The sequence below is a fragment of the Hypanus sabinus genome, chromosome 12 (genome assembly GCF_030144855.1).
Source record: "Hypanus sabinus isolate sHypSab1 chromosome 12, sHypSab1.hap1, whole genome shotgun sequence".
Classification (NCBI taxonomy): Eukaryota; Metazoa; Chordata; class Chondrichthyes; order Myliobatiformes; family Dasyatidae; genus Hypanus; species Hypanus sabinus.
Window position 1 is genome coordinate 101,592,380 of NC_082717.1, and position 144,179 is coordinate 101,736,558.

General features: G+C 45.5%; 2 protein-coding genes and 3 long non-coding RNA genes across 19 annotated transcripts; 2 read left to right on the forward strand and 3 right to left on the reverse strand.

Moving 5' to 3' along the window:
- Positions 1-1,280: 1,280 nt before the first annotated feature.
- Positions 1,281-16,169, reverse strand: gtf2h5 (general transcription factor IIH, polypeptide 5). 6 transcript variants are annotated; one of them, XM_059986583.1, is made up of 3 exons: positions 16,145-16,169; positions 8,001-8,085; positions 1,281-2,003 (listed from the first exon to the last, which is right to left on the reverse strand). In XM_059986583.1, exons 2-3 carry the CDS (start codon positions 8,033-8,035, stop codon positions 1,823-1,825), a joined length of 216 nt encoding a protein of 71 aa, XP_059842566.1. In that variant the 5' UTR covers positions 8,036-8,085; positions 16,145-16,169; the 3' UTR covers positions 1,281-1,822. The 6 variants fall into 6 exon arrangements, with proteins under 6 accessions (XP_059842566.1, XP_059842562.1, XP_059842565.1 ...); XM_059986579.1 differs by having other exon boundaries at positions 16,081-16,147; XM_059986582.1 differs by lacking the exon at positions 16,145-16,169 and adding an exon at positions 15,925-15,949.
- Positions 12,726-42,521, forward strand: LOC132403204 (uncharacterized). Of its 2 annotated transcripts, XR_009515208.1 has the most exons (5): positions 12,726-13,598; positions 20,207-21,194; positions 30,675-30,757; positions 33,055-33,249; positions 42,385-42,521. It is a non-coding gene; the product is annotated as an uncharacterized LOC132403204 (long non-coding RNA). The 2 variants fall into 2 exon arrangements; XR_009515207.1 differs by lacking the exon at positions 30,675-30,757.
- Positions 23,975-93,777, reverse strand: serac1 (serine active site containing 1). 9 transcript variants are annotated; one of them, XM_059986572.1, is made up of 16 exons: positions 93,745-93,777; positions 77,589-77,625; positions 74,444-74,542; positions 68,651-68,740; positions 67,090-67,221; positions 65,609-65,727; positions 61,481-61,609; positions 60,145-60,258; positions 50,914-51,076; positions 44,049-44,199; positions 42,471-42,597; positions 37,582-37,682; positions 36,267-36,364; positions 33,163-33,345; positions 30,468-30,611; positions 23,975-27,167 (listed from the first exon to the last, which is right to left on the reverse strand). In XM_059986572.1, exons 1-16 carry the CDS (start codon positions 93,760-93,762, stop codon positions 27,031-27,033), a joined length of 1,842 nt encoding a protein of 613 aa, XP_059842555.1. In that variant the 5' UTR covers positions 93,763-93,777; the 3' UTR covers positions 23,975-27,030. The 9 variants fall into 9 exon arrangements, with proteins under 9 accessions (XP_059842555.1, XP_059842552.1, XP_059842556.1 ...); XM_059986569.1 differs by lacking the exon at positions 93,745-93,777 and adding an exon at positions 85,622-85,768 and having other exon boundaries at positions 74,444-74,580; XM_059986573.1 differs by lacking the exon at positions 93,745-93,777 and adding an exon at positions 85,622-85,755.
- LOC132403205 (uncharacterized) lies at positions 42,604-47,138 on the forward strand. The gene is made up of 2 exons (XR_009515209.1): positions 42,604-43,109; positions 44,505-47,138. It is a non-coding gene; the product is annotated as an uncharacterized LOC132403205 (long non-coding RNA).
- A 38,768-nt stretch (positions 93,778-132,545) lies between the features above and the next one.
- LOC132402531 (uncharacterized) lies at positions 132,546-141,517 on the reverse strand. The gene is made up of 3 exons (XR_009514942.1): positions 141,474-141,517; positions 134,819-134,874; positions 132,546-132,883 (listed from the first exon to the last, which is right to left on the reverse strand). It is a non-coding gene; the product is annotated as an uncharacterized LOC132402531 (long non-coding RNA).
- Between the last annotated feature and the right edge of the window lie 2,662 nt (positions 141,518-144,179).

Consider the following 144,179-nt stretch of genomic DNA (forward strand, 5'->3'; position numbering starts at 1 on the left):
ATCATACTCAACTCGAGTGATCACACTACTACTACTGGAGAAGTTGCAACTTGGAGTATTGTGCACAGTTCTGGTCTCCCCATTGTAGGAAAGACACTTTCAAGCTGGAGAGGTGCAGAAGAAATTCCTGAGTTTATAAAATCTTGAGGGGTACAAGTAAGGTGGACGTCACAGTCCCAGGGTTGGGGAGTTCAAAACTAGATGGCACTGAGAAGGGAGAGATCTAAGAGAGACCCGAGAGGTAATTTCTTTACCGAGGGTAGTGAGTATCTGGAATGAACTTTCAGAGGAAGTGGTCAAGCTGAATAGGGCTGAAACATCTTAGGGGCACTTGAATGTAAAGAGAATATTACAGCACAGAGCAGACCCTTTGGCCCATGATGCTGTGCTAACTTACATAAACCTACTTCACGATCAATCTAACCCTTCCCTCCTACAAAGCCTATAACTCTCCCATGCAGCTCATAACCATCCACGTGCCTGTAAATATTTTAAATGTCTCTATTATTTCATCCACTACCATCTCTGGCAGTGCCTTACAGACACCAACCACTGTTTTAAAAAAAAACTTGACATCTCCTCTAAACTTTCCTCCAATCACCTTAATTAACATCCTTCCAATAATAGGGGAGGGGCTTGATAGGTTATGGGTCAAACGTCGACACCCCAGGAATAAAGTGGTTAGCATGATGTTATTGCAGCTCGGGGCGACAGAGCTCAATTCCAATGTCCTTTAAATGGAGTTTATATGTCCTTCCTGTGGAATGTACGGGTTTCCTCCGGGTGCGCCAGTTCCCTTCCACATTCCAAAGATTTATTGGTTAGATTGTTAGTTGGTCATTGTAAATTGTCCTGTGATTAGGACTAGGATTAAATTTGTGGCTCAAAAGACTTACTCTGTGCTGTATCTCTAAGTAAATAACTGGGACCAGCAAGGAGGATGCTGTGGTCGGAGTGGGCTGTCTCTGTGCTGTATTACTCTATGACCATTTAAAACAATTCAAAATGATCCTGAGTACTCTTAACCACAGAGGAAATGCTTCAGGCATGTCCTCGAATTTTGCCACAAATCGCCTGGCTGGTGCATTTTGATAAACTGAATTTTCTTACTCGGCAGTAGGTGCCATGTTCCCTGAAATGCTTTGTTGTACACATTTAATAACAGTTACTTTCCAAAAAGACTCCCTACCGCTATATTAGAAGGGTGCTCTAACAAGTAAGAAGAAAATAAGGCTTCAGACTGTTGCCCGGAGTGCTCGTTTCCAGGACTTTTTATAGAATGCTTTTTATAATGTGAGATTTATTGATAACACCAAAAAGCCACACAAAGGATATACAGAATTTCTTTACAAAGTAATCCAAAAGAAGAGAGAACGGTTTTGGAAGGCAAGTTATTCCATAAAGACCTACGCCATAGGATCAGCAAAAGGAAGATGCGACCATTCATCAAAAGTGTACATTGGAATACAGACAAATTGGAAGAGTCTCAATTCATTCAAAACCAACATCACTTGCAGATGATTCAGTCACGTGGAGTGCACACAGTTAGACAAATACCATTAACTTTCAGTGATTCCTCATAAAATGCACTTCCTTCAGTCCAAGGCCAGTTCACCAGAATATCCATTATACATCATCTATTTACCATCAGTAACAGAAATTACCTTCTGGATGTAGATGAACCAAAATTATTTTACTGAGGCAAAATTCCTGCACGAGTTCCATTTCCAAGCAGCTGTCAGTCCAGGGTCTTTGTACCAGCGGATCAATGACATATTGATCCAACGCTCAAGATCTGTCTCTGTCGCTTAATCATGCGACTTTATTTCTGCGTTAGTGGAAATGAATTCTGATCCATTAGGTCTCCAACTTTTTCTTGTAGGACATGGACTACCTCAGCCAAGACAAATAAATGAGTATCATCCAGGTCTTGTATTATGAATTTTTTCCCCAAAGCATTTGTATCATCCAGGTACAGCAAAAATTGTTTCATGGCCGGATCACTATAAAGATCAAAATTAACAAATGCATCAATATTAGAATATAGAAAAGTGCAGTACAGAATAGGCCTTTGGCCTACAATGTTGTGTCAAACTGATTAAATTAAATGACCAACTAAACTAATCCCCTCTGCCTGCACAATGTCCATATTGTTCCATTTCCCTCACATTCATATGCCTAATGTCACTTAGAAGTCCATGATGCATCTGCCTTTACCCCTACCCCAGGCAGTGCATTCCATGTGTGCATCACTCTGTGTGGACAAATTTGCCTCTCACATCTCCTTTGAAATGAATCCCCTCACTTTAAATGCATGCTCTCGGGGGGGGGAAGTGTGCGCGCGCCCTTAACTCCTGGTGGAATTATCAGGGCGCCGTCATGACAACCTTTTAGCACTGATCTTTTTGGTGATTACTTGTCGTATGGTGTGTCTTGGGCATCTGAAACCTGGCGGAGCCCATCCCTCTCCAGGTTTCTTTGGTGATACAGCGCAGAGCAGTTCCCTTCGGCCCCTTGGGTGGCTTCCCCAGCCACCCTCAACAAACCTGATTAACCCTAGCCTAATCATACCATATACAATGACCAATTAACCTACCAGGTACGTCTTTGGACTGTGGGAGGAAATCGGAGGACCCGGGGACAACCCACACATCCCACAAGGAGAACGGAGAGACTCCTTACAGAACTGAACTCCAAACCCTGGAACACCCTGAGCTGTAACAGCATCACACTAACCATTATGCCACCATGGTTTACAACCATTCTTTATAATCCTCAATCATCTTTACTCAAAAGTTCCCTTTAAGCAACCGATACTATTTAGTTCTGTACTGACTAAATATTAAAATGCAGACCATGGTAAATTTGCAAAACCCTGGTAAACAGTAAAATGTGGGAGGGAGGAAAAATAAAACCTTAAATCAATTAAAATGAGAAGTTAGAGGTGGGGTCTGTTGACAATAGATTCAAAGTGGGATGAAGGACAGAACTCCAGAAATTCTTCAATGAGGTTAAAAAAATATATTTAGAACAGCCTTTTTCTCAAGGCAGGGAAGTTAAGAACTGGAGAATGTATATTAAGAGAGGAGGGAAAATACTTAAAGGGGCCCCAGGGACAGGTATTTCTACACAGATGGTTTATTTATTAAGATACATCACAGAATAGGCTCTCTGGCCCTTCGAACTGTACCACCCAGCAAACCCCAGATTTAACCCTAGCCTAATCTTGGGACGATTCACAACGACCAATTAACATACCAACTGGTAGGTCTTTGGACTGTGGGAGGAAACCAGAGCACCCGGAGGAAATTCACGCAGTCACAAGAAGAACGTACAAACTCCTCACAGGCAACGGCGAGAATTAAACCCAGGTCGCTGGCACTGTAAAGCATTGTGCTAACTACTATGCTACCGTGCTGTGATAATGGGTATATGGAACAAGCTGCCAGAAGTGGGAGAAGCAGTATAACTACAATTTTTAGAAGACAGGTACATGGACAAGGATAGGTTTAGAAGGATATGGGGCAAATACAGGCAAATGGAACCAACTTTGGAAGGCACCTTGATTCACATGGGGAATTTTGGCTACAAGGCCCTCTTTCTGTGCTGCAATAACATGTGATTAACATAGTTACACTGGATAACCATTACTAAGAGTATTGACTTATGGATCCAAATGAATTAAGCGGTAAGGGATTTGCAATGATTGAAAGCACTGGTCTTTAAAAAAGTATGAAATGTAAAAGGTAGTGACCAAAAATACATTTTCTAAATTTATAGAATACTTTTTATTAAATGAATTGAAAGCAAAAGAGATATGGGGGCTAATGTGAAGCATGACTTTCAGTAACATTTCAAAGGTACTGACAGGAAAGGATATGATAGATGTGGGCAGAATTAAACTCAACATTGGTTACAAAAGAGCATGATGACAAAACAGCAGTAATAGCAGAATGATGAAAGCGTGAGCTAAACAACTGTTCATTTGTAATAATCTTCAAATGCTGACATATATAAAAATTGGAGGATCCATTAGACATTTGAACAATATACTTGACAAGGCTTGAAAGCTAATCTGGAAGTAAACATATGGTAGGGTTATAATTAATGATAATAAATGAACAAGACAAAAGTCATTGGAACTCTTTCCAATCCTCTTTCATAAAGAAGCAGAGATCAGTACAGAACTAAGATGTTACTGATAACAAGTTATTTCCCACAATAGGAGCCAATGTGATGGAGTATCTGCTTCAGTTTCCATACACAAGATTAGGGTGAGCAGCTAGAAGTCTTGGTATGTATTGGCATCAATGACATACAGTTGCAAGAAAAAGTTTGTGAACCCTTTGCAATTAATGGATTTTCTGCATTAATTGCTCAAAATGTGGTCTGATCTTCATCTGTCACAATAATAGACAAAACACAATATGCCTAAACTAATAAACACAATCAATTGAACTTTCCATGTCTTTATTGAACACACTGTTTAATTATTCAAAGTCCAGGCCAGAACCCTTGATTTTAATAACTGATAGAACATCCTCTAGCAGCAATAACCTCCACCAAACGTTTCCTGATACTGCTGATCAGACTTGCACAACAGTGAGGAGGAATTTTAGACCATTCCTCCTTATAGAGCTGTTTCAGTTCATCAATATTTCTGGGATACCTTGCATGAACAGCCCTCTTCAGGTCATGCCACAGCATCTCAATTGGGTCAAGGTCTAGACTCTGACCTGGCCATTACAAAGCAATTGTTTTTCTTTCTAAACCATTCTGTCGTTGATTTACTCTTGTGCTTTGTTGGATGATGCAACATTATCTTGTTGCATCTTCTAACTTCTACCAAGCTTCAGGTGTCGGACTGCTACCCTGATAGTCTCCTGACATTCCTCTGGAAAACGTCTTGATTTAATTTTGAATTCATTGTTCCCTCAACGATTGCAAGCTGTCCAGGCCCTGAGTACATTCAGCCAGAGACTCATTCCACCGAGATGCAACGCTGAGCGTCACAGGAAGTCATTCCTGCCTGTGGCCATCAAACTTTACAACCCCTCCCTCGGGGTGTCAGACACCCTGAGCCAATAGGCTGGTCCTGGACTTATTTCCACTTGGCATAATTTACTTATTATTATTTAGTTATTTGTGGTTTTATATTGCTACACTATTCTTGGTTGGTGCGGCTGTAACGAAACCCAATTTCCCTCAGGATCAATAAAGTCTGTCTGTCTGTGAAACCGTGATGCTCCTTCCACCATGCTTCACAGTTGGGATAAGGTTTTGGTGTTGGTTTGCAGTGCCCTTTTCCCTCCAAACATTGTGATGTGTATTTCTGCAAAAAGTTCAACTTTTGTCTCACCTGTCCGCAGAATATTGTCCCAGAAGTGTTGTGGAACATCCTGGTGGTCTTTTGTACACTTAAGATGCGCAGCAATGATTTTTTTGGAGGGCAGTAATTTCCCCTGTGGCGACCTTCCAGGAACACTATTCTTGTTCAGTGTTTTTTCTTATAATGGACTCATGAACAGAGACTTAGCAAGTTCTAGAGATTTCTGTAGGTCTTTTGCTGTTACCCTTGGGTTCTTTTTCACCTCATTCAGCATTGCACATTGTGCTCTTAGTGTGATCTTTACAGGACACCCTCTCCAAGGGACAGTAGCAACAGTACTGAATTTCAAACAATTTCTCTTACTGTGAACTGATAAACAGCCAGGTCTTTAGAAATGCTTTTGAAGCCTTTTCCAGCTTCATGCATCTCTACAATTCTTCTGGGGTCCTCTAAAGGTTGTTGATCAAGGTATGGTACACATAAACTGATTTTTCTTGAGAAGGAAAGGCTCTGTCAGTAACCTGACTGTGTGTTTTTTTTTAAATTGGGCAGGGCACCTCTACATCCCACACCTCCAATCTCATCTCATTGACTGGAACACCGGACTCCAAATAGCTTTTGGAGAAGGCATTACCATAAAACACAGGAGCAGAATTAGGCCATTTGGCCCACTGAGTCTGCTCCACCATTCAGTCATGGCTGATCCTTTTTTACCTCCTCAACCCCAGTTCCCAGCCTTCTCCAGGTAACCTTTAATGCCATGTCCAATCAAGAACCTATCAATCTCTGCCTTAGATATACCCAACGACCTGGCCTCCACAGCTACAGGTGGCAACAACTTCCACAAATTAACCATCCTTTGGCTAAAGAAATTTCTCTGCATCTCTGTTTTGAAAGGGCGCCCTCTATCCTGAGGCTGTGCCCTCTTGTCCTAGACTCTCCCACCATGGGAAACACCCTTTGCACATCTACTCTGTCTAGGCCTTTCAACATTAGAAAGGTTTCACTGAGATCCCCCCTCATCCTTCTGAGTTCAGGCAAGTGCAGACCCACAGCCATCAAACGTTCCTCGTTTGATAACCCTTTCAATCCCAGAATCATCCTTGTGAACCTCTTCTGGACCCTCTCCAATGCCAGCACATCTGTTCTAAGATGCGGAGACCAATACTCAAGATGAGGCCTCACCAGTGCCTTATAAAGCCTTATAAAGAGCATCCTTGCTCTTGTACTCTAGTCGTCTTGAAATTAATGCTAACATGGCATTTGCCTTCCTCACAAAAACTTGCCAACCTGCAAGTTAACCTTTAGGGTGTTCTGCCAAGGACTCCCAAGTCCCTTTACATGTCAGATTTTTGGATTTTCTCCCTGTTTAGAAAATAGTCCAAATTTATGTCTACTACCTAAGTGCATGACCATGCATTTTCCAACATTGTATTTCATTTGCCACTTTCTTGCCCATTCTCCTAATCTGTCTAAGTCCTTCTGCACCCTACCTGTTTCCTCAACCATACCTGCCCTTCACCAATCTTCATATCATCTGCAAACTTGGCAACAAAACTATCTATTCCATCATCTAAATCATTCATACACAGCATAAAAAGAAGTGGTCCCAACACCGACCCCTATGGAACACCACTAGTCACTGGCAGTGTACCAGAAAAGGATTATTTTATTCCTACTCACTGCCTCCTACCAATCAGCCAAACCCTAACCATGCCAATAACTTTCCTGTAATGCCAAGGGCTATTAACTTGGTAAGTAGCCTCATGTGTGGCACCTTGTCAAAGGTCTTCTCAAAGTCCAAATATAGAGCATCCACTGCATCCTCTTTATTGATCCTACTTGTAGTCTCCTCAAAGAATTCCAACAGGTTCCTCAGGCAGGATTTTCCCTGAAGAAAACCATGCTGACTTTGTACTATCTTATCTTGTGTCACCAAGTACTCCAACACCTCATCCTTAACAACTGACTCTAACATCTTCCCAACTACTGAGGTCTGGCTAACTGGTCTATAATTTCCTTTCTGCTGCCTTCCCACCTTTCTTAACAGACTGGAAGAGTCGAATGGCCTAATTTTGCTCCAATGCCTCATGGCACCAGTTGAAAAGCAGATAAACCTAATGGAAGCATGGCAGATATCATCATCGTTTCACAATGCCAGCAATCACTGATCACGGTTCAATTCCTGTCGCTGTCTGTAAAGTGTTTGCACATTCTCCCCATGACTGCGTGGACTTTCTCTGGGTGCTCCATTTCCTCCCACACTCCAAAGGTGTTCGAGTTAGGGCGAGCGAGTTAAGGACAGGCTATGTTGGCAATGGGAGTGTGACGCACTTGCAGGCTACCCCAGTATATCCCTGACACAAACAATACATTTCACTGTATGTTTCAATGTCCAAATAAAGCTAATCTTAACATCTTCACTGGAACTATACTCCATGGTTAAGATGTTATCGACCACGCTGCGTCAATTCATGGAGACTAGTAAAAGGTTGAGATAACAACCAGAAAATTGTTTAGCCAAAAGGTTCTTTAGGAGATGCACCAGAGTGTGGCTGTTAATTTAACCTGTCTGATGAAACACAACCTTGTTTAACTACCACCGGCAAGTGTGTAGTTGCTTATTTTTGTAAACCTTTCCTTTTAAAAAAGAACAAAAGTTTATACTTACCATTCAATAAGAACTCCTTTCAAGACATTAACCATCTTTAATGAAGCTCCACGATATGACTGAAGATAGTAAATAGGTGTGCAAGCTGAAAATCAGAAACAAAATTTACATAAAATGTACTTAAGTCTTAAATTAACAGCGACTAGATTTCTGAACAGAAAATGCACAGAGGCCTTTCCAGTCAAAAGCATTCACTGACTTTGGATATACTGAATCTCCCTGGAGGGAAAATATATTTAGAAAATAGAAAACCTGAAGATGCTGCAAATCTGAAGCAAAACAGAAACTGCTGGAAACACTCAGGTCAGGCAGCATCTGTGGAAAGACTCATAATCAGAGCAGAAAGAAAGAATAAAGTTACATAATGTGATTTTGTTAACGCAGTCAATGACTGCAGAACCATAATGGGAAACTATACCTATGTCATTCTAAGCAAAAAGAAAGTTTTCACTGTTTTCCCTTTGAAGGGGGTTTATCCACCTTAATGTTCAAAAGGCCCATTCCCATCCCCTTATGTCAATTTGCCCCGGCCTTTAAGCATGCCGCTCTCTGATCTAGCAATCCAAATGTTGTTCAGTACCTTACTTATTTCCTCTGGCTTGAAGTACAAATACCTTGCTTTGCTCTCATATGGTCCAACTCTCTCCCTAGTTACTCTCTCATTTCTAATATATGTATAAAATCCGTTAGCATTCTCTTTAATCGTACTTTCCGGGGACACTTCATGGTTCCTCTTAGCCCTCCTGGTTCTTGCTTCCTTCATATTCCTCCAGCACCCTGTCCTATTTCAGCTTCCTAAATCTTACATATGCTTCCTTTTACTTTCTGACACTTCATATAATGCAAGCTTTAGGAACCTTGCCACCCGTATCTTCATTCTTCACAGGAACATGTCGTTCATGAATGCTAACCAGCTGGCCTTTGAATAATGCCGTTGTCAGACATGGACTTGCCTGGTAACAGCTGCTTTCAATACAGCCTCACCAGCTCTACGTAAAACTTTTCTAATTAGCAATTTAGTACTTGCCTGAGGTCCAGTCTTATCCTATCCATTAACTCTCTGAAAGCTTATTCAATTATAATCACAGTTCATGAAATGATCCGCCTCTGAAATTCTAATCACCTGGCCATGCTCATCTCCCAAAACCACTTCCCTAGGTAGATCATCATCTGGGATCATTCATCATTTGAGTTGGACCCTGTTAAGAAACACTTCTTGAAATATAAACAAGGAGTTGAATTGTTATAAATATCAGTTATAGACCAACATCACTAACGTCCCATTTGTGGAAACTTATTAAATGCATCCTAATAGAGCAATTGAGTTATATTTTGGAAAAAAGAGGTGATCTTGCATTTTATCAGAGCAGGTTTCAGAAGTGCAGAAGGACATTGGATTCAGCTTTACGTTAGGAAGATGATATTAGGAAAGCACAGGGAAAAAAGTTGTAATAGCAGTATTTTTTGATATAGAAAAAGCATGATATGTTATGGAGGGAGGGTCTTTTGATTAAATTATGGAAATGAGGAGTGAGGGGGAAGGGTAAATATATTTTTTTTCTGAGTTTTTTATTTGGATAGTCTATGCAAGGTATATTTGGGCTTCTATGAGAGGGAATGGGCAAAGTGGGCAAATAGATGGCATGTTAAGCTTTTAGTAGCTAAAACACAACATACGTTTTATAAATAGAATCGGTCAAACTCTTGAAGAAGTGTCAGTGTTAAGATTTCTTGGCATGTAGCTGGATAATAAGCACCATATCAGTAAGATAATTGATGAATATAAAGGGGCATTAAATATCAGGTGTTTAAGTGCATATTCCTGGGGTGCTACATGAAAACCTTTATCATCACTTATATTTGTTTAATAAGATCTGTGCTTCATTGTGGCTGTGTGGCTTACGGATCAGCTTCATCATCGAATTTAAAATAGTTTATGTGATATAAGCACAGGCATTAAGACTGTGTTGTGGAGCAGTAAGATCATCTGCTGTTTCACCTTTACTGGTTGAAATGGGACAATTACCCTTAGAGTTGAGGAGTTTGAAGTTGATGTTAACATACTAGGTTAACGAGGGGGCAGAGCAATGATCACCCTGTTAAGTGATTGTTGGGAACATCACAAGAAGAGTGGTTTTAGTTTTGGGTGGCTGGGTGCTTATCATGCTAGGAATATGGGTTTGCTGGCTTATGCATCATGTCCTACTGTAGCTTTTTCAGTAACCCCACCATGGCTTTTTTTCCAATGACTTTAGCTGATTTTAGGTTGCATGATCTAATGGTCCAAGGATCTTGATATGCCTGAGCGTCTGTTCATTCATCAATATGTTAAATTATTGTGATATGCTAACCATTTTTACTGATGGATCAAAAGATAATTTAACAGGGAATATTGGTGTAGATGTGGCTGTTTTTGTGCCCGAATTACAGGTAACAATAAGGAAATGTCTTACTAACCATTTATTAGTATATACAGCAGAGCTGGTTGGCTGGGCAGGGCGAAAAACATTATCAAGGATGCATCTCACCCTAACCATGGACTCTTTACTCTCCTCCCATCTGGTAGGTGCTACAGGAGCCTCCGCTCCCACACCAGCAGGCACAGGAAGAGCTTCTTCCCTGAGGCTGTGACCCTGCTGAACCTCACATCACAGCACTAAGCAGTATTGCACCCATATTGTACATAGAAACATAGAAAATAGGTGGAGTAGGCCATTCGGCACTTCGAGCCTGCACCGCCATTCAGTATGATCATGGCTAATCATCCAACTCAAAACCCTGTACCTGCTTTCTCTCCATACCCCTTGATCCCTTTAGCCACAAGGACCATATCTAACTTCCTATTAAATATAGCCAATGAACCGGCCTCAACTGTTTCCTGTGGCAGAGAATTCCACAGATTCACCACTCTCTGTGTGAAGAAGTTTTTCCTCATCTCTGTCATAAAAGGCTTCCCCTTTATCCTTAAACTGTGACCCCTCGTTCTGGACTTCCCCAACATCAGAAACAATTTTCCTGCATCTAGCCTGTCCAATCCCTTTAGAATTTTATACATTTCAATAAGATCCCAGTACTTATATATTTGTGTGCTGTAGCACTTACTTTGTAAATAACACTATTCTTTGCGTTTCTGGTTAGATGCTAACTGCATTTCATTTGGCTTTGTATCTGTACTCAGCACAATGACAACAAAGTTGAATCTAATCTAATCTGTTTGGGTTTACAGTGGGTGGAGGAAATCTGTCCATGCAAAGTTATAATTTGTTCAGATTCTTTTTCTGTTCTGACAACTCTTAAAACAGGTCTGACAGTAGGTCAGATTTACTGTTGGAAGCTCTTCAAACTTTATTTCATATTCAAACTATTGGTCTACATGTCAGCTTCTTGTGGGTCCCTGCACACAGGTGTCGAGGGGAATGAGCGGTTTTACTGTTTGGCTAAAAAAGCTGTGAAAAGTTCACCTGTGGACGTCGACCTTCCACTTAGCAAATCAGAAGCCAAGGGGTTGGTGGGGCTAAGAGTTAGGGGATTATGGCAAGACTCGTGGGATAATGGGTATAAGGGGAGACACCTTTACAGAATACATAAAATTGTTAGATTGATGGGAGAAGGCGGAAGCGAAGGCTTGGAATCGGGCATACTATGCTTAATTATCCCTTACCTCTTGTTGCAAAACCACTCTGGGGTGTGTGGGTGTTGCCATCATTATGAAACAGTTAAACACATTCTTTTACAATGTGAAGCAGGCTGCACTACTATCTTTAGGGGTTGACAGTTTTCATTTAAAAACTAAGTTATGGAAGGAACTTTAATTTAATTCACACTATTGTCTTTCATTATTTACACTCTACTGGGCTTTTTAGGGTAATTTAGTTTTCATGTGATAAATAACTGGCAGGAGTTTTATTTCCCAACTCTCTCCACCACACTCCAGTCCAGTAGGTGGCAGTGATGAACCTTTCAGTTGGACTGTTAACCGTCATTAAAAGTCAGAAGTAGTAGTTATAAGTGTCCAATTATGCCACACAGGATGGAATCCAGAAGCCTTTACCATTTGATACAGGCATGACCGTACATTGACACCAATTGGCCAAAACTGTTTTGCCTTTTCAGAAGCCTCCTTTGTGGGGCTTGCTGCATTATGACTTCACCATCAAAAACAAATACAGGTAGCTCATCAGCAAGTTCAACCACCTGAGATGCAAACATTGCCAAGGCTCGTCTTACAACGTGCACTTAATACTGAATTGCAGCCCTGGGCAAACACATTAATGTATCACTGAAATGTGTAAGGATTCCACTAAAACTAGAGAGCAATGGGTGATCCAGTATCAGTAGCGGGCATATACAAATCAAAGCAGGAAATTCTGACAAACTCCATACAGTACAGCATACTGGGAACAGGTACCAAAAGCAGAATAATGGTACACAAGAGGTAACAGAGTCCAGAGCCCACAAACAGGACTTTATGGAGGTAACAGTTTGCCCAGCCCATCGTGGGTAAAGTTCTCCCTACCACTGAGCACATCTACACGGAGCGTTGTCGCAGGAAAGCAGCATCCATCATCAGGGACCCCCACCACCCAGGTTACACTCTCTTCTTGCTGCTGCCTTTGGGAAGAAGGTCTCACACTACCAGGTTCAGGAACAAGCGCTACATCTCCTCTCTCACTACTCTTCAGGGCCCCTAACAGTCATTTCCAGTGAGGCGACACTTCACCTGCGAGTCTGTTGGGGTCATATACTGTGTCTGGTGCTCCCGGTGAGGCCTCCTGTAAATCGGCCAGACCCAACGTAGATTGGGAGACCACTTTGTCAAGCACCTATGCTCCATCTGCCAGAAGAAGAGGGATGTCCAGTGGCCTCCCATTTTAATTCCACTTCCCATTCTGATATGTCATTCCATGGCCTCCTCCACTGGCACGATGAGGCCACACTCAGGTTGGAGGAGCAACACCTAATATTCCATCCGGACAGCCTGCAACCTGATGGCATGAACATCGATTTCTCAAACTGCTGGTAATGCCACCCACCCCCCCCCACCATTCCCCATCCCCTTTCCCACCTTATCTCCTTGCCCACTTAATCACCTTCCTCTGGTGCTCCTCCCCCTTTTCTTTCTTCCAAATCCTCTGTCCTCCCCTATCAGACTATCCCTATCCCGCCCTGTATCTCTTTCACCAATCAAGTTCCCAGCTCCTTACTTCACCCCTCCCCCCGCAGTTTCACCTCTCACCTCGTGTTACACTCTCCCATCCCCCCACCTTTTAAATCTACTCATCTTTTTTTCTTCAGTCCTGCCGAAGGGTCTCGGCCTGAAATGTCTACTGTACCGTTTTTCCCTCATAGATGCTGCCTGACCTGCTGAGTTCCACCAGCATTTTGTGTGTGCTGCTTGTGCAAGACCCCAGGAAAGGTTTCACTGCTAACGTAATGGTCTTTCTGCAGAAGCAGTGTTCAAGTTATGAATGTGAGCTGGGTCCTTTGTTCTGTGGGAGATGAAGGAGGGAAGACACTGGAGAGAACCAATTGTAGGATTCAGCCTGTCAGGGGGGCCGTGATTCCATGGAGCAAGGTGCCACAGTTGGCTGAGTATCGGTGAGTAAGACTTTTGGAAGATTTGAGCTCCAACTTGTGTACATTTGACTGTTTAATTATAATGAGCCCTTTTTGCTTTTTCTTTCTTTTCTTTACTGACTCTTTAAGCTAAGATTCATAAATATAATTCCTTTAACCGTGTACAGTGTGCTGTCTGTTGTTTCTTGGCACTGAGTTGTCACAGGGTTGCAAATTACACAGCATCCACACAGACCGGGGTTTGGGGTGGGAGAGTCGCCTCAGTCTCACGGGTTTGGCGGGACCGGTATGGGTATTTCTTGGAAGGAAATCAGCGGGGTTTCACTTGGTTTCACATGGTACTGTGACAGGAATATAAAAACAGACACCAAAAGTTTTTCAAATATTTGAAGAGTCAAAGGGAGGCAAGTGGATATCAGACCACTGGGAAATGACACCGTAAGAGATAGCAATGGGGACAATGAAATGGCAGACCAACTTAGTAAGCATCTTGCATCAGTCTTCAATGTGGAAGACACTAGCAGTATGCCAGAAGTTGAAGAGCATCAGGGGCCAGAACTGTGTGTAGTTGCTATTCCTGAGAAGGTGCCTGGGCAGCTGAAAGGTCTGAAGGTAGATAAGTCACTTGGACCAGGTGGGCTGCATCCCAGGATTCTGAAAGAGTTAGCTGAAGAGATTGCAGAGGCATTAATAATCTTTCAAGAATCACTCGTTCCAGAAGACAGGAAAAGTGTCGCTCCACACTTTAAAAAGGGGGGAGGCAGGCAGGCAGAAGACAGGAAATTATGGGCTAGTTAGCCTGACTTTCTCGGTTGGGAAAATGATAGAATACGCCAAAGTCAGCACGGTTTCCTTCAGGGAAAATCTTGCCTGACAAATCTGCTGGAATCCTTTCAGAAAATAACAGGCAGGATAGACAAAGGAGTCAGTGGATGTTGTTTACTTGGATTTTCAGAAGGCCCTTGACAAGGTGCTGCAAGTTAAGAGCCCATGGTATTACAGGAAAGAGTGGGAATAAAGATGGCTATTTCAGGTTGACTGCTCTTGACTAGTGGTATTCTGCAGGGGTTGGTGTTGGGACTGCTTCTTTTCACATTATATGTCAATGATTTGGATGACAGAATTGATGGTTTTCCAAGTTTGCAAGTGATATGACGATAGTTTGAGGGGTAGGTAGTATTGAGGAAGCAAGGACTTGGATTGGGAGAATGGGCAAAGATGTGACAGATGGAGTATAGTGTAGGGAAGTATGTAGTCATGCACTTTGGTAGAAGAAATAAAGGTGTAGTCTATTTTCTGAACGGGGAGAAAATTCAAAAATCAGAAGTGCGAAGGGACTTGGGAGCCTTTGTACAGGATTCCCTAAAGGTTAACTTGTAGGTTTAGCCGGTGGTGAGGAAGACAAATGCAATGTTAGCATTAATTTCGGAAGGACTAGAATATAAAAACAAAGATGTAATGGTGAACCTTTATAAGGGATTAGTCAGAGCGCACTTGAAGTATCGAGAGCAGTTTTGGACCCTTTATGTAAGAAAAGATGTGCTTGTATTGTCCTCATCAGCCCCATTTACCAGCCTTCTCCCCATAATATTTGTTGTTACGTCCAATCAAGAACCTATCAAGCTCTGCCTTAAATACCCCCGCACAAATTCACCACCCTCTGGTTAAAGAAATTTCTCTGCATTGCTGTTTTAAGTGGACACCCGTCTTATCCTAGACTCCCCCAGCATGGGAAATCTCTTCCACATCTACTCTGTCTGGGCCTTTCAACAGTGGAAAGGTTTCATCCTCCTGACTTCCAGCGAGTTCAGATCCATCAAACGTTGCTGGTGTGATGCGGACACACACACACCGAGACACGACACGGAGCGACACTCACCCGGCCCGGAGTCTCCCTCCTGCCCGAGGCCCGGTCACGGAGCGACACTCACCCGGCCCGGAGTCTCCCTCCTGCCCGAGGCCCGGTCACGGAGCGACACTCACCCGGCCCGGAGTCTCCCTCCTGCCCGAGGCCCGGTCACGGAGCGACACTCACCCGGCCCGGAGTCTCCCTCCTGCCCGAGGCCCGGTCACGGAGCGACACTCACCCGGCCCGGAGTCTCCCTCCTGCCCGAGGCCCGGTCACGGAGCGACACTCACCCGGCCCGGAGTCTCCCTCCTGCCCGAGGCCCGGTCACGGAGCGACACTCACCCGGCCCGGAGTCTCCCTCCTGCCCGAGGCCCGGTCACGGAGCGACACTCACCCGGCCCCGACCCTCCCTCCTGCCCGAGGCCCGGTCACGGAGCGACACTCACCCGGCCCCGACCCTCCCTCCTGCCCGAGGCCCGGTCACGGAGCGACACTCACCCGGCCCCGGCCCTCCCTCCTGCCCGAGGCCCGGTCACGGAGCGACACTCACCCGGCCCCGGCCCTCCCTCCTGCCCGAGGCCCGGTCACGGAGCGACACTCACCCGGCCCCGGCCCTCCCTCCTGCCCGAGGCCCGGTCACGGAGCGACACTCACCCGGCCCCGGCCCCGGCCCCGGCCCTCCCTCCTGCCCGAGGCCCGGTCACGGAGCGACACTCACCCGGCCCGGAGTCTCCCTCCTGCCCGAGGCCCGTGGCAACCTGGGACTTCCTGCGCCGGGTGACCAATCAGAGCGACCGGAGGCGGAGCGATCGCCGGGGAGGGGGCGGTGTGTCTCCGATCACCGGGGAGGGGGCGGTGTGTCTCCGTGACCGGGGAGGGGGCGGTGTGGCTCCGATCACCGGGGAGGGGGCGGTGTGTCTCCGTGACCGGGGAGGGGGCGGTGTGTCTCCGATCACCGGGGAGGGGGCGGTGTGTCTCCGATCACCGGGGAGGGGGCGGTGTGTCTCCGATCACCGAGGAGGGGGCGGTGTGTCTCCGATCACCGGGGAGGGGGCGGTGTGTCTCCGATCACCGGGGAGGGGGCGGTGTGTCTCCGATCACCGGGGAGGGGGCGGTGTGTCTCCGTGACCGGGGAGGGGGCGGTGTGGCTCCGATCACCGGGGAGGGGGCGGTGTGTCTCCGTGACCGGGGAGGGGGCGGTGTGTCTCCGATCACCGGGGAGGGGGCGGTGTGTCTCCGATCACCGGGGAGGGGGCGGTGTGTCTCCGATCACCGAGGAGGGGGCGGTGTGTCTCCGATCACCGGGGAGGGGGCGGTGTGTCTCCGATCACCGGGGAGGGGGCGGTGTGTCTCCGATCACCGGGGAGGGGGCGGTGTGTCCGTGACCGGGGAGGGGGCGGTGTGTCTCCGTGACCGGGGAGGGGGCGGTGTGGCTCCGATCACCGGGGAGGGGGCGGTGTGGCTCCGATCACCGGGGAGGGGGCGGTGTGTCTCCGATCACCGGGGAGGGGGCGGTGTGTCTCCGTGACCGGGGAGGGGGCGGTGTGTCTCCGTGACCGGGGAGGGGGCGGTGTGGCTCCGATCACCGGGGAGGGGGCGGTGTGGCTCCGATCACCGGGGAGGGGGCGGTGTGGCTCCGTGCGCCGAGGAGGGGGCGGTGTGTCTCCGTGACCGGGGAGGGGGCGGTGTGTCTCCGTGACCGGGGAGGGGGCGGTGTGTCTCCGATCACCGGGGAGGGGGCGGTGTGTCTCCGATCACCGGGGAGGGGGCGGTGTGTCTCCGTGACCGGGGAGGGGGCGGTGTGTCTCCGATCACCGGGGAGGGGGCGGTGTGTCTCCGTGACCGGGGAGGGGGCGGTGTGTCTCCGATCACCGGGGAGGGGGCGGTGTGTCTCCGTGACCGGGGAGGGGGCGGTGTGTCTCCGATCACCGGGGAGGGGGCGGTGTGTCTCCGATCACTGGGGAGGGGGCGGTGTGTCTCCGATCACCGGGGAGGGGGCGGTGTGTCCGTGACCGGGGAGGGGGCGGTGTGTCTCCGATCACCGAGGAGGGGGCGGTGTGTCTCCGATCACCGGGGAGGGGGCGGTGTGTCTCCGTGACCGGGGAGGGGGCGGTGTGTCTCCGATCACCGGGGAGGGGGCGGTGTGTCTCCGAGCACTGGGGAGGGGGCGGTGTGGCTCCGATCACCGGGGAGGGGGCGGTGTGTCTCCGATCACCGGGGAGGGGGCGGTGTGTCTCCGTGACCGGGGAGGGGGCGGTGTGTCTCCGTGACCGGGGAGGGGGCGGTGTGTCTCCGATCACCGGGGAGGGGGCGGTGTGGCTCCGATCACCGGGGAGGGGGCGGTGTGTCTCCGATCACCGGGGAGGGGGCGGTGTGTCTCCGATCACCGGGGAGGGGGCGGTGTGTCCGTGACCGGGGAGGGGGCGGTGTGTCTCCGATCACCGGGGAGGGGGCGGTGTGTCTCCGATCACCGAGGAGGGGGCGGTGTGTCTCCGTGACCGGGGAGGGGGCGGTGTGTCTCCGATCACCGGGGAGGGGGCGGTGTGTCTCCGTGACCGGGGAGGGGGCGGTGTGTCTCCGATCACCGGGGAGGGGGCGGTGTGTCTCCGTGACCGGGGAGGGGGCGGTGTGGCTCCGATCACCGGGGAGGGGGCGGTGTGTCTCCGATCACCGGGGAGGGGGCGGTGTGTCTCCGTGACCGGGGAGGGGGCGGTGTGTCTCCGATCACCGGGGAGGGGGCGGTGTGTCTCCGTGACCGGGGAGGGGGCGGTGTGTCTCCGATCACCGGGGAGGGGGCGGTGTGTCTCCGATCACCGGGGAGGGGGCGGTGTGGCTCCGATCACCGGGGAGGGGGCGGTGTGGCTCCGATCACCGGGGAGGGGGCGGTGTGTCTCCGATCACCGGGGAGGGGGCGGTGTGGCTCCGATCACCGGGGAGGGGGCGGTGTGTCTCCGATCGCCGGGGAGGGGGCGGTGTGTCTCCGATCGCCGGGGAGGGGGCGGTGTGTCTCCGTGACCGGGGAGGGGGCGGTGTGTCTCCGATCGCTGGGGAGGGGGCGGTGTGGCTCCGTGCGCCGAGGAGGGGGCGGTGTGTCTCCGATCACCGGGGAGGGGGCGGTGTGTCTCCGATCACCGAGGAGGGGGCGGTGTGTCTCCGAGCACTGGGGAGGGGGCGGTGTGTCTCCGTGACCGGGGAGGGGGCGGTGTGTCTCCGTGACCGGGGAGGGGGCGGTGTGTCTCCGATCACCGGGGAGGGGGCGGTGTGTCTCCGATCACCGGGGAGGGGGCGGTGTGGCTCCGTGCGCCGAGGAGGGGGCGGTGTGTCTCCGTGACCGGGGAGGGGGCGGTGTGTCTCCGTGACCGGGGAGGGGGCGGTGTGGCTCCGATCACCGAGGAGGGGGCGGTGTGTCTCCGATCACCGGGGAGGGGGGCGGTGTGTCTCCGATCACCGGGGAGGGGGCGGTGTGGCTCCGATCACCGGGGAGGGGGCGGTGTGGCTCCGTGCGCCGAGGAGGGGGGCGGTGTGTCTCCGTGACCGGGGAGGGGGCGGTGTGTCTCCGATCACCGGGGAGGGGGCGGTGTGTCTCCGATCACCGGGGAGGGGGGCGGTGTGTCTCCGTGACCGGGGAGGGGGCGGTGTGTCTCCGTGACCGGGGAGGGGGCGGTGTGTCTCCGATCACCGGGGAGGGGGCGGTGTGTCTCCGATCACCGGGGAGGGGGCGGTGTGTCTCCGTGACCGGGGAGGGGGCGGTGTGTCTCCGATCACCGGGGAGGGGGCGGTGTGTCTCCGATCACCGGGGAGGGGGCGGTGTGTCTCCGATCACCGGGGAGGGGGCGGTGTGTCTCCGTGACCGGGGAGGGGGCGGTGTGTCTCCGATCACCGGGGAGGGGGCGGTGTGTCTCCGATCACCGGGGAGGGGGCGGTGTGTCTCCGTGACCGGGGAGGGGGCGGTGTGTCTCCGATCACCGAGGAGGGGGCGGTGTGTCTCCGTGACCGGGGAGGGGGCGGTGTGTCTCCGATCACCGGGGAGGGGGCGGTGTGTCTCCGATCACCGGGGAGGGGGCGGTGTGGCTCCGTGCGCCGAGGAGGGGGCGGTGTGTCTCCGATCACCGGGGAGGGGGCGGTGTGTCTCCGTGACCGGGGAGGGGGCGGTGTGTCTCCGATCACCGGGGAGGGGGCGGTGTGTCTCCGATCACCGGGGAGGGGGCGGTGTGTCTCCGATCACCGGGGAGGGGGCGGTGTGTCTCCGATCACCGGGGAGGGGGCGGTGTGGCTCCGTGCGCCGAGGAGGGGGCGGTGTGTCTCCGTGACCGGGGAGGGGGCGGTGTGTCCGTGCGCCGAGGAGGGGGCGGTGTGTCTCCGATCGCCGGGGAGGGGGCGGTGTGTCTCCGATCACCGGGGAGGGGAGCACGGGGATGTGACGAGCCGTTGGAATTAAACACTGAGCCCAGGAGGTTTAGTGGACCATTGAAACTTTGCGCTGTGCCCTGCCAGACCAGGAGTAAGGTCGGGCAGGATAACCGGAGCAGGATTCCGCGGCGGGCGGTGTTGGAAGCAGCAGTTCCTGGTGAACGTCAAAGTGAAATGTGTAGATGCTGGAAATCTGACACAAAAGTAGAAAACGCACGTACAGTCAGCCGGTCGGGCAGCACCTGCGATGAGAAACGGCTGCTGCCCGATTATTCTGCCAGAAATTCAAACAATCTCAGACCTGAGGATTTTAACTCTTTCCGTAGTTGCTGCCTGACCCGTGTCTAACATTTTTCGTATTTTTCTGCAGATAAGCTTTGTGGTCCAGTGAACATATATGTGATCTCACCACCGGAGCAAATGAACATTTACCTAAAGATGCACCCGGTTTTTAACCATTCTAGATTCACTGCCTATAAAAAGTATTCACCACCCCCCCCCCCCGGAAGTTTTCATATTTTCTTTGTTTTACAACGTTGAATCACAGTGGACTTAGGACAATAGAACACTACAGCACAGTACCGGCCCTTTAGCCCTCAATATTGTGCTGACCCAAATAATCCTTAAAAAAAAGTACTAAACCCACACTACCCCATAACCCTCCATTTTTCTTTCATCCATGTGCCTGTCCAAGAGGCTCTTAAATACCCCTAATGTTTTAGCCTCCACCACCATCCCTGGCAAGTCATTCCAGGCACTCACAACCCTCTGTGTAAAAAACTTACCCCTGATGTCTCCCCTAAACTTCCCTCCCTTAATTTTGTACGTATGCCCTCTGGTGTTTGCTATTGGTGCCCTGGGAAACAGGTACTGACTATCCACCCTATCTATGCCTCTCATAATCTTGTAGACCTCTATCAAGTCCCCTCTCATTCTTCTACACTCCAAAGAGAAAAGTCCCAGCTCTGCTAACCTTGCTTCAGATGACTTGTTCTCCAAACCAGGCAACATCCTGGTAAATCTCCTCTGCACCCTCTCCATAGCTTCCACATCCTTCGTATAATGAGGTGACCAGAATTGAACACAGTACTCAAGTGCGGTCTCAGATTCAGTTTATTGTCATTTAGAAACCACAAATGCAATGCAGTTAATAAATGAGAGAATGCCGGAGGGGATGTTCGTCGGCTCAGAGGTTCGACGGACTCGGAGTCCGCTGTGGTCAGGTCGCTTTCGGTGTGTGCTGTGTCTGCGAGGCTGAGTCGGGCGACGCCATGGAAGTCCATAGCGGGGGTATTCCCTTCTGCCGCCGGCGTGGGATGGCGAGTCTGTCGGTACCCTGGCGACTTGTGGAAACTGTGGTGATTACTTTTGAACTTACAGTCCTTTAACATCTTGGACTATTTTTACTGTGCCCATAGTCTGTTTTTTTTTTATCAATTATGCTATTGTTTGCACTGTTGTAACTATGTGTTTTTGTGCAGGTCTTGTAGCTTTAGTTTTTGGTCTTGTTTGTCTGGTGGATTTGGAGCTCCTTTCCGGGGAACGTGCTAAAATGGTAGCGTGATATTAATACACAGCAGCCTCTCCGGACTCTGGACTGGGGATTGCCAAACGTTATGTGGATTTTCTAGTGTAGTCTGTTTTGTGATTTGCTTTTGTGATATCATTCTGGAGGAACACTCACCAGAGATTTGTAGAATTGCAACATGACCTCTCTGCTCTTGAACTCAATCCCCCTATTAATGAAGCCTAGCATCCCATAGGCCTTCTTAACTATCCTATCAATCTGTGTAGCGAACTTGAGGGATGTATGGATTTGAACCCCAAAGTCCCTTTGATCATCCACACTCTTAAGTAACTGACTTAAGTCATTTGGCTTTTTCAGACACTCAACAGAAAAAGACTTTCATGTCAAAGTGAAAACAGAACTCTACAAAGTGATCTAGAGTAATTACAAATCTAAAATACAAAATAGTTGATCGTATAATCAGAATCAGGTTTATTATCACTGGCATGTGTTGTGAAATTTGTTAACTTAGCAGCAGCAGTTCAATGTAATACATAATATAGAAGAAAAGCAAAATAATAAAAAAAATGAATTCCAGTATAGGTACATTGACTAGATTAAAAATCATGCCAAAAAACCCCAAATAATGTATATTTTAAAAGTGAGGTCGTGTCCAAGGGTTCAATGTCCACTTAGGAATCGGATGGCAGAGGGGCAGAAGCTGTTCCTGAATCGCTGAGTGTGTGCCTTCAGGCTCCTGTACCTCCTCCCTGGTGGTAACAGTGAGAAAAGGGCATGCCCTGGGTGCTGGAGGTCTCTGAGACACCGCTCCTTGAAGATGTCCTGGATACTTTGTAGGCTAGTACCCAAGATGGAGCTGACTAAATTCACGACTCTGCAGCTTCTTTCGATCCTGTGTAGTAGTACCCCCGCCCCCCCCCCCCCATACCAGACAGTGATGCAGCCTGTCAGAATGTTCACCAAGGTACATCAATAGAGGGTTTTCAGTGTTTTAATTGACAAACCAAATCTCTTCAAACTCCTAATGAAGTATAGTTGCTGTATTGCCTTCTTTATAACTGCATCGAAGTGTTGGGAGTAGGTTAGATCCTCAGAGATCTTGGCACCAAGGAACTTGAAACTGCTCACTCTCTCCACTTACGATGAGTTATCACCACTTTAGTATGGTACACCAAATCATCACTGGTACAGCCAATTGATTTTAGAAGCCACATAGGGTGTCCTTGCTGTAGATAAACCTGTGTAGGCAAGATGTTTCAAATGGTTGTAGTAAAAATACTCCTGTAACTGGAAGGTCTAACTGCTGGTGAATCAGTACCCTGGCAAAGTCTTCAAGCAACTCCACGAAAAGGTTATTGAAAAGCACAAGTCAGGAGATGGATACAAGAAAATTTCTATATCATTGAATATCTTTTGGAGTTACAGTTAATCACCAAGAAATGGCAAGAATATAGCACAGCTGTAAATCTGCCTAGAGCAGGCCATCCTCAAAAAACTGAGTGACAATGCAAGAAGGGACTAGTGAGGGAGGCCACCAAGAGGATTATAACAACTCTGGAGGAGTTGCAAGCTTCAGTGGCTGAACTTGAAAAGGGCTGTTCACTCACAATCCCTTGCAATCTGACAGAGCTTGAGCAGTTTTGTAAAGAAGAATGGGGACAAATTGCAGTGTCCAGATGTGCAAAGACTGTAATTGCTGCCAAAGGCACATCTACTAAATACTGACTTGAAGGGGATGCATAATTATGCAATTATTTTGTTTAATAATTGTAATAAATTTACACCAGTTTGTAGAAATGTATTTTCACTTTGACACGAGTCTTTTCTGTTGATCAGTGTCAATAAAACTCAAATTAAATCCACTGTGATTCAATGTAAAACAAAAAAAAATCCAGGGGGCGGGGTGAATACTTTTTATAGGCACTGTTTATGGTCCTCTTGGAGCAAACTGGGTGGAGATGATTGGAAACTTCTGCAGTGATCACACACTTCAAATGAGAATTACTTTGTGGATTCTTAAGTTTCTTTTAACAGTTTAATGCTACGTTTATGCTAAAGTTTCAGAGTCTTTGAAAGCCAGCACTAAATTGATAGAAACATTGTAGATTAGGGGTACATACCGGAGAGATGGAGTGCAGTGAAGTTTCAATGGGAAATTATTTTCTAAATCTAATCTCTTGCCAAAATGTCTATTCCTTTTAGCTTCCTCACTGCTTATTCCAGCTACCTTTTAAGTTACCGTGATTCTTGTACATCTACTTTGCTTATTTACTATGTTTCTCCTTTACATAATAGTCTGCTCTTAGAATCCCTTCAGAGAACTGTACAACCTCAAACTCAGTTTGCCTTGCTTCACCCACCGACTCAGTTCATTTATGTTGTATTCAAGTCCTAGTGTCCTCATTTCAAAATATCATCCCCTCTATTCCTGTGTCATTTGGCGAAGAATTAACTGCATGTTTCAATGTTCTGCTGCAAGAAAAAGTTTGTGAGCTCTTTGCCATTAGCTGGTTTTTTGCATTACTCACTCAAAATGTGGTCTAATCTTCATCCAAGTCACAATAATAGACAAACACAATCTGCCTAAACTAATAACACAAACAACAAGACTTTATGCAACACATTGTTTAATCATTCAGTCTAGGCTGGAAAATGTATGTGAACCCTTGTATCTAATAGCTGGTAGAACCTCCTTCAGCAGCAATAACCTCCATCAAATGTTTCCTGTAACTGCTGGTCAGGCTTGCATAATGGCGAGGAGGAACTTTACACCATTCCTCTATACAAGATTGTTTCAGTTCATCGATATTTCTGAGGTACCTTGCATGAATTGCCCTCTTTAGGCTGTGCCGCAGCATATGAATTGGGTTAAGTTCTGGGCTCTGACTTGGCCATTCCAAACACAAATATTCTTTTTAAGCCATTCTGTTGTTGATTTACTCTTGTGTTTCAGATCATTGTCTTGTTGCATCACCCAACTACTATTAAGCTTCAGGTGACGGACCGCTACCCTAACATTCTACTGTAAAATGTCTTGCTACCATTTTGAATTCATCATTCCCTCAACAATTGTAGGCTGTCCAGGCCCCGGGCAGCAAAGCAGCCCCACACCATGATGCTCCTTCCAGCATGCGTCACAGTTGGGATGAGGTTTGCTGTTGGTGTGCAGTGCCCCTTTTTCCTCCAAACTTAGCAGTGTGCATTCTGCCCAGTTCAACTTTTGTCTCATCTGTCCCAGAAGTGTTGTGGAACATCCAGGTGGACTTTTGCAGATCTGAGATGTGAAGCAATGAGATTTACTTTTTGTGGACACATGAACATAGACTTCAGCAAGTTGTAGCAATTTCCGCATATCTTTACTATTACCCTCCAATTCTTTTTCACTCCCTTCAGCATTGCACATTGTGCTCCTGCTGTGATCTTTGCAGGATGCCCACAACAGTACTGAGCTTCCTCCATTTGTAGGACAGTTTCTCTTACAGTGGACTGATGAACACTCAGGTCTTTAGAAATACTTTTGCAGCCCTTTCCAGCTTCATGCATCTCCACAATTCTTCTTCTAAGATCCCATGAAAATTATTTTGATTTGAGTGTGGGAAGATGGCAGGCAGAGGGGAATCATGGTTGGGGAAGGAGGAAGGGAACCGGAAGCACCAGAGTGACATTCTGTAATGACCAATAAAGCATTTGTTTGGATCAAATGACCTTGCCTGGAGTTGTCTGTGTTTCCACCCGCTCCATCCCCCACCCCAGCACTCCTCTGCCACCTGTCCCACACCCCTCCTGCAGTGCTCCATCCTCACCATTCCCAACATCCTTTTCTCCTGCCACACTTACAAATTCACTCTGCATATGTTGATAAATACAGTACTGTGCAAAAGTCCTGGGCACCTTACCTAAGGCTTAGGTACCCAAAGACTTTTGCACAGTACTGTACCTGTAATGCCGCTTCCAAGGAATTATGATCTGTACTCCCAGGTTCCTCTGTTCTACTACACTCCTCAATGCCCTAACATTCACTGCGCAAGTCCTACTCTGAATTGCCTTCCCAAAGCGAAACACCTCAAACTTGTCTGCAGTAAAATTCCATCTGACATTTTTCAGCCACTATTTCCAGCAAATCTAGATCCCACTGCAAGCTTTGATAGCCTTCCTTGCTGTCCACTTCAGCCCCAATCTTGGTGTCCTGTGCAAAGTTGCTGATCCAGTTTACCACATCATCATCCAGATGACAAACAACAATGGATCAAGTTCCCTGCGGCACACCTCCAGTCACAAGTGTCCAAGTCAGAGGGACAGCCATCTACTATCATCAGGACTGGAAAGAAAGAAGTGGCATTTTAAGGGGGGGGGGGAGGTTGGGGTAGAGGAAGAACTGACAGGTGATAGGTGGATCTAGTTGATGATATGAGGGTAAGGGCAAGTTCTTTCCTCTCATTCATTTTCCCTACAAATTCAACTTTCATGAGAGGGTAAAGATTAACAAGGGACCCGAGGGGAACTGTTTCCACAGATGGTAATAGGGATGTGGAAAGAGCTGTCAGAGGAAATCGTAAAGCAGGTATAATTCCAACACAGAAGGTATATGGATAGGAAAGGTGGAGTGATATGGATCAAAAGTCAGTCAAATGGGACTAGCTCAGATAGGCACCATGTTTGGCATGGATGCGTTGAGCCAAAGGGCCTGATTCTGTGCTGAATGCCTCTGCAACACCTTTAGCATGTAACACTCGCTGAATCCAATTACTCACATCTTTCCTTGCCCCAAATAACCTTGCACTTTCCAAACCGAAACGCAGCCCCTGAAGTACTGTCTGACCGGCTGAGTTCTGCTTTTATTTCAGATTTCAAGCACGTGCATTTCTTTCCATCACATTCCGACTCCTACTACCTCATTACTGGAAGATGTGATCCCACTCCTGTCCCTCAGTCCACCATGGCTCATTCACAGCTCTTGTTGCTTTGTCCACGTCAATGCAAAGTTAATTAAATTAAGTGCCGTGCTGAGACAGCGACGCCACAAGTTTATTGCACTTTGTGGTTCTTCTTGTGGACAAATTGACTGCCCAGTTTCCAAGATCACAACTGTGATTACACTTCAGACGAAGCACTCACATAGCAGATACTGTTGTTTTTATTACCAAAGGGAAAAAAACCCAAATGTGGGAAGATTGGCAACACCACTCAATGTGTTTAACTGGTTAAATATTTTCATATGCTACCATCTTATTACTGTTAAGCCAAATAAAGGCTGCAGAATCAGATACAATCCTAGACACATCTAGAGGAAAACTAAAAAGTATTGCATAAGTTGGGCTAATTCAAATTTTAACTTTACAGGAAAGGCCACACAGAAAATTCAAGGAGCAAAGTTAAATTAAACAATTCCAATCCGTAATAAATAATCCTTTTGCTTTCTGTAATTTTGAAGCATTTTTATACTTGGTTATCTATCATTTCAACAAAATAGTAATCTGAATGTTGTCAGAACATAAGTTATTTAAATACATTGCCCTTTATTATATACAATTTTAATATAATCCTTGAATGTTATCATTCTTGGCATTTTCAAGCTTTAGTTACATGATGAAACTTTACCAGAATGCACCACAGAAAATAGAATGAAAACTTTGGCACTTTGGGGAAACTCTGAACGGGGGAGTGATTCAGCTTTCAAGCTCTTGTGCTAAAGCATCCTTTATAAATTTCAGACTCCTCCGATAAATGAAGGAATCTCTGCTCCTGGGTTTGCAAATATCCAGATGATTAACGTCCAATGGAATAAAATCCCCAATTCCCAAATCTGAAAAATAATTTTAAAATTTGAAACGTGCAACAGGAAGTTAGACACATTACATGGAATCATTATACATAACCTTGGTAAGAAATAAATACATACACAAACACCCAAAGGTCTGCAACACCAGGTACTGATTCCGATAGAACCAAGCTGGGAACACTCAGCAACATGAGAAAGTAAATACATCTTTCTTTCCACAGGTAGTTCCTGACCTGAACATTTTCACAGTCACACAACACGTCTATGTCAACCAGCAACCACCCAGTTACACTGATCCCATTTTATTGTCCTCATAGTCCACTACACCCCCCCCCCCCCCCAATATATGCTCATCTGCACAATCGGAGCGGTTTACAGCCACAAACAATTCTGCAGACGCTAGAAATCTAATGCACATGCACAAAGCCCTGCAGAAACTCCACAGATTGGCAGCATTAATGGAAAGCAATAAACGGTTGACGTTTTGGGCCGAGACCCTTCTTCAGGACTGGGAAGGGTGGGGGGCAAAATCCAGAATAAGAAGGTGGGGGAGGGAGAGGAGTACAAGCTGGCAGGTGATAGGTGAAACCAGGTGAGGAGGAGATTCCACTTAATCTATCAGCTCACAATCTTTGGGATGTGGGAGAAAGCCCATGTGACCATCAGGAGATCATACAAGTAGGTCAGAAAAGAACACAGGTCACAGGCGCATTTTTGCCTTGGGACAATGGAAATGGCCAAATGATAATTTCAAGGTTTTCTTTTCAAATAGATCACCAATATCAGGATGGGGTTCAACATTTCTATGACAAAACCCTCAAACTCTAAAATCCACCTCAAACATGCTTTCTCACTGAGTTGCCTTGTTATCACCACAAAATTTTGAATGAATTAGCCAGGCATCTCTGGCTGGAGACAGCTTACATGTCTATTATAAACCCACTGACCTTCACAGCTACCTGGAGTATACCTCTTCCCACCCTGTTACTTGTAAAAACACCATCCCCTTCTTTCTGTTCCTCCTTCTCCACCGCATCTGTTCTTAGGATGATGCTTTTCATTCTAGAATGAAGGACATGTCCTCCTTTTTCAAAAAAAGGGGCTTCCCTTCCTCCACCATCAACGCTGCCCTCAACCACATCATTTCCATTTCACGCATGTCTGCCCTCGCCCCATCCTCTAGCCAGGGAAATCGATGTTCATGCCGTCAGGTTGGAGACTACCCAGACAGAATATAAGGTGTTGCTTCTCGAACCCTTCAATATCACCAGGGATAGGGTTCCTCTTGTCACCTAGCACCCTCCACGTCCAGCACATAATCCTCCATAACCTCCACCACCTCCAACAGGATCCCACCACCAAACACATCTTTCCCTCACCACCACGTTCCGCTTTCTGCAGGGATTCACTCCCTACGTGACTCCCTCGGCTATTTGTCCTTCCCCACTGATCTCCCTCCTGGCACTTATCCTTGCAAGCAGAACAAGTGCTACACCTGCCCCTACATCTCCTCCCTCACTACCATCCTGGGCCCCAAACAATCCTTCCAGGTGAGGCGACACTTCACCTCTGCGAGTCTGTTGGGGTCAGTTACTGTGTCTGGTGCTCCCGGTGCGGCCTCTTGTATATCGCTGAGACCCGACATGGATAGGGAGACCACTTCGCCAAGCATCTACGCTCTGCCAGATGAAGCGGGATCTCCCAGTGGCCACCCATTCCTAATCCCCCACTGTCACGATGAGGCCACACTCGGGTTCGAGAAGCAACACCTTATATTCTGTCTGGGTAGTCTCCAACCTGATGGCATGAACATCAATTTCTCAAACTTCTGGTAATGCCCCCCCCCCACCATTCCCCATTCCCTCTCTCACCTTATTTCCTTACCTGCCCATCACCACCCTCTGGGGCTCCTCCCTTCTTTCCTTCCTTCCATGGCCTTCTGTCCTTTCCTATCAGACTCCCCCTTCTCCAGCCGTGTACCTCTTCACCAAACAACTTCCCAGCTCTTTTCTTCATCCCCCCAATATTTCTTCACCCATTCACTTGCCGTAGCCCTGTATCTCTTTCACTGATCACCTTGTGTTTATCCATCCCATCCCCCCCTCCCCCCACCTTTTAACTCCGGGTCAACTTTTTTTCTCTCCAGTCCTGCTGAAGGGTCTCAGCCCGAAACATCGACCTTCACAGATCTTCTTGTGTTTGCGAATGGACAACTTAATAAATCAGTGATAACTGCCCTTCATTATCCATGACTCTCAAAGGTTATTTATTCTGTCCTTCAATGTTTTTGATTATTTTCCCACTTTGAATGACAGCAAATTATCAGAAGTTCAAGAAATTGATGTCCATTCCATCAGGTTGGAGATTATCCAGATGGGGTACTAGGAGTTTTTCCTCCAACCTGAGTGTGGCCTCATCGCATGGTAGGAGGCTATGGATTGAGAGAGGGGTAATTGCCCCCCTTCACCATTTTCCATTGCCATTTCCCTCCCTCACCTTATCTCCTTACCTGCTCATCATCTTCCTCTGGTGCTCCTCCCCTTCCCTTTCTTCCATGGACTTCTGTCCTCTCCTGTCAGATTTCCCTTTCTCCAGCCCTTTATCTCTTTAACCACTTGACCTCCCAGCTCTTTACTTCACGCCTCCCCTCTCCCAGTTTCACCCATCACCTGCCACCTTTAACTTCTTCCTCCCCTCCCCCCACCTTCTAATGCTAGCCTCATCTTTTATCTCCAGTTCTGATGAAGCGTCCTGGATCAAAACATTAACTGTTTACTCTTTTCCATAGATGCTGCCTGGCCTGCTGAGTTCCTCCAGCATTTTATGTGGGTTGCTTGGATTTCCAGCACCTGCAGATGTGGCATCTGCTCTTGTTTATGGCTGGAACTACAGTTCTATGCAGAAGTCTTGGGCGTCCTAGCTAGCTATATTATTTTTAATTGCAAACAATTGGTTTACTGATCATTACCGAATGTCTCTCTGGTGCTTCCCACTCCCTGCCCCTTCCCACTGTCAGTCCACCCATATCGGAATCAGGTTTATCATTACTCACATGTCATTTTTTTTTGCAGCAATAGCAGCAGTATAGTGCAAAACATAAAATTATGACAGTACTGTGCAAAAGTCTTGGGCACCTGTGCTACGTATCAGTGTCTAAGACTTTTACACAGTACTGTAGCTTGGCTGGAGCACCTTGATTGGCGTGGACTGGTTGAGCTAAAAGGACCTGTTTCTATGCTGTATAACTCTGTAACAAAGGAAGAGCTGTACCCGAGCAAACAGAACAGTACAGTGATAGAGAGTCATGGCTGACCTATACCCTACCTGCTGAATTTAGAGGTACCACCTGGAGTTTGATCATACTTCCAATGTTTGTAGGAAGCGTTTCTCCAAAGCTCAGTATGTTAACTTCTTGTTCCTTAATCAGCCTGGTGAAATTATTGTTCAGTTCCGTCAAAGCAGGTGAATCTACAAGAGAATATTCAAAGTTTACCAAACCATTGATAATTCATTCTGATGTCTTTGTTTTAGCTGTCAACTCATTGGTACAGTTCAACATTTTATCAAAGGAAACGCTGCAAACGTGCAATTTAGGATATCGCTGGACCTCCCAGGTTTGAAAATGTGACACTTTATATGATCAACACTGGATTCCAGTAATACTGCTCCAGACAGGAAAAATGTATATATTTTAATTCTGATCTGCGCAATCTTTCCAATTAACCCAATCTTTCTTCCATATTCTTTATTTGGACTTCTCATGTCTAGCAAGATATTCAGTACCATGTCACAATACCTGCTTGATATATCACTTTTTCTCTGCTGGGATAGTTGACTTTCACCATTTACATTGCTCAGATATCATCTGATGATTTCTCTGAGGCTGATGTTTGGAGGGCAACACTCAAAGTGAAATCACTCAGATTAACGAAAGACTCACACTAACGTTTTTCAAGTTACTGAGTATCTTTCTCAGCCACATTTATTCACGTCTACTTGTAAGTCCATCCTACGGCCGTATCTGTTTCGGTTTTATTCTTAGTTACTACATTTTATTTCCATTTCTCCTCTCAGCCACAAATGCTGAAACTGTCTCAATATAACCCATTCAGTGGGTCTAAATTAACTTCAGAAATTGAGAAAGATTGGAATGTTGCTGGAAATTACAGACCTGGGAAAACATTGCTGAACATTTATGTTCGAAAGCTGGCAGACATTTTGAGTCAGTGCAAGAGTTTTGGAACTGGAATGAGTACAACAGGATGTGCTTAACTGCTTTTATTTAAAAAAAAATTTGTAAGAAGAATCAATGATTGCAGGAAAACAGGAGACACAATTCAATATGATCATGGCAGATTTATGCTGGTCCCTTCTGTGCCAATAAGCCATAACCAACAATTCCCCCACCTTTCAAAAGTTTATCCGTCTTACTTTAAATACTTATAACCTCCTTCTGAGGTTAAGAATTCTGGAAAGTGACCATATATGCAAAAAATAAAAGTTTATCCACCTCTGTTTTAAACCACCACCCTGATATCAGGTATCCGTGTACCCTCATTCAAGACTCAGCCATGAGAAACACATTTCAACATCTGCCTACTGTGTCTCTTCAGGATCTGGTACGTCTCAGTAATATCAACCTGGCCTCTGCTGAAGTCTAAAACACACAGGCCCATCCTATCTTGCCTCTCTTGATTGGATGATCCCCCCCCCCCCCCCCCATTAGCCAAGTGAAACTCCTTTGGCCTGTTCCCCAATGCTACAAATTCCTTTTTAAGGGAAGGGATCAGGACTGTGTGCAGTACTTTAGGTGTGGCCTCACTTACACCTTGTACGGTGCCTACAAAAAGTATTCACCCCCCCACCCTCCCACCACCCCTGGAAGTCTTCATGCTTTATTGAACATTGAATCACAGTGGAGGTCATTTGCAGCCTTTTCCAGCATCATGCATCTCTACAATTCCTCTTCTAAGGTCCCCTGAAAGTTGCTTTGATCCAGGTGTGTGAACAGATCTTTCTTAAGAATAGCAGGCTCTATTAGTAACCTGATTTTGCGTGTCTTTTTTAGAGGACAGGGCACCTCTACAAACCACCCACACCTCCAATCTCATCTAATTGATTGGAAAACCTGACTTCAAATAGCTTTTGCAGAGGGCACTGTCCCAAAGGTTCACATACTTTTTTGAACCTAGACTGTGTTTGTTTAAATAGTGTACTTAGTATTGATAAGTAGTACAATTGTTTGTGCGTTCCTAGTTTAAGCAAATCAATTGTACATTTAGTAGTTAGAAGCCAGAAGAATTTCAATCAATATTTGAATCTGCCTTTCATTACAACACTGAGAAGTGCTGTCTTTTCACTCCGGCTCCTTGAGTACTCCAGCATGAAGGTGAATAATAAAACTACTTTCAACTACAGCTACACCAGGGTGCAACCTCAGAATAGGAGGATGCTCCTTCAGAAAAGAGATGCGGAGGAATTTCTTTAACCAGAGGGTGGTAGATCTGCGGATAGGTGGCTGTGGAGGCAAAGTCATTGGGTACACTTACAACGGAGGTTGATAGGTTCCTGATTAGTAACGGCATCAAAGATTATGGGCAGAAGGCAGGAGAATGCGGTTGAGAGAGAAAACAAATCAGCCTTGGTGGAATAGCAGAGCAGACTTGATGGACAGAATGGCCTAATCCTACGTCTTATGGTCTTTCCACTGTTTGTGTGTCATTGACAAACGTGGATACCTGGCATTCTGTTCCCCACCACTTTCGCCTGATCATTCATGTAAATAGTACACAAACGTAGGCCAAGATCTAATAATAGGACCTATTATATAATCTATTAATATATTATTATAATCTAATTATTATATAATCTAATTATAAGACCCATTTATTCCAACTGTTTTCTGTGACAGCCAGTGTACGATTCATGTAACGTGAAGCAGCGATACTGTTCTGCCTGTTGTACAACGTTTGCACAATGGCTGATGGAACGTGGAGTAGATCAGACAAGCAAGCCTCACCTTTACTAAGCTCCATGACTTCAACGGAAGGGAAGAGCAGAAAGCGGGCATTGACAGAGTACTCGGCGAGATGAGTTCCACAATGAGGTACGCTGTAAAACACAATCCCTTGGGTATTCTGAACCACTGACCTCATTTCAGGGTCCTCTGAAGCATCTAAAAGTATCTTTTTGACTAACAAGCCTGCAATTGAAAGAGATTACGTTAAGGATTATAGACACAAGAGCTACAGATACTTGAATATGAACTAACATACACAACATTGGAGGAGCTCAGCAGGTCAGGTAGTGTCTAGGAAGTCAGGATATTGACTCAAAATGTCGACGGTCCATTTCCCTCCGTAACTGCTTCCTGACCCACTGAATTCCTCCAGCAATTTATGTTTCTTTTATTAGCTAAATGGGGTTCGAGTTCAGGTTTAATTATCATTCAACCATACATGAATATCCATGAATACAGCCAAACGGCTCCAGGGCCGTGCAAAATGCAGCACTGGCAGTCACACACAGAACAAGGTATATGTAACACAGAGGCTAGCAAGCACACAAGATTACAGTCACACAAAAAAGTACACAGTCCAAAACCGAGTCCATGAATGCTGCATAAGTCTGCGGTCGAAAACAATACAACTTGTCTTCTGCCGAGTGAACACTGGGGGCAGCACCGACCCCAGTTTGAGTGTTACACCACATGACAATTCACGGACTTGTGTATTTGGAGCAGGCTGTAATGTCACGGGCAGACAGATTCTGGTGGAATACTAAGTCAGCTCCTGTCAGCAGCTTGTTACTTTCCATTAACCCTTCTGTCACCTTGCCATTATTCACGAGAAGACAAATGGAACAGGAACAGTTATTAACCTACAACAATCAGGCGCCTGAAGCAGCATGGATAACTTCACTCAGCACAACACTGAACTGTTTCCACAACCTAGGGACTCATTTTCAATGCCTCTGCAACTCGTGTTCCCAGTATTATTTATTTTTTATTTGCACAATTTGTCTTCTTTTGCACCTTGGTTGTTTGTCAGTCTTTGTTTCTGAATATTATTTCATGAATTATATTGGATTTCTTTATGTTCTTGTAAATGCTGCAGGAAAGTTAGTCTCGATGTAGTATATGGTGACATACGTGTACTTCGATAAGAAATTTACTTTGACCCTATCCTGCTTCTTAGGGACAGAACATACTTGGGCAATTGTCACTGAGTTGTCCCTTTGGCCACTGACTGGATGTGGCAGGACAGCAGAGCTTCGATCCGGCCTGCCAGCTGTGCCATTGTGTTTACTTCAGTCACAAATGGAAGCTAAGGCCTTGGTGACAGTGAAGAAACGAACTAGAATGGCACACTGAAGAAGCTGGGGCTGGAAAAGAAGAGGGATGAAATTCAGATTGAAAAGTACAGTGAAATGTGTTTTAACAAACACACCCAAGGAAGTGCTGTGACCGGCCCACTAGTGCAGACAATGGAGTATGGCCACCTTGCTCAGCACAGCAACACAGACCAGAACATACCAAACAATGAAACAAGCCTCATCCCTCCCTCCGCTTATTCACTTAACTCCAGAATACTCCCCATCCCCACAGCAAGCATAAAAGTCATCATTTCCGCACCAGGAAAAAGTCTCTGGCCATCCACTCAATACATGCCTCTTATCATCTGGTAGACCTCTACTGATGGGAACGTGGGGAGAATAGATCGGGATTAATGTAGGATTAGTGCAGATGCTGATGGTCAGCACAGACTTGACGGGCCAAACAGCCTTTTACCATGCTGTCTCTCTCCATGGTAGGAAATTCTTTTTGCAAAAGCAAGTATGTTTGATATGATCTGGCGCAGTACCAGGGAGGGTGATATCAGCAGAATCAATACTAACATTGAGAAAGGGATTGGATTTTGGGGCAAAAAACGAATGTCAGAGCTGTGAAGTCAGGACTGGCTGCAGGGGTGTGATGAGCTCCCACCTATAATCATAGATCATAGTTCAGTGCTCAGTTCTGGTCGCCTCAGAGAAAGGATGTAGAAGCTTTAGAGAGGATTCTGACTTGATTTGAGACCACATCTTCGGAGGGTAGGTTGAGTGAGCAAAGGGTTTTCTCTTTGGAGCGATGGAGGATGAGAGGTGTGTACAAGGTGATAAGAGGCATTGGCTGAGTGGATAGCCAGAGACTCGTAAATGATGAGTGTGTGGAACGCACTGCCGGCAGACACATTAGCGGCAGTTGAGAAACTCTTAGACAGACACACAGAAGATAGAAAAATATAGGGTTGTGTAGGAGGGAAAGGTTCGAGTTTTTTTTGTAGGATACTGCTGGGCTACTCCATCAGTGAGCTGCTCGTTGATCAGAGTAGCTGGACTGGTGTCGAAGGGCTGGCTGGAAGTTCGAGAAAGGGACCGGCCTGGAGATCAGAAGAGCTGACCTGGCTACAGACCATGTTGCTTCCTGCTACTCAAAGGCTTCACAACTGGCGCACGAAGGCAGCGTGCAGTATAATCATGGGAGATTGTCTTTGGACACTTCATTTGCAAGTACAAGACTTTGTTGGATTACATTAATAGAAGTTGTCGCAGGCCTGATACCCTTGTCTGGTGACATGACAGATGACGTGGAAGCTGTGTAGCCTTGGTTGTAGCAAAGACTAGGCCTCAAGCCATAGGTTTGTCCTCTCCTCACCTGCGTACTGCTGCACACAGGTGAGGAGATGCTGGAGGCAGTGCAACGTGGCGTCCGTGTTCAGTGGGGGTGCTGCCCGCCTGTGTTCGAACAGTGGAATGACAGGCTGGATTGACTGCACCATCAATGGCGGGACGTATCACTGAGGATCATGGATTATATGTATTTATTCCCCACTTGAATAAGCTGCTTTGCTCACTATTTTGAATGTATTAGTTTGTTGGTTTTATAGCTTGGCTCCAGAGGAATGCTGTTTCATTTGCTGTATCTATTATGGTTGAATAATAATTCAACTTGATTTAATTTTTTGATTTGAAAAGGGCCGAAGGATCCGTACTGCACTGTAGTGTTCTATAAAAGGGTTTTATGGATTGGTAATGATACAGTAAGGCCAAAGAAAAAACCTTTTTGATATGAGAAGTTCTTACCTCCCATACTGTGTGCTACCCACACCACTGGCCTGTCTCCAACACCTGCAGCTTTCAGTTTGGTCAGCAGCTCCCGACCCCTGTAGGCCAGTGATTTCCTGGATAAAAATTAAAGGCACCTTCTCTTCACTTTTGTAAACTTGTGCCGGTTTTAAATTAAACAACTGTTTCTCTGTGTTTAAAATGAACATTACAGAGCTTTCTGCAAGTTTACTAATTATTCTTGTTAAACTACAGCCCAAGCCTTTAAATAACTTAATAGCATTTGACAGAGTCAATAAACCTGGAGGTAAACTGTGAAACACATCACCAAGCTCTAATAAAACAGGAAGAAATAACACTAGAAACACTGCTTGAACCCAAAATGTTAACAAGCTTTCTTTCCACAGATGCTGCCTGACCTGCTGAGTATTTCTGTCATTGCTTTTCATTGCAAATTTCCAGCATTTGCAATTTAAAAAAAAATTAATTCCAACGAAACATCAAATAGCAACTATATAAATTTAAATTTTAAATATTTTAGCTTTTCTGGAGCAAGTATCTAAATACAATGGAGGAGTATTTACCTCTACCATTTAATTTCTCGTCAGTTTACCCATTATAATAAAATACAGGCTTATAGGTTAAAGGTGAACTCTTCACCTTACCTTGCATTGACTACCTCCACTGCATTTTCCCTGGAACTCCAAGACCGAAGTCTGTTTGTGTTTCTGTTTTTACCACCTCTATGCTCTATGTGTGGCATGTGGCCAAGTGGTTAAGGCGTTGGACTAGCGACCTGAAGGTCGTGAGTTCGAGCCCCAGCCGAGGCAACGTGTTGTGTCCTTGAGCAAGGCACTTAACCACACACTGCTCCAGTCCACCCAGCTGAAAATGGGTACCGGCAAAATGCTGGGGGTTAATCTCGTGATAGACTGGCGTCCTATCCGGGGGGGGGGGGGGGGGGTACGGGAAGTCTCGTACTCTCAGTCGCTTCACGCCACGGAAACCGGCATAAGCACCTATAAGGCTCGGGACAGACTTTAACGTACTGATGGGATGAAATTATCTGTCACTGTATTTTGATACATGTGGCAATGAGAGTCAATAAGATGGCATCTGCTATGGACCTGTTGCTCCACTAGGCAAATTGGAGCGGATCCAAGCTGCTTCCCTCAGAAATAAAAACACGCACTCTACCATCATCCTTCAACACTTGTCTGTCCCTCCATATCTGGAGGTAGTAATCTTTGGTTAGGAGGTGATTTTTTGCACAGTATATATGAATGCTATTACTAATTCTATATAAATGTATAGACAGGAGCCTAGTATGTACCTCTCGTTCTCCACAGGACACTTGGATCTCCAGTCACTGAGGTGAGTGTCATACTCCACTGTTAGAATCCTCAGACTGGGACAATCTGCAGCTAACCAGGCCTGAAGACAAAATCAGGAATATATATGCATTAAACCAAACAAAAACACGAAGGATTTATTAGAAGAATTTTGCAATGATCCCTAAACTCATACTTACTACAGCTGACAAGTAGTTTAACTGCTCAATTGAAATACTAGTCCACATGAAATTGTCATCGTCTTTTTTCAAAACCTCACATTCTTAGTGCTGAAGTCAGAGGAGAAAACATGCATTTTCGTCTAACACTTGAAATGTATGAAATTACTACAGTACTGTGCAAAAACCTTCGGTACCCCAGATACACACACACACACGACTTTTGCACGGTATTGTAGTGTGTATGATCTAAATGATGGCAGATTGCAGAACACCACGTATCCTAACAATAACATGCGGGGTTTGCAAGTAATTTGGAAAGTTAACAGAAAATTGCTTATCAGCAGAGTAATTGAATAGTGAGGTTATGTTTCAATTATACAGAGTGTGATGACAGCACATCCAGGGTAATGTGTTCAGTGGAACACAGCAGGCCAGGCAGCATCTATAGGGAGAAGCGCTGTCCATGTTTCAGGCCGAGACCCCCCGTCAGGACTAACTAAAAGCTTCGCACTTCCCCCTCCCCCCACTACTTTCAAATCTCTTACTATCTTTCCTTTCGGTTAGTCCTGACGAAGGGTCTCGGCCCGAAACGTCGACAGCGCTTCTCCCTATAGATGCTGCCTAGCCTGCTGTGTTCCACCAGCATTTTGTGTGTGTTGTTGTTTGAATTTCCAGCATCTGCAGATTTCCTCATGTTTAATGTGTTCAGTGCTGGTTTCCTTACTTAATGCAGCAATGGATTGGAAGCTGCCAGAGAAAGTTTAATTAACTAACAGCGGAATGGAAGAGTTGCCTTACCAGGAAATGCTGAAATTTACAAGATCCCGTGGGGTCCTGCCAGGTGGCTATCAAGAGAATGTTTTCTCTGGAGGTATAATCCAGAACTATTTAAAAATAAAGAGTCGTCTATTCAATAGAGAAGGAAAGTGAAATCTTTCTTTGCTCTGTTAGATATTGAGAGTCCTGTAGGAAATCACTTTCTCAAAGGTTGGTGGAAACAGAGTCTTTGAAGTAACTAGAATCAGCTGGAGAAACTCAGCAGGTCAAGCAGCATCAGAGGGAGGAAAGGAATTTGTTGACACTTCATCCATCATGTATCTATCCAAGTGTTCCTTAAATGATACTACTGAACCTGCTTCAGCTGCCTTCTTTGGCAGCTCATTCCATTACTCACCACCCTCTATGTGGAAAAAGTTGTCCCTCAGGTCCCTATTAAATCTTCCCTAAATTTATGTTTCTTAGCTTTGGACTCCCCCCACCCCCCCAGTCTGCAGGAGGGATTGTTATCATTCACTTTATCTATGCCTCTCATAATTTTAAACACGCCCATAAAATCATCCCTCATACTCCTCTATTATAAGGAATACACTCTCAGGCTTTCTAGTCATGGCTACATCTCTGTATATCTTCTCTGCACTCGTTCCAATTCCAATGCACTCTTTTCTGTACTAAGTGACCAAAACTGGACGCAATATTCCAAGGGCAGCCAAACCAATGACTTAAACAACTGCAATATATAGCCCCAACTCCGATACTCAATTTCCCAACTGAACGCCAGCATGCTTAACGTCATTTTCAACCGAGGTGAAAGGTTATTACATATGGATGGGAGTGTGGAGTTTACATTGCAGTCTGATCTACCGTGATTTTATTAAAAGCAGCAGGCCGGAAGAGGAAAATGGCTTACTTTTGCTCCCTGTCAAAAATCTACCATATCTCCATGATGTTTTTATTTTGGAGAAGCTTTCCAGTAACAATAAAAAGTACTAAAGCAATAAGCAAGTATTTTATGTGAACCCTTCCATCCCAAAAATTTTGCTGTCAAAGCTCTACGGTAGCATGCTAGCCTTGGAATGAGGTCATGGGTTCAAGTTCAACTTGAAAGAACCCTGTTTGTCTCAGCGAGAACATGGCCGGGGCGAAAGATTCTGCGGCAGTGAGGTGTACAGGCTGTTAACTCGAATGACTTTGGCAGTATCTCTCTCCCATTTAACATCATTATTCGATTGTTGTGTGCAAATTATCACCCAAGTCACAACAGTGACTGGATTTGAAACTGCCTCATTGGACCTTTGAAGAAACATAAGCAGTAAATCAAAAAGCTGCAAATGCTGGAACTCTGAACTAGAAGAACATTCAACAAATACTGCAGGATCTGGAAACACAGGACTAGAACAGCAATCAGTTCAGACAGCATCTGTGAACAGAGAAAGAGTTCACACTTCAGGTCGATGATCCTCTACCAGAAAAGGACAAGTGAGGCAACTGGTTTAATTACTGTCACTTATACCAAGGAACAGTCCATAGATCACTCCATCACGTTAGTGCATTGAGCAAGTACAAGGGACAAAGTGTTACAGATACAGCGAAAGTGCAGTGCACATGGTAAGGTGCAAGGCCGTGAGAAGGTAGATGGTGAAAACAAGAGTCTACTTTATTATTCTAGGGGGGTGGTGGTGGTGGTGCATCCTCTTGTATCTCCTGTCCATAAAAAAGGGGGGGGGCTGTGGGGTGGGGGTGGGAGAAGAGAGAATGCCCGGGATCTGGGGGGTCTTTAATTATGTTGGCTGCTCAAATTGCAAAAGGCTTAGTTGTTCTGTTACCTTGGCTTCAATTTGTTCTTTTCTCTTTCATGTCGACCTGCTGTTTCTTTTTAGCTATTATTGTACAATCTAGTCTGCACCCCATCACAGACACCCCACTAGTCCCTCTAACATCCCCTCTGCAACTTAAACCCGACTTGTTTTTCCTCCTGTCTCCTGTCCTGATGAAGCTTTATGGACTTCAATCACTACCTGATGCTTCTGTACAGATCCTGCTTTGTACTTGTAACACAAGTGCTCATGCATTTTCAAAGCCATTCTTCGGACTGATGGAGCAGTGTTAATGTAGCAAATGTCATGTCTTTGGCAGATTTACCACTTGCACTGACACGTTCATACCAGCAGCACACTTGACAGCTCTCTAACACCACTTCGAATCTTGCTAGATTGCACTGCACCATCACTGATTTACACGATTACTAGCAGACATACCTGAACACGTTTTCATCCATTGTCAATACACTCAGGCCTGGTCAGAAAATCAATGGTGAAGGAGAGGGGGAATCATTACCAGAAGTTTGAGGTTGGAGGAACAACACCTTATATTCCATAGCTTCCATCTTGATGGCATGAACATGGATTTTTCAAACTTCCGGTAATGCAGCCCCTCTCCTTCACCACTCCCTATCCCCTTTACCCTCTCTCACTTCATCTCCTTGCCCACCTATCATCTCCCTCTGGTTCTTCTCCCCCCTTTTATTTCTTCCATGGTCTTCTGTCCTCTCCTATCACACTCCCCCTTCTCCAGCTCTGTATCTCTTTCACCAATCAAATTCCAGCTCTTTACTTCATCCCTCCCCCGGCAGGTTTCACCGATCACCTTGTGCTCTCTTCCCTCCCCCCCTTTTAAATCTACTCCTCATCCTTCATTCTCCAGTCGTACCGAAGGGTCTCAGCAGGAAAGGTCAACTGCACTTTTTTTCCCATCGGCGCTGCCCGGCCTGCTGAGTTCCTCCAGCATCTTGTGTATGTTGAAGTGAGGGAATAGGATTAATTGGATAGATCTTTCAAAGTAGAGGGATGCAACCAAGTGGAAGCAAAGAGGAAAAATGGCAGCTGGAACTGAATGCAGACAAGCGTGAGGTATCCCACTTCAGCAGGACGTACACAGTGAGCGGTAGGGCACTGCAGAGTGCAGGAGAACAAAGAGATCTGGGAATACAGCTCTATAACTCATTGAAAGTGGCCTCACAGGTAAATAGGGTGGTAAGGAGAGCTTTTGTTACATTGGCCTTCATAAATCAAAACACTGAGTACAGGAGATGCAATGCTACGTTGAAGTTCTACAAGATGTTGGTGAGCCTAATTTGGAGCACTGTGTACAGTTTTGGGCACCTACCTACAGAAAATATGTAAATAAGATTGAAAGAGTAAGAGAAAATTTAAAATTATCTTGCCAGGACTGGAGAACTTCAGTTATAAGGAAAAAGTGACCAGGTTAAGACTTCATTCCTTGGAACATAGAAAACTGAGGAAAGATTTGATAGAGGTAAACAAAATTATGAGGGGTATTGATAAGGTAAATGCAAGCAGGCTTTTTCCACTAAGGTTGGGTAAGACTACTAGAGGTCATGGGTTAGGGGTGAAAGGTGAGAATTTTAAGGGGAACATGAGGAGAAACGTCTTCACTCGCTGAGGGATTGTGAGAATGTGGAACATGCCAGAGGAATACGAGAATGCGTCAGCGGAAGTGGTGTATCTGAGCTCGGTTTCCATGTTTAAGAGCAGCTTGGATAGGTACATGGGTGGTAGGGGTATTGTGGGCTGTGGTCCCGGTGCAAGTCGATGGGAGTAGGAAGGACAGGAAGCAAACCTCTGCCTCAACAAGGCTTCGCAGAAAGATCCAGTCAATCCAGTTTCCTATGTGTGGCCTGACAGTGATTCTACCATAAGACATAGGAGCAGAAGTAGGCCATTTGGCCCATCAAGTCTGCTCCACCATTCACAGTCATTGTACAATAGATCATTTATTTATACCAAATTTTATATATTTCACATTGATATATTGTATTAATTACAGCACAGCAAGGGAGATTGTGAAGAGAAGGACGAGGATCGGAGAGAAACTGCCTGCGGCAAAAGGCATAATTGAGAGAGATCTATTACCTTGGGCCAACATTCGGCATAGTCAGCGTTCTTATCCTCCACATCGGTGCGGTCCTTCTGTCGCCAGGTTTTGAAAGCTGCTCCCAGCAGGCCATGGACAAAGAGAACGTCTGCTTTGATTGGCTGACTGAAAACAAAAGAGACCAACATCAGTACTGTTCAACATATGGGCAACTGCAAATTATCTGGCAGTTACGCCTACATTAAGCAGTGTTCACCAAAGTTATTACCAAGGGGCTGATTAATTACTTAAATTTATCAGCATCAAAATACACTCAACAATTACTCTGCACAGGCATCAGTTTTAAAAGGATCTGTATCTGGAATCTGGGGAAAGATAATCATTCATAGAATGGCCACGTCACGAGTAGAGGCCATTCAGCCCACTGAATGCGTACCAGCTTGAAAAACAAATCCATTCTGTGAATTCCTTCCTATTGGACCTCACCCATTGACAATGAAACCTGCCTGCACCATGACCCCACCTAACCCCACACCCCAAACACTCACTGGCTTTGCTGTCAGCTTTGGTTGCTGAGCCCAACACCCTCATTTTACGGTCCCTTTTCCTTCATAATTCAATGGAACTGAAGATCTCTATCTTGAAGAAAGCAGACAGTGTAGGCGGGTCGTGTAGTGGTGAGTACAACGCTTTACGGTATCAGCGACCCGGGTTCATGTCCCACCGCTGCCTGTAAGGATTTTGCACATTTTCCATGTGACCGCTTGGGTTTCCTCTGGGTGTTCTGCTTTCCTCCCACAGTCCAAAGATGTACCAGTCGGAAGGTTAATTGTCCTGTCTCTGGGCCAGGGTTAAGATGGGGGCTGCTGGGCAGTCCAGCTCGAAAGGCTGCAAGGGCCTATTCTGCGTTGTGTCTCAATCGATCAATCGATTGACCATTTAAGCCATGATTAGCAATAACTCCTTTTCAGAACTGTGAATATTTAAACTCAGTACTGCAGGCAGCTGTGAATCATGAAATATATTCAAGACCAAAACAGATAGACTGTTCAACTTCAGGAAATCTAAGTACTATAAGGATGTTGAAGGGTGGCGGTTTGTTAGGAGGTGTGAGGCACTCCTTCCTGCAGGTCACTCTTGGACAAGGTGATGCACCTGCTTAGCCCCCCAGTCAGGGTTGTGTGAAGCCAAAGGGACAGTTAGTGGATGGACACGAGTAGCCGGTGCACATCACAAGTCCTGGTTGTGCAACCACTGACGCCAGGCAGACAATCTCAGAAGAGTATCGATAATGGCTGGGCTCACCTGTCTTGTTAAGACTCTGCCCAGAAGGAAGCAATGGCAAACCACTTCTGTGGAAAAAATTGCCAAGAACAATCATGGTCATGGGTAGGGAAAAGAATAAGACCAGCAGAGTGAAGGAGTGATTAAAGACCAGGATCATATGACAGAGCACGTGATGCTGATGGTGATATTGATGAGGGAAGCTGCAACAGCTGAACAAGGGACCAAGGTCTCCGATCATCAGCGTTAGGGGATAAACTATGGGAAGGATTTGGGTTCACGAGCTGGTCTAAATGACGAGGCTAAGTACCAAGTTAGCTGAAATGACTTACCTTGTTCTGTACTGTGGATGAAGAATATATATTCCATCCTGGTACTTCTCTTCCACGGTGTCCCTGTCCAGATTGGCCAAAGCCCTTGCAGCATGTGAAGCCTGGATAACATGCGGCGATTTCATCACCTCAGCTAAGATACCAATCCATCCTGCAACTCAAAGATCCTTCGCATTGGTTTGAAGATTCCACTCTAGAACTTCCGTACATTGATAGATACATTCAGTAATGCTAATACCTTCACCACATTTCACAAAACATGCTGAAGAAGCTAACTATCAGGAAAATTGAATAACATTAGCAGCCGTCAATGTTCTGATACATGCGTGTGAGATGAACTTCAATGCTATCAGGAGAAGCCTGACTATCGCACGATCGGAGGAGGAAAACTCCTTTGCTTGCATCATCGGAAACAGCTCTATGTCTATCTTTAATATCTGTATTTTTCCTTTCCAGAGTTCTTTTGAAGACCCTAACGTGGGGTTACGCGCTGACTTCGGTTCTTTGCGGGAATGGGACCCGCTGATGGGGCCTCACGACTGGTCGCTATTCAATATGCCAAGGGCGCGGCCTAGGAGACCTGCACGCCTTAGGGATCTCGTGGCTCTGGAGGTGGGCAGACTCGAGGCTGCTGCTGCTGCAGGAAATCCCTGTGTCGTGGGAGAAGGAAGATCTAAAGCAGCGAGCTGGCTGCGGGCTCTGTGCCCAGGGACCCGAGATCTTTGACACAACAGACTTTTAACATCGTAAATCAGTGAGGTGCTTGTTATGTGGCCCCTCTCGCTGTGTAATGGAGACAGATGAGGGAGAGACAGAGAGAGCCTGTGGTATATCGAATACTGGGAGAATGAGTAACCACAAGCCTGTGTCTTTATTGATGCTTTGCTGCATGCTGGAGTGCTCGGTGGGGGTTTTTACTGGTGGGGGAGGGGGGTCATTGCTTTGATGCTGCCCGTGAGAGGGTGGGGGAAGCTGGAGAGGGGCTTCAGAGTTCTAACACTTAACTCTCATTCATTCTTTCGGGCAACTCCTCGTGGAAGGCTGTGAAGAAAAAGCATTTCAGGCTGTATATTGTATACATTTCTCTGACATTAAATGTTCCTTCGAAATCTTTGAAACCATCTGCACATTACAACACACTGTCACTACACCTGACTGTCTGCACATTACAACACACTGTCACTGTACCTGAATGTCTGCACATTACAACACACTGTCACTACACCTGACTGTCTACACATTACAACACACTGTCACTACACCTGACTGTCTGCACATTACAACACACTGTCACTGTACCTGAATGTCTGCACATTACAACACACTGTCACTGTACCTGTTTACACATTACACTGTCACTACACCTGACTGTCTACACATTACAACACATTGTCACTGTATCTGACTGTCTACACATTACAACACACTGTCACTGTACCTGACTGTCTACACATTACAACACACTGTCACTACACCTGATTGTCTACATATGTCAACACACTGTCACTGTACCTGAATGTCTACACATTACAACACACTGTCACTGTACCTGACTGTCTACACATGTCAACACACTGTCACTGTACCTGACTGTCTACACATTACAACACATTGTCACTACACCTGTCTACACATGTCAACACACTGTCACTGTACCTGACTGTATACACATTACAACACACTGTCACTACACCTGACTGTCTACACATTACAACACACTGTTACTGTACCTGACTGTCTACACATTACAACACACTGTCACTACACCTGACTGTCTACACATGTCAACACACTGTCACTGTACCTGACTGTCCACACATTACAACACACTGTCACTACACCTGACTGTCTACGCATTACAACACACTGTCACTACACCTGACTGTCTACACCAGGGGTCGGCAACGTTTACCACTAAAAGAGCCAATATGGACCCATTTCCCACAGAAAAGAAAACACTGGGAGCCACAAAATGAAATAACACTGCATACAACGGGTTTTTTTTGCCTTTATGCTATGTATAAACAAACTATAATGTGTTGCATTTTTGAAATTGATGAACTCCTGCAGAGAAAACGAAATTACATTTCTGCATGCAACAAAAACATTTTGAACTCTGAAAAAAAGACGTTGGGTTGAAGGTTACTACATAGGTAGCCTACCTTGGATCGAAGAATTAAAAGAAAGCGCGCACTGGCGGGTGTCAGGCATTGGCAGTTGTGATGTATATTAATAGCGATAAAAAACACGTTGTAGCGGTGTAGCGCTACACGCAGCGCTAAAAAAAAGACTGCAGTCAAAGGTAACTTTATTCGAACTAAACAGCCTTGCTTTAAAGCCTCCCTCAACCCGTCCCCGTGGGCGCGGATGCTCCAAAAGACACGTACTCACAAACCCCCGTAGGCTATCTCCCTTAGTCGGAACGGTGGCTAATTGTGAGCCGGTTCGGATGTGCCAGGAAACGGTGTCTCCGCAAAGTTTTCATATTGTACAAGATCACCATAATCTTCAAATTTCGAATTACATTTCAAAAGCTAACAAACCACGGGGAGCCGCATCACAGAGATCAAAGAGCCGCATGTGGCTCTGGAGCCGCAGGTTGCCGACCTCTGGTCTACACATTACAACATACTGTCACTGTACCTGACTGTCTACACATGTCAACACACTGTCACTGTACCTGACTGTCTACACACTACAACACACTGTCTCTGTACCTGACTGTCTAAACATTACAATACACTGTCACTGTATCTGACTGTCTACACATTACAACACACTGTCACTGTACCTGACTGTCCACACATTACAACACACTGTCACTACACCTGACTGTCTACACATTACAACACACTGTCACTGTATCTGACTGTCTACACATTACAACACACTGTCACTGTACCTGACTGTCTACACATTACAACACACTGTCACTGTACCTGACTGTCTACACATTACAATACACTGTCACTGTACCTGACTGTCCACACATTACAACACACTGTCACTACACCTGTCTACGCATTACAACACACTGTCACTACACTTGTCTACACATTACAACACACTGTCACTGTACCTGACTGTCTACGCATTACAACACACTGTCACTACACCTGTCTGTCTACACATTACAACACACTGTCACTGTACCTGACTGTCTACACATGTCAACACACTGTCACTGTATCTGACTGTCTATACATTACAACACTGTCATGTACCTGACTGTCTACACATTACAACACTGTCACTACACCTGACTGTCTACACATTACAACACACTGTCACTGTACTTGACTGTCTACACATTACAACATACTGTCACTGTAACTGACTGTCTACACATTACACTGTCACTGTACCTGACTGTCTACACATTACAACACACTGTCACTGTACCTGACTGTCTACACATTACAACACACTGTCACTACACCTGACTGTCTACACATTACAACACACTGTCACTGTACTTGACTGTCTACACATTACAACATACTGTCACTGTAACTGACTGTCTACACATTACACTGTCACTGTACCTGACTGTCTACACATTACAACACACTGTCACTGTATCTGACTGTCTACACATTACAACACACTGTCACTATACCTGACTGTCTACACATTACACTGTCACTACACCTGACTGTCTACACATTACAACACATTGTCACTGTATCTGACTGTCTACACATTACAACACACTGTATCTGACTGTCTACACATTACAACACACTGTATCTGACTGTCTACACATTACAACACACTGTCACTGTACCTGACTGTCTACACATTACAGCACACAGTCTCTGTACCTGACTGTCTACACATTATAATACACTGTCACTGTATCTGACTGTCTATACATTACAACACACTGTCACTGTACCTGGCTGTCTACACATTACAACACACTGTCACTGTATCTGACTGTCTACACATTACAACACACTGTCACTGTACTTGACTGTCTACACATTACAACACACTGTCACTGTACCTGACTGTCTACACATTACAACACACTATCACTACACCTGTCTGTCTATACATGTCAATACACTGTCACTGTACCTGTCTGTCTACACATTACAACACACTGTCTCTGTACCTGACTGTCTACACATTACAATACACTGTCACTGTACCTGACTGTCTACACATTACAACACACTGTCACTGTATCTGACTGTCTATACATATAACACACTATCACTGTATCTGACAGTCTACACATTACAACACAATGTCACTACACCTGACTGTCTACACATTACAACACACTGTCACTGTACCTGACTGACTACACATTACACTGTCACTGTACCTGACTGTCTACACATTACAACACACTGTCACTGTACCTGACTGTCTACACATTACACGGTCACTGTACCTGACTGTCTGAACATTACAACACACTGTCACTGTACCTGACTGTCTACACATTACACTGTCACTGTATCTGACTGTCTACACATTACAACACACTGTCACTGTACCTGACTGTCTACACATTACAACACACTGTCACTGTATCTGACTCTCTACACATTACAACACACTGTCACTCTACCTAACTGTCTGCACATTACAACACACTGTCACTACACCTGACTGTCTACACATTACAACACACTGTCACTGTACCTGACTGTCTACACATTACAACACACTGTCACTGTACCTGACTGTCTACACATAACAACACACTGTCACTGTACCTGACTGTCTACACATTACAACACACTGTCACTACACCTGACTGTCTACACATTATAACACACTGTCACTGTATCTGACTGTCTACACATTACAACACACTGTCACTGTACCTGACTGTCTACACATTACACTGTCACTGTATCTGACTGTCTACACATTACAGCACACTGTCACTACACCTCTGTCTACATATGTCAACACACTGTCACTGTACCTGACTGTCTGCACATTACAACACACTGTCACTGTACCTGACTGTCTGCACATTACAACACACTGTCACTGTACCTGACTGTCTACACATTACACTGTCACTGTATCTGACTGTCTACACATTACAGCACACTGTCACTACACCTCTGTCTACATATGTCAACACACTGTCACTGTACCTGACTGTCTGCACATTACAACACACTGTCACTGTACCTGACTGAATACACATTACAACACACTGTCACTACACCTGACTGTCTACACATTACAATACATTGTCACTGTACCTGTCTGTCTACACATTACAACACTGTCACTGTGCCTGACTGTCTACACATTACAACACACTGTCACTACACCTGACTGTCTACACATTACAACACACTGTCACTGTACTTGACTGTCTACACATTACAACATACTGTCACTGTAACTGACTGTCTACACATTACACTGTCACTGTACCTGACTGTCTACACATTACAACACACTGTCACTGTACCTGACTGTCTACACATTACAACACACTGTCACTACACCTGACTGTCTACACATTACAACACACTATCACTACACCTGTCTGTCTATACATGTCAATACACTGTCACTGTACCTGTCTGTCTACACATTACAACACACTGTCTCTGTACCTGACTGTCTACACATTACAATACACTGTCACTGTACCTGACTGTCTACACATTACAACACACTGTCACTGTATCTGACTGTCTATACATATAACACACTATCGCTGTATCTGACAGTCTACACATTACAACACAATGTCACTACACCTGACTGTCTACACATTACAACACACTGTCACTGTACCTGACTGACTACACATTACACTGTCACTGTACCTGACTGTCTACACATTACAACACACTGTCACTGTACCTGACTGTCTACACATTACACGGTCACTGTACCTGACTGTCTGAACATTACAACACACTGTCACTGTACCTGACTGTCTACACATTACACTGTCACTGTATCTGACTGTCTACACATTACAACACACTGTCACTGTACCTGACTGTCTACACATTACAACACACTGTCACTGTATCTGACTCTCTACACATTACAACACACTGTCACTCTACCTAACTGTCTGCACATTACAACACACTGTCACTACACCTGACTGTCTACACATTACAACACACTGTCACTGTACCTGACTGTCTACACATTACAACACACTGTCACTGTACCTGACTGTCTACACATAACAACACACTGTCACTGTACCTGACTGTCTACACATTACAACACACTGTCACTACACCTGACTGTCTACACATTATAACACACTGTCACTGTATCTGACTGTCTACACATTACAACACACTGTCACTGTACCTGACTGTCTACACATTACACTGTCACTGTATCTGACTGTCTACACATTACAGCACACTGTCACTACACCTCTGTCTACATATGTCAACACACTGTCACTGTACCTGACTGTCTGCACATTACAACACACTGTCACTGTACCTGACTGTCTGCACATTACAACACACTGTCACTGTACCTGACTGTCTACACATTACACTGTCACTGTATCTGACTGTCTACACATTACAGCACACTGTCACTACACCTCTGTCTACATATGTCAACACACTGTCACTGTACCTGACTGTCTGCACATTACAACACACTGTCACTGTACCTGACTGAATACACATTACAACACACTGTCACTACACCTGACTGTCTACACATTACAATACATTGTCACTGTACCTGTCTGTCTACACATTACAACACACTGTCACTGTACCTGACTGTCTACACATGTCAACACACTGTCACTGTACCTGACTGTCTACACATTACAACACACTGTCACTGTATCTGACTGTCTACACATTACAACACACAGTCATTCTACCTGACTGTGCAATGGCCGAGTGGAGATGCTCTTGTAAAGCCAGATTTCCGATTGTCCGAATGATGTTCCTTTGAATTTTTTGAGAATCTTGGCGTAGCTGGTAAATTTTTTGGAGCAACTGCAAGCCTCCATTTACTACGATTGCATCGCAGTGGCTGGGTACCTGAAGTTGGGATGGAAATTGAAGAAAAACTTTCACCTCAATGAATACAATAAAGAAAAGCAATATGATATAATAGCACATGAAACTGGCACAATCTTCAACTCATTTAACACAGATTTAAGAAGAAAAATATCTGCTCATGTAGTGATATAAGCAAAGATTAGTGTGAAAAATTACATCTTCCTTAGGGGAACAAATTCCCCACACCCAGCTGAAGCACCAGTTGAAATGACCTCATGCACAGGCAGATTTGCCCATTAACGAAGCTGATGGCAAAGCAGCAACCAGGAGGCAGGGATTCCTTTTAAGTAAAGTAGCAATTGAGAAATGGCACTTGCATTAGAAAGAGACAGAGAATACATGGTTGTGAACAACATTCAGAGAACAGAACTTGAGTGAAGTAATTTTTTTAAGGCTACTGTAGGATATACTTATCTGGTCATTCACAGAAACGTCCTTCCCTAATTTTCCTTAAGGTGGTGATAGTGAGCCACATTCATGAACGTCTGGAGTCCACACTCTGAAGTATCTCCCAGTCATCTCTCAGGTACCATCTAAAACCTTAATGCATCACATCCACCCATTCCCTTAGCTTGCCCAATTAGTCAGTCTTCCAAAACATTATTCTTGGCAAACTCAACTTGCCTTTTTAATAAATCTTATGGTTAAAAAATAATCCAGTCAAGATGGTGACAAGCTGCAGTCTCCATCGAGTCAAGGCTCACACTTTGTTGTTTTTAGGCTCGCAGGGATGGTCTTGAAGTCAGAGAGGGGAGTTAGGGTTTAGGAACAGGGATATAGGGGAATTCAAGGTCAGGTTGAAATCTAGGCCTCAGTTCCACATTTGAAGGCCAGCAACGTGAACCTGTGACAATGGACATCCGTGGTTAGATGTCATGCTGGGAGACCAGCAAGGACAAGGGCTGGTAGCCCCCCAAGGTCAACAAGTCATTGGCGGGTTCTGGGATCGGAGTTCTGTGCAGGCAGGAGGCACGAGGGTCAGTGACCCCCTGGGTACACGAGTCGGTGTGACGAATTGAGGCCTAGCATTCAGGGTCTCATCATCACCGAGTCCGGAGTTTGAGGCCTAGAGTCAGAGTCTTCATTCATTGTCATCAGTGTGTCCTGGGGTTGGTACCAAAAGGTCGATCAGAAGTCCAGAAGGCAAGGCCCGCTGGCCAAAGCTCTGGGCCTACACGCCCACTGGGCAAGTCTAAGGCCCAATGTCTACAAGCCCTCTAGAGGCTGAAGGCTGGGGTAAGAGGACTGTCCGTGTGAGTGTGTTTGTGGATGGCTAGTGAGGCAAGGGGTTTTTGCTTTGCTGCTGTTGTTCTGCGGTGAACATGCTGTGTTGGTGCTGGAATGTGTGGTGACACTTACTGGCTGTCCCCAGCACATCCTTAGGTTGTGTTGGTGATTAATGCAAACAATGCATTTCATTGTAAGTTTCCATGCACACATGATAAATAAATAAATGAATTTTAATCTGTCGGCTACTCCTGACTAACTCATGCATCTCTAATCTTATCTTCAGGAGCACGGATATTATAGAATGCTGCTGCACATCTGGACCAAATGTAAGGCAGTCACTCAGTCATGAGGCAAATAATCCACCCATTTAATCCCATAACGTGCCATCTTTCCAAAATGCCTTTGAGCAGGGCCACTGAAGACAATTTTCATTCCACTGCAGCCACCGAGCACTCCACCTTCTGTCGGGTTTAAACCTGTGACATTACATACAGATCCTCCTGAGAAATGAGGTGGGCAAGTGGCAGAAGTATCTGTTGGTTCCAGCAACCATAATTCTATTCCAACTTGGAACATTACAGCCCACAATATTGTGCCAGCCTTTTAACCAACAAGACCAATCTAACCCTTCCCTCTCACGTAACCCTCCATTTGTCTTTCATCCATGTGCCTATCTAAGAGTCTCTAGAATGTATCTGCCTCTACCACCACTTGTGATAGTGCATTTCATCCACCCAACACTCTGTAAAAAAACTACTTCCCCCCATGTGTTTTTCCAACACCTTAAAATCATGCCCCCTCGTGTTAACCATTTTCACTAATTGGAAAAAGTGCTGGCTGTCCAATCTACCAATTGGTTCTTAACATCTTATGCACCTTTTTATCAAGTCACCTCTCATCCTCCTTTGCTTCAAAGAATAAAGCCCTAGCTCACTGAACCTTTCCTCATAAAATGTGCTCTGTAACCCAGGCAGCATCCTGGTAAATCTCCTCTGCATCTTCTCTGAAACTTCCAGATCCTTCCTATAACGAAACAACCAGAATGGAACCCTGGTCTAACCAGGGTTTTATAGAGCTGCAACATTACTTCATGGCTCTTGAACAATCAGTTTTAACGTAGTAATGACGCAGGATATAACTGGTTCACAAATTAAGGGGATTGGGGAAGAGCAAATTTTGGAGCCATTGAGTGAGATTGTTTGAAAGGAAAGGAGTGTGTCAAGTGGGAGGCCTTTAAAAGTGTGACGTCTGGAGCTCAGGGTCAGGGTGAAGGACAAGGCTGGAAAGTTATGAGGGCAAAAAGAGGATATGAGAGAGATACTAACGAACAGATCTCAGATAGTCAGGATGCACAACCACTCCTCCCTCCCCATCGTCCTCGCCACAGGTGCCCCCTAAAAGGCTGTGTGCCAAGTCCTTTGCTGTACAGACTGCTCACACGTCTGCATGGCCAAACATCCGATAATCACACAACTGTGGCAGAGCTCATCACCAGCGACAAGCCTACAGAGGAGAGGTGGAAGTCTTCAAGACCTGGTGCCAGGCAAGTAACCTCTTGCTTCATGTCAACAAGACAAAGGAGATGGTTATCAACTCCAGGAGGGCTTGCACCGCTCACACCCCACTTTACATCGGTGGAAAGTGGGAGCAGGTTCAAACTCCTGGGAATGCACATCAGTCACATCCTCTCATGGACACAGAACACATCCGACACAGTCAGGAAAGCTCACCAATGCCTCTTCCTGAGGAGGCTGAAGAGAGCTGGACTTGGCACATCCATGCTCATGTCATTCTGCAGAGGCACAATAGAGAGTGTCCTCACAACAAGAGTCATCGCTGCTTGGTATGGAAACAGCACTGTGGCAGACAGGAAGGCTCCACAGTGGGTAGTCACTGCACCACCAGCACCGGCCTACCCACATACATAGAGAGAGGTGTCAGAAAACGGCCAGTAACATCATGAAGGATTCAATCCACCCTGCCATAGACTGTTTGCACCCTCCCATCAGGGAGGAGGCTACGTAGCAGCCATGAGGACTTTCCCCACCCAGTATGGCTGATCAATACCTATACACACTAAACCCTCTCCTCCACACCCCCCCCCCCACCACTTTATTATTTCCTGTTAGTTACCTATTGTATAGGCACCCCTGTGCCTAGTGTCACTTTATGGACATACAATCAATCAATGCATATAGGCTACCTTGTATTTACATTCATGGTGTTTATTTTATTGTCATTGTGCTCTTTATCTTTTGTGCTTTTTTGGGTGTTGCATCAGATCTGGAGTAACAATTATTTCATTCTCTTTTACCCTCGTGTACAGGAAATGACTTTAATCTTGAATACAGCTGGTAAGATGAGGTGAAACCCCAAGTTATCCGATAGGGGTAAAAGGGTGGCTGGGGAGAGAATAGGTCTAATTAAAGGCCAGCACCGCTGTCGAGGTGTGCAACCAAAGGAAATGGGTGAGACTTTTTTATAAATATTTCTCTTCGGTTTTTATTGTGGAGAAAATGATGCAGCTAACAAGGATGTTGCCTGGATTGGGAAGCATGCCTTATGAGAATAGGCTGAGGGAACTCAGCCTTTTCTCCTTGGAGCGACGGAGGATGAGAGGTGACCTGATAGAGGTGTATAAGATGATGAGAGGCATTGATCTTGTGGATAGTCAGAGGCTTTTTCCCAGGGCTGAAATGGTTGCCACAAGAGGGCACAGGTTTAAGGTGCTGGGGAGTAGGTACAGAGGAGATATCAGGGGTAAGTTTTTTTATTCAGAGTTGTGAGTGCGTGGAATGGGCTGCCGGCAATGGTGGTGGAGGCGGATATGAGTCTTTTAAGAGGCTTTTAGATAGGTTCGTGGAGCTTAGTAAACTAGATGGCTATAGGTAAGCCTAGTAATTTCTAAGGTAGGGACGTGCTCGGCACAACTTTGTGGGCCGAACGGCCTGCATTGTGCTGTAGGTTTTCTATGTTCTAACGAAATGCAGGAAATGACTGTTGTTTTCTTAGAGTGCCTGTCAATTAGTATTGGACACCTTAAAGGACATTAAGGTGAACAAATCCCAAAGGCCTACCTAGTATATTCTTGGACCTTGTGGGAAGCTAAAGGAAAAATCATGATTGCCTTTACAAGGATTTTTGCTTCAACTCTGAGCACAGGTGAGGCTCTGGGGGAACTGGAGGGTGGACAATGTGGTGCCATTGTTTGAAAAAAGGCAGCAAACCAAGCCAGGAGACTACAGGCCAGCGACTCTGACTCTGGTGATGGGTAAATGACTGGAGGGGGTTCTGAGGGCTAGGATCTACCAACAAACTGCCTGATTTGGGGCAGTCAGCACAACTTTGTATGGGAAGTCGTGTCTGACAAATCCCTTGGGAGTTCTTTGAGGAGGTAACCAAGAGGTGTTTGAGGATAGGACAGTGCCTGTTAGAAGGCCTTTGACAAAATTCCTCATGGCAGGCGAGGTTGTAGATTAGGTCGCATGGGATCCAGGGGAGAGAGTGGTTTGACTCAGTGGTCAGAAATGGGGTTCAGGGCTGGTTCTCAGATTAAAGGACTGTATCTACTGGTGTGCCACAGGGGACCTTTGTTGTTTATAATTCATATTAACTATTTGGATGTGAACGTACAAGGCATGGTTAGTAAATTTGTGGACAATACTAAAATGGGAGTTGTAGATAGTGTAGAAAGTTATGAAAATTCACAGGGATATCTTAAATTGCTAGGTACATGAGCTGAGTATTTGCAAATGATTTTCGATCCAGATAAATGTCAGTTGTTGGACTTTGGGAGGTCAAGCCAGAATAGAACTTGTACCTGGATAGAATCAAAGAGCTGCGGGGGGTGTTAGGACACAGAGTGAACAATGCGTGGAAGTCCATTGTTAGCCAAAAGCAGTGTCACACTGAGACTGGATGGTGAAGAAGCTGTTTGGCACACTGGCTGTTATCAGTCAGGGCACTGAGTATCGAAGCTGGGAAGTTACGTTGCAGTTACAAAAAGCATCGGTGAGGCAGCACTTGAAATATTGGGGACAATTTTGATCACCCTGTTACTGGACTTAAAACAGCACGGAAATCATTTACCAGGATGTTGCCAGATCTTGAGGATCAGAGTTATATAGAAAGGATAAATAGTTTAGGAATTTTGTTCTGTGGAGCATAGGATAATGAAGGGAGATTTGATAGAGGTATATAAAATTATGAGGGGTAAAGATCGGGTAAATACAAGCAAGCTTGTTCCACTGAGGTTGGGTGAGGTTATGGGTTAAAGGTGAAAGGTGAATTGTTAAACTCTTCACCTAGAGGGTGGTGAGAGTGTGGAACAACCTGCCAGTAGAAGTAGTCAATGCGAGTTTGAGTTCAGCCCTTAAGTTTGGGTAGGTACATGGATGGAGGGGAATGAAGGGCTGTGGTCCAGGTGCAGGTCAATTCGGGTAATTTGATTAGCACTTCAGCACGGACTAGATGGGCTGAAGGACCTATTTCAGTTCTGTAACTCTGAGTGTATGAGTGGCTGCTTAGACTAGGACTTTATCCCCTGGAACGTGGCAGATTGAGTGGTGACCTGACAGAGGAAAATAAGTTCATGAGGGGCACAGACAGGTTGAAAGTGCCCAGGGATGGGCACTAAAAACGAGAGGGCAGAAGTTTAAGATCAGAGACATGAGATTTCCAAGGGATGTCAGGGCAGCTTCTTCACACAAAGGGTGCTGTGTATTTTGGATGAATTGCCAGAAATAGTACTTGAGGTAGGTACATTAGCAACTTTTAAAAGTTTCATTTCAATAGCCCTTCACTCAACACTGGAACATCTGGACAGTGAAGATGTATATATCAGGATGCTCTTCATTGACTACAGCTCTATCAATACTATCATCCCCTCAAAACTAATCAACGAGCTTCAAGACAACACACACAAAACGCTGGAGGAACTCAGCAGTCCTGGCAGTATCTATGCAAAAAAGCACAGTCGACGTTTCAGGCCGAGACCCTTTGGCAGGACCGAAACATCGACTGTACTTTCCTCTACAGATGCTGCCTGGCCTGTTGAGTTCCTCCAGCATTTTGTGTGTGTTACTTTGATTTCCAGCATCTGCAGATTTCCTCGTTTGTAATAAGCTCCAAGACATTGGCCTTAATATTGCATGTGCAACTGGATTCTCGATTTCCTCACTTGTAGACCCCAGTCAGTTCAGATTGGCAACAACATCTCCTCCACAATCTCCATCAGCACAGGTTCATCACAAGGCACAAGGCTCAGCCCCCTGCTCTGCTCATTTTACACTTATGACTGTGAAGCTAAGCACAGCTCCAACGCCACATTTAAGTTTGCTGACAACAGCACTGCTGTCAGCAGAATCAAAGGTGGTGATGAATCAACATACAGGAGGAAGTTTGAAAATCTGGCTAAATGGTGTCTCACTCACTGTCAGCAAGATCAAGGAGTTGATTATTGATCTGAGGAGGAGAAAACCAGAGGTCCATGAGCCAGTCCTCATCAGAGGTGCAGAGGGCCAGCAACTATAAATTCTTGGGCGTTATCATTTCGCAGGACCTCCAGGACCCAGCACAAAAGGGCAATTATTAAGAAAGCACAGCAGTACCTCTACTTCCTTAGGAGTTTGCGACGGTTCAGTATGACATCTATGGATGTGTAGTGGAGGGTACATTGACAGCTGCATCGCAGCCTGGTTTGAAAATATCAATGCCCTTGAATGAAAAATCCTTCAAAAAACAGTGGATATGGTGCAGTTTGTCATGAGTAAAGCTCTCCGCATCATTGAGTATGTCAACAAAGAGCATTGTCGCAAGAAAGCAGCATCCATCGTCAGAGACTCCCACCAGCCAGGACATGCTCTCTTCTTGCTGCTGTCATCAGGAAGAAGGTGCAGGAGCCTCAGGTTCTGCAAAAGTTATTACCCCTCAACCATCTGGCTCTTGAACCAAAGGGAATAACTTCACTCCACTTCAATTGCCCATCATAGAAATGTTTGCACAACTTATGGACTCATCTTCAAGGACTCTTCACCTCACGTTCTCAATATTCATAGCTTATTTATTTATTATTATTTCCTTTTGTATTTATAATACCACACCAGCTTGGACATTCAACCAGAGTGCAAAAGACAACAAAGCACAAATACAAAAGGAAATAATAATAAATAAATAAGCTATAATAGAATTATAATAGAATCAAAGTACATTGATTATCTAAGTACAGTATGTACGCAGTATACAACCTTGAAATTCGTCTTCCCCACAGGCAGTCATTAAACAAAAGACCCACCAGGAAACCAACCTGCTCAAAAAAAATCATCAAACATCAAAACCCCCTCCCCCACGCACAATGTGGACGTATCGAGTATGCCCGCAAGAGTCGTAAGTGTGAAGTGAGTAGATCAGGGGGGCTAAGCCTTGTGCCTTGTGGTGCACCTGTGCTGATGGAGATCGTGGAGGAGATGTTGTTGCCAATCTGAACTGACTGGGGTCTGCAAAGTGAGGAAATCGAGAATCCAGTTGCACAATGCAATATTAAGTATGATGGTGGTAGCTGTTCAAAGACTTCTTCAGATTGGCCTCATTGAGACCCCCCACATGACCTTTAAGGATTCATGGCGGATTGTTTCATGCCTGCTGATCACAGTGCTCAGCTCCTCCGATGCCTGCGTAACGTTGGCTTGAGTTGGAATGTGCACCGCTACCATGACGATGGTGGAAAACTCCCTCAGCAGATAAAATGGATGACATTTGATCACTGGATCTTCCAGGACTGAGATGGAATCATCACATCTGTGCAACATCTGTGAAGCATACTTCCCCCTCTACCTTTAGAAGACTCAACTGAACCATTTTTACAACAAAGCCATTGGGTATCCGAGATGGCAGAGCTGAGTCATGTTTCAGTGAAGCAAACTACATAGCAGTGCACGATGTCCCTCCAGTACAGCAATCCTGCCCTGAGGTCTTCAGTTTTATTTTCCACAGACTGTACGTTCACCAGCAAGGTATTCAGGTACGGTGGTCCAAGGCCTCTACATTTTAATCGTACCTGTGGACTGATGCACTGTCACTGTTTCCATTTTCTTAGAAGACATTCTGCAGGGTTTGTCAATTTTGGGTATTGATAGATTTGTTTTAACATCTAAAAGCTATGTTGCTTACTGAAGTACCACAGCTGTGAGTTTGGATTTCAGCTGCAGTAGTCCTAAGCAGGAATATTTGATGATTCCCAGTGGAGCTGCATGCGAAGCATTGCCACGTTTCAGTGCCATCTTTACTAGATTTATACTTCAGTACAAATTTCTGTGGCAGAGAAATCCACAGATTCACCACCTACAAAGTGAAGAAGCCCATTTGCTGAGACTGTGGTCCCTGGTTCTAGTCTCTTCAGCTAAGGATAACATACTCACTGTATCTGACTTGTCCGCTGCATGTCCACTGCATCTGACTTGTCAAGTCTTGTCAAGGTACGTCTCAACAAGTTCTTCTCTCATTCTTCTAAACTAACGGCCTCGCTGACCCAGTCTCTACTCATGTACAGACTTTGTGCCAAAGTCTTCAGCACACATAAAAAAATCTTGTAACTCGCTCCTCATACCCTTCCATTCCTGGGGAACATCCTCTCCAATGCTAGCCCATCTTTTCTTAGGTAAGGGGCCCAAAACTGCTCACATTACTCCAAGTGCAGTCTGACCAATGTCTTATAAAACAGTACCAAGTCCATACCACCTCTTAGATAATAAGGAGGGCAAAACTGGACACACAACCGCAGAATTGGTTCAGAGATTTCACTGGATGAACTAAGACTTTACCTCAGAATGTTTAGCTAGAGCTTGCAGACAAAACGATTCAACCTTCTCACTTGGGACAGTGCTTAGACTCTGTGCATAAGGTAGGCCATTTCCTCCAAAGCACCACAGGCCACCCTAGAACATAATGCAATAATGCAAAGTAAGCAATGGCTTTTCACAGCAGCCTAAACATTCAGAGGAATTTATGATGATGTTGTATTGTCAAATATTGCTGTATGGTAGTCAGATCTATGTACAGCTTTCGGCTGGAAATAAAAGCGAAGGGAGTTATAGACAAAACACAATGTCATTCTCAGCATGATCTGCTTATTAAAGCTTTGAAAGATGGATACACTTAAAAAGAATTGTGAAATAGTGATTTCAAGAGGAAGAAAAGTCATAAACATTGAACAAGTGAATAACACTGAGGGACAACTGGTAAAGAGCACAGACAGCACAACTGCCAATTTCTCTGCCAACTATTTGCAATCGATGACTGATTTGTGACACAGTCGGTGGGATAGCGACAGAGGACCAAATAATGGAGCCCAGCAGGGAAAAGGTGGCTGTTGATTGAACGAGATGTGCAAAAGCAAAATCACTGTAGATGCCGGTAGGCTGCTAACATTTCTCCCAGTCTCCACCCACACAGAGACCTTCCCATCTCGTTCTGTTTCCAATTCCACTGCACCCTCTGTATCACTGCAGACCTGCATTATTTTTAACTCACTACCATTTAAAAAGCAACTCATGGTCCTGAAATATTAACTCTTATTCACTTTCCACAGATTCCTTATCCGTTGAGTATTTCTGTCAGTATCTTCAGCTTTCCAGCGTTTGAAATCTTGAGCTTCTGTGTAATTTCTAGCCACATTTCTCAGACAATCTTAGCCCTTCATATTTAAAGCTATTATTTTTATTTCCCTAAGCCAGAGACCCTAGTTCCATATTTAAGTAAACCAGACAGTATTATAATTTTCACCCCCTACCACAAGACTGTTAATTATTACTTAACCTTGTCATTATATATAACATGTAAAACTAAAGCCCGTAACCTCGTTAGCTTTTCAACCTAATAATCTGGGAAATTACTTTGAATGGATTCCATAAATTTGCTTGCCTAGATGTTACTACAAAGTTGCTTTATTCTTCATGTGACGATTAAGCTTCCCATGAGAACTGAACTACCCACAATATCCTGACTTACTTTGCCTGAGAAGACATTGACAGTTCAGGCTACCGCACTGCAGATGACGCTCATTTCTTAGTCCTGCTCAAACCAACTCTACATCTTGACTTTCAGATATTGGCCCTTACTTTCTAGATGACAACGTGGGACTGGATAATTCGGGCTTACCCTTTGTGCTGACAGAGCCTGATTGCTCTCCCGTAAAGCCAGTGAAGTGAAGTATTGCACACACTGATCCACTTCAGCCTGGGGCAGGGATGCCAGCAGGTTTCTTAGTTCATCTTCGATGTACGAATCCTACAATATAGAAACCGAACAGAAGTCTAAATACAGAAACATTTTCTTAGCTTTCTACTTGTCTTCACCTCTTTAATGTTTTATTTACACATCTTACCCACATGTTCATTTTGATCATCTGGACAACACAGTAACACGGGAAGCACAGTGACAATCAGAAGGACAGCGCACCAGCAACTTCACTTTCTTAGGAGGTTCAGCTTGTCTCTGAACACTAACACATTTCTACAGGTGTACTGTTAGAAGTATCCTGACTGGTTGCATCACGGTCTGGTACAGCACTTCAAATGTGCAAAAACGCAAGAAGCTGCAGAGAATAGTGGACTCAGTCCAACACATCATGGGAACATAGCTTCCCACCATTGAAAGTATCAACAGGAAATGCTCCCTCAAGAAGGCAATATAATCAAGGATCCCCACTACCCAAGCCCATCATCACACAGGAGACACTGAGGCCTGGAGTACCAGATCCACCAAGTTTGAGATCAGCTACTTCCCTTCAACCACCAGCACAACTCCAATTCCAATGCCAGTATAGCAACACTTCAATCACTTTGCACTAAAATAGCCTTTGGTCTTTTTTGTTCTAATTGTGTCTTTTCTTGTAAAAACTCTCTATAATTTACAATATACTGATTATTTGATGCTATCTGCCTGTAATACAGCTGTAACTAGGCTCATTATCACACCCGTGCATACGACAACAAACTCAACCTTGTAGCTCCCACATTCTTGACTACTGGTAACGTGTGAAGTTTCCATACTCCCCCTACGCCTGTCTGCATTTCCTTGGATGCTTCAGTTTCCTTCCAGATCCCAAAGACATGTGCGATGGTAGTTCAAAGTAAAATTAGTATCAAAGTATATTACCATATACAGTGGGTTCTGGTTAATTGGGTCAACAGTTAATCAGGGCAGCTGCTTATTTGGGACAACTCTTAAAGAATAAAAACTAATCGAGAAAATAGACCAGATTCCCTTCATTTATTTGGGACACCACGCCACTTTGTGAGGACAGGAGACAGTTGCCAAACACATCCCCACTCTCACAATGGCCACTCCAGTTAAACCTTCTTTCTTTCTATTGGCTCACTCCCGACGAGACTTGCAGTTTTCAAACGGATGCACACTGAAAGATGTCGACGTTTCACTCGCTACTTCAGTGACTCTGTTAAAAGAGGTTAAAATATCCGCAAATACCCCCACAGACTGATATGAATCGCTCTAAGGAAACCTATTCATCTGATAGCTTTACAAAGGTTGTACCTTGATTTGAATCCCACAGTCACGGACTTCAGTAACGAGTGGGACCAAGGAACCGATTGTGGACTTCAGGAAGGCGAAGTTAGGATAATATGCACCAGTCCTCATTGAGAGTTCGGTGGTGGGAAGGGTGAGCAAATTCAGGTTCCTGGCTTCCAGCACCACCGAGGATCTATCCTGGCTACAACACGTTGATACAATCACAAATAAAACATGCCAGTGGCCCTACTTCTTTAAAAGTTTGAGAAGGTTTTGTACATCAAAGGTTCTTGCAAGCTTCTATAGATATGTGTTAGACAAAATTCTGAACAGTGGCATCACAGAGCTCCAATGCACTGGATCCCAAGAGGCTACAGAGGGCTGGGGTGCCAGCTCCATCACAAGCACAATCCTCCCCACAGAGGACATCTTCAAGGTGCAGTGCCTCAGGGCAGCATCCATCAAGGACTCTTCACCATCTGAGACAAGCGGACTTCTCGTTGCCACCATCTGAGAGGAAGCAGAGCCTGAAGATCCACACTCAGTGATTCAGAAACAGCTTTTACCCTCCCCCATCATCAGATTTCTGAACAGTCCCTATTATTCCTACTTTTTGCAGCTTTTATTTATAATTTATTGTAATTTTATTACTTTGAACAAAAATACAACACACTTCGCATCATGTAAGATAGAGATAATAAACCTGGTTCTGATCTCCTGGTTCATCCATGATTTCTAGTTTGGGAGCATCTGGATTGACTTCTTTAGGGCACAGTCCTCTACAAACTTGCTGGTAAAGTCATGATTCCTTTAGGCTGGGTGCTGAGTCTTTAAATATGGACCGGTCTGTTGAGTCAAAAGAGTCACATCTAAGCTCATCTGTTTGCTCACACCAACACTGATTGACTTTCTAAACTATATCCTCACGTTTTAGTTTCTGTTTGTAGACAGCACAGGCTGGTGGTCTGATTTATCAGTGTGTATGTGGGGTTGGTTCGATGAGCTGTGCAGCTGTGGTCAAGGGCCCCTGGGTGGACAGAGACGTACTGGCGGTATTTTGTAACACTCTTGAAGCGGCCTGGTTGAAGTCACCAGCTTATGATGAAGAGGGCCTCAGGGTAAATCATTTTAAGGCTGTTGATTACAGATAAAGATACTGAAGCAATGCTCAACACAGAGCAAGCACACCAGACTGCCTCCCTAACAGGTACACCACTCGGAGAAACTTTGACAGCAGATTGTTGATAGGAAATATATACACTGATTACCCACACCGAGCATTTTGACGTGGCTTTTTTAAGATTAATTAAAAAGGAAAATTATTTAAAGAAATTAATGGCAAAGGTATTACCCTGAATCACCCAACATTCCAGGAACAGCCTCTAACCCTCTGCCAGTTTCTGAATGGACAATAGACCCATGAACACAACCTCAGAAATTTTTCTTTTCCCTTTTTATGTACACACACACACACACACCACACACAGACACAGACACACACACAGTCGCCGCAAAACAACAAATTTCATGACATATGCCGGTGATATTAAACTTGATTCTGAAAATTATGTCAGAAGACTAAATCCTAACCAAGTTGGAGGAACCTATTTAAATTTCGTAATTTGTGTTGTCCCTATACTAAGTTTATCTTGCTTTAGAGGATGGAGTAAGACCTGACAACTCCTTTATGCAGGGCATTCTGTTGTGTAATGTGCAAAGGCAGTGATGGAGCAAGGTTAAAGGCTAAATCAGCTCAGTTAATGCAACCTTTAACAAAACAAAGACAAGATGCTTCAAATAAGCATAGAATAAGGAAAGCCAACCAGGAATGCGCTAGAAGAATGAAGTCTGGCAGAAACAAAGGCATGGATTGGAGTTTCCAGGTCAGGTGATATTACCAGTGTGGAAATGGACACCCACAGAGTAACTGCATGATTCTAACATCCACACCTCCATTTCTGCACCACACCATGGCAAAGTTTCCCAGTTCAAGTTCAATTATCATTCAACAATACAGGAATACCCATGAATACAACCAAAAGAAACAGCGTTCCTCTGGGGCCAAGGTGCAAAACACAGTACTGACAGTCACACACACACAACACATATCAGACAGTGTTAAATAATCACACAAAAAATAATTCTGAAAAAAAATTGTTTTGAGTTGCTGCCGGACTTGCTGTGTGTTTCCAGTGTATTGTGCTTTTATTATGGAAGAATAACAGATTTTTTCCCAAGTTCAGTTTGTTTCAGTTCATACAAATCTTTTTGAAGAGCAAATATTAACAAACTCATCAAACTGTTGCCTTAATCTTCTATTGACTGAGGAATATCAATTATAGAAATCCAAAAGCAAAATCTTCAGAAGTAGATGCTGATATGAAGAGATCATTCCAGAAAAAATAAATCACCCGACTGGATTGAATATAACAATAAAGCTATTGACTATCCTGTCACAACTATCACCTATCTGGAAGCATCAACATCCTGGAAAAGGAAAGCTTGCATGAGTACCAACAAACTCAAACAATCTTTTATAACAAGAATTGTCAGATGCACTTATACCAGAACAGTGTTGTTGATCTAAAGCAGCTTTTCTGAAACTGCCTCTAGTCCAGATATGGTGCTGCTTCTGCTAAGTTGTCCTGTTTGGCTGGTAATGCTCAATGGGACCACAACTTCACCATCAGTGTAACTAACAGTGAATAAGCAGTAACATGCAAAGTATTTCAAAAGTATGTTAAGACATTTACCAACCTCAATTGACTTTGGTAAAGGAGGGCGTAAAAAGAAGCGTAGATCAATGTCTTTAGATCTGGCTAGCCCTATGCAAGTTTTCTGATCACAAGCCTGGGCCACAGTTCTGTACTGATAATCTGTAAAAGAAGAACATTTACCCAGGATTAACAGTAACACTTGGAGTGTTGGCATTTCATTATTCACCACAGACTGAACTTTTACAGTTAAACAGTGACCATTTATAGAGCAGAGCAAATCACAAAGCTTTTCTGTGCAAGGAATCACCTGTTATTAGGAATCAAACAGCATAGGAGGGCATTCAGGTGAGCCTTTGGAAGAACTTCTTTCTACATGGTCTAGCAAATTTTCCTATTTGGGATATATCCTGCTCACACTACCCTTTCCGGCAAACTGCCAATAATAACCATCCAAAGTACAGTGTGAAAAATATCACTCCCCAGCACTTTCTTTCAGACATTAATCCAAAATCTGTGCCCTTTGCTTGCTGACTCCTCTAACTGTACCCATTGCTGCAAATTTCCTCAAACTGGATCTCCTCCATTTGATTGCTGCCTCTATGAACAACCTCAGCTCTCACAAATGAACTCTTCTTATCCCTAGCATTGCCGAGTGAATGACAACTGATCCATCACAGGCAAAACCCTGCCGACCATTGAGCATAGCCACAGAAGGCAGCATCAATCAGCACGGACATCCACCATCCAGACCCTGCCCTCTTCTTGCAACTAGCATCGGGAAGAAGGTAGGTCCCACACCACCAGGTTTAGGAGAAGTTATTACCTTCCACCCATCAGGCTTCTGAACCACCGTGGATAACTTCACTCACCACAACACTGAACTGATTCCACACATCAGGCTCCTGAACCACCGTGGATAACTTCACTCACCTCAACTCTGAACTGATTCCACACATCAGGCTCCTGAACCACCGTGGATAACTTCACTCACCTCAACTCTGAACTGATTCCACACATCAGGCTCCTGAACCAGCGTGGATAACTTCACTCACCCCGGCACTGAACTGATTCCACAACCTACACTCATTTTCAAAGACTCTACAGCTCATGGTCTCGGCATTATTTATGTATTTTTTATTTGCACAACTTGGCTTCTTTTGCATGTTGGTTGTTTGTTAGTCTTTGTTTACATAAGTTTTTCATAAATTTTATTGCATTTCTTTATATTCCTGCAAATGCCTGAAAGAAAATGAATCTCAGGGCAGTACTGTCTATGGGGACAGAAACACACTTTGATAAGAAAATTTACTTTGACCTTCCTTTCAAGTATCAGCCCTTGCTGCCCTCTCCCCTCCTTTAGCTGCCAGTTTTTCTGAACCATGAAAAACCTGGACTGTTTAAAGTAAGAAACACGAGGATGTGAACATTTTAAAACATTTAAATAAAAGGGTACATTGATTGTTAAACTCTGATTTTTTTATCCACTGATCAGTAACTATGAACATGTGCTCAATGCTCTACCATGCCAGCGATATTTCTTTGCCAGGGCCTGGATTGCTTGCACTCGGACAGCTTTTAACGTAGATCGGGTCCGTTTTAGAAGCAGCCACAAATCAGACTCTTGGTCTTCCACATCTAGTTTCATGTAGTTCTCTGTAAAACACAAGAACTGTGACAACTGTGATTTATATACTTTAAAATATAAATATGGAACATGTCTACCCACTGCAATTTGTGTACTTATGAAAACAATTACTGAGAAAAAATTAACTATCAAAACAAATTAACAATGGATAACATTAATGATAGAATGTGCAACACCAACATCAGATTGCTACAGTGCAATGAATCATATCACCATGCCAAGGTACAGTCAGCCCTCCTTATCTGCGAGGGATTGGTTCCAGGACCCCTCGTGGATTCCAAAAAACATGGATGTTCAAGTCCCTTATTCAACCTGTCTTAATGTGGTGGACCTTAGGGCCTAGCGGACCTTATTTAACCTGTCTCAGTGCGGTGGACATTAGGACCCGGCATCAGACCTCCGAATGTGCAGTGTTTCTGTTCATGAAAATAATCATGATCATGATTGAAAATATAGTGGAAGTAATAAAGCGATCGGAAAGAGGTGAAACGCCATCGGTCATTGGAAAAGCGTTAGGCTACAGTCAGTCAATGATCGGAACAATTTTAAAGGATAAAGTGAGAAAGGCCCTGCCCCAATGAAAGCTACAATTATTACTAAGCAACGCAGTGGTTTAATTATTGGGTTTTGGGGTTTTGGGTTTTTTGATCCTCCACATCAACCAGACACGGAGGGAGAGCGAGCTCGGAAGCGGTCTGTCACTGGATCGAAATCAGGAACTTCTGTTCCCGAGCCCAGCGCTGAAACATACGTTTCTTAAGTGTTTTATATGCATAGAAAGGTAAAATATATACTATATACTAAGACAAATGTTTGACTGACTGACACTAAATAATACCAGATGTACCTGTTCAAACCTACTTAGTAAGAGAACTTGCAATTCTTTTTTCGATCCCGATCCACGATAAACTACGCACATCCTCCCATATACAGGCAGTCCCCAGGTTAGTATATATTATATATTTTACCTTTCTATGCATATAAAACACTTAAGAAACGTATGTATTCCAATAATTAAACCGCTGCGTTGCTTAGTAATAATTGTAGCTTTCATTGGGGCAGGGTATTTCACATGCTCCATTATTCTCACTTTAAAATTGTTAAGATCATTAACTGACTGTAGCCTAACGTTTTTCGAATGACCGATGGCATTTCACCTCTTTCCAAACGCTTTATTATTTCCACTTTATTTTCAATCCTGATCGCTTCCTGTCAATGGAACAGAAACACTGCGGGCGGTGGCTCCCAACCTCCGCTGGGTCCTAAGGATCGCCGCACTGAGACAGGCTAAATGGGACAAGTGGGGGCTGTGCTGGGTATGATAACACATCCTTGTACAGCAACCACATATTCACCACAGCAACGTGGATTCTAAAGGAAAAGTTCTAATGCTAAAACATAATCCAAAAAGCAAGAAAAATACTAAGACTTACTGACCATCCAGTGATAAGGAAAAAATACCAGCCGTTGCTTGGATTAGTCTCTTAACTGCCCTGTGCAGTTCCTTTCGCAGGTTTCTTGTAAATTCTGAAATATAATGAAACAAACCGTCAGCTGATTTTTGAAAAAGGACACTCAATGGCGAAACATAGGAAGCACTGAGAAAAGGGGCTGGAAACATCCAAAGACAAATCCTCTCCGAATTATCCTCCCAGTCTTCCATACATCCTTGCTCATCTATTGTTATCTCAGGGATTTCTCCACCTCTTTTTTTTAAAAGATAAATTTAAGGAATAAATCCTAACCTTTTCTGCAACAGCCACTTTCCAAGAACATCTTATTGAAAAAAAAAGTTATACTGACAAAAACCTTGACTGTTTCACTCTCTACAGATGCTGCCTGACCTATTGAGTATACCAAACACTCTCTATTTTGCTTGCTGTAGTTCATTTGATGTATCTGAGTGTATAACATGAGACATGAAGCTCTGGCCACCATCAGGCGTTAACTATCTGCATGTATAATTGCAAGTTGAGAGGTGAAATTGCTTATGCAGGTGCCTGAGGCCTGATGAAATAGGCCAAAAGTCAGCATGACTTCCTTAAGGGAAATCTTGCCTGAAAGATCCGTTGAAATTGTTAAATTGTTTGAGGAAATAACAGGCAGGATAGACAAAGGAGACTCCGTGGATGGTCAGAAGGACTTTGACAAGATGCCACACGAGGCTGCTAAACAAGGCAAGAAGATAGAACACTACTACACAATACAGGCCCTCAATCTGGAATTGCTCAACCCAACTACACCAGACCTGCTCTCTAGTCCAGACAGCATCCTGGTAAATCTCCGCTGCACCCTCCCTAAACTCCTGCATCCTTCCTATAGTGAAGTGACCAGAACTGAACACAATACTCCAAGTGTGACCTAACCAGAGCTACAACATTACCTAGTAGCTCTTGAACTCAAGTCCTCTGACTAATGAGAGCCAACACACTGTACACCTTCTTAATCACTGTATCAACTTGCAAGGCAACTTTGAGGGATCTATTGATGTGAGCCCCAGAATCCCTCTGTTTGGTCTAACCAGAGCTTTATGGAGTTGTAATTTTACCTCCTGGCTCTTGTCCCCCAACAATGAAGACCAACACACCAGACAACTTCTTAACCACCCTATCAACTTCCATGGCAATTTTGAAGAATCTATGGACATGGACCTCAGGATCCTATGTTCTTCATGCTGGTGACGGGAGATCCAGCCTGCACAGGCCAGCCCCCAACTCAACACGGTACCCAGAACCGATGCCTCCTCCGCTTGTGACAGGAGGACCTGGTTCATGCATCAACCGAGCCATGCAGCTCCCCTGCCTTCAGTCGCACTAATGAACCAGACTTCCCAGTATTTAGCATGACCAATGTCTAATAGGGTCTTGCGAACACATGAAAATGATTTAAGGCAATCATCTGCAGCATCTGTTAGACCTGGAGACCAAGCACACCGCCATCTTATCGTAGCCTGTTTTCCGCTATCCTCGCTGGTGAACACTGAAGCAAAGTATTTCCCTGCCTACTGTGACTCCAGGCTTGTTTCCTTTCATCCCTGATCAGTCCTACCTTCACTCTAGTCATCCTGTTTTGCACATAGGCGTAGAACATCGTGAGACAGAGCAGTAATGGTCCCACAATTGTACGGCAAGGGGAACAGACTGTTTCTTATAGATCATCATTACTTGGCATCTTATGTCGCAACTAACCTAATGCAAAGCAGCTAATGTCTGAGTGTGGCCCAAGTTTTCCTGTATGTCATTCTGTATTGCTTTATGGCAGTGGGTTGGGAACCAGGAACCAGCAGGTTTACAAGTAGATGATGGGTGTAACACGAATGTAAGGAAGGACAATGTAATGGTACAAATGAAGACAGAGTAAAGAGTTAAATTGTAACAGAGGCAACATTCAAAAGGGCAAAGAATGCAGGACTGAAGGTGCTGTATTAAAAAGGGCATAGCAGTCAGAATAAAGTGGACAAACTCATGGTACAATTAGAGATTGGTCAGTGTGACGTTGTGGGCATCACTGAGTTGTGGCTGAAAGAAGGTCATAGCTGGGAGCTCAACATCAAATGATACATTCTGTATTGAAAGGACAGGCAGGAAGGCATAGACAGTGGGGTGACTCTCTTGGTAAGAGACCTTTAGAAAGAATAGACATAAGGTCAGAGAATGTCAAATCTTTGTGGGTGGAGTTGAACAGCAAATGTAAAAAAAATTATAGGAAACATTTATAGTCCTCCAAATAGTAGCCAAGGTGTGGGGTGTTGATTGCAAAGGGATCTGGAAAAGGCATGTAATAAGAGTAATGTTGTGGCGACCCATTTCCTGGCACATCCGAACCGGCTCACAATTAGCCAGCTTTCCGGCTAAGGGAGATAGCCTACGGGGGTTTGCGAGCACAGAGCTTTGGAGCCTCTGCAGGTTGAGGGAGGCTTAAAAGTGAGGCTGAGGATTTCGAATAAAGCTTTATCTGCGACTGCAGTTACTGACTCTGTGTCGTAATTTTAGCACACCGCTGCAATGTCACAATTGTGATGGGGGGACTTCAATATGCAAGGGGAATGGAAAAATCAGATTGGTGTTCGATCACAAGAGAAGAAATTTGTTGAATGTTTATGAGATGGCTTTTTAGTAGCTTGTGCTTGAGCCTATTTGGGAAAAGGCTATTTTAGATTGGCTGTGTAATAACACATATCCTATTAGAGAGCTTAATGTAAAGATACCCTTAGGAATCAGTGATCATAATATGATTGAATTCATACTCCAATTTCAGAGGGAGAAGCATGTCACATGTATTATTGGAAAATATATTATGCATTAGCAGCATTCTATATAACCACGACTACTGAGTATTTACAATGCATTTATTCATTTACCAGATACATTGTATTCTTAGGTATATACTATGGCATTTAAGAATATCTGTGTATTATTAGCAGAAATACTATGGCATTTAAGAACACCTGTGTCTCATTAGCAGAAATGTGCTTAGCTGAAATGTACTCTATATATTATACAATAGAATGGCTTATGAAGAGATAACGGTGGCAGACAGGATGATACGAACAGGCAATGGAATGTTGAGGGAGGCTAAGGGAGGCTGACTGAGAAACAACTGTGGCCAGGAATGAGGCCTAAGATGTGAACTGGAAAGAAATAATGGTGGCGAATTAAGAGCTAGTCAAGAGCAATTGATTAGTTAATGTATAGGTGATATACAGCTATAGAATGATTGGATATGTTAATGCGATTAAGAAGATTGCTATAAAAAATGCTATGCACAATGATCGGCAGGCAATCAGTGACTTGCTCAGTGATTGTCTCAGCTTTGGTTTGAAAATTAAAGCTTAAAATTTCTTGAAGAATCTTCTGCGTCTCCTGGTGGTTTGTGAGAAACGGAAAAGCACGGATCAGTACTGCAATGGAATAAAGGGAATTGCAGGGGCATGAAAGAGGAGCATGCCCAGGTGGATTGGAGAAGACGGCACAGCAGAGATAGCTGAAGTTTCTGGGATTAGTTCACAAGGCACAGGATAGATATGTCCCAGAGAGGAAGAAGTTCTCAAATGCCAGGGGTAGGCAACCGTGGCTGACAGGGGAAGTTAAGGACTAAATAAAAGCCAAGGAAAGGGCATATAAGGTAGCAAAGTGAGTGGGAAGTTGGATGATTGGGAAGCTTTTAAAATCCAACAAAGGCAACTAAAAAAAGCTGCAAGAAGGGAAGTGATGAAATATGAGGCAAACTAGCCAGTAATATAAAGCAGGATACTAGAAGTTTTTTCAGTTACACCAAGAGTAAAAGGGAGGTGGGGTGAGAGTTGATATTGGACCATTGGAAAATGATGGTGGTGAGGAAGTAATGGGGGATAAAGAAATGGCAGATGAACTTAATAGGTACTTTGCATCTGTCTTCATTGTGGAAGATGCTAGCAGTGTGCCAGAAGTCCGTGAGCATCAGAGAGCAGGAGTGAGTACAATTGCTATTAGTAAAGGAAAAAGTGCAAGGCAAACTCAAAGGTCTTAAGGTGGATAAGTCACTTGAACCAGATGGACTACATCCCAGAGTCCTGAGAGAGGTTGCTGAAGAGATAACGGATGCATTGGTTGTGATCTTTCAAGAATCACTTCATTCTGGCATGGCCCTGGAGGACTGGAAGATTGCAAATGCCACTGCACTCTTTAAGAAGGGAGGAGGGCAACAGAGAGGAAATTATCGGCCAGTTAGCCTAACCTCAGTGCTTGGGAAAGTGCTGGAGTCTATTATTAAGGATGAGGATTCGGGGTACTTGGAGACTAATGATAAAATAAGTGAAAGTCAGCATGGTTTCTGTGAAGGGAAATCTTGCCTGAGAAATTTGTTAGAGTTCTTCAAGGAAGTAACAAGCAGGGTGGACAAAGGAGAGGCAGTGGATACCACTTAGTTGGATTTTCAGAAGGCATTTGATAAGGTGCCACACATGAGGCTGCTTAACAAGATAAAATCCTATGGGATTACAGGAAAGATTCTGGCATGGATAGATAGGCAGGAGGCAGCAAGTGGGAATAAAAAGGGTCTTTTCTGTTTGATTGCCAATGACTAGTGGTGTTCCTGAGGGGTCAGTATTGGGACCGATACTTCCACATTGTTTTTACATCGCTTTGTGGCAAAGTTTGGGAATGATATGAAAATTGATGGAGAGGCAGGTAGTGCTGAGAAAGCAATGCAATTGCAGCAGGACTTAGACAAATTGGAAAAATGAGCAAAGAAGTGGCAGATGGAATACAGCTTCAGGACATGTACAACAATGCTTTCTGGAAAAAGGAACAAAAGTGCGGACTATTATCTAAATGGGGAGAAGGTTCATACATCAGAGGTGCAGAGGAACTTTGCACAACTCCCCACAACGTAAATTTACAGAAGGCAAGTGCAATGTTGGCATTTATTTCAAGGGAATAGAATATCAAAGCAAGGAGATAATGCTGAGCCTTTATAAGACACTAGTCAGGCTGCACTTGGAGCATTCTCAACAATTTCGGGCCCCATATCTCAAAAAGGATGTGTTGTCATTGGACAGAGACCAGAGGAGGCTCATATGGATGATTCTGGGAATGAAGAGGTTAACATATGAGGAGTGTTTGGCAGCTTTGGGCCTGTACTCATTAGAACTTAGAAGAATGCAGGGGGATCTCATTGAAACCTACCGAATATTGAAAGGACTAGACAGGGTGGATGTGGAGAAGATGCTTCTTATGGTGGGAGTGTCCAGAACTAGAGGGCACAGCCTCAAAATTGAGGGATGACCTTTTTGAATAGAGGTAAGGAGGCATTTTTTTAAGCCAGAGAATAGTGAATCTGTGGAATCCTCTGCCACAGAATGCAGTGGAGGCCAAGTATATTTAAGGTATAGTTTCCTGATTGGTCAGGGCATCACAGGCAGGTGTGTGGGGTTGAGTAGGATCCAGAATCAGCCATGATGGAATGGCGGAACAGACTCGAAGGGCTGAATGGCCTATTTCTGCTTCCATGTCTTATGGTTTACATTGTTTGAGGAGTTGTAAAGGTTGTGCTGCCCAGCTTACCGGATGATTCAGATCCTACTGTGATAAAATATCTTGATGGAAGGGCAACACTATTTTTAAAAGGTAGGTTTTGAGCGGAGGGAGGGTGGTATTCCCGGGAGTACTTAAATAACTACAGAATCAATCTATATACAAATTTTATAGGCTTGATCTTTCACAGTAAGATGAACGAGTTTATAAGTCTCACCCTGCAACCCTCGCTGTTCCAGTGGAGCAGTCTGGACATAGATGTACGATTTCAGTTTCTCTCGTTCAACGGCCTGTGTGTCAAGGGTCACATTATCACCTAATGCCAGAATTTCATAGGTAAGATATATGCATCCACTAAAGGAGACAAAAAAAGACAATGTAATTCACATCAACAAAACACAAACTTCAAGCTGTTTCTAACATTCACGTCTCCTTTGCCTACATAAGATTGGAAACAGAAAGTTACTGAGTATTGACAAGCACTGCTTTTGGCCAAATCCCCAACTACATGAACAGCCACAATTAGCAAGTCCAGTTGGCTTGCAACTGAAGTAAATGACAGTAAACAGTCAGAGGGTAATACAGCACAGAAACAAGCCCTTTGGCCCAACTTGCCCATGCTGACCCAAGGTGTCCACTTAAGCTAGTCCCATTGGATCAAACACAATCTGACTAAACATCTCAAATGATAGCAAGGAAGGAGGAGATGAGACAACCATGCTGACAAGGGAAGTCAAAGACATCATAAAAGCAAAAGACAGGGCATATAATATAGGAATATTTAGTGGGAAGTTTTTGTCAGATATATAAAGAGTAAAATGAGACAAGTGTAGACATCGGATTACTGGAAAGTAACACTGGAGAGGTAGCAATGGGAAACTAACAAATGGTGGATGAACTGATGATGGGAGTTGAGTCAGTTTTCACTGTGCCAGAAATTTGAGTGTGTTGGGGGGGGGGGGGGCAAAAGAGAGTGTAGTCATTATTACCAGGGAGAAGGTTCTTTCTAAGACTGAAAGGTCTGAAAGTGTTGTTTATTTGGATTTTTCATAAGTCTTTTGATAAGGAGCCGCACATAAGGCTGCTTAACAAGATAAGAACAAATGGTATTACAGGGAAGATACCAACGTGGACAGAAAATTGACGATTGGCAGGAGGCAGAGTGGAGATAAAGTGGCCATTTCTTGTTGGCTACTGGAGACAAGTAGTGTTTCACACTGGTCGATGTCGGGACTGATTCTTTTCATGTCAGCGACTTACTCGATGGGTTTGATGGCTTTGTGGCCAGGTTTATGGACAATATGAAGATTGGTGGAAGGGCAGGAAGTGTGGAGGAGGCAGGGAGTCTGCAGAAGGACGTAGACAGATTGGAGAATGGGCAAAGAATTGGCAGAAGGAATATTGTGTAAGGAAGTGTGTAGTCACTTCCCTACAGGAGGAATAAAAGCATAGACAGATTTCTAAACAGGGAGAAAACTCGGAATTCAGAGATGCAAAGGGATTAGGAGTCCTTGTGGCAGGTTCCCTAAAGGTTAACTTGTAGTAATAAGGAAGGCAAATGTAATGTTCGCATTCATTTTGAAGGACTATACTATAAAAGTGAGGATGTATTGCTGTGGCTCTATAAGGCATTGGTTAGATGGCACTGTGAGCAGTTTTGGGCCTCATATTTGAGAAAGGATGTGCTGGCATTGTTGGTAGTCCAGAGGAGGTTTATGAGAATAATTCCAGGAATGAAAGAGTTAACTTATGAGGACCATTTGATAACTCTGGACTGTACTCACTAGAGTTTAGAATAATGGGGCAGGGCAGCGGGTTCTGTTTGAAACCTAACAAATATTGAAAGGCCTAGACAGAATGGACATGGAGAAGATGCTTCCAATAGGGCAAAAGTCTCGGACCAGAGGGCTTGCCTTCATTCCTTTAGCCAGAGGATGGTAAATCTATGGAATTCATTGCCACAGCTGGCTGTGCAAGCCAAGTCATTGAGCATATTTAAAGGGGTGGTTGATAAATTGTTGATTAATAAGGACATCAAAAGTTATGGGGAGAAGACCAGGTAATGGGGGTGAAAGGGATAATAAATCAGCCGTGATCAAATAGCAAAGCAAACTTGAGGTGCTGAACAGCATAATTCTACTCCTGTGTCTTATGGCCTTTCAAGGTTCAGTGATAGCGACCAGATACTGTTCTACTCTTCTGTTTTATACCTCTGGATGGATCTGCTAAAAGATGGCTTTGTGTCAATGCAGTCATCAATACAGTGCAGAAAAAGCCAGGGAGCATTACCAGGGAAAGCTCGGTACATGAGACTGTTCACAGAGCCAGTGAAAAGGAGGGGACCCTTTTGGGTGCCCACAGCTACACCCTGAGTTTGGAGGAAGTGGCAGGAACCAAAAGAGAAATTGTTGAGGGTGAGGACCTGTTCTGCCAGACGGAGGGTGGTGGTGGCGGTAGTGGAGGGGAACTGTTCGGGTCTATTGCTGAGAAAGAGGCGGAGACCTTTGAGGCCTTCTTGTGGGGACAGACGTATATAGGGACTGAACATCCACGGGGAAAGTGAGGCATTCAGGCCTGGGAAATTGAAAGTGGCTGAGGAGATTGAGAGCATGTGAATTGTCACAGATGTAAATGGGAAGGGACTGAACCAAGCAGGTTAAAATGGAGTCGAGATGTGGATGTGAGCATTTATCTACAACTCTTCCAATCACTCAATTTATTTTTACACTCCATTCATACACATTATTAAATATATTAATACAAAATTGTATATTATAGATGATAACGGGGGCCATACAAACTGGATTGAGTTTTGGGAGGAGGTGACCGTGGTGATTGATGAAGATATGGCAGTGGATATTGCCTGATCTGTACTACACCCTACAGCCTATAACAGCAATGGACATGTTGTCACCTACAATGCAGTTCTGTTCTATAAAAATTGTAGAGGAGAATTTGCACCTTTCTTCAACATGCCTCAATGCCCATTGAAGGATTATTTACAAAATGGCAGGTCAGTGAAAAGGAACACTGAAAAGAAATCGCAGACAGAAACACCAGAGGCATCTGCAGATACTGGAAATATAGAGCAACAGACAGAAAACGCGGAGGATCTCAGCAGGTCAGGCAACATTTATGGCACAGGTCCAGTTTTAAAAACTACTAGGAAATAATGCATTCATCAATGTTCAACTAGAAAAAAAGTCTTCTCGATATTTGGTTAACCATTTCACTGCCTGTTTCCATGCACACATGAATCTGGAGGCCAGGCCCAATCCATTGTTGAGATCCACGTAGTTCAGATGTGGCTTAACATGTGGCAAAATAACTTCAAAGGATGCTATCCATCCAACAATACTTACCCCAAAATGGCAGGCACAGCATATCTTCCAATTTTTCCTGCCAAAACATAAAGGAATTCAGAATGATACATTTAGCAGTAAAGTTATGAATCATGAATTAAAGAGAAAAACACTATGTACACTGAATGCCAAACAGTTGGGTTTGCAAATTCCAAAATGATCATACTTTCTTTCAGAATAAATGTATTTTTATAAAACACTCAATCTATGCCTCTTATCTTGTACACCACTATCAAGTTAACTCTCATCCCCCTTCACTCCACAGAGGTAAGCCTTAGCTCCCTCATAAAACATGCTCTCTAATCGAGGCAACATTCTGGTAAATCTAAAGCTCTGATGTCCTTCCCCAACCAGAAATGAACAATATTCCAAGTGTTCCTCCCATCCAAGCACAATTGAGAAAGTAATGAAACACTTGCATTAAACATGGCTTGCAAAGTAATTTGCAGAAGAAACAAAAGTTAATCAATGATGTGTTCAGTGGATTAATTACATATGATGCCAAACCAGCTGCTAACCGATACCTTATGGAGATACAAATATTAAAGAACTTGTTAAGCATTGAAGGCAGAAGGAGAACAACCAACTCATCAAGATGTGACCTTTGGAAGGATCTGAAATTATAATTTCTCCCTTCTTCAACCTTCACCCCCCCCCTTATTTGGATGGGCTGGAAGGTCGTTCCTTCAGCGTACTTGGCCACGTCTCGGCCTGGCACGGATTTGACTGGGAAGCAGGAGCTGCATGTTTCGCCAACACAAGTGAAGGGGCACATTACTGAGAGAGAACCAGAGCAGTTATTTTACAACTCCTGACATCGTTTTACAGAGTTTCCAGTACACACTTACACGATGGAAGCTCAGTTACAGATTTGCTAAGAGGAATGTAGTTGGAAAGACTGAAGAATTCATCCAACAAAAATATTAATCAATAGGAACAGATAATCAAATTAAAGAAGTACAGAACGTGTGGAGAGAGCATTCTTCAATGCATAAATCTTGTTTAATTCTCACTAAACAAAAATACACAGTAAATCTCTGATAATCAGCACACGCAGGAGTTTGACAATGCCATACCAGCTAACTGTCTAGACTTGTGGATATCATTTTCAATTAATGGAGTTCAACCCAGATAAGTGTGAGGTGGATCATGTTGGTAAGTCAAATATGATGGCAGAATATAGTATTAATGGTAAGACTCTTGGCAGTGTGGAGGATCAGAGGGATCTTGGGGTCCGAGTCCATAGGACGCTCAAAGCAGTTGCGCAGGTTGACTCTGTGGTTAAGAAGGCATACGGTGCATTGGCCTTCATCAATCGTGGAATTGAGTTTAGGAGCCGAGACAGAATGTTGCAGGTATATAGGACCCTGGTCAGACCCCACTTGGAGTACTGTGCTCGGTTCTGGTTGCCTCACTGCAGGAAGGATGTGGAAGCTATAGAAAGGGAGCAGAGGAGATTTACAAGGATGTTGCCTGGATTTATAAGGAGTAAAATTTTTTAATTTTTTAATTCATGATTCATAACTTTACAAGGAGCTCTCTTGGACCACCTACACCTCCTTGATAGTAGGGAGGGCTCAGTAGTGCCTGTATTATCTTTGGAATTTTAAGAGAGCAAATCTGCCCCACAGGCTGCTGGTAAATCTTTATCAATGTGTGATTGAGGGCCTACCGACCTACTACAGGATTGCACAGTACACTAGCTGCAACAAGATCAACCAAAAGCACTTCAATGAATGATCAGGACTGCACAGAACATCACTGGGCCAGTACCACCAGATACTGAAAATCTACAACGCACAATGTCAATAGCAAGCTCACAAAATCGTGACGGACTTATGACACCCCAGTAATCTGTTCTTCAATCTCCTACCATGCAGCAGAAAATACAAAAACATCTTTGCATGGACATCCAGGCTGAAAAACCGCTGTTCCCCAGGGCTGTTGTGCAACTGAACAATGCCCCACCACCCCCACCCATAGTCACTATGGACTTTCTAAATGCAATGCATGGGCACAATTGTTGATGTTGTTTCATATTCAATCACTGTATTTTATAACATGGGCAGTGCAACACTTCAATGGAGCAACCACTGTTTCTTATCATTTTAGAGATGTTTTGAATTCAGTTGTAACTTAAATATCACTCTAAATAACTCAGACATTATTTTAAATGTAGTCATTGTGCTTTTAGTAATTGAATTGCCTGTATACTGTTTTGCAGTGAATGGAGTGGCACTGTAATCTCGTTGTCTCCAGCAATAACAATAAAACTCTAACTAACTGATACTTACAGAAAAATGCTAGACAAAAGGCTACTTATATCATGAAGGATTCCACCCACCCTGCTCATGGACTGTTTGTCCCACTCCCGTCAGGGAGGAGGCTACGTAACATCCATGCCAGGACCACCAGACTCAAACAGTTAAGCTGATCTACACCTCCACCTACTAACCCACCCCTCCACCCCTACCCCCACTTTATCATTTCTGTCAGTCATCTGACGTGCAGACTCTCCTATATCTAGCATCACTTTATGGACTTGTAATCAATCTGTGTCTAAAAGCTATCTTATGTATTTATGTTTATTGTTCTTTTAAATTATTGTGTTCTTTATTTTAGTGGGGGTTTTTTTGTACTGAATCGGATCCAGAGTAACAATTAATTTGTTCTCCTGGAAATTACATTAAACAATCTTGACTCCTGAATCAACTCCTACAGTGGGAAACCAATTGTTAACAACTGCAGAAAGCATGTAAGTTGGTAACGTTGAATGAAAGCTACAAAAACAAGAAGCTTTAGATGATACATTAGAGAAAGAGCAGAACAGAATATGATAACCAGAACTCAAGACAATATATACTTAAGAAAGGCTTCTGGGTAACAGAGCAAATGTCTTTCAAACCACAACGTGGAGTCATAAACATTAAAGGATCACTGATAAATCTGAATAACACAATCAAGAGTGCCTTCTTCCCCCAGAGACTGTCCTTCACAAGGAACTGAAAAAGAAAGATGTTTTTAAGAGGAAACTAGACAAGTAAGAAGAAGTAAATTAAAAATAACTAGAGAGAAGACCAACTACAACAATGTGACCAGTTTCTTTGGGGTATACCCTGCAAAAATGGCAGTACACTTTTCAGATTAAAATAACTCAATTTTTTGGTAATGCCCTTTTGATAGCCTATTCTTTTTGAAGGTAATCCTTTCTGGAAAATTAAATATGCCTTTACAGACACCGATCAAAGAATATAAAAGGCTTTATCAGAAGCAGCATTGTAGATACAATGGGGATGCTCACTCAGCAGAGTTAAGACTCAGAATGAAAGCAACACATTGTAATTCTGCCACAACGGGACAGAACAGCTAAAAACGAGAGCTGAAATGTCAACAATTCCTTCCACAATTCAAAGTCAAAGCAAATGTATTATCAAAGTACGTGTATGTCACTGCTTACTACCTTGACAGTCATTGTCTTGCAGACATTTACAGGAAAATAAAGCAATACAACAGAATTTATAAACAAGTTGCTTGACCTGCCGAGTTCCTTCAGCAGATTCTTTGTAGCTCACTGTTCATTTTGATACTAAACTCCAGTTATCTCACATAAAATCAAATTTCTTATGAACTTTTTAAATTTATAATGTTGGTTCTTGAAAAATGCCCAATCCTTTGGTTGACTGCCAGCCCTTGTTACTTTGCCTGCTCTAGTTTTCAATTTGCCTTCACCAGCTATTTAAGTATCTTACTGCCCCCCTGCAGACTTACTGCTCAGCTCAGCTCACTCTGGCCTCCTGCACCTTCAGACCATTGTATCTCCCTTTAATTAAGTTGCTGATACGGGTTTTGGACCAGGGTTGATCACCCTGAGAGTATCCAAAATTCAACTGTGAAGTCACTATTTCTTTGAGGATTCTTCCACAGGATCTCTTAAACATTCTTCATTACTCATGACCATATCTAAAATATGGTTCAGAACCAGGTAGGTTCTGAAATACACTACTACAGTATAAGAAAAAATGTACTACTTCTTTAAGCACTCTACAAATTATTCTTCAAGGATTCTCTTGTTGGTTTGGCTTAGCTAATGAATGTATAGATTAAAATCTCCCATAATTGCTTCAACTGTGCTCCATGTTGTCCAGATGCCTGAGGTCCATATTTGACAACACAACCTTTGTATCTCAAACAACGAAGCAATTCAGAATGACTTACAGGAATATCTAGACCACATTCAGGCATGAGCATCAGGTTAGTTGCAACATAAAATGCCAAGTAATGGCAAGAGGCAATCTTGTTCCCTTGCTGTACAATTGTATGACCATTACTGCCCTGTCCGGCAGCTCATTCCGAAAACACTTCTGCGTGAAGAAGCTATTCTTGATGTCCTGGAAAAAGACTACATACTTTCATCCTGTCTATGCCCCCGTGATCTCGTGTACCTCATGGCCTTAGTTACCTGAAGTCAAAACTTGTACTGGAATCCAGGAGGCTGAAAAATGGGAGAACTGGTGTGTTCAAGCTTATATTAGGTTTGACTTTACAGCTCAGAAACAGGTCAGGGTGGAAGTGGGATGGAGCCACGGCTGCTTGTCTGGGTGCTGCTATTGAATCTCAGGAGGCAGATTACTGGTAAACACCACTTGTGAAAGTGGAATTGCTCACTTTCCTACTGAGTACGAGTAGACTTCGTAGGCAAATGGCTAGACTGAATCCATCATGCCTGTTTGTGGACAGCACATACCTGGAGAGTTGTTCACACTGAACTGAAACATAGACACAGCCTGGTAGAGATACAGCTGATTCTGGAGCGTAGTCTTCATCCCTGTGACCAGGAAGTTGTTGGGACACATTCTTCATACAGTGGATTCTCGAAATTACGTTGGATGAAGAGAATGGATTCAAATCTGGCATGCCAAATGCTTCAGTCTTGTCCCTGACAGTGTTCTTTGGGCTTGCAATGGTATTTTTTTAAAATTAATTTAACAATATAGCCCGGAGTAGGCGCTTCGAGACAATCGGCCCTAGCAACCCCGGCAAACTCATTAACTCTAAGCTAATGATAGGACAGTTCACAATGACAAATTAACCTACCTGAAACTCTTCGGACTGTGGGAGGGAACCAGAGGACCTGGAGAAAACCCAAGCATTCCACGGGGAGGACAAACAGAGACCCCTTACAGAATGGCTCCAGAATTGAACTGGGGATTGCCCCGAGCTGGAAAGGACTGCTCTAACCACTACACCACCGTGGATGAAATGAGAATGAAGGTGCCTGTGGAGGCTCCTCTAGTCATCTCCCTGAACCCATCATCCACTATCCGCTGTCTCCCAATTCCAGCATTCATCCTCCCCCAGTTGGGTCCACCTGCCCATCTTCCCCCTCCTTAACTGGCTCCACCTATCACCTGCCAGCCTCTCCCTCACCTCCTCACCACTGGCCATCTCCCCTCCACATTCCCGATCCTGATATGTCAACCATTCCTTTGCCCGCACAGACGCTGTCTGACCTGCTAATATCCTCCATCGTGTTTTTTTTTGCTGCTTTTTTCATCAATTGTTTTAGTGTTCATAACAGCTCTTGCCTAGCTGTGTCAGGACTGTAGAACTTTGACCAAACCTAGTGGTTACTGGATGACTCAGTCCTGTCCAGAATGTGCATCAACCTAGTACTGTAACAGACATAACATGCTAATGATCCTGAGTTTTAGCTTCACTTCATCTTCTACAATCCTCCCTGGACCAGCTGGCCTCCTGGCTGATTGTAATAGTAGAATGCAGGATTAGGAAAGATTATGATGTTGAAAGGTGGGGTAGAATATCATTATGCCACTGATTCTCCACAGCACCTCATGCCCAGTTTTGATCTGAATCTGAACAGGCAGGACAATGGAGATACTCCACACAAAAAAATGTAACCAGGACTTGCGATGGTTGGCTCTACTAGCACCGGTACTGACGGAGGCACTTGTACAGACGTATGAGAACGAGGCGAAAGATGTTCTCCCTCAAACAATCAGTGATTCAGTGTAACAATAAGATCATTCAGGATTCTGCTAATGGTGGAACCACTGGGTCATTAGAACAAAGAACTGAGAACAGTACAACACAGGAACAGGCCCACAAGTTAACTTCAGTAACTAAGTGCCAAACCAGTTAACTTCATAATCAAAGAGCCAACTAACCTAATCCTTTCAGCCTAAACAATGTCTATATTCTTCCAGTTTCCACATTCTTGTGCCTATCTAAATGTCTCTTAAAAGTCTCAAGTAAAGTCCTACGGGGAGAGGACAAGCTACACTCTTGCTCCTTCAAGCAGTGTGTAATGTTTAGCAGTGTTGATTCAGTAGCAAAAGGACAGCAGATGGGAACTAAGAGATTGCCATGCTCGTCTCTGCCCTTCTGCTCCAGGACCAGGCCATTTCCTTCCTGGTGGATTTCTGATTAAGTTACAGAGACCACCACTACTACAACCATAAGGCATCCAATTACAGTAAACCTACACTAACTCCCCTCACTCTTCCCCCAGAGACTCTTCCATTCACCTACACCTGGGATCATTTCCAGCTGCCAATCAATCTACTAATTACCAGAGAACATGCAAAGTCCACATAGATAGCAGCAGTCAGATCAAATGTAAGTGCTGTGAGACAGCAGCACTCTATACTCCACTGACAATGAGAAACATTGGGCAGAACCTCATCTTCTCCCACTTGGAAGAGATGCTGTGATAGGGACCGCTTTCAAGAAAAGAGACAAATCGGAGACTGGAAACTCCAAGGGGTCTTCGTGCTGTCTTTCATACGGAAAGTGATCAGAGTCACTTACATCTGTGTTCAACTCTCTGCTCTGCCATCTGCAGTGTGGATTCCAAAGGACAATACTCACATTGAGAAGCTACAGTCCAAGTCATTGTTGACATGTCCCTGAAGCTTGTGAGAATAGGGCTTAAATTAAACATACACAGAGTAAGGGTCCTCTGTTCACTTGTGAAACATGGCCTGATAATTAAGGTTCCCTGGAAATCTGAACTAACAGCACCCACGTTGGCTCAGCTGTAGAAATACAATACCCAGATGATTCAGCTGTCTGAGACCAAAGATCAACATCTCAAAAACACCAAGCTTATGTCATCAACATAACATTATGACCCTCATCAACAATGACAACTAGACAGCAAACACAGAGCAGGTGGGAGGGCTGGTAGAATGGGACAAGCATAACCTGAGTCTCAATGTGGACAAGTCCAAAGAGATGATTGTGGACTTCAGGAAGTTGCAGACTGACCACTCCTCACTGCACATACACGGGTCTTCTAAAAGCTCTCCTTAGCGTTAGGAGCACTAAGTCTCTGGGAGTGCCCATAATGGACGACCTCACCTGGTCCTTCAACACCTTTGGTAGCAAAGCATTATCCTATGGTCAAGAAAGCATAGCAGCATATCCATTTCCTGAGGAGATCGCGGCATGTGAGGCTCCCCCGACCAGCTGCGTCACCACCTGGTATGGGAACCGCAAGCTGCTGACTGCATCAATTTGACCGGATCGTGAAGACGGGTGTCTCTTTCACCCATTAGAGATACTTATCGGCAGCGCTGTGTACACAGGACCCCTCAATGATCCCTCCCATCAATCCAATAATCTCTTTGATCCCCTACCATCAGGTAGGCAGTACCATAGCATTTGGACAGGACCCATTAGCCACACTAGCCTCATCAGACACCTAGGACTCACGGGCACTGGCGTGGAAACAAGCCGCCCGATGCCCCCGGTCTGCTCAACAGCAGCACAGGTGACTGTGCCAACACTGCCGCTGTCAGCGCAACAACATACATCTGGGATTAGCGATGGGGGTGTCACCTGTGAGCCTGATCCCTGATGACGTACTGCGCCTGATTCTCACACTAGGGTATCTATCCCCTAAAAATACCCCTCACCAGCAGCCTGCGCCGGGCACCCCTGTTCCCTCACCCATGGTGCTCCCACCTCCCCAGGCAGGCCGAGGGCCTGTACACAGCGGACGCGTTACTTACTGACGCGTGTCCAGCGGCTGTGGGTGTGGGCAGGAGGGGAGGGCCCGGTGGTCAGGCCCCGGCGGCAGCAGCACACGCAGCGGGCCCGCAGCGCCATGGAGACGGCTACCGGCCCGGCCGCCAGGAGCCCCAACTTCCGCTCAGGCGCGGCGTGATGACGTCGTCGCGACGCGCATCACAAATCTCCTGGCGGGAAACGAGAGAGGATGGAGCCTGGCGCCAGAAAACGTGCACGGTCACAGAAGGGAACTCTCCTGGTTTTTACCTCCAGACAGTCTTCGGGGGACGGGAAGACCAACACAGTGAATTGTAGAGCGCTGGGGAGTGTTGCAGAACAGTGATGGAGGAGGTACAGCTATGTAGTTCCCTGAAAGTAGAGTCACAGACGGACTGGGTGCTGAAGAAGACCTTCAAAGGTCAGGCCACTGAGCATAAAACTTGGGAGGTCAAGGTGCAATTGTACAAATTGCTGGTGAGACCCCTATCACAAGGTGAGAACTAGCAACACTCCCCAGTGATGCTGCTCTCAGGAAGTTTAGGGAGATTCAACATGTCATCAAAGACCATGACAAACTTCTACAGGCGTGCAGTGGAAAGTATTCTGATAGGTTGCATCATGGCCTGCCACGGGAACACAAGAGGTGGTGGAGTTGGCTTGTTCTGCTCTCCAAGATGTCTACAAGATGCAATGTCTCAGGAAGGTGACGTTCATCATTAAGGATCACCACTGTGTCCTCTTCAGGCAGGAGGTACAGGAATTTGTAGACCCACACCTCAGGGTTCATCTTCCCCACTGCCATAAATTCCTTGACCCAACCTGAAAAATCTGAATTCTACCTCCGATTATATACACATCAACTTGCACAATGTCATGTTTTATTTTGTTTATTTAAGTATTTAATTTCTGTTTCCCATCTTTGCGCTGCTGCTGAACAAAGATAATCTTCATGGAATTCATATTTGTGCCCCTGATAATAAATGTGAAACTTGTTTAACCCACTCACCTTAAATGCGTGTTACACAGTACTTGCTATTTCTATGCTGGGAGGAATACTCTGATTGCCTACCCTATCTATGCCTCTCATACTCTTGTAGACTTGGGGCAGGTCTCCTGTCTTCCATGCTGCAGTGAAAACGGAGTTTGTCCAACCTCATACCCTCGAGACCAGGCAGCTTCCTACTTCTTGTCCCTTTCCAAAGCTTCCACATGCTTCCTATAACAAAGTGACCAGAACTGCACACCATGCTCCGAGTGTAACCAAGCCAAAGTCCTGTATACAGTAGCTGCAACATGACTTTCTGACTGTTACACTCAACGTCCTGACCAGTGAAGGCCAGCATGCCGTAGGCCTTTCCCTACCACCCTGTCAACTCGCGTGGCCACTTTCAGGGAGCTAAGGATTTGGATTCCAAGGTTCATCTGTATGTAAAGGGGGATTCTTCTTTTTTCTTTGTTACTGTTGGGAAAGGGTTTCCTTTTGTTAACTAGCAGGAATGCTAATTTACTGATAACGAGAATGGTATTCCTTTGTAAACCAAATGGGGATTAATGTTCTTTCTTCTGAGTCTGTAAGCTTTTGTTGACGGGCTTTTGGGGAGATCGGCGCGAGGGGGTCGAGAGAGAGGACGCAATGCTCTAAGTTGGGCGAGGATCGGACCCCAAAGGGGGGTCCGAGGCCGGGAGATTCTCCGAGGGGGGGGGGGGATGAAGCTAGATGTGCTTGGTTGACCACTCGGAGGGTCCTGAGCTGTTTGGAGAGTCGAGGAGTTCGGAGGGTCCTGAGCTGCGAGTCGAGGAGTTCGGAGGGGATCGAATGGTGGCCAGAAGACTTCAGAAATTGAGCTCCAACGGCTGTGCACGAAGTGGTTTGGACTTTGATAAGTTTGGCGCCTTTTCTTTAATTTTCTCTTCATATATACTGTATCGTTATTAATCACTTAGTTATAGTAACCTTTATAAATTGTACTCATTTAATCGCATATGGTGTACTGTCTGTTTTTGGGCAAGGCGGGGACATCACACAGCATCCACACCAGCTGATTACCCAGTTTGGCAGGGCCGAAGGCTGCTCCCCCTAGACGAGAACGAGCTGAGTGAGCCTGAGGCGACCCAGGGAGTTACATATAGGTCAATGCTGTTAAGGCTATTACCATTATACTTTCCCCATTAAACTGTAGCACCTCACACTTGCTCAGATGAAACTCCATCTGCCACTTTATCGGCTGTGTCTACATCCTCCTGTATCCTTTGCCTGTTCTCTATAGTGTCCACAACTCCCATCAATCTTTGTATTGTCTGCAAACTTACTAACCCACCCATCTACACTTTATACAGGTCATATAAACACAGGCAATGGAGGCCCCAACACCGATCTTGGATAGCACCCTTCCATGAAGACTTCTGAAGCTGACCTCTGACAGGGACAGTCAGCACCGCTTCTCCAGCGCGACCGGCTGGCTGTGAAAGGTCAAAGGTAAAAGTAAGCAGTTTTTTTCCACTGAGAATGCGCAAGACTAGCTCGAGAGGTTAAGGGAAATGTGAAATGTTAAAGGGGAACACGAGGGAACACTCCCCCCACCCTCGGAGGGAATTTTTCACCCAGAGAGTGGTGAGAGCATGCAATGAGCTGCTGGCAGAAGTGGGTGAGTGTGGGTTTGATTTCACCATTTAATAGGAATTTGGATAGGTGCATAGATGGCAGAGGTATGGAGGGTAATGGTCCAGATGCACCTCAATCGGACCTGGTTTAGTAATAATTTGGCATGGACTAGGTAGTCTGAAGGGCCTGTTTCTAAAATGTAGTTCTCTATATTTCTACAACCTTCTATACAATTCACAACACTACCTACCTTTGCATCATCTGCAGACAGGTATGCTGACCAATGTTGGCTTTAATTTGTAATGACCTTGTAAAATGCTCGACTGTACTCCACATCCAGTCTCTACCACCCCCAACATGGTTTGTCACTATCTCAATCGGGCCCAACCAACCCCTCTCAAAGCCATGTTGACTATCCCTAATCAAATACTTCTTATGCTTCTTCAAATACTCATAAATCCTGTCTCTACGAATCTTTTTCATGGTATCCTCTCCAATAGTAACCCAATGAGTTTAAGGCAGAGTCTTGGAAAACCCGTTTCCCCCTCCCTTGCATTCCAGGTGAGTGATCCTGTGCAGAGTGAACAAATACATCACAGCTTTGAGTTGTGTTACTGAGCAGAGATTAGAGTGACATCTCACCAGTCTCTGTTTCCCTCTTCCAACATTTGAATTAGTGTCAAACGTTAATGTGCTATGGAGTCTGACCTGACGCAGCATTGAAAGTTGCTTCGAGAAATTAATTATAACTGTGAAACTGATGTGTGCATGTGGTTACATTTGCAGACATGCTCAAACAGACAGATGTTCTGAATTAAGAGATGGTTGTAGGAGGCGGAGGGGCGGGTACGTGATTGCTTTGAGTCAGTGGACTGGGTAATGTTCAATGACCATTGAGCAGCATCCAACATTAGGGATCCCCACCACCCAGGACATGCTCCCACCTCACTGCTGCCATCAGGAAGGAGGTACAGGAACCTCAGGATTCACACCACCAGGTTCAGGAACAGTTATTACCCCTCAACCATCAGACTCCTGAACCAAAGGGAATAACTTAACTCAACTTCATTTCCTCCAACATTGAAATGTTCCCACAATGTATTCCCACAATGTTCCCACAAAGCTGGACACTTTTAAGGACTCTTCATCTCATGTTCTCGATATTTATTGTTTGTTTGTTTATTATTCTTTCTTTCTTTTTGTATTTGGACAGATTGTTGTTTTTTGCACACTGGTTGAACGCCCGAGATAGGCAGTCTTTCATTGATTTTGTTATGGTTATTATTGAGTAAGCCCACGAGAAAATAAATCTCAGGGCTGTAGATTTTGACATGCATTTACTTTATTAATAAAGTTACTTTGAGCTTTTATGTTGCTTCCCCGTAGTCGGCAGTTTTCCTGTGGAGAAGGAAACCAACCTGAACATTCTGGGAATGGTTCACAGATTGAAGATGAAAGACTCTTCGTGTTCTTTAATGTGGAAGTCAATTCTAAAGATATTTGGAGATCTTAGTGTCACATCAGTTTGTTTAAGAAACAATGGAATTGTTTTACATCTGTTCTCAGGCTTGGTGCCTGATGTAAGGGGAGGAGAATGCAGTCGGTTTCACGTGGCCATTCCCTTCAGCGACAAGCATACCCCTTTGGACACTGCTTGTTGACCCTTCAGGGTACAGCCACAGCAGCTGGACAGTACTCAGAGGTGTATCAAATAGTCCATTGTATTTGTCATCAGGATTTTGATGAAGATTTTAGTGGGTGTCATACATAAATCTTACTTCATTAGGAGCCTGAGGAGATTTGGAAAGTCACGGAGCATTCTGACCGGTTGCATCACCGGCCGGTATGGAGGTTCCAATGCGTAGGATTGAAAGAGGATGCACAGGATTGCCGACTCAGACAAAGACACAACTCTCTCCACCATCGAGGACGTCCTGAGGAAGGCAGCATCCATCATTAAGGAGCCTCACCCTCTGGGTCATGCCCTCATCACTCCGGTCGGAGAGGCGGCAGAGGAACCTGGGAGCCACACTCAGCATTTTAGAACAGCCTCTTCCCCTCCACCATCAGATTTCTGAACGGTTCTAGAATAGCCTCTTCCCCTCCACCATCAGATTTCTGAATGGTCCGTGAACGGTTTTAGAACAGCCTCTTCCCCTCCACCATCAGAGTTCTGAACGGTCTGTGAACGGTTTTAGAACAGCCTCTTCCCCTCCACCATCAGATTTCTGAACAGTTTTAGAACAGCCTCTTCCCCTCCACCATCAGATTTCTGAATGGTTCTAGAACAGCCTCTTCCCCTCCACCATCAGATTTCTGAACGGTTCTAGAACAGCCTCTTCCCCTCCACCATCAGATTTCTGAACAGTTTTAGAACAGCCTCTTCCCCTCCACCATCAGATTTCTGAACAGTTTTAGAACAGCCTCTTCCCCTCCACCATCAGATTTCTGAATGGTTCTAGAATAGCCTCTTCCCCTCCACCATCAGATTTCTGAATGGTCCGTGAACGGTTTTAGAACAGCCTCTTCCCCTCCACCATCAGATTTCTGAACGGTCTGTGAACGGTTTTAGAACAGCCTCTTCCCCTCCACCATCAGATTTCTGAACAGTTTTAGAACAGCCTCTTCCCCTCCACCATCAGATTTCTGAACAGTTTTAGAACAGCCTCTTCCCCTCCACCATCAGATTTCTGAACGGTTCTAGAACAGCCTCTTCCCCTCCACCATCAGATTTCTGAACGGTTCTAGAACAGCCTCTTCCCCTCCACCATCAGATTTCTGAACAGTTTTAGAACAGCCTCTTCCCCTCCACCATCAGATTTCTGAACGGTTTTAGAACAGCCTCTTCCCCTCCACCATCAGATTTCTGAACGGTCCGTGAACGGTTTTAGAACAGCCTCTTCCCCTCCACCATCAGATTTCTGAACGGTTTTAGAACAGCCTCTTCCCCTCCACCATCAGATTTCTGAACGGTCCGTGAACGGTTTTAGAACAGCCTCTTTCCCTCCACCATCAGATTTCTGAATGGTCCGTGAACGGTTTTAGAACAGCCTCTTCCACTCCACCATCAGATTTCTGAATGGTTTTAGAACAGCCTCTTCCCCTCCACCATCAGATTTCTGAACGGTTCTAGAACAGCCTCTTCCCCTCCACCATCAGATTTCTGAACGGTTCTAGAACAGCCTCTTCCCCTCCACCATCAGATTTCTGAACAGTTTTAGAACAGCCTCTTCCCCTCCACCATCAGATTTCTGAACAGTTTTAGAACAGCCTCTTCCCCTCCACCATCAGATTTCTGAACGGTCCGTGAACGGTTTTAGAACAGCCTCTTCCACTCCACCATCAGATTTCTGAATGGTTTTAGAACAGCCTCTTCCCCTCCACCATCAGATTTCTGAACGGTCCGTGAACGGTTTTAGAACAGCCTCTTCCCCTCCACCATCAGATTTCTGAACGGTCCGTGAACGGTTTTAGAACAGCCTCTTCCCCTCCACCATCAGATTTCTGAATGGTCTGTGAACGGTTTTAAAACAGCCTCTTCCCCTCCACCATCAGATTTCTGAACGGTTTTAGAACAGCCTCTTCCCCTCCACCATCAGATTTCTGAACGGTCCGTGAACGGTTTTAGAACAGCCTCTTCCCCTCCACCATCAGATTTCTGAACGGTCCGTGAACGGTTTTAGAACAGCCTCTTCCCCTCCACCATCAGATTTCTGAACAGTTTTAGAACAGCCTCTTCCCCTCCACCATCAGATTTCTGAATGGTTCTAGAACAGCCTCTTCCCCTCCACCATCAGATTTCTGAACGGTCCGTGAACGGTTTTAGAACAGCCTCTTCCCCTCCACCATCAGATTTCTGAACGGTCCGTGACGCCACCAACAATACCTTATTATTTCTCTTTTGCACTGTTTATTTATTTTAACTTGTCATCATTTTTACTTCCACTGTACTACTGGCACCAAACAAATGTCTCAACAGTCTGTATGTCCGAGATAATAAACCCGATCCTGACCTTGTGCGACGTTAACACATTTTGAAGTTGTGTTGTTTTTTTTTTCATTTCCATTCCCCACCGTGTCCCATAGTCACAAAGTAAACACAGACAAGAGTTCAATTTCTTTCCAAAATGTCGTCCACCGTTGCTCAGCACATTGCATTGATTTCCCCATTCCTTTTAAACAACCGGCAATTGTGAAGAGACAGCAGAGTGGTGAATCAGACTAGATTAATTCTAATTCTTACACACGCAACCATGTACTGTGGTCAGAAATATTGACTGTTTCACTCATTTGTCATTTTGCCCATACCAATATCTGTTGAGAGCAAAGGACTAATATTATTTCTAAACTCTAATGCAACAAGTTACAATGCACTTAAAATTATATTGTGGGGAGCCTTTTATTAGATGTAGCAATGTGTGGATTATGTTGTATGCACATGTTGTGAAGACACAGGATTTGGAGAAATTGAGACATTTTTGGCGTTTTCTCACTCCCTTAATCCCGTTACTAAATAGTTGTCACCCTTCCAATGATTGTTCCAAGATTTGACAAGTTTGAAATCAGCAATCAATTATTTGGAATCATAATTACACTTACTGTAATATCAGACAGCTGATGGCCCAAAAGAGCGAAGATCAGAACCAGGTTTAATATCACTGGCGGATGTTGTGACATTTATTAACTTTACGGCAGCAGCACAATGCAATATATGATAAATAAACAGAGGGAGAAAAGTTGAATTACAGCAAGTATATATATCTCTAATAAATAAGTTAAAATAAGCAGTGCAAAGATTAAAAAAAAAAGAAATTTTAAAAACTAGTGAGGTTGTGTTCATGGGTTTAATATCCATTTAGAAATTGGATGGCATAAGTGTTCCTGAGTCCTGAATGTGTGCCTTGAGGCTTCTGTACCTCCTTCCTGATGGTGGAAAGCAGAAGAGGGCATGCCCTGGGTGGTGAGGGACCTTAATAATGGACACCACCTTCTTAAGGCACTGCTCCTTTAAGATGGATAATCCACTGGCTCGTACACATGATGGAGCTGATATATTTTACAGGATTCTGCAACTTACTTGGACCTTGCACCCCCCCCTCCCCATACCATATTTGTAGAAGTTTTCAAGTATTTTAGTTGACAAGCTAAATCTTCTCAAACTCCAAATGAAATATAGCCACTGTCTAGCTGCCTTTGTAGCTGCATCGATATGTTGCATCCAGGTTAGGTCCCCAGACACCCAGAAACTAGAAATTTCTCACCCTCTCCACTTGTTTTCAAATCTTTTTATTATTATTATTATCCAAAATACAAGAGTACATCGAAGTAAGTAACACTTTCAATGTCTCAAAAGAGAGAGAGAGAAAAAAACTATTGGGGATTGAAAAACATGGTGACACAAAAAAAGAGAAGAAAAGAAAGAAAACCCTACTGAAGCAAGAAAAAAGTGAGAGAAAAAAGAACTCATTACCCTCTCCACTTCTGATCACTCTATGAGGATTGGTCTGTGTCCCCTTATCTTACCCTTTCTGAAGTGCACATTCAGCTCCTTGATCTTGCTGACGTTGAGTACAAGGTTGTTGCTGTGACACCACTCCACCAGCTGGTAGATCTCACTCCCCTATATCCTCTCATCTCCATCCGAAATCGTGCCGGCAATGGTATCATCAACAAACGTACAAGTGGCATTTGAGCTGTGCCTGGCCACAGAGTCATGGGTGTAGAGAGAGTAGAGCGTGGGCGAGGCACAAATCCCTGTTTTCAGCATACTGACACATTTTTACTTTTCTTACATATAGTATGCTGCACATCAGTATGATGGTTATACACATAGAGTATTAAATTGAGAAAAGTATTATTGGCATAGATAGCTCTGTGAATAAAAGCTTCAACCAATGACGTTAAAACAAAAACCTTTCGAAGTCTGATCAATAAACTTGCTGTCTGTGTCGGACATGGTATTACCCAAACCTTTTCATCAGTCATCAAACAAAACCTTTCCAGAAAATATTTTTGTTTCAAGGTTCTTGTTGTTTCAAACATGTCGGACACAAATGAATGGAACGTTTACAGTTGCAGTCCCTTCACCTGGCAACCCTTGCTCCAGCTGAGCTTCCTGTCTTTCCAGCTCTCTAGTTATTACCTGAGTTAATGTAGTGTCAACAACAAAGCTAGTTTTACATTTATAGAGTAGTTTACTTTTGAAAGATGCAATGAGACTTCCAGAACAGTATTTTCCCAACAATAGAACTTTAGTAAAACGAAGAATGCTTTTTACCTTCAGTTTCAAAAGAACTAAAACAATAAAAATAAAAGATCCATTTTGTTCTTGTAAGATAATGTGTATCATTTGTGACTCAACATGGACAATTAACTGAGTACGCAAAGAGTTATAAGATACTTTACCCGATGAACTGAATAACTCAGTTAATCAAACTATTTTTCTGGCACATCCCTCGATTCAATGGCAAATCAGGCATGAGAACAGTTTGTTCCTTATCATTCACAACCTCCTTAAAGTCACCAAGATGCTCCCTTTTCTTCCCATTTCATAATTTGAAAATAAATATTTTACATTTTCAAATTAATTTCATTTTTGACTTCCTCTATTACTAATTGCATTATTATTGAATAGTGAATTAAATTTACTTTCTTTGTGGTAACACTCCAATGTAGCATAAAAGAACAGAGCATTGGCCAGTGACGACTCCAGACGGTGGAAGATTGAGAGGAGGGGATTTCAATCAGCTCCATTGCCTGAGTAGAAAAAGGCAGCATCGTAATTAGAGCTTGGACCAGTGACCAATCCGTGTTTGTGCAAATTAAAGGAAGGCAGGGGCAAGCGCAGCAGCCAGCGTTGAAATTGGCTGTTGTCAGAGTAATGATCTTGAGGTTTTAGCTCTTCAAGGCTTCAGGGAATAGAGGCTTCAGTCAGATAAAAGAAAAACTCTAGGTTAAGTTTTCTTTCCTTCCCTTCTTTATATCTGTTCAGTTAGGACAGCAGAGATGCCATACTGGATTGTGCAAATCTCCTCTTGTGGGGTGTGGGAAGGCAGGGAGACGTCCAGTATCCCTGATGACTAACACTGCGAGAAACGCATCCAGCTGCAGCTTCTAACAATCTGTGCTAAGGAGTTGGAGCTGGAACTGGATGAACTCCGGATCATTCGGGAGGCTGAGGAGGTGATGGCTAGGACATATAGAGAGGTGGTTACACCCAAGGTGCAGGACACAGGAGACTGGGTGACAGACAGGAAGGGGAAAGGGGTTAAGGAGCCAGTGCAGAGTACCTCTGTAGCCATCCCCTCAACAACAGGTAAATCACTTTGGATACTGTCGGGAGGGTTGACCTGACAGAGGAAAGTCACAGTGGTCAGGTCTCTGGCATTGAGTCTGCCTCTACAACTCAGAAGGGAAGGGGGGAAGAAGGTGCACACCGTGGTGATCGGGGAACGAACAGGAGGTTCTGTGGGTGAGAACAAGATTCCCGAATGGTATGTTGCCACACTGGTCCAGGGCCTGGGATCGAGTCCTCAGTATTCTTGAGTTGGAGGGTGATCAGCCAGAGGTCATGGTCCTTGTAGGTACCAGTGACATGGGTAGGACAAGTGATGAGGTTCTGCATAGGGAGTTCAGGAAGTTAGGAACTAAGTTAAGGGTAGGACCCCAGGGCTGTGACCTCAGGATTGCTACCCATACCATGGGCTAGTGAGGCCAGAAACAGGAAGATTGTACAGTTTAATATGTGGCAAAGGAGTTGGTGTTGGAGGGAGGGCATAAGATTTTTGGATCATCAGGCTCTCTTCCAGGGCAAGTGGGACCTGTACAGAAGAAACAGTTTGCTCCTGAACTGGAAGGGGAACTAATACCCTAGCAGGAAGGTTTGTCAATACTACATGGTGAGATTTAAGCTAGAGTCCCAGGGGAATGGGAACCAGAGTGCCAGAACAGTTAGTGGAGAGGTTATGGAGGCAGATGTTGGTAAGACTCAGACAAAGTCAGGAATCAAAAGGTTGCGCATGATGCAACCAGTGTCCCGAGCTGCCTATATTTCAATAGAAAAAGTAGTGCTGAAGATGAGGTAGCTGGTTTACAAACAGAGGCAACGTTTAGTGAGGAGTGGCTGTTGATGGGGCAAAATCGCAGTCAACAGGATGAGTTGCAATGTAAAATCAGAAAGGCTGAAAACAGGACTCAAGGTGTTATATTTGAATGCACGCAGTATATAGAATAAGGTAGGTGAACTTGCTGCACAGTTACACATTGGCACGTATGATGTAGACATCACTGAGCCGTGGCTGAAAGAGCTTGATGTTCAGGGATATACATTGTACAATAGTGGTCACTAACCCATCAATCACAATCGACTGGTCGATCCCAGTAATTCCCAAAAAAAAAGAAAAATAAATACACAAATACTGTTGAGAGATTGTTTCCAGGTTGCGGGGTTTTAGTTCCGTTCTTTCTGCCCAGTGATCATGCGTGTAGCTCCCTCACCACGCACTGCACAGTGTACTTCAGTGGTCCCCAACCACCGGGTCCACGAGGAAACGATATGATTCAGATGCACTTTTCCTCATTCCCTGTCACGCCCACTGTTGAACTTGAGCACACGCGAGGTCATTAGTTGCCTAAACGCAGAGATACCCTCGTGCCAGGGATCACTGGTTGGCCTTGCGCGGTTGGCGGGAAGTACCGTTGTTACCGGCCTGGAGCGCAGACAGATGGGCGCGGCCTCTAAACCTGTTTAGCACACCGAACGTTCATGGGGAACCCGGTGCTAAGATATTCGCAGACGACCTAATTCGGGCTCAGAGTTTTGTAAGTAGCAGAGCAGCTACCTCGCTCAGATCTACTGAAAGTCATCCCTCCAGCCAAACTTTTGTCGGCCGATAGATCCTACAAGGGGGACGGGTGCATGCCCTGTTGCACTCCTCACTCGGTCGGTCACTCTGTCTGGACTGCGACCGGCCCGGGGACCTCCGGCCCTGACCTTGTCCTCTCACCCCACCCACGACCAGCTGCACCTGGCCAAGGCGTCCGGCGGTGGGCAGGCAGGAGACTGGAGTTTGGGCCTGGAGGCTGTCTAATGAGGCAATGAAGCACTCAAAACTGCTTCAGCACCCTGAGTCCAAGCACCCCGCACTTAAAGACAAACCCACTGAGCTTTTTCAGCGGAAAAAAAAATGTGAGCAGCGCGGGACAGAAGCTAAGTGCCGAGAGCCACGGAAACTAAATTGCGGAATAGACTGGACATGAGGAACCTGCTTCGAGTATCGCTGTATTCCGGTCGTGTTTAACACCCCTTCCCCCCGTCGGCCGGTCCGCAAGAATATTGTCACTATGAAGCCGGACCGCAGTGCAAAAAAGGGAGGGTACCCCTGGTGTCTATACATTATTTCTACTTCTGGGTTGCGGGGTTTTACTCCCAGTCTTTTCTGCACCGGTGCGTGTAACTAATTGATCTTGGGTCGATCTTGCCTTTCACTAAGGTCGAGGTAGGGGATCTCGGGCTTAAAAAGGTTGGTGACCACTATTGTATCGAAAGGGTAGGCAGGAAGGTAGAGGGGATGGCATTGCTCTGTTGGTGAAAAATGAAATCAAATCATTAGGAAGAGTGACATAGGGTCGGAAGGTGTTGAATCATTGTGGATAGAGCTAAGGAATTGTAAGGGTAAAAAGACCCTGATGGGAGTTGTATACAGACCCCCCCCCCCCCCATATAGTAGTAAGGATGTGGTCTAGAAGTTACAATGAGATATAGAAATCCTACAAGGTGGCTTTTCAGAGAAGCTCATGATTGAGCCCAACAGGTGATCAGCTGTTTTGGATTGAGTGTTGTGCAGAGAATCAGAATTGATTGTAGAGCTGAAGGTCAAAGAACCTTTTGGAGAAAGTGATCATAATATGAAAGTCAGATTCATGGATAAAGGGAATTACAGAGGCATGAGAGAGGAGTTGGCCAGAATTGGTTGGAAAAGAACACCGGCAGGGATGATGGCAGAGCGGCAATGGCTGGAATTTCTGGAAACAATTCGGAAGACACAGGATGTATACATCTCAAAAAGGAAGAAGTGTTCAGAAGAGAAGATGACGCAACCGTGGCTAACGAGAAGTCAAAGCCAACATAAAAGCCAAAGAGAGGGTGTATAATAGAGCAAAAATTAGTGGGAAGTTAGAGGATTGGGAAACTTTTAAAACCAACAGAAGGCAACTAAAAAGTCATTAAGAAGGTAAAGATGGAATACAAAGGTAAGCTTGCCAGTAATATTAAAGAGGATACCAAAAGTATCAAACTGTGTCTCAAACCAAAACATAGACTGTTGAGTAACTCTGTGCCTCCACAGAGGAATGGAGCCAGGCAGGCAACAAGGGAGACTTCTTGCTCCCGAACCTCTGCTCTGTGTTGGAAAATGATGTGTCTTATTGTACCTCTGAGGAATCTCAGCTAGAGCCAAGGTTACAGACTGTGGGTAGCTTGGCTGCACGAGGGAAACAGATTAGAAGTCCAAGTGATGAGAGGAATAGACGGATGCTTCTGCGGCTGGTTGGGACCTCACTGAACCACTGGTGGAGTTTCCTGTGAGGGAAACACATCATATATAGCTCTGATGAGAAAAATAAATCTGTTTGCTTCCGTCTGCCATACGTCCTTCCAGCTGATCTTCCTCCTCTCAGTGCTTTCCCACTGCATTCCATTGTCCCCGCTTAGCCAGGGACAGCCTTTGCGCTTCTGTCTGACTCGTCTTGTCACCGGACTTCCTCAACAACCATCTTCCTTCACTCTGGAATTGTGGCCTTGTGCCAGGTGGGTCCACTTGCCGCCAGACCAAAGCCGGCCCTGCCCCGTTGGACTTGCCCCAAAATGTCTCTGTGCCTAACGGCTGGACCACACCGGCTGGGATCCATTTCTGCCCCGTTGAAGAGGTCCTTGCAGTATTACTGATGGTCTTGTGGTCAGTGTCGTCTGTAGACGCACCCCGGAACACTTGAATTCCTCTGAAAGGCCAATGAAAGGTAGCTCACGGACTCCTTTACCATAGAGACTGATGTTACTAATACACCTTGGGACACTGAGCCTCTTCTTTACGAACGATGTGATGGTTCACTCGAGCTTCTTTACGGTTGTTAGTGAGACATCATAGACAGTGAGTGGCCACATCACCCGGGGCAGGAGTCCAAGCTTCAGTTTTCCAGGCAGCGTGGTCTTGTTGATGTTATCCAAGCCATTGGCAATGCATTACTTTAGTTGCTGCAGCTGCTCTTTGTCCGTGAGGCTGGCGCTGTGCCATCTACCCAGGCTGACCAGACATTGTTGGAATTGGGCCAACACCGACGAAGAACTGCATGTCTTCCAGCATTCCCTTGACTATGCAGAGATTTTGTGACTTTCTGGGTTTGATTTTCATTCTGGCCCACTTGACGTTTTCCTGCAGCTTTCCAAGTAGTTGCTTGGTGCATGCTACAGTAGTGGTCAGTGTTGAAATATCGTCCTAATGGGGGAGGACAAAGTCCAGCACTTGTTCTTTCACTGCTACCACCCACCTTGCTAATGACCTCCGTGGCCATTGTGAAGGCCAGGGCTGACGTAGTGCAGCCTGGCATAATGCCTACATCCAGCCTCTGCCTTGTTGTGGTGAAATCTGCTGTTGTGAAGCACAGATGCAGGTCTTGAAAGTACAACTTCCCCAGAGTTGCGATGAGCTCTGCTATCTGGAAGGAGTCAAGTGCTTCCCAGAGGAGTGCATGGGGAATTGAGCCGAATGCAAGGTCCAGGAAGAGATAGAGATTTCTTTTGTCCTTCTGAGTTGCTTGTATCTGATGCTATATCATGTTTGTATGTTCTAATCACCCAGAGAACCCTGGAATCCGGTCACTGCCACACTTTGGGTATTAATCGCCTCTGCCACACTACCCTCATGAGCCGCCAAAGAAACCGCAAGACATCTGGTGTGTCCTTATAAAGCCTATATGGTACTCCATTAGGCCCAGGAGCAGATACCGCTCTTGCCTGTTGGACTGTCTTCCCCACTTCCCTCCATGTTGAGGGTCAAAATCCAGGTGGTAGGTGGGGGGCTGATTTGGCAGATGGCTGATGGAGTGATCATATTCAAGTCAGTGTGAATCTTTTCCAGATGCTCGCCCAGTTTCTGTTCTGAAGTTTTCAAAGTTCCACTTTTTTCCAGTGTGAAGAGACCTTCAATGAACGTAAAAGGCTCCTTCCTGGTGTGTTTTCGGGCCATCTGAGGTAACTGGTGCTTCGCTGCCTTCGAGAAGATCCCATGAGGTGAGCATGCTGAAGGCCAAGGACCTGAGAGATGCGACGCCAGCCCGTGATCAACTCATTTCTTGCTGTTCTTGCTGATTAAAGCATCAAGGAATACTGAAACAGCAAGGCAAGTGCGGAAGGTGATGCAGTCTACCAGCATCTCACTCGCTGGTGCGGGAGGAAGGTGTCTGCATTCGAATGGCCTCTCCCTTCCTCAGTCCTGTCAGAGGACGGTCCCGACATTCAGGGTCTGCGGTTAATGGATTGGACTGTAGTTCAGTTGGACTCTTTTGATCTTGCGTTTTTATATTCCATGTTTTTGCTCGTTCTTTTTGTTGCCGCTTGCGTGATTTTTTTTAGGGTTTTTTACACATGGGGGGTTCGGGTGATGTTCTTGTTACTGTTGGCATGGTATTTTTACACGTGGGGGGTTGGGGTTGATGTTCTTGTTGCTGTTGTCATGATATTTTTACATGTGGGGGTTGGGGTTGATGTTCTTGTTGCTGTTGTCATGATATTTTTACATGTGGGGGTTGGGGTTGCTGTTCTTGTTACTGTTGTCATGATATTTTTACATGTGGGGGTTAGGGTTGATGTTCTTGTTACTGTTGGCATGATATTTTTACACGTGGGGGGTTGGGTTTGATGTTCTTGTTACTGTTGGCATGACATTTTTACACGTGGGGGGTTGGGGTTGATGTTCTTGTTACTGTTGGCATGATATTTTTACATGTGGGGGTTGGGGTTGATGTTCTTGTTACTGTTGTCATGATATTTTTACATGTGGGGGTTGGGGTTGATGTTCTTGTTACTGTTGGCATGATATTTTTACACGTGGGGGGTTGGGTTTGATGTTCTTGTTGCTGTTGTCATGATATTTTTACATGTGGGGGTTGGGGTTGATGTTCTTGTTACTGTTGGCATGATATTTTTACACGTGGGGGGTTGGGTTTGATGTTCTTGTTGCTGTTGTCATGATATTTTTACATGTGGGGGTTGGGGTTGATGTTCTTGTTACTGTTGGCATGATATTTTTACACGGGGGGGGTTGGGTTTGATGTTCTTGTTGCTGTTGGCATGGTATTTTTACACGTGGGGGGTTGGGGTTGATGTTCTTGTTGCTGTTGGCATGGTATTTTTACACGTGGGGGGTTGGGGTTGATGTTCTTGTTACTGTTGGCATGGTATTTTTACACGTGGGAGGTTGGGGTTGATGTTCTTGTTACTGTTGGCATGGTATTTTTACACGTGGGGGGTTGGGGTTGATGTTCTTGTTGCTGTTGGCATGGTATTTTTACACGTGGGGGGTTGGGGTTGATGTTCTTGTTACTGTTGGCATGGTATTTTTACACGTGGGGGGTTGGGGTTGCTGTTCTTGTTACTGTTGGCATGGTATTTTTACACGTGGGGGGTTGGGGTTGATGTTCTTGTTACTGTTGGCATGATATTTTTACACGTGGGGGGTTGGGTTTGATGTTCTTGTTGCTGTTGTCATGATATTTTTACATGTGGGGGTTGGGGTTGATGTTCTTGTTACTGTTGGCATGATATTTTTACACGTGGGGGGTTGGGTTTGATGTTCTTGTTGCTGTTGGCATGGTATTTTTACACGTGGGGGGTTGGGGTTGATGTTCTTGTTACTGTTGGCATGGTATTTTTACACGTGGGGGGTTGGGGTTGATGTTCTTGTTACTGTTGGCATGGTATTTTTACACGTGGGGGGTTGGGGTTGATGTTCTTGTTACTGTTGGCATGGTATTTTTACACGTGGGGGGTTGGGGTTGATGTTCTTGTTGCTGTTGGCATGGTATTTTTACACGTGGGGGGTTGGGGGTTGATGTTCTTGTTGCTGTTGGCATGGTATTTTTACACGTGGGGGGTTGGGGTTGATGTTCTTGTTGCTGTTGGCATGGTATTTTTACACGTGGGGTGGTGGTTGTTGTTTATCTCTGAATGGCCTCTATGGTTTTTTTTGTTTCATGGCTGTCTGAAGAAGGCAAATCTCTGCATTATATACTGTATACATACTTTGATAATGAATGTACTTTGAACTTTGAGCCAGGCCATTTTTTTTTACACAACTTAAGTCCTAAAGTGCATATCCTTTATTTCACTTCGATACTTTGCTCCAGGATAATGTTTGAAATCCATCCTCTTCTCTGGTTGACCGAGCACTACCCGGGATTCTGTCCATACCTCCAGATGAACTCTGTCTTTCTGTGTGTTTCCCCCTGGCTGTCAGTCTGTGGTTTTGTATTGCCGTGTGCTCCTGTCTCTGCTCCTGCTCTACTCCGGCCCCTGTATCACTGAGTACTCCGTCCCTCACCTGTTTCTCATTATTACCTGTATTGCTGCCACCTGTGTCTCATTGTGCTCCACCTATCATCTGCCTCTCTGTTTATTGCTCAGTGTACTTCAGTCCTGTGTTTTCACCGGTTTGTTGCCAGATTGTGCCAGTGAGTTTTCCTGAGCCTTTCCAACATTCGTATCTGTCCGTCTGAATAATGACTCTGCCTGTTTCCCGATTCTGGTTTTTAGATTTCTCTGGATGTTTTGATGTCTGCCTGAACTTTGACGCCAACTTTGTTTGCACCTGGGGATTTGTTACTCAATTAATATCACTGAGTGCACAGTACTGGGTCAGCGATTGGATCCCTGCTCTAGTGCCCAGAAAATCTACTCCAATTCTTTTCCTCATCATGACTAAAAACCTCTTTGTATCCCAGTGTTTGCAGCCCTCCAGCTGAATGCTGATTATGAGGTTATCTGCCATCCGAAATGAGGGCTATTCATTTCGATGCTCTTTGTCTTTACTAACTGACCCAATAAGCATGAGCAAAATATTTCTTGAAATTTTAATTTATTGGTCTGCAAGTTAGCCCAAACCAAGTGGCAAATGTGTCTGTAATTAGCGTTCAATTTGTTATTCAACATAATGTATATGATTCTTTTCCTCTGTTGTTCCCGTGTACCCAGGTCGTATACCCATTAGAGTGGCAAAGGTGAACTTCAGATTCCAAACTAATTCTATGACCATCTCTATGACTTTCCTTCCACAAGATTGAGGTGGTGAATGGGCAGGAGTACTGTAGCACGGGCTGCTTGTGAGATAAATGCCAGGAGGGAATTTTTTTGGGGGAGGGGGGTGGGAACGAATGGACGAGAGAATCACAAAAGGGAGTGGTCCCTGTGGAGGTGAAAATGTGTTTAGTGGTAGGATCCCTTGCAGGTGGAGGATGATGTGTTGGATGCGGGGACTCATGGGGTGGTAGGTAAGGACAAGGGGAACTCTCCCACAATTACGATGGTGGGAAGTTGGGGTGAGCGCAGATATCAGGAAATGCAGATGGGGACAGCATCAGTAATGGAGGAAGGGAAACCCCATTCTTTGAAGGAGGACATCTGTGACGTCTTGGAAAGGGAGACTTCGTCCTGGAGGAGGTGTGGAGTCAAAGGAACTGAGAAAAGGGGATAGCATTTTTACAAGAGTCAGGATGGAAAGAGGTGTAGTCAAGATAACTGTGGGATCTGGTAGATTTATAAAAGATGTTGGTCACCAGATGCGCACAGTTACCTGTTTGCAGTAATTTCATCTGATATCGCTGGACATGTTTGAATGTACTGTAATGTCTTATGTTGCCTCTTTCCTAAATGTATGCTTTCACTTCAGTCCTATCTTTAAAATCCATTTCAGACCAAGTTTTTGCTGATCTGCGATGAAATTGCCTCCTTTGGATGGTGTGATTTTGGTGCGAGTGAACTGGCTTGGGACAGTTTACTTTGTACAGGTGTTATTCAAATGCATTCCACCGGTAATGGCAGCTCCACGGAAGTGCTGTGTGCACACGCTGAGTTTCATTTAGAACAATTATAGTAGCTAAGCCTATCTAAATGAAAATTCTCCTTGTTTACTAAGTTTTGATGTTTAGGCTAATTATCGGAAGTTGACTATATCCTCGTCCCTTATTACTTTCTCTTTTGGAATTTGTGGCAACATCCAGACTATTGGTCATCTACTGCCAGAACGGAGGTAAAACTAGATATAGAATTAGTTTGATTGAATATTTGAGTAACAGCTCAATTTATTGCTTTCTTACCCTGTCTGGCCATTTCTCAGGTGCCATGTGGATCTGTGAGAAAGGGGTAGAATTGTCCATTGCAAGCACAAAGTCTGCAGGTGCTGGAAATCCAAAGCAACACACCAAATGCTGGAGGAACTCAGCAGCTCGGGCAGCATTGATGGGAAAGTTAATAAACAGCCCATGTTCTGGTCCGTGTCCCTTCTTCAGGATGGAGAAGGAAGGGGGGGAAGATGTCAGAATGAAAGTGGGGGCAGGGGAAAGGGGACAGCTAGCAAGCGATAGGGGAAACCAAGTGAGTGGGAATGGTCAAGGGCTGGAGAAGGACTCTGATAGGAGAAGAGAGTGGACTGTAGGAGAAAGGGAAGAAGGAGGGGACCCAGGAGGAGGTGATAGGCAGGTGAGAAGAGATACAAGGTCAGCAGAAATAGGAGGGGGGGATTTGCTCCCTTCTCCAACACCACCTCATTAGCATTAAGCAACTGTGCCATTCTCTGACGAATGCTACCATTTTGGATGCCATTGCCTGTTGATGCTGCACTGGGAGTTTTGAGTGCCAGTCTAGTTGGATTTTTCTCAACCTGTCACATCTAAAAAGTGCTGGTCCTCTGCTTTTCGATTATATAAAGCTCTAACTACTGTGTTTGGTCTCCATACGTCACATTCACTTTCAGTTTGCCTCTGGGAGACACTTTCTCGCCTGTGTAGGTCTTCAGCATCACTGAGGTCTTCTCTAAAGGTATCTTAGAAAACCGTCTGTTGCAGTCAGCCTCTGGCCACATGGACAAAGCTGACCCTATTCCACTTCCAGCTCCATTTTCATCACATCTATTGTGATCCACATTGTATTGTGATCTCTTTCAGTTTTACTAGGTGATGCACCGTCAATAACTCTTGGAGACAGGAGGCAAAAGATAGGCTTTTATTAGCTGCAAATGTGACCACGACATCTTGGAGACTGAGGGAGGAGCAGTGCCTCCAATTGCCTTTATACAGGGGTCTGTGGGCGGAACCGCAGCAGAGGGACGTGTCCAGACAGGTATACACATAGTTTACCCCACTAGGCATGACAGTTCATCTTTGTCAGACTCTATGTTGTCTGGTTCTGTTTTATATTCGGTAACTTTACGCATTTGCTCAGTTTTGTGTTTGAGATTTTCTACTCTGTTGTGCTTTTTGTCTGCCTTGCACTCTCTCTCTCTCTATATGACCTTGTCTGTAACACTTCCTGCAGACTTTTTATTTGAACCAACAGCCATTTGCATCATGGAAGGATTTGTCACATCGATAACATTATTGGCTTTTTCTGCACTATTCAGGGACATTTTGTGCATTTCACATTATAACCACCCTTTCTGTAGTTCTGTTGCATCTTTTGTTGCAGTCTCTAAGGATATTGCAATGATTAATGACTGTTCTAAGGTTGGGTCTCTTTCTGCCAGTAGCCTCGTTTGAATGCTTTGCCTACACATGCCACATACAAGCCTATCCCGTAATGCATCAGGAGGTCCATCTCTAAAGTCACAGTACTGGGGAAGTTTGCACAGTTCTGCAGAGTATTCAGGAAGGCTTTCATCTTTTGTGAAATCTAAATCTCATAGCTATTACCACTTGGAGCTCAAGTGATTATGTAAAATTTAAACAATTTTGTCGAACATCTTGCCTGCTGGTTTTTCTAAGTTGTGTAAGAGAATGTACAGCCTTGCACCCATTAAGCTAAGAAGTGTAGGGACTTTCTTTTAATTTTCTGTTTTTTTTTGCATTATAATACAGTCCAACCCTCTTGATATATGACTCCCAGTTTTGATCAGCGCTATCGAATTCGTCAACTTTGCTGACTGAAGCCGTGACCCTGTTATTTTCACTTTAAATTCAGTGCGTCTTTCATTGTTGCTCACACGTTTGTTCGCGTCTGTGATGGCCTTCTCTGTACTGTTTAATTCTCGCTGCTTCATCCCGCAGCTGTCGGTGCAGTTGGTGATATTTTCCGACATTCAGGTTTGTACTCTCGCCAATTTGTTGTGTCTGTGCACAACTACAGAACAATTAAATAAAAGCAAATTGTTCCAGCTTCAGATTAACAGATGCTGATATCTTCTCCATTTTGTAAATGTCCATTGTAATTTCCATCCATGTATTTAAAGTTGGGCTCTCCTGTTATAACCATTTCCTAGTAAGAGTCTTTTTACCAAATATTCATTAAATATTTTCTCTTTTCAACCATTCTTGAGGTATATATCCAAAATATATGGTCTTACTCGCTAAGGGTATTTCACATGTAAAGATGTCTTGTAGGGCATTGTGCATCCCCCTCCAATAGTTTTTGATAACAGGGCAGTCCCAAAAAATATGATAATGATTTGCATTTTGATTTTCACAATTTCTCCAGCAAACGGGGAGGTTACTAATATAATGGGATTTATGAGAGGGTGTAATAAAATATCTTATCAAGTTTTTCCATCCAAACTCCCTCCATTTCTGTGAACTGGTACACTTCCATTGATACCTCCATATTATTGTCCATTCTTCCTCAGATATAATTATCCCTCCTTCCTTCTCCCATTTTGTTTTAATGTATGAAGTCAAATGTGTTTTAAGATTTGACAAACCCTTATACATGCTTGAAATTATTCTACTACCATTATCTGAATTATATGCTTTTCTAAAGAGCTCTATCAAGCACGTATTTGCCTTGGTTACATTTTTAAGTGTCTTAATAACATTGTCGCATCTGTAAATACCAATTTTTAAAAATTTTTTAAAAAATCTTGTTTTTCTGGTAAGTGTTTCTCTTTAAGCATTTCAAAACTGAACAGTGTTCCTTCTTTCATTATGTTGTAAAGAACTGTTATTTGTTTAGCTGTCCAGTCCTTAAATCTAGCATCCAATTTATTTGGTATAAAATCCGAGTCATATGCACACCATTTAAGAATTGCAATATCTCCCTCTAGATTATATTCTTTTATAGTAGTTTTCCATACTTTAAGAGTCAATTTCACCCATGGGTTATCAATCGTATTTATGTACCTTTGCAGATTGCAATCAGCCAAAATTGCTTTTAGGGGAATGGGAAGTACCCGCTCCTCAATGTTTATCCATTGAGCGTCATATGATGGGTTGCACCAACATATCACAGCTCTCAACTGTGCTGCAAAATAATAATCTCTAAGAGAAGGTAGGCCCCATCCCCCCTTTTCCTTTGCTAATCGCAAAGTTTTGAGATGAACTCTAGGCCTTTTACCCTGCCAAATATACCTTGATAACATCTTGTTCCATTCATTGAATTGATTTTGATTAATCTCTATTGGTAGGGTCTGAACGAGATATAACAGTCTGGGCAGTATATTCATTTTAATAGACTCAATCCTTGAACTGAGACTGAAAAAAGGAATCAGATTCCGTCTTGCTACATATTCCTTAATTTTTTTTATATAAAGGCTAATTACATTCTGATAATTTTGCCAAATCTTTTGGCATAATGATGCCCAAATATTTGAAAGACACTGTGTGCCATACCCAGGGATATCTACTTTCAATTTCTCTTGGTGGGCTATAGTAATATGAAAGTAATTGAGTTTTATCTATGTTGATCTTGTATCCTGATAATTGACCATATTGTTCAAAGAATTGCATCAATTTAGGTAAAGAGTATGTTGGTTGCCCTAGAAAGATCAAAATGTCATCTGCATAACAAGCCAATTTATGCTCTGTCCCTTTAATAGTAATTCCCCTGATATCATTTTGTCTGATGTATTGAGCTAATGGTTCCAGACATAACACGAAGAGTAGTGGTGACCAAGCACAACCCTGTCTCGTGCCCCTTTCTAGGGTAAGACTATTTGATAAATATCCATTGATTTTAATCCTAGCAGTAGGATTGTCATATAGTGTCTGTATAGTTTTAATAATTGTGTCTTGGAAACCAAATCTATGTAAAACTCTGTAAAGAAAATTCCAATTAACTGAATCAAATGCTTTTTCTGCGTCCACGCTTATCACTATTGCTTCGATTTTATTTTTTTGTATATGATCCATAATGTGAAGTGTCCTTTGTATATTGTCTTGTGTCTGGCATTGTCGTATAAAACCTGTCTGATCGTTACATATCAGTATGGGTAGAAACTCCTTTAATTATTTGGCCATGATGGAGGTAAATAACCTATAATCTACATTAAGAACAGATATTGGTCTAAATGACCCGCATTCCATTTTATCCTTGCCTTCTTTCGGTATAGCTGAGATTATCACTTCCTTCCAACTGGGTGGCATTTGTGCCTTTTTTGGAGCCCAGTTCAGTGTGGGGAGTAAAACAGGAATTAACTCATTTTTAAACTCTTTGTACCACTGTGCCGTATACCCATCTGATCCTGGTGACTTGCTTAATTTAAGCCTACTAATTGCAGCTTTTAATTCAACTTCAGTTATGTCAGCAGTCATCGTTCTATTTTGTTCTTTGCTTAAAGTTCTTTGCTAGAGAATTCAAGAAGGTGTCAATTTGGGTTATGTTTCCCCCTGGAACTTTGGAATATAGTGTTTTGTAAAACACTTCAAAAGCTTCTTGAATTTCACTTAGCTTATTTTTTTTATCATTTGCATACTTGGGTCCCTAATTCTGTGAATTGTATTTTCTGCTATTTTTTTTCATTTTCCACGCCAGTATTTTCATAGATTTCAATCTACTTTCATAATGTCTCTGTTTCAGAAACATTAAGTTTTTCCTGATTTCTTGTGTAGCCAAATTATTTATTTCATTCCTAATTCTTTTAATTTCCCCAATGTATCCCGTGCCAAATTCATTTTGTGTTTTTTCTCTAGTTCCTTCAGCCTATTTTGTAATTCCTCTAATGTTTTATTCCTTATTTTTTTCTTATATGACGATATCGCTATAATTTTCCCTCTTAAGACAGCCTTCAGAGTATCCCATAAAATGGGAGGTGAAACCTCTCCATTATCATTAAATTCTAAGTAGAGACCAATTTCTTTTTTAATTTGTTCCTTAAAATACGGATCATTGAGTAGACTTGAATTTAGTTTCCAAATAGTATTCTTTGGTTGTAGGTCAAAATCAACAGATAAATATATAGGTGCATGGTCACTTACATCTATTGTCCCAATTCCACAGGTGTTTATTCTGTCTTTGTCTTTTCCAAATGTTATGAAATAGTCTATTCTTGTATATACAGAATGGGGAGCAGAATAATGAGTGTAATCCCTTCTGTCAGGGAAAAGGTCCCTCCATATATCAATTAAACCAACATCCTCAAAAAGTGTATTAACTTTCTTATGTAAGGATTTTGTTTCATACGTTTTTCTATTGGAAGAGTCTAAGTTTGGTTGTAATTGTAAATTTAAGTCTCCCCCACATATCAGGAGATCTTCTGTTTCCATTACCATAATATCAGTAATTTTCTGAAAGAAACCAATATCACTTCCCGGGGATGCATATATATTCAATAGAGTAACTGAATTTCTGTCTATATTCCTCCCTTACCAGAATATATCTGCCCTCTTTATCTCCCATTTCGAATACTTTTTCAAAATTTAGCTTACTTGAGATAAGAATAGCAACTCCGCTCCTATGCCCTGATTTATATGAGGAGAAAAACAGATTAGTGAAGCCCATTCTCTTTAGTTCTTTATGCTCATTATCACTTAAATGAGTTTCCTGTAAATATACTGCATGGGCTTGTTCTTTTTTCATTTTGGATAAAATTCTCTTGCGTTTGATTGGATTTAATAGCCCATTTACATTAAAAGAAATGAATTTTACTTTGTCCTTAGCTATCTGTATTTATCTGTCAATGTATCATTGAAATTAGAATAAAACTTAATCAGTCTACTCCCTGAGCAAATAAGAACCAAGAAAAGCAAATAATAACAAAAATGGCAACGAACGTGTGATTGAGGTCTCTAGCAGATGACCCTGCATTGAGCTAGAGGAAATGTCTAGCTGTGGGGGATAACCCCTCCTTCTTGTGAGTTGAGAGCCCCCATTACAGTATTTATAAAAGTCAGTGAACAAATCCATTACACAGAAAAGATTTCCCTGTGTACTCCTATATATATATATATATATATACACACACACACACACACACACACACACACACACACACACACACACACTCACACACACACACACACACACACACACACTCACACACACACACACACACACACACACACACACACACACACACACACACACACACACACACACTACATACATAAACATATATATACTTATTTTGGTGGGGGAAAAGGAGTAAGTGAGTGAATAAAGAATAACAACTAAGTAATATAAAATCCACATTATAATAAGTATTTCTCAAGATAGGTATATCACCGTCTACTTCCGTTTAGCTTCTCAACATTTTTAAAGTTAGCCAAACCTTATGGCTCTTCTGAAGGGGGTGAGGACTGTCTTTGGGAAACTCCCGGACTCTTTCTGATATATTTCTCTCGGCCTCCTCCAGTCTCCTGCCTTCTCGATTCTCACACTATTTCCCAAGCAGAACGGGGTAATTCTTCGGTCAGGTTTTCCTTCGTTTTGGTCATGCTGATGGGCAATCCTCTGGCCTTCATGTCTGTAGTCACCTCTTCCGCTGTCTGGTACAACCACGTCCCATTGTCATAAAACACTCGAAGTTTAGCAGGGTGCGGAGTTTGAAATCTAATCTTATTTTGCTTTAGTACTCGCTTTACTTCAGAGTATTCTTTACGTTTCTGGAGGACCACGGGGGGGGGGGTAATCTTGGTTGAAATATATTAATTTATCCTCTAAAAACACTCTTCTTACCTCAGGCCCTTCGTAGAATCTCCGCCTTGGTGCTGTACTGAAGGAATTTAATTATTATTGAGCGTGGCTTTCTATCCTGGGTAGGTTTTGGGACTAACACGCGGTGGGCTCTTTCGATTTCCAGCTTCATAGCCGGGGGAAGATCCAGTAACTTTCCGACAAACTCCGTCATAGATGAGCCCTCCGCTCCTTCGGGAACGTTGTAGATTCTGATATTTTTCCGCCGTGATCTTCCCTCCAGGTCAAGCAGTTTACCTTCTTGGTGATGTATTATTTTTATTGTCTTGCTCAGTATCCATTCCACGCTTTGAATGCAATCTTCCACCTTTTCAATTCAAGTCTCTGCCACCGCTATTTTTTGATTGACGCTGGCGAGCTCTGCCTTAATATCCCAGAGCTGTTGCTCTGTTTCTTTCCGGAACTTCTTCAGGATTTCGAAGATATTCGCCGCTTCACTTGAACAAGGCCCAGCGGCCTCCTCGCTCGCACGTGGTCGGGTCGGAGAGCTGCTCCTCTTGGCCGCAGTGTCGCTTTTCTTATTTCCATTCTTTTTCCCCATTCTTGCCCCTCTTTTCCATTCAAATATTTTTTGAAAAATATTATATTTGACGGGTTAACGGGGCTTAATACGTGTTTTTCTGGAGGAGCTGGTGACTTAAGCTGCCATTCCCAACAATGACGTCACTGGAACCCCCCTTTTTGCTTCTAAATCACATCTAAAAATTCAGGGGCAGAAAAACTTGCAGTATCTACGGTACGTATAAAAATCAAAAATCTACTTAGGTTATGAATATACTTCAAAGCCTTCATAATAGATCATGGTTAAGAACACGCAAGTGAATTATTCTTTAAACAAATAATTAAGATGAAAATCATGTTAAGACATACTGGTATGAATATTATGACTCACAATATTGACACATTTCCAACACATAAATGAATCCAATCAAAGAAATCCAATCCAGGAAAAACTTTCTGTAAGTAACAATTATGTTGAAGAGGTGTGGGCTCCAGTACATAGAGTATGTGTTGTTCAATGACCTTGGGCTTTTCCTTATGACTTGATGGGAGCATAACTGAATTGTAATATTTTTCTGACCATCATTAAAAATTTAAGAGTCATTACACCATTTAGGACAATGTGGAGCGTAATTGTATAAACTATACCAAACTGGAATCGTACCTTCTGAACTTGAGCAAAAGTAGGTTTCATAGTGAATACATGAAAAGATCTAATAGCTTTGTCATGAATGTGGATATATCCCAGGGTCAGCTATGGTAAGTTATGGTGATCCACTTTAAGATGATATGTGGGGCTATGATCACTATATTTATGTCTCCCTTGAGAATAATGAATCAGGCATTATGTCTACATCATTGCTGGAAAGAGGAGCAGACCTTTGTTCTGGAGCTGCAGCAATGCTGAACATTGGTGAATATTTTGAAATGTGCCCTATATATTGCCATGTCCAACTGCTAGAGACACTAACAGCATCAGCAAATTCCAGATTACTGATAGAACGTGCTCCCAGCAAGCAATGTTACCAAGGGCAACATCTTTCAGACAGTTCATGAAACTTCTTCCGCTTCTTTCTCTTTCAAATGTGGTTCCGCCACTGTTGTATCCTGTGATCTCCATTTTGGTGGTGTGTTTTTGGGCCGATTGAGTGATCTGGCGCTTTGCTCTCTCTGAGGGTTTCCTGTGAGGCTTTGAGCGAAGAGTGCAGACTCAAGGCCGAGAAGCCTGAAGACAAGCCCACGATTGACTCAATTTCTCATTGATTAAAGTGCCGAGGTGGATGGAAATCAGCGTCATCTACCAGCCTCTCCCTCAATGTTCCATGTCGTTCTCTCCCTCCTGCTCACTCACTGCTCCCGAGGGAAGGTCCTGGCCTTCCGGTGATATATATATATATATATATCTCTCTCTCTCTCTCTCTCTCTCTCTCTCCCTCTCTCCCTCTCTCCCTCTCTCCCTCTCTCCCTCTCTCCCTCTCTCCCTCTCTCCCTCTCTCCCTCTCTCCCTCTCTCTCTCTCCCCCTCAATGCCCCGTGTCATTCTCTCCCTCCTGCTCACACTGCTCCGGAGGAAAGGTCCTGGCCTTCCGGTGATCTCTCTCTCTCCCTCAATGCCCCGTGTCGTTCTCTCCCTGAGTCGGAGGTCACCAGAACGTGACCCTCAGTGCTAGTTGTCATCCTCAGCTTGCTTACAGAGGGTGGCGGGTATCCACTTTTACCTTCTGCTTTCACTGCCAAGTCAGTAATCAGCCCCCGGCGGTTTTCAGTCGGGGCTCACTCACCAGCAATCAGGGTGGTTCGGATCAGCAGACTGACGACAGCCAGGGTTAGTTTCACACAACAGTTAAGCAGACATGCCGCTGCCACCTCCAGTGGACTTTATTTATTTAGTTTTCTTGCTTGCTGTCGCTCTGATGCTACATGAGACCAGACACCTTCTTCGCGATACTTAATTGGTGTTAGATTGTTCTATTCATTTGCTTGACTTGTCCTGATGATTCTGGGTGACGTGGACAATGAAAAGATAATCAGTTAACATAACTCCTGACAAGCACTCCCAGTGAAATGATCTCCTTGGTCAGAGTCAATGAGTTATGCAGTCTCCGTTTAGGAGACTGAGCAAAGTTTTTCCAGTGTGTGTGTGTGTGTGTAGGGCAGTGGCTTTCCTTGCTGGAATAACTTCCACCCATCTTGAGAACTTGTCCTTTATCCCCACTATGTCTGAGTATCCTTCCCACTTTGATAAGGTGATGTTATCCACCTGTAAGTGTAAAAATGGACCAGGTGAGGTAGATTTTCCACTGCTCCAGGATTTGTTTTCTGGCATGTCATGCACCTTTCAAAAGTTTGTCAAGCTTGTGTTCTGAACTTTAGATTCCACTACCACTGGGACCATCTTCTGCACTCCAATGAGTCCTAGAAAAGGTATTTGCTGTGTCAGATAAGGAAGCAACGTAGCTGGAGCTACTGGTAATGATTAGTGCCATATCATCTTGCTCCTGCACTGATTAACCTACCACCATTCCCCATCCAGAATCACTTCTCCTATCTGGAGCATTGGATTTGCATCTCTTGGATATCTTGTACCTTTGTCAGTAATATAGCATTCAGCTTTGTTTCCACAATTCCAGTACCCAGATTCACTGCACATTTTCCCAGTACTTCTTCCATTTCTTTTACCCTTTTCCATGCAGCCATTTTTGCAATTTCATCTGTAAACGCATTTCCTCGGCTTTCTATTCTAGTCATTTTGGAGTGATATTTACATTTTAACAGAGCAATGTCTGCTGGTAGCTGAATTACATCCATAAGTTCTTGTACTGATTGACCATTCTTGATTGGGGTTCCTAAAGACGTAAGAAATCATTCTTGTCTCCATACGCTTCCAAAGTCAAGAACAACTTCAAAGGCATATTGTGAATCAGTGAAGATATGAACTAATCTTCCTTCTGCCAACTCAGAGGCTTTAATCAAAGTCCTATCTGTTGCACAGAGGTACCAGGAGCCACGTTTCCTGAAACCAGTACTTCAGTTTCAGAAACAACTGACCATGCAGCCATCCTCTCTCAATCTCTGAGGAGCGATCAGTGTACACAATCAGTTTTTGGCAGAGTAATAACCAACTGGATACTGTTGGTCTCTGTGCTGTTCAGTTACTACTGCTATCATATGTTTCTCATTAACACTCAGAGTAGACGGTCTACCTGTATCAGGGGTTCTCAATGCAGGCACAGTACACAAGGTCACCTTTAAAATTTGAAACACTAGCAGTTGTTCTTCATTAAGAGTCTCAGGGTCATCCGAGTGCTTACTGTCCTTCAGTAGATTGTTGAGTGGTTGAGCAAAGGTTGATGGATTTGCTACTCGCTTATCAATACATCGATCAACAATGGTTTCATCTTCCGTCCTGTGTGCCTTCAACCCCTTTGACTTTGTGACATGGCTATCAATCTGTTACATCGCTGCCATCCTCACGGGGATCGTGAGGGGCCGCTGTAAAGTCCATCTTGGTAATTCTCCGGAGTCCGGCTGGTGGCGCTGTCTCGGAGGACAGTCTGATGTAGAGCCTCCGGAGTCCGGCTGGTGGCGCTGTCTCGGAGGACAGTCTGATGTAGAGCCTCCGGAGTCCGGCTGGTGGCGCTGTCTCGGAGGACTGTCTGATGTAGAGCCTCCGGAGTCCGGCTGGTGGCGCTGTCTCGGAGGACTGTCTGATGTAGAGCCTCCGGAGTCCGGCTGGTGGCGCTGTCTCGGAGGACTGTCTGATGTAGAGCCTCCGGAGTCCGGCTGGCGGCGCTGTCTCGGAGGACTGTCTGATGTAGAGCCTCCGGAGTCCGGCTGGCGGCGCTGTCTCGGAGGACTGTCCGATGTAGAGCCTCAGATGGCGGTGTTCCCCAGGGCGGAGCACCGGAAGCCGCGGCTGCGCCTTTCTCCGGAATCGAGTAACCGCTCGTTCGGTTAATGTCAAGATTGGTTCTTCAGGCTTCTTATAGCCTCTATGATGCTCCTTTTGTAGTTCATCGCAAGATGCGTGTTTCTTTTCGATCAAACAGAGCCCCCTCCCCGTATTACCCCTAAACCAGGAGCAGGCTTCGTGTTCCTAATAAACTCAACTTCGTTGGGAATTTTTCAACAATTTTATCAAACTTAAATGTTTCCCTGATCTCAGTTCTCTGTTCCCCTGTATCTGGATTCGTACGTATTATTACTTAGACCGCGATCTACCCGAATATAATTACTTCCCCGTGTGCCGCTAATTTGCACTATTTAAGATTTCTCACGCGCCCCACCGACTTTTTTTCTCTTTGCGCTTCGCTGTTTGTGCAGATTGGTTTGCGGGACGCATCTCCGGCTTGCGAATTTAATTGCAAGATTAGTGTGGAATGGCTTGCCAGCTCCAACGCGAGCTCGGTTTCAACGTTTAAGAAAAGGTTGGATAGGGACGGGGGTGGTGCGCTGTGGTCCAGATGCGGGTCGATGGGACTAACCAGTTCGATAGAGGGGCCGAACGGCCTGTTTCTGTGCTGTACTTTTCTATGACTATCCATTTTAAACCAGCGACGAAGCACTTCCCTCAATACTAATTCCTATCCAGCATTGGGAATCTGAACCCATTTGTCTCGCATTAAATTCCATCTGCCAGTTTTCCAACAGAGGAAGTCCGTACCCCTTTTCATTAGGCGTCTAAAATTCTCTCTGTCTTGGAAGTTCCCAGGAACTCCGGTCTGCGAATATCCGAAGTTACTTTCGGAGTCAGGGACGACGCTTAAAGCCTTATCGCTTTACGATCGCTTGTTAAGAATTAATAGGACAAAGAGAACAGAAATGGGGATCTTACTACGAAGAAAAGCTAAATAAAAAGGTGTTGTCTGACTATAAGGAAAATTGGACAGATAGGAGTAATCTAATTGGAAAATACTTATTTAAATATTTACGCAGGAGACAGGACAGAGTCTGTAGGGGTCAGGCAAAGTGGCATGAACTTCATTGACCCTGTACAGATTAGAGAGGATGAGGTGTTAGCTACCCTGAGGCAAAACAGGATGGATAAATCCCCAGGGCCAAACAAGGTGTTCCCCTCGCCCCAAACATCCTCTGTGACAGGAGACTTTCCAGATGTTCCGCTGTTTACGAAAACGGCGATGAGCAGAAACCAGGAAATTACAGGCCGGCGGGTCAATGATTGCGGGAAAGTCACTGGGAGGTGTTCTCCGGGGCCGATGTGACGTGCACTGGTTAGGGATGGCTTTGTGCGTGGTAGGTTATATCTAAACAAGCTTACACAGTTTTTCCGGCAGGTGGATGAAGGCAAGGAGCGGATATTGTCTACTTGGATCTTCATAAGGCCTTTGATCAGCTCCATCCTGAAGAAGGCCCAGCAGCGGATGTACTTCCTGCGGCTCTTGAGGAAATACGGTCTGCCTCAGGAATTGCTGCTGCAGTTCTACACTGCAGTCACTGAGTCTGTCCTGTGCACCTCCATCACTGTGTGGTTTGGAGCCGCCACCAAGCAGGACAGAACCAGACTACAGCGCACAGTGAGGACTGCCGAGCGCATCATTGGAGCCTCCCTGCCCTCTATTGTGGACCTGTACTCTTCCAGGTTGAAGAAGAGGGCGGGGAACATCATAAAGGACTCCTCCCATCCTGCGCACGGACTGTTTGAACTGCTTCCGTCTGGTAGGTGCTTCAGATCCCTCCAGACTGAGACTAATAGGCACTGGAGAAGTTTTTTCCCTACTGCGGTCACTTTGCTGAACAGTTAACTGCTGGTTAACTGTCGGCTAACTATTACTTGGATTGCACTACTTGTATATATAATCTATATTTTCATTTATATTTATCATTATTATTGTTATGAGCAGAGAGACAACATCTGCCAGAAGTAAATTCCTTGTATGTGTACAGGTACTTGGCGATTAAAGTCTGATTCTGATTGAGAAGGTCCCGCATGGGAGGCTGGTCAAGAGGTTCAGTCACTCGGCATTCAGGATGAGGTAGTAAACTGGATTAGACATTGGCTTTGTGGGAGAAGCCAGAGAGTGGTACTAGAGCGTTACCTCTCTGACTGGAGGCCTGGGACTAGTGGAGTGCCACAGGGGCCGCTGCTGGGTCCTTTGTTGCTTGTCATCTATATTAATGATCTGAATGATCATGTGGTTAACTGAATCAGCAGATTTGTGGAGTGCGCTAAGATTGGGGGTGTAGTGGACAGCGATGAAAGCTATCATGGCTTGTAGAGGGATCTGCAACAGCTGGAAGATCGGCAGATGGAATTTAATGCAGAGAAATGTGAGGTGTTGCGCTTTGGTCGGACCAAGCAGGGTGGGTCTTACACAGTGGACGGTGGGGCTCTGCGGAGTGCGGTAGAGCAAAGGGATCCGGAAATACAGGAAGCGGTGGCACAGATAGATAGGGTTGTAAGGAAAGTTTTTGGCACAGTGGCCTTCACAAATCAATGTATTGACTACAGGATGGGATGTTGATATTGGTGAGGCCTGATTTGGGTACTGCGTGCAGTTTTGGTCACCTGAAAAGATGTAAACAAGCTTGGAAGAGCGGAGAGAAATTTCCAGTGAGGTTTAGGTTTTTGAGTTCAATAAAATGCGTAACGGGTGTCATTAAACGTAAAACAACCCCACCGTTTTATTCGTGAAAACATACATTGGTGACCCCGATGCTCCAGGACGATTCCGGAGTTATTGAACCTGTTGGACAACACAGTTCGGGAGCCAAATCCTGTCAGATGGTTTGTACAAGCTGCGGCCCAGTTCTCACTGCCAAAGATACCAAATCGGCCTAGGTGGCAGCGTCGCCCAGAAACCCCGAGGCGGTGAAAGCGGTGGGTCTGCCGGAATACCATCAATGCCGACCGGAGGCCGACTGTACCAGACGGAAACTGTCCTTGCCCGGCTTCGGTGATGCTAAAGGACTACGTGCTGACTCTCCTGGGAAATCACCATCCTTGTTTTATTTTTAAAGACCTCTTCATGCAGCAAGTGCCTGATTAAGTTTGCATAGCCCTTGCTAATGCAGCCGGGAAGGGCTGATAGTCTACAGTCTGCCAGGCAGCGGTGCATCATTTCTCCTCCTTCCCCTGCCTCAATAAGAGGGATGTCTGCAGCAGTGATACAGACAACGCAGGGCCTGTGGTTTTTACCGGGCTGGCTTTGGTACGAACACTGGGGATTATCGACCGGCTTCCGGCTTCGTCAGTGCCAGTGCATTGGGACATCAGAGGTCCGTGAACACCGTGGGTTCCAGCTGTCGACTGTTCATTACAGACACCCTCTCAGGGTGACACGGGTGCTCAAGTGAGTGTGCTGCCAACATCGCCTATCGATGAGAAGGCAAAGAGCGATGAAACCTCGCTGGCAGCAAGATCCAGACTCACGGGATACAATGGGTGAAGCTGTGCTTCAGTGGGCCATGTTGTGCTTCATCCTGGCTGACGTGGCCAGACCTCTGCTTGGTGCAGATTTCCCGAGAGCCCAAGGACTGTCAGTCCATCTGAAGACCTGGTGGCTTATGGATGTCCAGGACTTTGGCTCATTACCTTGCTTCCCCGGTAGGTTTCCCCACAACGACTCTGTAAGCGCATGTGAGTTTCCTGGACTGCTGCGTGAATTCCCAAACCCCACCAAACTCACACTCTCCACGACGGTCACAGAACATGGGGGTCGAGCACCTCCTTCCACAGCCGGCCCGCCAGTCCGTGCCAGCGCACAGAGACTGGACCGAGAAAAGCTGGCGACTGCGAAACCTGAGTTTGCCGAGACTTGGCATTGTGCGCTGGTCGATGGCGCTGGTTGCCCGCCCATATGGTGAAGTACCAAAGCCTTATCAACACCCCCCCCACCCCATCAATACCGAGTCCCGCACACCCAAGTCTTCACGGCACATTTAGCCAGGAAGTTAATTTTCTTTCCAAGTCTTTTTCGCTCAGCTGCCTGTGAGCTCCCAAAGTGACTGTGATAACTTCTCTTCGAGTTTCTGCGCTTGCTGTTCGGGCTGAAAAATGCCGCGCAGACTTTCCAATGGCCGATGGACTCTGTATTGAAACACTTAGATTTTCTTGCTGTTCGCCAGGGTGATATACCTGTCACTTGTCACCAGTGCGTCCAGTTTCCTTCGGGATCAATAAAGTATGTCTGTCGGTCGGTCCAAACCTCCGCACACTGTTCGTGTGCTTAAACCAACACGGGTTGATCACTGACCCTGCTCAATGGCAGTTTGGGTTGTCAACCATTGAGCATCTCTGCAGGAGGTGCGAAACCCCTCCCATCAAAAGTAGCCGCCATTATGGATTTCCCACTGCCCACACTACAAAAAAAAACTACAGGAGTTTTTTAGGAGTATAATTCCTATCACTGTTTCATTCCGCCAGCTGCTGAAATGTATAGTGGCTTATAGACAATACCCCCAATCGAGTGCTTGACTGGTCAGCGGACAGGACCAGAGCATTTAATGCTACCTATCGAGCTCGTTCTAATGCCACCCTCCCAGCACAACTATAGTGTAGGTTCCGTACAGGAACAGACAATTAGCGCATTCTGCACCCGGCGGCTCTGGAAGCACAGCACGTCTGACTGACTCTGGTCTCTATCTGGTAATGCGCTATTTCTGTTTTCTTAAAGGGTTTTGCCATCTTTCTGTGCGCATTTAGACTGCGTTCGCTGTAATGCGCCCATTTATTTTTCCCTGTCTTTTCCTACTAACTATTCAAGAAAGCTGAAATTTGTAAATATGACTTCCTTTATCATCTTAAGCGCTGTGCGATGTGTTATTTCTTTCTGGCCAGTAATTGTGTGTGTGCAGCGCTGAAATAACGGAGTCGGTGAGCTGCAGTTACACAAGAGGTTCATTCGAACTTGGCGGCTTACTTTAAAGCCTCCCTGAGGGGGGGGGAAGCTGTAGGGGGCTTTCCCCCTTGCTGGTGAGGCAGGCTTGACGCCCTCTTTGGGACCGGCCTCAATGCCGGAGTGTGAGCCGGTTCGAGTGCGCTGGGAGGTGGGTCGCCACACGTGGACAGTATTTGCTGAGATCGAGGTTTCTTTCATCAGAACATCACAACTTTCCCGTCAGGATGAACGGCGACCCCAGTCCGAGACGCGGCCCGATGGGTTGGGAGACCCTGGAAAGGCGGGACATGGGCAGTCCATATTTTTAGGGAAGGCGGCATGTAGCCGCGGGCAAAAGGACAAGTTATTCTCGTTTCTGTGAAGAGTTGTCTGACGTGAAAGGCCCTTCAGCAGCTGGTCTGGGTTCTGGGCTGGTTTGGGCTACCGCATGACTGGTACCCGCGGAGAACCAAAGCTGCGGGGTCGAGGAGTATGAGGTTTGGGAGGACCGGAACCCTCCGTTACTGGATGATAATATGAACAGCACAGCGTGCCAGAGAGCTGATGTAGTGCGGTTCCTCGAGGGAGAAACCCCAGTAGCCACCTCAGCTAATTACCGGCAAGCTCTCTCTGGAAGATGCTTGTGGCGCCGCCGGTCGGACACACATTCCCGGAGCATTGTCTCTCTACCTTGGGCGGTTTGGAGAAACTGACACTGTTTGTGCCACCAAGGGGGCATTCAACTGTCCTGAGAGAAATTGCTTGAGGGTGGAGCAAGTTGCGGAGGGCACTTGGTCACGTGACGCCATTGCTCCCTGAATTGGGATGAGCTGCAAGATGCGCCCTCCCTCCACCTTTGACTGAGAGGAGGAAGACACGACTGAGAGGCGGGACTTCTCCAGAAGCCGAGTGTGGCAGCGTCCGCTGCGAAAGTGGCCCCTGAGGGCCTTCCGGGAATGAGGCGAAAGCCCTCGAGCCGACCTACGTGGCGGACAGCTGCTGAAAGGGTCCCTTTACTTGAGAGGGTATTTTCTGTGGAGAGGCTGGGCTTTTCAAGTGAGGCAGTGAGGGGCAAAAAAAAACTTCCAGAAGCAAGTCAGTGGTTAATCAAAAAGAGAGGGAAAGCGGCGAAACCATGGAGGGGCCCAGTAGCGGAGCGGGCTCGCGTTTCGGAGAGGCTGTGTTCCAATCAGTGTGTCAAGGCAAGTGCAAAACACTCTTCCTGGCGGGACCAAGCTCTAAAGTACCCATAGGGATTGAAGGTATTCATGCTAGAGCCATACATGACAGGTTCTCCTCTCACAACCATTGATGTCACTGGGTGCCCTTGAGATTTGGGGGGCAGGGTCTAGTATTGATGAGTACCCCCACACATGGTTACTTGTCATTGAAACCGGGGTCTCCGGAAGCAGACTGTTGACTCTCCGGTGTTGGCCTGCCCGGATCTGGGAGCACACAAGGAGAGAGATGGAGAGAACTTTCCCACGGCTTGTCCATCCACACAACTCTTCAACTCCACCTCCGAGCTGGGGAAGTTCCTCCGAGGCAGGGTGATGAGCAGAAAGCAGGAACTGTGTGGTGGACCCAGTCTCAACCTGTCGTACTTCCTCCTGGGGGAGAAGCTAGAGTGAGGGGAGCCCCCCATATGTGACGGACTGTCCAGTGCCTCGGCCGTCTAGGTGGAAGCCCTCACACGAAGAGCCCCTCTTCCCTGCAGGAGTGTCCGATGAGCCTCGATCACATTGACCCTGTGGCTGTTAACGGGGACGGCAATGAGCCCAGTTTACATCGGAGCCCGGTGAGGGCCTTCATGTAAGTACTGTAAAGGCTACTTAAAATACAAGCTTAATTGTTAAACTACAAGGGAAAGAACAATTAAAATTAACCAGTGGGATCCAACACCCTCTGCCATCAGATTTCTGAAAGGACCCTGAACACTACCTCACTTTGTGCTGAAGTTTCCCGCTCCCTATTTACATTCTCACTGTATATTTCTTCTGGAAACTTGTAGTGTTTTGCCACAGGACAACAGGTTTCACAGCACGTGTCAGAGATGATAGAGAAATTCAAGGAAAGAGGCCACAGAATTACAGGAAAGCACAGATAGAAGATTGGCAGACAGACAGAAGGCCAGTGAAAGATAAATATTTATATCGTTTGCTTGGATGTGGAGGATGAGGGTCAGGTCTTCAATGAACACATATTTGAATCAGCCTTTACCAAGGAGAAGAACATGGAAGATGTGAAGACAAATGCTCATAAATCCTATCCATAAGAATTCTCTGCAGTAACTTCCCTACCATTGACCTAAGACTCTATCGGTCTATAGATTCCAGAATTATCTCTGGTTCCTGTCTTGAATACTGGAACAACATTAGGCACTTGCCAGTACTCCAGGATCTTGCCTATGGCTAGATATGACACAAAGATATTGGTCAAGGCCCAAGCAATCTTTTGTCTTGCCTCACTGAATAACCTGGGAGTAACCCATTAGGCCCTGGAGCTTCTCTACCTTAAAGCCCTGTACAAAAAAGCACTCTATCTCCTATTTTACATCAAATTACCGTAGAATATTAACATGCTCAGCACTGGAGAAACCATGGCGTAATTAGGGAGAGCCAGCATGGCTCTGTGAGGGGCAAGAGGTTTCTTACCAACTTGATTGAGGTTTTTGATGAGATTACAAGGGTGACCGATGAAGGTGGAGCTGTGGATGCTGTTTACATGTATTTTACTAAGATGTTTGACAAGGTCCCTCATGGGAGGCTCATCCAGAAGATTAAGATGCATGGTGAATTGGCCGTTTGGATGCAGAAGTGGCCTGGCCATAGATGACAGAGGATGGTGGTTGAAGGAGCTTATTCCAGCTGGAGGACTGTAATCAGTGGTGTTCCAGAGGGATCTGCATTGGGACCTCTGCTGTTTGTGATGCATGTAAATGATCTGGATGAAAATGTAGATGGGTGGGTTAGTGAGTTTGGGAATGATTGGTGGAGGTGTGGACAGTGTAGAAGAAGGGCAACTGGGATATAGATCAGTTGCAGATATGAGCAGAGAAATTGCAGATGAAGTTTAACCCTGGTAAATGTGAGGTGTTGGTAGGCCAAGTGCAAAGAAACAGCACACTGGTAAAGGTTTTCTGATCCTCTCTGGACTAGAGGCCATGTGCTATAGAGAAAGGCTGGATAATGTGGGCTGTTTTCAGAGACTGAGGGGAGATCTGAAAAGGGTTTATCAGGTTACAAGGGGCAGAGATAGAGTAGACAGACAATATCTTTTTCCAAGGGTTTAAATGTCTATTACCAGACAGCATACATTTAATGTGAAAGGGGATTAATTTCAAAGGAGATGTGATGGGTAAGCTTTTAGCACAGACAGTGGTGGGTGCTTGGAACGCGCTGCTTGGGAGTGCTGGCAGAAGCAGAAATATTACAGACTTTTAAGGGAAGTTTTGATAGAGATGTAATGGTAGAAAATGGTTGCCTCTCTGACTAGAGGCTTGTGACTGGTGGAGTGCAACAAGGGTTGGTGCTGGCACCATTGCTGTTTGGCATCTACAGTATATCAACGATCTGGATGACAATGTGGTTAACTGGATCGGCAAATATGCAGATGACACAGAGACTGGGGGTGTAGTGGACAGCAAGGAAGGCTACCAGAGCTTGCCATGGGATCTGGATCAGCTGGGAAAATGAGCTGGAAAATGTCAGAAGGAAGTTGCTGCAGACAAGCGTGAGGACCAAGCAGGGTGGGTCTTTCACAGTGAACGGTAGGGCACTGAGGAGTGTGGTAGAACGGAGGGATCAGGGAATACGGGTCCATTATGGCCTGTACCGTGCTGTATTGTTCTTTATTCATTGAGAGTGGCATTAAAGTTAGATAGCATTGTAAAGAAAAATCTTGGCACATTGGCCTTCATAAATCAAAGTATTGAGTACAGGAGATGGGATGTTATGTTAAAGTTGTACAAGACATTGACGGTGCCTACTTTGGAGTATTGAGTGCAGTTTTGGTCACCCACCTACAGGAAAGATGTAAATAAGGTTGAAAAGGATATTGCTGGGACTTGAGTTATAAGGAAAGATTGAGTAGGTTAGGACTTTATTCCATGGAACATAGAAGATTGAGAGGAGGTTTGTTAGAGGTACACAAAATTATGAGGGGTATAGATAGGGTAAATGCAAGCAGTCTTTCTCCCTGAGGTTGGGTGGGACTACAGCTAGAGGTCACGAGTTAAGGGTGAAAGTTGAAAAGATTAGGGGAACATGAGGGGAAACTTCTTCACTCAGAGGGTGGTGAGAGTGTGGAACGAGCTGCCAGTGCAAGTGGTGCATGTGAGCTTGATTTCGATGTTTAAGAGAGATTCGGATAGGTACGTGGATGGGAGGGGTGTGGAGGGCTACGGTCCGGGTTCAGCTCGATGGGAGTAGGCAGTTTAAATGGTTCAGCACAGACTCGATGGGCCAAAGAACCCGTTTCTGTGTTGTTTGTTTCCATGACTCTATGCCACATGATGTGAGGGAAATGGAAGGATAAGATCATTGTGTAAGCAGGAAGAGATTAGTTTAGTTTCCCGTCTGATGAATTAAATTGGTTTGGCACAATATTGTGGGCTGAAGTGCCTGTGTTTATCCTGTGCTCTTCTATATTCCATTTCAGCCGCTCCCCCTTCTGCCCCAATTCCAATAAATGGCCAAGTGGCCAGATCTCACTGTCACACAGCCGTTTCACCCTCTCTTTCAGTGCAATGTAACACCAACATTTGGGTCTCCCACTTCACCAAGTCATGCAGCATGGAAACCGGCCCTTCGGCCCACTGTCCATACTGTGCATCAAGCACCCTTCGCATCAGTCCGATACTTATCCCAGTTTATACCCCTCCCCCCCACATACCCATCAACTCACTCAGCCACACACTGGGAGTAACTTAAAGCAGCCAACTTACCTACAAGCCTGCACCCATAAGACCAGAAGGCAGAGGAGCAAAATTAGGCCATTTGGCCCATCAAGTCTGCTCTGCCCTTTCTCAGCCCAAATCTCCTGCCTTCTCCCCGTGTCTTTTCGTGCCGTGACCAATCAAGAATCTATCAGCCTCTGCCTTAAGTATACCCAATTACTTGGCCTCCACGGCCCCTTTGGAAACTGGAGCAGCTGGAGGGAATGCACAGGGAGAACATGCGAACTCCACACAGGCAGCAAACCTGTGTCTGGAGGTGTGAGGCAGTGGCTCTTCCTGTGCAATCCCTTTAAAATCTACAGCTTGCCAGTTCCTAGATTAGCCCTAAAGGACTGGATATCGGTCCCAAGGAAGGTCAGAAGTGGACTCCCAAACCGCATGTGGAGGCCATGCCCACCTGAAGAATCTTCAGCATGGTCTTATCAATAGTTGGAGATGAGCTTGTAAATCTCGATGCCCCATTTTAACCCCTTCATCTCCTTTCAGACCAGCCATTGACGACTGAGGAGCTTAAGTCGATTGTTTACCTGGAACAGGTCTTGAGACGCTCAAAGTTTCATGTGACTCTGACCTTGGCTGTGGTCTGGTAGTGTGCAGACGGGTCGTGGAACACTGAAGAATTGCCGATAAACCTCATCCCAACGGTTAAGAAGCAGGGGATCCACGATAGTGGTGGATGGGTGTCATTCTGGCTGGAGCTCTGCGATTAGTGAAGACTACAGGGATCCATACTGGGACCTCTGCTGTTTGCAATACATGCAAATGACCTGGCTGAAAACATTAGTATGTTTGCAAAAATTGTCTGTCTTCTGGGTAGTGTAGGACGCTGCCAAAGATTTCAGTAGGATATAGATGTGCTTTTCCATGACTCCATCTGTTTTTAAAACCACAACAAAGCAATTTCCTCAACCCTAACTTCTATACAACATTCAGATTCAGGACCCATTTATCTCTTAGATAATAGAGGAAATTCTTATCCTTCTTCAGGCATCTAAAATTCTCTCTGTCTTGGAGTGTTCCAAGTAATCAGATATCTTGGCCGACGACAGCAAACTGTCGTGTTCTGATGCATTTCAAATCCTTTTACGAGTCAGGGAGGAGGCATAAAATTTTGTTGCTTTAACGATTGTTTTTTTAAGAACTAACACAAGAAAGAAAACAGAAACAGGGCATTAATTGGAGTCTTACTACTTCAAAGATAAGCTAAAGAAAAAGACGGTACCTGGCACAATACCCCTACTTTATAAGGAAATTTTGACAGGTAAGGATTATCCAATTAGAAAATACCTACTTAATACTGTAGTAAAACCAGCCATCGAGAAAATACTCATTCAGAGAAAAGAAACTTGCAGAATTATACTTTGGACAAGCACTAGAGGTCTATTAAACTGTTAAAGGCTACTTAAAATACAAGCAGATAATTGTTTGTTAATCTACAACGGAAATAACAATTAAAATTAACCAGTGGGATCCAACACCCTCTGCCATCAGATTTCTGAAAGGACCCTGAACACTACCTCACTTTGTGCTGAAGTTTCCCGCTCCCTATTTACATTCTCACTGTATATTTCTTCTGGAAACTTGTAGTGTTTTGCCACAGGACAACAGGTTTCACAGCACGTGTCAGAGATGATAGAGAAATTCAAGGAAAGAGGCCACAGAATTACAGGAAAGCACAGATAGAAGATTGGTAGACAGACAGAAGGCCAGTGAAAGATAAATATTTATATCGTTTGCTTGGATGTGGAGAATGTGGGTCAGGTCTTCAATGAACACATATATGTATCAGCCTTTACCAAGGAAGAACATGGAAGATGTGGAAGTCAGTGCTGAGCGTGTTAATATGCTCTGGTATTTTGATGTAAAAGAGGAGGTAGAGTGCTTTTCTTACCGAGCTTTAAGGTAGAGAAGCTCCAGGGCCTAATGGGATACTCCCAGGTTATTCAGTGAGACAAGAGATTGCTGGGGCCTTGACCAATATCTTTGTGGCGATATCGGCTGCCCCAGCAACCCAGGGCATATTGAAAACCCTGATTCCAGCACCATCACCGCCAGTTCCAACGACCATGGATTGGCCCTGGCCGTCGAAATTCTTATTGATATGAGTTTGTTTCAATCTGCATCATCATTCCTCTTTTTCATTTTTTTAAACTTAGGATTGCCTTTCTACAAGGTTTAGGAGTTCAGTTTTACTCAGATGTATTCTGAGTTTAATCTTCAGGGATGACATCATTCTTGAACTTTCTTCAGTGAATACTTTCCTTGTGTTTATGTTAGCCATAATGGACAAAGTTCTGTAAATGAGATACAGCCAAGGTAAACACGAGGAAATCTGCAGATGCTGGAAATTGAAGCAACAACCACAAAATGCTGGTGGAATGCAGCAGGCCAGACAGCATCTATAAGGAGAAGCACTGTCGATGTTTCGGGCCGAGACCCTTCGTCAGGACTGCGATTGCGCAACCACCGACTGCAACTCCAGCCTTGAACTCCAGGCCGGGTCTTCACATGCTGCAATTGTGACTCCTGTCTCCCCTTCCCCCTCCACCACTCTGCAATCCCCTCTCCTTCAGATCCCATCGTCAGCTCCTGGGCCCTCAGAGGCTCCATCTTCCTCTCACCACAACCCTCCCCTCTCCACCGACACCACCAGCCTCCCTTCCCCCTCTGATCCCGTCTCTCATCCATGCCGGGTCTTTACAACCTTCAGCTCTCTGAGTCAGAACGCTCTGTCCCCAGTAAGGGCCTCACCTTTGACCCCTTCGCCCACACCTCAGCGACTTCCACGTACGCCATGACGTTGAACTCTTCTTCCGCCGGCTCCGTCTCCAAGCTTACTTCTTTGGCAAGGACTCTCCCACCCCCACTGATGACCCCTTCTCCCGTCTTTAACCCCTCTCCGGTCTTCTGCCTGCGTTGGATCTCTTTATTGCTAATTGCCGACGGGACATCAACCGTCTCGACTTCACCACACCCTGTTCCAATTCCAACCTCACTCCTTCCGAACGCTCTGCTCTCTGCTCCTTCCACACCAATCCCAACCTCACTATAAAACCCGCTGATAAGTGGGGGGAGCTGCTGTTGTCTGGTGTACTAACCTCTAACTGGCCGAGGCACAACAACAACTCTCTGATACCTTCTCTTATCTACCCCTTGATCATGACCCCACTAAGGAGCCACTGTCTCCTATGCCATCACCAACGTTATCAGCTCTGGGGATCTCCCATCCACTGTCATCAACCTCAAAGTTCCCACACCCCGTACTTCCCGTTTCTACCTCCTACCCAGGATCCACAAACCTGCCTGTCCAGGTAGACCTATTGTCTCAGCTTGCTCCTGCCCCACTGAACTCATTTCTGCATACCTTGACACTGTCTTATCCCCCCTTGTTCAATCGCTTCCCACCTATGTTCGTGACACTTCTCATGCTTTGAATTTTTTCTATGATTTTAAGTTCCCTGCCCCCCACCGCCTTATATTCACCATGGACATTCTGCCCCTATATACCTCCATCCCCCACCCAGATGGTCTCAAAGCTCTTCGTTTCTTTTTGGATTCCAGACCTAACCAATTCCCCTCTACCACCACTCTCCTCCGTCTAGCAGAATTAGTCTTTACTCTCAATAACTTCTCCTTTGGCTCCTCCCACTTCCTCCAAACTAAAGGTGTAGCCATGGGCACCCGTATGGGTCCCAGCTATGCCTGCCTATTTGTTGGCTTTGTAGAACAGTCCATGTTCCAAGCCTATACAGGTATCCGTTCCCCTCTTTTCCTTCGCTCAATCGACGACTGCATTGGCGCTGCCTCCTGCACACATGCAGAGCTCGATGACTTCATTAACTTTGCCTCCAACTTTCACCCCACCCTCAAATTTACCTGGTCCATTTCCGACACCTCCCTCCCCTTTCTTGATCTTTCCGTCTCCATCTTGGGAGACGGCTTATTTACTGATATCTACTATAAGCCTACAGACTCTCACAGCTACCTGGACTATTCCTCTCCCTACCCTGTCTCTTGCAAAAATGCCATTCCCTTCTCGCAATTCATCCATCTCCGCTGCATCTGCTCTCAGGATGAGGCTTTTCATTCCAGGACGAAGGAGATGTCTTCCTTGTTTAAATAAAGGGGCTTCCCTTCTTCCACCTTCAACTCTGCTCTCAAACGCATCTCTCCCATTTCACACACATCTGCCCTCACCCCATCCGCCCACCACCCCACTCGGGATAGGGTTCCCCTTGTCCTTACCTACCACCCCACCAGCCTCCAGGTCCAACGTATAATTCTCCGTAACTTCCGCCACCTCCAACGGGATCCTACTCCCAAGAACATTTTTCCCTCACACCCTCTTTCTGCTTTCCGCAGGGATCGCTCCCTACATGACTCCCTTGTCCACTCGTCCCCCCCATCCCTTCCCACCGATCTCCCTCCCGGCACAAGTGCTACACCAGCCCTTACACTTCCTCCCTCACCACCATTCAGAGCCCCAGACAGTCCTTCAAGCTGAGGCAACACTTCACCTGGGAGTCGGCTGGTGTGGTATACTGCGTCCGGTGCTCCCGGTGTGGCCTTTTATATATTGGTGAGACCCGACGCAGACTGGGAGACCGTTTCGCTGAATACCTACGCTTGGTCCACCAGTAAAAGCAGGATCTCCCAGTGGCCACACATCTTAATTCCATGTTCCATTCCCATTCTGATATCTCTATCCATGGCCTCCTCTACTGTCAAGATGAAGCCACACTCAGGTTGGAGGAACAACACCTTATATACCGGCTGGGTAGCCTCCAACCTGATGGCATGAACATTGACTTCTCTAACTTCCGTTAATGCCCCTCCTCCCCTTCTTACCCCATTCCTAACAATATTTAGTTGTTTGCCTGTTCTCCATCTCCCTCTGGTACTTCCCCCCTCATTTCTTTCTCCCGAGGCCTCCCGTCCCATGATCCTTTCCCTTCTTCAGCTCTGTATCACTTTCGCCAATCACCTTTCCAGCTCTTAGCTTCACCCCACCCCCTCTGGTCTTCTCCTATCATTTCGCATTTCCCCCTCCCCCCACTACTTTCAAATCTCTTACAATCTTTCCTTTCGGTTAGTCCTGACGAAGGGTCTCAGCCTGAAACGTCGACAGCGCTTCTCCCTGTAGATGCTGCCTGGCCTGCTGCGTTCCACCAGCATTTTGTGTGTGTTGTTGTTTGAATTTCCAGCATCTGCAGATTTCCTCGTGTTTGATGTTTGTGTCATATCTAGCCATAGGCAAGGTAGCTAATGTGGTTCCATTATTCAAGATGGGAACCAGAGATAATTCTGCAATCTATAGACTGGTGGAGTCTCAGGTCAGAGGTAGGGAAGCTTCTGCAGAGAATTCTTAGGGGTATGATTTACAAGCATTTGAGAAACCATGGCCTTATCAGGGAGAGCCAGCATGGCTTTGTGTGGGGGCAGTGGTGTCTGACTAAGTTGATTGAGTTTTTTGATGAGGTGATGAGGGTGACCGATGAAGGTGGAGCTGTGGATGTTGTCAACATGGATTTTAGTAAGATGTTTGACAAGGTCCCTCAATGGGAGGCTCATCCAGAAGATTAAGATGCATGGGATCCACGGTGAATTGGCCGTTTGGATTCGGAACTGGCCTGGCCGTAGATGACAGAGGATGGTGGTTGAAGGGGCTTATTCCAGCTGGAGGTCGGTTTTTAGTGATGTTCTGCGGAGATCCATACTGGACCTCTGCTGTTTGCAATACATGCAGATGAAAATGTTGATGAACAGATTGGCTGTGTTGTGGCTGGTGTAGACTAGTGCCAATGATTTCAGTAGGATGCAGATCAGTTGCAGATATGAGCAGAGAATGGAGTGTTTCACTTTGGGAGATCCAACGGAAAGGGCAAGTGCAGGACCCCTAATAGTGATCATGTACGGAGGCGCCACAAGATCCGAACCCTCCCTGGAGCTGGCTGTACACGTTAGAAGTGTGGGAACGAAGGCATGTCACTTCCTTTATTGCACTGAGTTCATGAGTCGGTACATTATCTACCACGTGGGCGATCGTGGTCTTTCCAAAGCCATGATTGCTCTTGGTAAATTTCCTACAGAGGAGATTTGCCATTGACACCTTCCGGACAGTGTCGGTGACCCCAGCCGTTATCGATACTGTTCAGAGATTGTCCGCCTGGTGTCAGCGGTCGCATCATCAGGACTTGCGATCTGCACCGGCTGCTCGTACGACCGTCCACCACCGGCTCCCGTGGCTTCACGTGACCCTGATCTGTGGGGGGGGGGTGCTTAGCAGGTGCTACTCCTTTCCCAAGGGTGACCTGCAGGCCAGTGGAGGGAAAGGATGCCTTACACCTCCTTTGGTAGAGACGTATCTCCACCCCGTCACCTAGGTACATTATGTACGTTATGTATAAAGCTCTGGTTAGGCATTCTATCACCCCTTCATCTGTCACCCCATTATAGGAAGGCAGCAGAGGCTTTGGATAAGGGTAGAGAACGGTTTCACCAGGAAGCTGCCAAGATAAGTGGGCATAACAAGACCTTGCACAAACTGGGGTTGCTTTGTCTGCAGCAAGGGAGGCTGAGCTGAAACCTAATAGACGTTTATAAGATTATGAAAGGCATTGAATAGAGAGCTGGTATTTATTCCCGGGGTAAAAATGTCTATCTGACAGAAAATGTTTTTCTTTACACAGAGAGCGATGGGTGCTTGGATTGTTCTTCCAGTGCCAGAGCGAAAGTCAGAGCAGGCCTCCTTGGACAAGCAAATTCACGGAGATAGTTGGAATATGGACCATCTGCAGAAGGACGGGATTAGGTATCATTACCTTAATTTGTGGGTTAGAAGTCCTGTTCCTGTGCTGCACAAACAATTGATTGTCCTTCATGAACGCTTTGTTGTTTGTTTCTAAAAATAGCTACAACGAGATAGAAATTCACATATACTGGGTAGCACATTAACTTTGTCCTTGTTGAGTCTTTGTACAGATTGTTAGTGAACATTCAGCCTTGTTTGAGAAGGAGGCGTTCCACATGACTTCCAAAATCCTGTCTGCAAATGTTTCCCACAGGCGACAAACAGATTCAAAATTCAGAGATCAAAGTAAGTTTCTTAGCGAAGTAGGTATATGTCGCTCTCTACTGCCCTGAGATTCATTTTCTTGCAGGCATTCACAGTACAACAAAGAAACACGACAGGGTCAGTGAAAATCTGCACACAAGTGTAGCAATGTGTAAAACAATGTGTAATCTGTGTAAATAAATAAATAGATAGATAGAGAGATTGCTGAGAACATGAGTTGTAGAGTCCTTGAAAGTGAGTCTATAAGTTGTGGGATCAGTTCAGAGTTGAGGAGAGTGATCAAGAATCTGATGGTTATAGGGGAGCAACTGTTCCTGAACCTGGTGGTGTGGGACCTAAGATTCCTGTATCTCCTTCCCGACTACAGCAGCGAACGAGAGCATGACCTGGATGGTGGGGGGTGTGGGGTGGTTCTGGTGTCAGTGCTCTCTGTAGCTGTGCACAGTAGTGAGGAAGGCCTTTCCCGTGGTGGACCGGGCTGTATCCACTAATTTTAAAAGACTTTTCCATTATTGGGCACTGGTGTTTCCATGCCAGGCTGTGATGCAGCCAGATAAGATACTCTCTGCTGTGCATCTATATCAAAGGTGGTGATGGATCAGCATACAGGAGGGAGATTGAAAACTTGGCCCAGTGGTGTCAAAATAACAACTTCTCACTCAATGTCAGCATGATCAAGGAACTGATTGTAGACTTCAGAAGAGGGAAACCAGAGGTCCATGAGCCAGTAATCACCAGAGGATCAGAGGTGGAGAGGGTTAGCAACTTTAAATTCCTGGGTGTCTCTATCTGAGAGGATCTGTCCTGGACCCTTCGTATAAATGTAATAGCAAAGGAAGCACAACAGCATCTCTAGTTCTTCAGGAGTCTGTGGAGATTCGACATGTCATCAAAAACCTTGTCAAACTTCTATAGATGTGTGGTGGAAAGTGCGCTGACTGGCTGCGTTACGGCCTGGTACGGGGACACCAATGCCCTTGAGTGGAAAATCCTACAAAAGGTAGCAGATTCAGCCCAGTAGATCATGGGTAAAACCCTCCCAACCATTGTGCACATCTACATGAAATGCTGTCACAGGAAAGCAGCATCCATCATCAGAGGTCCCCACCACCCAGGCCATGCTCTCTTCTCACTGCTGCCATCAGGTAGAAGGTACAGGAGCCTCAGGACTTGCACAACCAAGTTCAAAAAACAGTTACTACCCCTCAGCCATCAGGTTTGTAAACAAAAGAGGATAACTACACCCATCTATTGATATGTTCCCACAACCAGTGATCTCACGTTAAGGACTCTTTATCTTGTTATTTCATGTTCTTGTTTTTTATTGCTATTTGTTGTCATCTATGTTCTTGCTCTTTCATTGATTCTGTATAGAGAGACTGTTCTATAGATTTGCTGAGTATGCCTGAGGGGAAAGGAATCTCAGGGTTGCTCTGACATCAGATTTTACTGAAGAGGTTTTAGATGACATGCCATATCTGTGCAGACGTCGGAGGAGCACAGTGATGTGGAAAGTGCATGTGTCTGCGGACACCCTCATCAATTAGAAGATGGAGTCCGTTTACAAAGTGGTGACCCCATCTGCATTTGGTTACCCTAAGTGTTTTGCAGAATATCTCCAGTCTGTAATCCTGAGATACCAGCTGCCTGTCACTCCAATTCTCCGTTTTACTTTCCCCCACGTCCCACCCGATACACATCTCCATTTCATGCAGGCTCCATTGATTTCAGAACTAAACTGGGGAACAGTCCATCCTCTTCCCAATCAGCAGCTGCTCCCTGTGGTATCTAGCAAGATCAGACAAGATATTCATGTTTCTGCCCCTCCACCATCTGCCTCCGACCTGCACGTTTACCTTCATCTTCTCTCATCAGCCGTTCATGTATCGACCGCCCTTTTGCTCGCTCCCTACCCTCTCTCTCTTCTGTCTCTCTCGCTCTGCCCCCATTTCCCTCATTCACCAGCCAGTATCTCCCAATTACATCCCTCTTCCCTGCCTAACACAAACTGCCTGTCATCGTACTCCCTCCTCAATCCAGCAGCCTCCTTAGACTCCAACTCACCTCTTCGGGTAGGTTACCTTCCCCTCCACTCTCAGCTGGGCAGCAGATGTCACTGACTGTATGCAAATGGTATAGATTTCAGATTTACGTTCCTAAATTATCATAGAATGAATACAAACTACAATCTGAAATTCATATTCTTCACAAACATCTGAACAACAGGAGATACCCCCTCCGCCACTCACAACAGCAAAACCAACAATGCCCCCTCCCCCACTCACAAATGCAAGACCATAAAAACCCTCTCCCCCACTCACACCAGCAAAACCATCAAACCCCTTTCCGCCACTCACACCAACAAAAGCAACAAACCCCCTCCCCCACTCACACCAGCAAAACCATCAAACCCCCTCCCCCACTCACACCAGCAAAATCATCAAAACCCCTCCCCCATTCACACCAGCAAAACCATCAAACCCCCTCCTCCACACACCAATAAAAGCAACAAACCCCCTCCCCCACTCACACCAACAAAAGCAACAAACCCCCTCCCCCACTCACACCAGCAAAACCATCAAACCCCCTCCCCCACTCACACCAACAAAAGCAACAAACCCCCTCCCCCACTCACCAGCAAAACCATCAAACCCCCTCCCCCACACACATCAGCAAAACCATCAAACCCCTTTCCGCCACTCACACCAGCAAAAGCAACAAACCCCCTCCCCCACTCACACCAGTAAAATCATCAAACCCCCTCCGCCACTCACAACAGCAAAACCATCAACCAAATCCCCCATTCACACCAGTAAAATCATCAAACCCCCTCCGCCACTCACAACAGCAAAACCAACAATGCCCCCTCCCCCACTCACACATGCAAGACCATAAAAACCCCCTCCCCCACTCACACATGCAAGACCATAAAAACTCTCTCCGACACTCACACCAGCAAAAGCAACAAACCCCCTCCCCCACTCACACCAGCTAAACCATCAAACCCCCTCCCCCACTCACACCAGCAAAACCATCAAACCCCCTCCCCCACTCACACCAGCAAAAGCATCAAACCCCCTCCCCCACTCACACCAGCAAAACCATCAAACCCCCTCCCCCACTCACACCAGCAAAACCATCAAACCCCCTCCCCCACTCACACCAGCAAAACCATCAAACCCCCTCCCCCACTCACACCAGCAAAACCATCAAACCCCCTCCCCCACACACACCAGCAAAACCATCAAACCCCCTCCCCCACTCACACCAGCAAAACCATCAAACCCCCTCCCCCACTCACACCAGCAAAATCATCAAAACCCCTCCCCCATTCACACCAGCAAAACCATCAAACCCCCTCCTCCACACACCAATAAAAGCAACAAACCCCCTCCCCCACTCACACCAGCGAAACCATCAAACCCCCTCCTCCACACACCAATAAAAGCAACAAACCCCCAACCCCACTCACACTAGCAAAACCATCAAACCCCTTCCCCCACTCACACCAGCAAAAGCATCAAACCCCCTCCCCCACTCACACCAGCAAAACCATCAAACCCCCTCCCCCACTCACACCAGCAAAACCATCAAAAACCCCTCCTCCACACACTAATAAAAGCATCAAACCCCCTCCCCCACTCACACCAGCAAAAGCATCAAACCCCCTCCCCCACTCACACCAGCTAAACCATCAAAACCCCCTCCCCCACTCACACCAGCAAAACCATCAAACCCCTCCCCCACACACCAGTAAAACCATCAAAACCCCTCCCCCACACACACCAGTAAAACCATCAAAACCCCTCCCCCACACACACCAGCAAAACCATAAAAACCCCTCCCCCACACACACCAGTAAAACCATCAAACCCCTCCCCCACACACATCAGTAAAACCATCAAAACCCCTCCCCCACACACACCAGTAAAACCAAAACCCCTCCCCCACACACACCAGCAAAACCATCAAACCCCTCCCCCACACACACCAGTAAAACCATCAAACCCCTCCTCCACACACACCAGTAAAACCATCAAACCCCTCCCCCACACACACCAGTAAAACCATCAAAACCCCTCCCCCACTCACACCAGCAAAACCATCAAACCCCCTCCCCCACTCACACCAGCAAAACCATCAAACCCCCTCCCCCACTCACACCAGCAAAACCATCAAACCCCCTCTCCCACTCACACCAGCAAAACCATCAAACCCCCTCCCCCACTCACACCAGCAAAACCATCAAACCCCCTCCCCCACACACACCAGCAAAACCATAAAAAACCCTCCCCCACACACACCAGTAAAACCATCAAACCCCTCCCCCACACACATCAGTAAAACCATCAAAACCCCTCCCCCACACACACCAGTAAAACCAAAACCCCTCCCCCACACACACCAGCAAAACCATCAAACCCCTCCCCCACACACACCAGTAAAACCATCAAACCCCTCCTCCACACACACCAGTAAAACCATCAAAACCCCTCCCCCACACACACCAGTAAAACCATCAAAACCCCTCCCCCACTCACACCAGCAAAACCATCAAACCCCCTCCCCCACTCACACCAGCAAAACCATCAAACCCCCTCCCCCACTCACACCAGCAAAACCATCAAACCCCCTCTCCCACTCACACCAGCAAAACCATCAAACCCCCTCCCCCACTCACACCAGCAAAACCATCAAACCCCCTCCCCCACACACACCAGCAAAACCATCAAAACCCCCTCCCCCATTCACACCAGCAAAACCATCAAACCCCCTCCCCTACTCACACCAGCAAAACCATCAAAACCCCCTCCCCCATTCACACCAGCAAAACCATCAAACCCCCTCCCCTACTCACACCAGCAAAACCATCAAAACCCCCTCCCCCACTCACACCAGCAAAAGCCCCAAACCCCTCCCCACACACACCAGCAAAACCATCAAACCCCCTCCCCCACTCACACCAGCAAAATCATCAAAACCCCCTCCCCCACTCATACCAGCAAGACCATAAAAACCCCCTCCCCCACTCACACCAACAAAACCATCAAAACCCCTCCACACTCACACCAGCAAAAGCCCCAAACCCCTCCCCCACTCACACCAGCAAAACCATCAAAACCCCCTCCCCCACTCACACCAGCAAAAGCATCAAACCCCCTCCCCCACTCACCAGCAAAAGCATCAAACCCCCTCCCCCACACACCAGCAAAACCATCAAACCCACTCCCACTCACACCAGCAAAAGCATCAAACCCCCTCCCCCACTCACACCAGCAAAAGCATCAAACCCCCTCCCCCACTCACCAGCAAAAGCATCAAACCCCCTCCCCCACACACCAGCAAAACCATCAAACCCACTCCCACTCACACCAGCAAAAGCATCAAACCACCTCCCCACTCACACCATCAACCAACACCCCCTCTCACACCAGCAAAACCATCAAATCCCCCTCCACACTCACACCAGCAAAAGCATCAAACCCCCTCCCCCACTCACACCAGCAAAACCATCAAACCCCCTCCCCCACTCACACCAGCAAAGCACCAAACCCCCTCCCCCACTCACACCAGCAAAACCCCCAAACCACCTCCCCCACTCACACCAGCAAAACCATCAAACCCCCTCCCCCACTCACACCAGCAAAGCACCAAACCCCCTCCCCCACTCACACCAGCAAAACCATCAAACCCCCTCCCCCACTCACACCAGCAAAGCACCAAACCCCCTCCCCCACTCACACCAGCAAAAGCCCCAAACCCCTCCCCCACTCACACCAGCAAAACCATCAAACCCCCTCCCCCACTCACACCAGCAAAGCACCAAACCCCCTCCCCCACTCACACCAGCAAAAGCCCCAAACCCCTCCCCCACTCACACCAGCAAAACCATCAAATCCCCCTCCACACTCACACCAGCAAAACCATCAAACCCACTCCCACTCACACCAGCAAAAACATCAAACCCCCTCCACACTCACACCAGCAAAAGCATCAAACCCCCTTCCCCCACTCACACCAGCAAACCATCAATCCCCCTCCCCCACTCACACCAGCAAAACCATCAAACCCCCTCCCCCACTCACACCAGCAAAACCATCAAACCCCCTCCCCCACTCACACCAGCAAAACCATCAAACCCCCTCCCCCACTCACACCAGCAAAACCATCAAACCCCCTCCCCCACTCACACCAGCAAAGCACCAAACCCCCTCCCCCACTCACACCAGCAAAGCCCCAAACCCCTCCCCCACTCACACCAGCAAAACCATCAAACCCACTCCCACTCACACCAGCAAAAGCATCAAACCCCCTCCCCACTCACACCATCAACCAACACCCCCTCTCACACCAGCAAAACCATCAAATCCCCCTCCACACTCACACCAGCAAAAGCATCAAACCCCCTTCCCCCACTCACACCAGCAAACCATCAAACCCCCTCCCCCACTCACACCAGCAAAACCATCAAACCCACTCCCACTCACACCAGCAAAAGCATCAAACCCTCTCCCCACTCACACCAACCAACACCCCCTCTCACACCAGCAAAACCATCAAATCCCCCTCCACACTCACACCAGCAAAAGCATCAAACCCCCTTCCCCCACTCACACCAGCAAAACCATCAAAACCCCCTCCCCCATTCACACCAGCAAAACCATCAAACCCCCTCCCCCACTCACACCAGCAAAACCATCAATCCCCCTCCCCCACTCACACCAGCAAAACCATCAAACCCCCTCCCCCACTCACACCAGCAAAAGCCCCAAACCCCCTCCCCCACTCACACCAGCAAAAGCAAATGGTTGTGTTGGAGTGGGTCGAGAGGAAGGAACTTGTCACTGATGAGCCAGTGAGGGCAACAGAGGGTGGCTGACTCTCTGCCGAGTTACAAAGGGCAAAGACTGTGTGGCAAGCACATCTGGAGTACACAGTGAAAAATAAATTGCTTCCAGATCGGTCCTCCAAAATCAACAAGGTCTTAATTCAGCATGCTGATTCATCCATTCCAATTGTCTCATTCTTATATACCCACCACTGTTGTAATTTTAGTTTCAGCAGCCTCCCAGTGGTTCTCTCTCTCTCTCTCTCCCTCCCTCTCTCTCTTTCCTTCTCTCCCCCTTTCTCTCTCCCTCACTTGCACTCTCACTGTCACTCTCTCACTCTCTGTTTTTTTCTCTGCAGGTTGTCTGTCTTTGTCTGTCTGATTCTCTCTCTCTCTCTCTCTCTCTCTCTCTCTCTCTCTCTCTCTCTCTCTCTCTCTCTCTCTCTCTCTCTCTCTCTCTCTCTCTCTTTTCTCTCTCCCCCCCCCCATCTCATTTGCACTCTCACTGTCACTCTCACAATTTTTTTCTCTCTGTAGGCTGTCTGTCTGTCTGACTCTCTCTCTCTCTCTCTACCTCTCTCTGTCTTCTCTCTATTTCTGTCTGTTTGCCTCTCTCTCTCTCTCTCTCTCTGTCTCTGTCTCTGTTTCTGTTTCTGTGTCTGTCTGTCTCTCTCCATCTCTCTCTGTCTGTTTCTGTCTGTCTCTCTCTATCTATCTCTCTGTCTCTGTTTCTGTGTCTGTCTCTCTCTCTCCATCTCTCTGTCTGTCTGTTTCTGTGTCTGTCTCTCTCTCTCTCCATCTCTCTGTCTGTCTGTTTCTGTGTCTGTCTCTCTCTCTCCATCTCTCTGTCTGTCTGTTTCTGTGTCTGTCTGTCTCTCTCTATCTATCTCTCTGTCTGTTTCTGTCTGTCTCTCTCTCTCCATCTCTCTGTCTGTCTGTTTCTGTGTCTGTCTGTCTCTCTCCATCTCTCTCTGTCTCTGTTTCTGTGTCTGTCTCTCTCTCTCCATCTCTCTGTCTGTCTGTTTCTGTGTCTGTCTGTCTCTCTCCCTCTCTCTCTCTCTGTCTGTTTCTGTCTGTCTCTCTCTCTCCATCTCTCTGTCTGTCTGACTCTCTCTATCTCTCTGTCTCTGTTTCTGTCTCTCTCTGTCTGTCTGGTTCTTTCCGTCTCTGTCTCTCGTTCCAGATGAGGACCAGGCAACTCGGTAGATGCTGAGGCTGCATATTCATCATTAAAGTGGTTGATCTTCACCTTCACTAGAACTCCATCAGCAGCCGAGGGCGATGAGGCCTTCTTGTTCACTTTCTATCTGCGGCAGCTGCTTTCTTTTCTGACTCACAGCTCATTCATCATGCTTTGCTGCCTGTCCTCCTTTCCTGCTCGATGGATCTTTTGTGGACATGTCAGCTGTGAACCAGTGTCATTGCCATCTGGGCCACTGATTTACCCCTCTCATAAACCATCCTTGTTCTCTGCAACTCTTCCCCCTTTCTGTGTGACGTTGTTAGGATGTGTTCTGGAGTTAGGGTAGATAGCAAATATTAATTTCCAGTCTCCACAGCAACCAGCCTTTCAAACCTGGATATGGATCGTGGATTGAATTGAAAATGCAGCTCGGAACAGTAAATTCCATGAATGCGACTCAGAGGCTACAGTAATTAACACTCATTTTGGGCATGTTGGGGAGGGCCAGTGAATTTGAAAACTACAGGTAAATCTAAGGAAGCATTATGAGGGCATCATAACTGTAGAAATTATCCTGCCGCCTTTGTTTTTTAACATATAAAAATGTGCTGCAATGTTGGATCGGGGTGCCTCTCTCTCGAGTGACTCCAAATGCTGCCAGCCTGTGTGTGTGTGTGTGTCCCAAATAAAAGACTATATCTACCAACCGTGTCTCTCCAGTAACTCTGTCCACATTACAGCAACGTAAAAACACATTCCCGCAAACACGTTTGTTCCGTTCTGCCCACACATGGAGCGTGACCTGCTGAGTCGGGATTTCCGCTTTATTGCCAGTTCGTGATCATTTTCATTTGCAGGCAGTGCTGAAAATCTGCTCCAGCTGGGCCACAAGGTTGTAAACTGAGTGACTGGCAAGTCTGTTGCATACGTATGTTTGCCATGCATAAGATGTCAGTAAAACCACTAAAAAAGAGGAAGTGTCAACTTCTTTTTGACCCAAGCCCTCCCTTTAAAATGACTTAATGTGTCAAGTGTCCAGACCTGGCTTCAAATGTTCCAGCTAAAGCTAAAAATTGCTCCATCTTAGAATTTGCACCTTCACCTTGTTCTAAAGAAATTGATTTAGCCCATCGATTGTGCCCACAATCACACACTGTAAGTGTGCCAAGTAGTTCTTCGGTTTCACAGCTTCAGCATCTGAACTTCAGCTTCAGGTTCAGCTCTGTTGTCATGTGACTGTGCACACATGCAACCAACCCACAACCGCTCCTCCGGACCACAGTGCACCCACAAAACATCCATCACGCAGAACAAATATATCACTGCAATCAAATATAATTCAAAGTGCTTGTAGCGCGGGTAGAGATTCAAGTGACGGGACCTCGGTGATGGCAGGGCATTCAGAAGCTGCGACCCAGTCTGGCAGCCTTCGTCCCGATGCTCCTGTACCTCCTTCCTGATGGTTGAGGGGTAATAACTGTTCCTGAACCTGGTGGTGTGAGTCCTGAGGCTCCTGTACCTCCTTCCTGATGGTTGAGGGGTAATAACTGTTCCTGAACCTGGTGGTGTGAGTCCTGAGGCTCCTGTACCTCCTTCCTGATGGTAGTGGGTCAGAGGGATTGCGGGAGTTGGTAATGCTCCAGGGAACGGGGAGGTGGTGATCCTCTCAGCAGTTTTTAATATCCTCCGTAGGGCCTTGCATGATAATGCAGCCGGACAGGACTGGAGAAGGCTTTTACACCTCAGTCTCCCGAGGAAGTGTAGACGCTGCCGTGCCCTCCCGACTGGTGCTGTGCTCCAGGTTAGGCAGCAGCTTTCTGCTCTTCACTCTCTCCGCAGTTGATGTGCAACGGAGAAAGTCTGAGCCGGGCCTTCCTTGACAAGCCTCTGTGTAGGCCAGCTCATCGCTGTCGCTCGATGGTACAGTTTGGGTTGGATCTGGCAGTGCAGCCGTGAGTCAGCGGCGAGCTGGGCACTCGACACCACGGGGCACCCGTGCTCAACGTGACGGAGAGTGAGAGGCTGCTGCCAACTCTGACTGTCTGAGGCTCTGCCCTCTGGAAGTCCAAGATCCAGTTACAGAGAGGGGCGTTGAATCCCAACGAGGACGGTTTAGCCACCAGCTCCTGAGGGATGATCGTTTTAAACACCGAATTGAAGTCGCTGATCAGTATGAGGCATCGTTTTCTAGGTGGGACAGGACGGAGTGGCACCATCAGCGGATTGGTTTGAGCAGCAGTTATATGATCGATTACCAGCACCGGGCGGTAACCGTTTAGGCCGGTTACCGTTGCTCTCCTGGGCACTGGAATGATGATGGCCGCCCGTAGGGACAGTGAGCTGTTGCAAAGCAATGTTAAAGATGTCCATTAAGACCTCGGTTAGCTGTGCTCCGTAATCCCTCACGTTTCCCCTGACTATAGCCCTCCTCACCTCAGCTGCAGCCTGTCAGGGTGCTTCCCTTGATGTCACATCAATTCGAGCAGCCTAGCGGAAACTGTCGCTAATGCACAGGGTGGACAGTAGTCTGTTGCGGAGTGTGCGCTGTGTGTCACAGAGCGGTCACTGAGTACTCTCACTTTGCCTTCCCGATGGCACCTGAGAGCTTGGCCTTGCTGACCTTAGAGTTGTCCTGTCCCCTGACCCCAACGTCCCAACCCATAAGCCTGGTGCAGACTCCTGCAGTCACCCACGGTCCCTGGTTTCCCCTGACGATGTAGTGTTTAATCACAGTAACAACCTCAGTGCACTTCCCTAGGTAGCCAGTCACCGACCCCTCATATTCATCAATCTCCAGTGATGTTCGTAGGCAGCCACCTCTCTGAATATGCCCCAGTCCGTGCTTTCGAAAGTCCTACCACACTGAGGTTGCTCCTTCCGGGCAGGTCCTCTGAACCGCTTTGAATCGTTTAACCAGTAGTCAGTAAGCAAAATGGATACGTGGTCTGAATATCCGGGACGAGGGTGGGGCAGCCTTCTATGCTTCATAAACATCGGTATAAACCAAGCCAAATATACTTCCTCATCTGGTCGTGAAGTTAACATGCTGGTGGAACATTGCTGGCAATATCTGAGGGGAGGTCGGGGGGCAGCCCTGTTCCACACTGACCTTGTACGTTCTCTGTGTCCGAGGTGAGGTCGGGGGGCAGCCCTGTTCCGTCCTGACCTTGTACGTTGTCTGTGTCTGAGGTGAGGTCGGGGGGCAGCCCTGTTCCCTCCTGACCTTCTACATTGTCTGTGTACGAGGTGAGGTCGGGGGGCAGCCCTGTTCCACCCTGACCTTGTACGTTGTCTGTGTCTGAGGTGAGGTCAGGGGGCAGCCCTGTTCCCTCCTGACCTTCTACGTTGTCTGTGTCTGAGGTGAGGTCGGGGGGCAGCCCTGTTCCCTCCTGACCTTCTACGTTGTCTGTGTC

Coding starts and splice junctions, on each gene's coding strand:
- gtf2h5 (XM_059986583.1), bottom strand. CDS start 8,035: ATGGTTAATGTCTTGAAAGGAGTTCTTATTGAATG. Junction 2,004..8,000: donor AAAGGAGTTCTTATTGAATG/GTAAGTATAAAC, acceptor TGATCTTTATAG/TGATCCGGCCATGAAACAAT.
- serac1 (XM_059986568.1), bottom strand. CDS start 82,441: ATGTGTCCCAACAACTTCCTGGTCACAGGGATGAAGACTACGCTCCAG. Junction 51,077..60,144: donor CTCTAGCTAAACATTCTGAG/GTAAAGTCTTAG, acceptor TCCCAACTTCAG/GTACCCAGCCACTGCGATGC. Junction 44,200..50,913: donor CTCGGCCATTGCACAGTCAG/GTAGAATGACTG, acceptor TTTGAGTTGCAG/GATGGATTGGTATCTTAGCT.